At 43.7% G+C, this 109,731-nt stretch overlaps 5 protein-coding genes across 11 annotated transcripts; 1 reads left to right on the forward strand and 4 right to left on the reverse strand.

Moving 5' to 3' along the window:
* Nucleotides 1–2,172: 2,172 nt before the first annotated feature.
* Nucleotides 2,173–6,887, reverse strand: VCPKMT (valosin containing protein lysine methyltransferase). Of its 2 annotated transcripts, none has more exons than XM_075753154.1 (6): nt 6,513–6,887; nt 6,136–6,246; nt 5,867–5,939; nt 4,801–4,920; nt 3,211–3,315; nt 2,173–2,585 (listed from the first exon to the last, which is right to left on the reverse strand). In XM_075753154.1, exons 1-6 carry the CDS (start codon nt 6,722–6,724, stop codon nt 2,511–2,513), a joined length of 696 nt encoding a protein of 231 aa, XP_075609269.1. In that variant the 5' UTR covers nt 6,725–6,887; the 3' UTR covers nt 2,173–2,510. The 2 variants fall into 2 exon arrangements, with proteins under 2 accessions (XP_075609269.1, XP_075609268.1); XM_075753153.1 differs by having other exon boundaries at nt 2,173–2,632; nt 6,513–6,875.
* Nucleotides 6,888–10,290: 3,403 nt separating this feature from the next.
* SOS2 (SOS Ras/Rho guanine nucleotide exchange factor 2) lies at nt 10,291–65,384 on the reverse strand. Its single transcript, XM_075753155.1, has 23 exons — nt 65,078–65,384; nt 52,288–52,413; nt 48,582–48,713; nt 46,136–46,300; nt 45,245–45,448; nt 43,599–43,742; nt 39,295–39,405; nt 37,047–37,145; nt 30,943–31,070; nt 29,917–30,572; nt 27,224–27,305; nt 26,403–26,525; nt 22,936–23,039; nt 21,523–21,742; nt 20,447–20,566; nt 19,556–19,718; nt 18,433–18,550; nt 17,735–17,907; nt 16,060–16,176; nt 14,308–14,569; nt 13,604–13,645; nt 12,368–12,477; nt 10,291–12,070 (listed from the first exon to the last, which is right to left on the reverse strand). Exons 1-23 carry the CDS (start codon nt 65,162–65,164, stop codon nt 11,561–11,563), a joined length of 3,996 nt encoding a protein of 1,331 aa, XP_075609270.1. The 5' UTR covers nt 65,165–65,384; the 3' UTR covers nt 10,291–11,560.
* A 1,338-nt stretch (nt 65,385–66,722) lies between these two features.
* L2HGDH (L-2-hydroxyglutarate dehydrogenase) lies at nt 66,723–82,081 on the reverse strand. 4 transcript variants are annotated; one of them, XM_075753156.1, is made up of 10 exons: nt 81,970–82,081; nt 81,629–81,744; nt 79,684–79,835; nt 78,318–78,449; nt 75,981–76,143; nt 75,273–75,307; nt 73,862–74,029; nt 71,830–71,987; nt 70,444–70,575; nt 66,723–69,474 (listed from the first exon to the last, which is right to left on the reverse strand). In XM_075753156.1, the coding sequence occupies exons 1-10, from the start codon at nt 82,050–82,052 to the stop codon at nt 69,279–69,281; spliced, it is 1,335 nt and encodes a 444-aa protein (XP_075609271.1). In that variant the 5' UTR covers nt 82,053–82,081; the 3' UTR covers nt 66,723–69,278. The 4 variants fall into 4 exon arrangements, with proteins under 4 accessions (XP_075609271.1, XP_075609272.1, XP_075609274.1 ...); XM_075753157.1 differs by lacking the exon at nt 78,318–78,449; XM_075753159.1 differs by lacking the exon at nt 81,629–81,744 and having other exon boundaries at nt 81,970–82,057.
* DMAC2L (distal membrane arm assembly component 2 like) lies at nt 81,989–86,437 on the forward strand. 2 transcript variants are annotated; one of them, XM_075753164.1, is made up of 5 exons: nt 81,989–82,112; nt 82,347–82,456; nt 83,576–83,784; nt 84,568–84,739; nt 85,869–86,437. In XM_075753164.1, the coding sequence occupies exons 2-5, from the start codon at nt 82,353–82,355 to the stop codon at nt 85,981–85,983; spliced, it is 600 nt and encodes a 199-aa protein (XP_075609279.1). In that variant the 5' UTR covers nt 81,989–82,112; nt 82,347–82,352; the 3' UTR covers nt 85,984–86,437. The 2 variants fall into 2 exon arrangements, with proteins under 2 accessions (XP_075609279.1, XP_075609278.1); XM_075753163.1 differs by having other exon boundaries at nt 82,057–82,250.
* A 906-nt stretch (nt 86,438–87,343) lies between these two features.
* Nucleotides 87,344–105,704, reverse strand: CDKL1 (cyclin dependent kinase like 1). Of its 2 annotated transcripts, XM_075753161.1 has the most exons (9): nt 105,310–105,704; nt 99,301–99,422; nt 96,588–96,660; nt 94,252–94,342; nt 93,294–93,494; nt 90,587–90,669; nt 90,022–90,078; nt 89,272–89,427; nt 87,344–88,348 (listed from the first exon to the last, which is right to left on the reverse strand). In XM_075753161.1, the coding sequence occupies exons 1-9, from the start codon at nt 105,475–105,477 to the stop codon at nt 88,241–88,243; spliced, it is 1,059 nt and encodes a 352-aa protein (XP_075609276.1). In that variant the 5' UTR covers nt 105,478–105,704; the 3' UTR covers nt 87,344–88,240. The 2 variants fall into 2 exon arrangements, with proteins under 2 accessions (XP_075609276.1, XP_075609277.1); XM_075753162.1 differs by lacking the exon at nt 90,022–90,078.
* Between the last annotated feature and the right edge of the window lie 4,027 nt (nt 105,705–109,731).

A 109,731-nucleotide genomic window follows, 5' to 3' on the forward strand; every position in this document is an offset into this window, starting at 1 on the left:
CGGGCAGGAACGAACCACCCACCTACACCGTGGTCTGACCCGAGTGCGAGGCGACGCTGCCCCAGCACGCGAGCATCACGGCTCTCCCGGGGAAGTCGCCTGCGACCTCCGCAACCGCAACCCACGCAGCGCGTTTCCCATCATTTGAGCCGGCGTTGCAATCATTCCAGAAAATTATCATTATTTGTGACGGTCGGCAAAGGCCCCGGTCTCCCAAACGTCTCCGTCTGTGACTGGCGGCACCGAACCAGCTCTGCAGCTGCGGCACAGGGAGGTTTGCTGCTCTCTCCTGCGAGGGTGTGATCAAATTTTGGCAAGATGATGTGGAGGATGACTACCCAGCTCGGACACGGGGGCTTTGGTGCTGCCGGCTCCCGTGGCAGCCAGCTTTGAGGCAGCTGCGCACCCATCAGAGCCAAGGGAGCAAAGCCACGCGCAGGTACTGTCGGACACCTCGCCACGGCCAAACCTCGCCAAAGAGACCCCGCGTTCGTGGGAGCAGCGCCTACGCCCGCTCTCCCTGAGGGGACAGTCAGGACAAGAAGCCAACGGGGACAAACGGGAGGGCTAAGGGAGCGGCAAGGCCGGCAAGAAGCAGGAGCAGTGTCTCCCTCACGGCCCGTTTTCCACGAGGTCCCCACGCCCGCTCCTGGTTAAGAGCCGTAATCCCTGCACCGTGGCACAGACCCCCCCTCCCCAGCCACCGTGGAGCTCAGCCCCGGCAGGACGATCCCAACCCCCTTTCCAAAAACCCCTTTTTCTCCCTGAAAAGCAGCTGTTTCATCCAGTGGCTCCAGGAACAAGACAGGGACAGGCGACAGCCGCCGCCGTGCGCGTGACCCCCCCCCCGTCCCCGCTGCTCTGGTTAGCGGCGGTTTCCTCTTTGCAGAGGCCGAGCAGCAGCAGAAGCAGCGGTTGGGTTTTACATCCCCCCCTCGCAGCGGGTGCAGGCAGTGACGGGGAGACAGCGGGACCCGGCTCCCCCCTCAAGGTCCCTCTCGCCCCACGACGTTCACAACTCGAGCACTGCAGGCACGAAGCTGAGGGCACGGAGGAGCAGCCGGCAGCTGCGCGCGAGAAAGAGAAAAGCACGACTTCCTCCCTTTTTTTCTTCTGAGAGAGATCCGAGCCTGTATATAAACGGAAGTGCTGAAATCGCACGCCCTGTAGATAAAATACAATCATTCCGGCAGCACCGAAGCCCTGAGAAGCGCTGCTGTCCCCTCCCAGGGTGTGCGGGGAGATGCGACCAGCAAAGGGCCCAGCTCTCCCGCTATCCCTAGAGCTATCCTTGGAGCGTGACAACTCTTCTGGAACAAGCGTTTCCACCAGGGAAGCCATGCTGGCGTAAACACGCCAGTAAATATCTTCCTGCAAGCCACTGGTTAATTAAGGAGCTCTTTTCATAACAAGTTAACAAATAACGTGCGCGGTTATGACAAATTACATTCTCGCTTTGCCGTGCATTCACTAATCATCGCTGTTGCACTCTGCAAGCCAAGGCAGCGTTTTATGAAGTGTGAAGTTTGCAGGGAATGCTCTCACTGGAGATAAAGGGAACCACAGCTCAGGGCGGGTCCCAAAAGCGCCTGGGTGCTGCGAACAAAGCTCCCCCAAAAATCAACAGCCGAAGCTTTGAGAAAACCCAGCAGATTTAGCTTAAATACTGAGGTTTCTGAAGCAGGGAGCACTCATGCTGTGTGCAGCGTGAATGAGGATTTGTAACAGGCCGTTATAATTCACGCTGAGCAGCACCTCTCTCACGGCAGAGCTACTTTCAAAGCATGCACCCAGGGCTGCGGGATGACGCAGCCAGCCACGGCCCGCTTCCACTACAGAGCAGAAGCGAGATTTCCTTTGAAATGAAATCTCAAAGCCATCGTTGCGCAACAAGAAGCGGCTCGGTGAGGAACACCGGCAGCAACAACGAACCTGCTCGCCAGAATCGCCTGAAGATGTCAAACCTTAATGCTGCCGATCTTTACAGCAGAAAAGCGCAGGTGGGATTAAAAGGAAGAACAATTTCACACAGGAGCAGGGACCATCTGTGTGTCGTATCTGTGTAGTACCTGCCACTGCGATAGCCCCTGCTCCTGGTACGAGACTCCGGGACCTCTGCAAGGCTGGAGCGACACAAACCACAGGCTGAACAAACCCACCATCCGAGACCCGTCAAGTGCAGTGGTTTTATTGACCGGCTTTCCGGGGCTGGTGACCAAGCCCGCTGTGAGAGATTTCTCCTGACAGAGCCTTCGGTGCGGTGTCCCCAGATCTGCTCCGTGAGCCCTCCGCAAGCCGCCCGCTGCTCCAACCAGCGGCTGCCCAGCAGAGGTAACCAGCACACGCACCCAGCGCTGCGCCGGTTCCCTTTTCTGCCTTCCTCTGCCTCAGCCTGCAGACATCAACAGCTCGTGTCCGTCCTCTTGGAAGGCGCTATCAGTGGATCTAGTCTAACGAGCCCACTTCTTCTGGTGCCAAGTCCACCATGGAGAAGCCGTTCCGTAGATGAGTCACAAACCACACTGGAGACAGTCCCTTTGTGGTGTTATTCTATACCCTCTCCCTCTTCTCCAGAGCTCTACTAGCTGCCAGAGGACAGATCCTGTGGTCGAATATCTCACGATGGAAAATTCTGTGAAGAGATTTAAAAAAAATAAAAATAAAAAAAGTACAGATTTTTTTTAAGTGGCCCGTTTTTGTTTAAGCACCGGACCCACATGTTGTGTCAGCACAATATGCAAAAGACTTTTTTCATGCATAACTGTCTATCAATTAACCAAAAAATGATCTAACCAACCCTGACAGGTGTCAAATACCACCTCTAGAGCCTGGTTTTGGGGAGAGGGCTCTACAGCAGAGCACACAGTACTAAAAAGCAGCAGCGGGCATCTTATTTTTATGACTTTGGTGCCTCAAAACTCCGGTTTTGAAATTTCACTGCACTACAGTGCGGCAACAGAAGAGAAAGTCAGAGTGCAGCTCAAAGATGGTGCCACTGAAGACAAAGGCTGGCACCTGGCAGAGCGCTGGGTTTTGGAACAAAGGAGCTCCTTTGTACACGCACAGTTCTGGGCTGCAGCTTCACAGGGTCCCTAATGGTATTTCACAGTCAGTTTAGAGCTTCACCCCTGGAACGCTCACACTACGCCAAGTAAACAGCAGCTCTGTGAATTCCTGGTAGCGCTCGCCGCGCCAGTTAAATTAACCTACCGTTTGTTTCCTGTGGATATTCACGATATGAATGTCTTCGCTGCGATACTCCTCATCGTGCTTATCCAGGGGAATTTTTTCCAGCTCAAAGTCCATCTGAAGCAGCTGGTTATCAGAGAACACACAAAACAATTCAAATGACACTCACTGCCCTTTTGAACCGAGCGTGTTCAGTTAAAAAGGTCCCACAACAGACCCACACAAGGGCAAGAAGCCTTAGGAGGCCGGAATCACCACACTCAGACCTGGCATCGCCACGCTCAGACGATGCCACTAAAGGCCTCTACAAACATGCAAGCTATTTCCTCCCCCCCATGCAGCACATTTACCCTCATTTTAACGACTCCTGTGCCAATTCAAAGCTACAGACACCTTGCAACATTTAAGAAAAATCTAAAACCTTGCGATAAAATATTGTGCTTCCTCCAACCTCCAAAGCGCTAAGCCAAACCACAGCACCTGCCTCTGTCTGCCAACCTTCTCAACTGGAGGGGAGGGGGGAAAGGGCAGGGAAAAAAAAAGAAGGATCGACTCTGCAACATGCTCAAGAGATTAACTTGGCTGAATCCTGGTAAGCTAAGGAAGGAAATAAATTACAAGAAAGCAGAAATCATCCAGAAACACCTACACCTATTGTGTTTATTGTGGGAGCAGCACCTCATCAGAGATGATCTCAATTATAGCAACCCTCCTCACAGTCAGGTCCCCACAAGAGTTTGAGGCATGCCTAATTATCAAAGAGGTGCTTTTATTAACATGTATAAATCTCCCTGGAATTCTCGCCCTTCCTCTTTTTTGTAGTGTTTTTATTACTACGTATAACCCAGTACTTCTGCACAAGGGCTGCTTTTCAGCGGACTTCACAGGTGCAGAGTCAAATCCCCACCACCTCAGAAGAGATTCAGCTGTTACCCGTGATGTCCTTACCTGCACAGGAGATGCAGGTGGACTATTTATTTATATCATCTATTAATGCTCTCTCAGTACAGGGGGGGAATTTTTGCAAAAGCAGCTAATCACTTAGCAGAAAGTCTTGAGTTCCTTCCCTCTGCTTTCAATGGAACATGCTAAAAGAAAATAAATTTTCTTCACCAGACTCATTTTTATTCCTCCCAGTAACCTCTGGTAACATCAAAACAACCACTGCAGAAAGGCACTTGCAACCAACTGTTAATTCACTTGCTCCTACAAAAAAGATCCTGTTTTGATTCTGACAGATACTGCCTCACATACGGTGCCCTGGAAGGTATCACAAGCGAGAGAGGCTTTGAACAGCCCATGCAGGTCCGGCTGCTTGCATCGCAAGCATCGACACAGTTACGATTAGTAAGGGAAGAAAGGTTAGTTCTACCTTTTGAGGGAAGGCAAGCTCAGTAAGTATCCACAAAGTCTCTACTGCTAAGTTGGAGAGTAACTTCAGGAGTTACCTTCCGAATTTTCTGCCCTATCTAAAGACAAACTACTTTGTGGAGTCAACCCGCATCTGTACGTGTAGCAACTGCCACTGATGTTCAGCTGATCCAATACAAAGACCTCCTGTATCCGAGGTATTTTCCTAGTGTTCAAAAAGCACGCGTTAAAAACACTTACCTCAAAGTATTTTCTCTCAATTTCAGGATTCTTTCCCATAGTCCTCTGTTCATAACAGCACAAGACACATGTATCAGGGCCAGTAAGGTCTTTCAGCGTCTTCAGTAACGGTTCTAATGACTGTCCAAAAGAGGTTAAATATTTGCCACTTAGATTTCAAGTTCATTTTACTGGTACGATACCCTCTAACTAGAGAAAGTCTTCACCCAAGAGGGAACTTTCCAGTTTTTCTTTTCAGGGAGTTATTTTTAGTGCTTTAACTGGGACAAAGAGAACATGGAGGCAAGCTGGAAAGCAGAGGAGAAAGGGAGACCGCATAGGAGAAGCGTTTCACAGACTGACCACAAAAACTGAACTAGCATCAAAGCCAAAACCATCCCACCCTGCCGAGCGGGCATTTCCTTGAGGCACACAACAATGACTACTTCTTGACGCGCTTCAAAAGTGAGAGTTTTCTCAATCATTCTTGGAATATAGCTCATATCCAGACCATTACATATGGAAACAGGACCAACATGCAGGGAGCCAATGCGAGGGGCTGGGAAGGGCACTGGGACGTGGGGTTTGTCAGGTCATTTCCCTTTTCTTGCAAGTTCTGTTAACTCTCTGTGCACATCCTGCAGAGCTCCAGCTGAGGAGACAGGGCACACTACAACAACCACTTAGCTGGAGCACGATTTGTCCTTTTGCCTTCCCAAGGGAAGTGCGAGGAGAACCCAAATAGCACAGATATGGCAGCTATTAAATTTCATTTAGCAATGCATTAAACAGTTCACAACTATCAGTCACAATGTTTTGCTTCACACTTCATTCCCAATGTAAAAAAAAAGGGGGGGGTGGCACAAATATTTAGTTTGAGTTTTTTTTAAACATAAAAAAAGTCTCCAGTTGAACGTCAAATAGCCTTGAAGCTGTTAAAAATGCTTTTTGCAGTCTTGTTCTATGTATTCCTCTAAACCATGGGGACCAAGATGCAAGCACAGTATTTATTTGAACACTTCTCATGTTAAACGCACGCCCTTCCCAAGGAAGCTTTCTATAGGGGTTTTGCAAAGTCCTCATTTACCTCCTCATAGTAAATGCAATCAGCCATTAGTATATAATCAGGGGGAGGCTGAAATTCTGTGACATCTTCACCCCTAAAAAGAAGCAAAAAAAGATGAAAACAAGTTTCAGTAATAACACAACACATACTACTTCAGGACTGAGCATAAAGTTAACTACTATGTTCTTATATTTCCCTTTTAAAGCAATGTTTTCAAGTATATTTGGCCATTTAAACAAAGCAAGAAGCCCCGTTAAAGCTGAACAGAAACATTAAAGGATCATACAAACCATTTCAGTACCTTGGCTCGGACTGACCCTGTCACCAGATGTTTGTTGTGCTCTATATTAACCATCAACAGCTCCTGCAGCTCCTCAAGGTCGGTGACCGTCACGTTTGCCCTGGAACACACACGGAGTTACTTCACGGCGGAGAGAGGCCGGAGCGCAGCCGAGGGCCGGCGGGGCTCACCCGGCCCGTCCCAACCCAGCAGCACCAGCCCCAGCCCCTCGCCACAGCGGGCACGCACAGAGATAATACGATAAAGGGGGCTAAAAGGTGGAGGAACAGACAGCCAGCGCTGGCCCCGCTTCGCCCTCGCCCAGGCAGGCGGGGACCGGAGCGGAGCGGCCCCAGCTGCCCGCAACCCCCGGCGGGCGCCGCTCACCCCAGCGTGGCCGCCATGATGCCGACGGCGCCGGTGCCGGCGCCTAATTCGAGGACGTGGCGGCGGGCGAGCGGGCAGGCGCCGGTCTCCAGAAACTTGGCGAGCACTAGCGCGGCGTCCCACACCACGCAGCCGACACCGCCCGCCGCCCGTTGCTCCAGCCGCAACGCCGGCCCGCCCCGCCGCTCCAGCTCCCGCACGAAGCCCGCCATGGCCGCGGCACTGAGGCGGCGCGGCCCCTCCTCCCGGAGCCGCCCCGCGCGCGTCTCTCCCGCCGCCACGGTGAGAGGAAATGGCGGTTGGGCGGGCGGCTCCCCGGTCCCGGCGCTGCCGCTGAGGCGCTCGGCGCTGCCCGGCCGCGCTCCGTATCGGTGCCGCCGCCCACCTGCGCCTCAGCCTCTCCCCTCCCTCAGTAGTACGAATCCCGTAGGAGGCTGTTGGGTGTAAACCGCTCCCCAACACCTCCTGACCAACTCTTCTCTAAGTTGGCTGTTAATTACATGGAAGCATATCCTGGGCTACCCTTGCTTGACAGAAAAACGTACTTTTGCTTTAATGGTTGCTGGCAGCGTAGGAGTGAAGGTAAAGCTGTTGCGTTAACTGGCCTGGTTGGTGCAGGAGAAAACCTCAGCAGCCACGGCTCATCTGGGTGCTGTTTGCCACACAAGTCAGACTTCCCTCAGAGGTGAGAAACCTCCATTGGAAGCCACATGCAAGAGCTCGCCTGGCACCTTCCTGATTTAGCCCATCAGATTAAAGGCAACATTAAATACCATCCAGAGGAAAGACAGCTGTGAAGAAAATTTTCCACGTGTTAACTGACTGAAAATTAACACACAGTGATTCAAAATCTCCTTCACAAGTTACTCAGTACAGCCTGTAAGTGCTGTGGACGTGCAGTCCCACTAAAGCCAGAGGAGTGCTAGAAATCACGGGTGTTGTAGACCCTCATCCAACATTTGAACTTTCAAAAAGGTTTTAAAAAAGCAGCTGAATAGGAGTTGACTGTGCATGAGCGTTTTTAAGTGCAAAGGCTTTTGATTTTTTTCCTTGGACATATGGAAGAAAGATTTTTACTTTATTTCTTAGCATTTCTTACTAATGCTCGCTCCCTTCCCCAGGGAGGAGTTAGTGCGTTTGCTAGGGATTCTGAATGGTATATTCAGACTTGTGGTGTATTTCTGAAAATTGGAGTAAATTTGGGAAAAAAAAACACACAACTAAAGATGGTTCCTTTTGTCCCTTCTTGGTTTTCATCTGCTATAGCAACATTATAGCACCCAAAGAAGTTATTCCAGCTCCAGAGCAAGGGGAAATGCTAAAACTCAGTAACTCAAAACAGGATCACAGAAAACAACTAGAGAGATGTTTCTTTCGCTGCTGACTGCCTTCACATTCCATCTGATGATCTCCACTTTTTTCAGGGAACTGCCTTTTCCCACACAAGCCAACTTCAAACCCAGCAATTTCACATTTTTCTCTTCTTTTTTTTTTTCTTCTTCTATCCCTCTAATTATGAAGTAACTGAAATGTTAATTTATTGCTCTCTTGGCATCATCTCAAACCACGCTGGTGGGAATCCAACTGCCTTCGACCACTTCCATGGCCGGTTACTTTGGAAACGCGTGTTGCTGTACCCGCCGTACTTCACGCTGCTGGCATTGCTGCTGCCGCCCTGCCTTGGAATGGTTCTTTGGTTTTGTATTTTCCAGCTTCTGTTACGCGTGGAGGAGTTCAATTGTGTGGTTAAGTTATCCATAAACAAGGCCCCTTTTCTGAATCATGCTGTGATTTATATACTTCAGGTTAACTGGAAAGGTAAGAGTAATGTTTCACGCATGGGAGATACAGCTAGGAATGTTGCTTTGCACAAGTATCTTGTGTTTTCATGTTATTGCCCCCGTTGGGAGATCTAACATCAGTGGTTCCTGCTCTCCTCTCCCCGCATCCTCTTGGAGCTTTACTATCCCAGCACTGCTACTGATCAGTTGTGGGTGACAATGCTTTAAGCCCAGCCTGCAAAAACACCACAGGATCTTTTTCCCTGTCCAGTTTAGAGCACAACCACACTCAGGTGGAGAAGAAGTGAGCGGCTGAGGAAGGCAGCAGGGTCAGGGACTTGCTTAAGAGGACCTGCCACCGGCAAAATAGGAAGGTGAACTCACAGGCTCACATCTGTCCTGCTGGTCCTGGGCAGAGGATGGGTCCCGAGGGCCCATCAGGAACCAGAATCACCTTTGCTGCACAGGACATCCCCAGGCAGCAGGGAAAGGCCCTGGCAGAAATGCCTACCTCTGTCCATGTTCACCTCACAGGGAATGACAACCTAGGCTTGAGACTTCAACTGCATCACTATTATTCCTACCCAAACCATTCTGGGCCCCACTGAAAGTTACGCATTTCTTTTTCTCTGGCTTCCAGTGTGGAATGTGGAACCACTGCCCAAACTCACTCTTTCACAATCAGGTTTAAAAGAAGGAAGTGCTTCACAGCCCTCCTGCCCCATATTTTTGTAGGCTGTCAACACAAAATGTTAAGTTGGCACCTAAAAAAGGCTGTTCTGAGAATGGCACCCCTGCACAGCATCATTTCAAGGGTAACTAATAAATGTACACTCCTGCCTCCACAAGCTTAAACTCAAAGTCCATTCACAAACCAGGACCGCACAAAGGTCTTGGTGGAGGGAAGTACTTTGATACGTATGGAAGCCATTAATCAGCAGATGCTCAGCTTAAAATGATCTGCTAAGGGCTTTGCTTAGTCAGGACCAAAATAGAAAGCTATGATATATTTTAATATGGGATATTGAAAATGCTTCTGGTCTAAGCACTTGTACAGGAAGGTATAAAGCTGACAGTTATATATTCTGCTATTTGGGAGAGGTTTTTTTCTCCCCTCAACAACACACAAAATGTAAGTCTGAAAAGGTATTACTCATCTTTTAGCAATAGACGCTGGTGAGGACTTTGAAAGAGTTAACACAAAGACCTAGATAAAGAATTTCACTTGTTCAGCTTATTCTGCAGATCAAGGTGAAACCTGACAGCCTGCCTTTTCTACATAGAGAGCATCAGGGGAGTGAGTACTTCACCGAGCAGAATTTCAGTGCCAGATACCCAGAGAAGAGTTCCTCACAAACTTACAGAAAAGTTCTGAACTGCGTTGTTACTGCAGAGGAAAAGCCATAACCAAGGCATCCATCCATGTCCTGCCTGCACTCCCAGTTCACACATCTCAAATTTGGGGCCTCCTGAACGTTATTTTTGCAAAATGAAGCAGCTCTCCTTTATAAGGTGTGTTCTGCCCCCTGCACAAAGAGATTCTACCCCTCTCCTTCCTCAGGAAAGGAGCATGAAGGGGACAGACAGCTGGAGAAGACCATCCAAGAGATAGATCTTCCCAAGAGAAGAAAACTAGCACCCCTGCCCAGGCGTACCACCTCTCCTTTTCCAGCGGGAATGCCCAAGACAGTGGGAGCCATATAGGCAGGCTGATGAAAAGCCCGAGCTGCTGCAAATCCCACCACAGTGCTCTTCCTCCAGCCAGGAGCCAGAAAAAATGGAAACCGCTTCTCCATCTAGAGGGGCCGAGGCATCTGGCGGGTTAGGAGGTGGAGCAAAGGGTTAAACTCCCAGGGAGCTGTCGTGTGTCAGGCCCAACTGCAGATGGATGACAGCCACAGCTGAGAATAGCAGCACGGAAAATCGGGGCATTTTGTATCGCCAAAGACTTACTAAATGCAATTCCCAACCTTGTCCTTACAAGGAACACGCACTGCTCAAGCTCTTAAAAATTAAGACTGGGGTGATTTATTAATCTTGTTAAGAACTCTGATACAAAGCACAGTAAAAGGCCACAGACCAGTAAATAAAATGTGGCTTCTGGCCACTTTATAAATGCTGCTACAGTACTACCAGTAAAACAGACTCACTCTCACACCAGTTCGAACAAATAGTTCAACTGGCAAATAAAAGTTCCATTCACTTATCAGTTTAAAAAGTTTAATAAAGCTTTAAGTGTTTGCTGGTTTAAATGCTACCAATTTCCAAAACGGAATCACGATTAAGTGAGATCTAAAGAAAGTTATTAGGTTTGGAAGGCAAGACTGTTCCTAAGCCAGAGGAAACACTTCTGACCGTATAAGATTGCAAGAGTAGCAGACTGTATTATAGGCCTCAAGTCACTTAAATTTATACAGGTTAATAGCATTATCTGTAAATATACAATATAAACAATTGTACATACACGGCATATAGCTTTGTTCTCCAAAACAGTAGACAACTCTTTAGCTTAAGACATCTTCGCCTACCAAAACAAAAAGGCACATCTGAACGAGATGCATGCTAAGTACTAGGGATCCTTTCCAACATCTGAGACAGGTAGTCCTTGTTTACTCCTTCTCAAAATAATCAAGACCAACTGCATATTTTGGTATTTAGATTTCAACCTAGTTTTCTTTTTTTGTCTTCAGCAGCAAATCAGTGGCAATTAAGACACGGCATTAAAATATTTGAGAACAGTAGCTGTCACTCACGAACCTCCAAGCTTACTCAAAGTTAGAAGGCAAGTGGCCAGAGGTTTAAACTCAGTAACACTGTATATCCTTGTGTTGTGTTATCATCCCATTGTTTGTTTTTTTCAATAATAATATAATAAAATAAAAAAAGGCCACTAGTGCTCAAATTTGAAAAAATTCCACAGACGCACCTTTTTTGGCTCAGTGCAATTAAATGATGTCAGTTTAAATTCATTTAGTGTAGTTTACAGTGCAAAAGAGATATTTTGTATACTGGCATAACTGTCGGCACTGAGGACGTGAAACAAGGCAATGCTGCTGATCACCTGAGGGTAATGCTGTCGAACAGACGCAGGCTAGAGTGTGTGTCGTCTTATTTTTCCAATTTAAACTTTTTTTTTTTTTTGATCAGCAGCACTTTAAGAGCATAATTTGTGAAAGTACTAAAATACACTGCCTTTTTTGAATAAATAAAAAAAAAAAAGGAACTTTACAAATACTATTCCAGTGTCAATGACTACTATGGCTAAGGTCATTGAGGAGTTTCTGCATTTTCTAGCAAAGACAGTCTGTGCAAAGGAGGGTGGGAGAGCTCCCTTTTGTAAGTCTTTGGTGGCAGTTTTGGTAACTGAGGGCTCGAATTGTGCCGGGGTGGGATGGGGGGTGCAGGCGGGTGGACCAGGTTGTTGTGACTCGTGCTGATCACGCAGCAGCGGCGCAGTACCCTGGGAGAGGGCGTGCTGGGAGGAGTGCCGGGAGAGCTGGGGCCTGTGCTCGCCTCCCTCAACCACTCAGGATCTCTGTGCAAGCGTCCCACTGGTGGCGGCTGGAGGTTTAGGGGGCAGTTGATAAAGTGTTCAGGCGGCCGGAGCGGTACCGGTGGTGGAGTATCGGGAAGAGGATCCCGGGGGGGTGGAGGAGGAGGACTGTGGAGCGGCTGGTCAAAGGGGTTACTATACGCAGGAGCACGAGGCTGGATCTTTGGAGGCGGCGGCTGCCGAGGTGGAATTGCTGGAGGGTCGTCATCCGACTTTAAACTTCCCTACAACGTTACAGAGAAGAGGACATTGTAAGAAACATCAATGTTTGGATAAAGAGCGTATCTTCTTGACGTCTGCTACTGGTGCTGTCAAACGTGACACTGGCATAGCCGTACCTTTGATCTGAATACAACCACTATGTTCCTAAAGCAGCCACCAGAGTTTGGACACTGGGAACCTGAAACTTCAAAAGGGCAACTGGAGCGCTGCATGTGAAAGTCTTTTAGACTAACAACATCATGCTTGGCTAGATGTTCCCTGGTTTATTAGCTAAGTTATACACTATAGGACAGAAATACCTTGGTATTAGAAGCATCCTGATCCATCTTTTTTCGTGGAGGAAGTGGAGGAGGGTTTTGAGGCTCATCGCTTAGTTTAGGAAAGCTACCCCATGAGCTGAAGAAAGTCTCTGGAGAGAGAAAAGCAGGTATTTTACTGCCTGTTCAATATCTGAGGAACATATTCTAGAATATTAAACCAAACTAGAAGCAACTCAAATAAGCAGATCTTTGTGCTCGACAGCAACATGAACCATTAACTTCAGTTGTGTGGACTTATCATTCATTTCTTTAATCAGATATACTCCTCACAAAGTGGTCTCCTATTTCCAGTACCAAAAATATGCATCAACAGTTAACAAGCAATGCTAAAGGACAGAAAAATAAATAAAGTGAACTGCTAGTGAGCGCTTAAATAACCTCTGCAATCCTCTCTGTATTGCAGAGTTTACCCTGTTTACCACAGTGCCTGCAGTTTGCCCACATGCCTTAACTGCACTTTGGAGTGGAAGTTTGTTCTCTCTGCCATACATGTTCAAATTCAGAAGTTTAGAGGCTTCATTAACAGGTCTGCAGCACTTCTAAAGCAGGAGAATTATACACTGAACAGAACAATATTAACTCTCACGGCATTTTAGGACATTTCTAGTCCTTCCTTTTTACAGAGGGGAAAAAATCCTCAAAGTTAAGAAACAAAACACCTCCCAACCTGTATTTGTGACTTCAGTCACACCTCTGCTTTTTATCTTAGAAGTGCGCAGAGCTCTGTATCAATACGTTAGGCACCTGTGCTTTCCAGTTTGAAATTTTAATCATATTATGAAAAACTATACATGCCTGTGTAATAATAGAGTAAAAAGAGAAGCTGAAAACATAGATGAATGCAGGATATCCCTCACAGCTGTGGTACAAAAAGTACATCATCTTTCCCAGCAAGAGAGCAATTATTTTCACTTATCAAGTTGCTTCATTTGTAGCATTAGTCAAACAAAATAATCATCAAGGACATTCGAAATAGAAGCAAAATGATGCTACAGCCTGAGGAAAAAACCAAACCAACCCCAAACCAGCCAGTTTTTAGGCTTTACAGACTGCTTTAATGGACACAATCTAAAACCTGAACAAAAAATCCTCTCAGAACCCTAATGAATGCAGCCCACATTTTCATCCCAGATTTCAGATTTCAATTCCCATTCAGCTCTCCCAAAACCAGGAAAAGCAGAGTTAAGCAAAACATTTAATAGTTCTGGTACTCACTCGACTGTGGCAAATTGACAGGAGCGAAGATGCTGTTGTTACCTGTTAAATGAAAAAAACGATTAAAGACTTTCCAGACAGAAAAACTGCATTACAGCACATAACATATGCTTGTGAATGACCTCAGAGATCACCATAATCTCCACGTTTATCTACTGCTGACATGAATTAAACTTTCCTGCGTAAAATATTCCTGAACTAGAGATTTTAAGTTATGCTGGGAATTCAGCTTCATTAGTCTACTCTGTTCTGACACTACCGTGGGTGTTGTTCACTTCCCCTGCAGCCCAAACGGCTGGACATTTGCCACATCAAAATTGTTTGTCACTTTTGCCCCCCACCGGGCTTAACCCGCCTGCCAGGCCTGCAGCCCCCTCAGAGCAGAGCCGAGACCTGTCACGCTCTGCTTTCCAGATTGAGGAGCTGCTCACAGCTACAGGCAAAGCTTGGGATGTGCCTGCAGAGTAGTGCCTCATGGGGACATCTCCCATACCCGACTGCCTCAGCTCCAGCAGGCAAAAAGACTGGAAATGTCACTTGTTGTTTAACTCTTTCCAGCAGGGGTTTCCCAACTGCAGTGACACCGAGACAAGAACTTCATAGTCCACAACTAAATTTTGCAACTTTTTTTAAAAGGCTGGCATACACTCTGATACATTTTGGAAGCCAGTAACAACAATTATTAAAACATATTGCATATTTACCATAAGAACTGTTGAGATCGATGTCTAAAAATACACTGAACTCTGAAGAAGCAGACACAGGCGGCGTAGACGGTGTGTTCGGAGAAGTTGGTGCCGATACTGTTGATTCATGCTCTGCCTCAGTAATTCTACTGAAACTTATCTTACTCGGTTCCTTTTCAAGTGGCAGTGGATGACTTCTCAAGGTGCCAGAGGTGGAGCCATGTCTGCCAGCGTTGGGCCTTATCCCAGGAGATTTCAGGGGGTATGTTGTTTTTCTAGGCTGGAGAAAGTACAGCTGGTTAGTATTGCTAAAATTTCAGATAGCAGAATTGCTAAGCCTCTATGAGACAGTTTAAAAAGTACTTATCAAATACGCTTTAAATGGCGTTAGAGCCCTTCTGCAATTGACTTGAGGTTCAGCCTGTTGTCATCTATACAGCGAGAGTTTACAGAAAAGTTATGGATGCAGCTTAATAAATATTTTTTCCTGGCTTAATAATTTTTAAAATTTTTCACAGCTATGAAGAATAAAGAGTCACGTTTCAGATGCATTCCAATCAGGACAAAACACAGGGAAGAGCAAGTCACAACCTTGGGAGACAGTGAGTTATTTCAAGTGCCCCTGGAGGCTTGCAGAAGAGCCTCCTAACAGCACGCTTGGTGTTTGTACCACAGAAGGTCACCAGTCCTCTACACGCGTCCACGATCAAGGACACACTCAGACACACATTGTCTACGTCCCCTGGGTTAGTGCAAAATTCTTACACACACGTCACCGGTGTGAATGAAACAAGCCTCATTAGACTCAGGTGTAACACCGCACAGATCAAAGCCGATTCTTGGAAGCTGAATTACATTCCCATCCTACAGTGGTATGCACGACTCCACCACATTACAGTACCCAGAACTGGACTTTCCTGAAATTCCAATAAGAATGTCTACTGTGGAAATCAAGAATGGTAAAGAATTCATGCCTAGTTGACTGAAACTGGCAGCATGGATATCTATTTTTAGAAAATATTTTAGAAAAATTACTGTAAGCAGCATTTTTGCAACAGTGATTTCTGTCATTTTCTTGCCATATTTGTAATATCATCTTACTGATTCCTCTAAAAGGAGATTGCTAAAATGATTTATAGCTCTCCTAAAAATTAGAGATGTCTCCAGCTACTCAGAAGTACAATTACAACGTAGAGAAACCAAGTGTTCTAGAGAGCGGTCTTTGTGCTTAAAAAAAGAACCCTGGGCTCCAGTAGCTATTTAAAAAAAAAACCCCGCTACTCCTTTCAATTGAACTGTACTTTGTTCAGCATGAAGGTTGCACCTTGTAAATTCTTCAATTTTTGCAACAATGCAAAATATCACACGAAAGAAAAATAGACATTAACTTCTACTTAAAGAAAATGTAACACATTATGTATAAAATCCATATTTTGATTATTCATAATATTTTATTAGATACCTTGATACTGTGAAATGAGAAATGTTATTACGTATTCTATCAAATTACTATATTGTAAGAAACCCAAATTTAAATGGTAATATTTTAGGCTTTGGGGAAAAAAATGTACATTTTAAAATAAGCCAAGAGGTAGTATGTTTCAGTAGCGACAAACATCTCAAAACTATTTTAAAGTCAAAATTTGCTGGAAAATCATCTCATGATACAGGATTCTGAAGGAAATATATATGGCTAATTGAGTTAACTACATATTCTTTTTCATACTGGTTAGTTGATTTTAGCTATTTAATTTGCAGGACAAGACTTACAAATCTAGGTGGTTGCTTGCAGTTTCGCGGTTCAATTTCTAATGACTTGTTGAACAGATAATCTGTAAACTCCTTCTCTGGTATCTTCCCCATAGGATTGAGATTTTCAAAGAATTTCTAAATGAAGCAAGCATGAATAAATTTCTAAATGAAGCAAGCATCAATAATATTTTAAAAATAAGCATATACGCAGAATTTTAATGAAATGCTCGTAATTCACTGATTAAAAATCTAGCTTTTCACTATTGTGAAGCTTATTTCCAGGGAAAACAGAGTAAAACATTCCCTGAAATAATACCAAACAATCCAATGCAAGAAACAATCAAGTTCACAGTAAGATTTCTGACATTAAAGAATGACCTTGCGTCCAATAATGAGGCATGGTAAATTAAGTCTTCTGTGAATTGTTTCCTAATGTTTTTGGCTAGTGAATCATGCACAGCACAGCAGTGTTAAGGGCATGCAACAGCATCCTGTACGTTTGCCTTAACATCACAGATCTGGGAAGGAGCAGAACACAGATGATGCAGTAGCAGAAGCGAAGGTTACGTGGTGCCATTTCTTAGAGGTGCTTTGGATGTGACCAATTAACTACGACGACCAGGAAGGGACGGAGGACAAAAGCAGGAAGGTCGGAGGCAGGGACGGAGCATGGTGCTACGCACAGGGACTGGAGGGAAGGGCTAGGGCAGGACTGGCACCATGGGCACAGGGCAGCTCCCTAAACGCCTGACAGTCCTGCTGCAGCTGGAGTCTCTGGCTGTGGAGCTACAGCATTTTCCAGTTGTTCTGTCAGCACAGATACTGCCATCCCTTCAACATAATGTACTTCTTGGCTTAAGAATACTGTAAATCTCCTAAACACTTCCCAGACATGTCCACAGCAATTAAACACACAATACAAATAACATTTTAACAGCAGTGTTATTGCCCATTTAATTCTTCACGTAACCAACTTCTTCGTTGCTTCCTGCCTGCTGCTGTTCACAAGCCAAGATTGAGAGCTGTCCACACTGCTGTTTTTTGGAAAGGTTACCATTAGCTGTGCACATAGGAGGTACAGCTGAGTATTTAAAGCTATGCTTTTCAATCATTATTACCTTAAATTCCTTTAAGTTATCTGGCATTCCCTAGTCTTTGTCTTAGGTAAGTAACCACTCCAGCATCCTCTCAGTTCTAAAGATAATGCCAGCTGACACTGGCACATCCCCATGTCTGCCATGCTGAATGACTGTTAGTATTTGTGCAGAACTACGCAGCCTCTGACTGTTAGCGGGGTCAGCAGACTTTGGTCAGAGGTGTCATTACAGAATGTCTGAAGGACTAAACGCACTAGGCACGTACAGTGCGTTTTAGCTTAAAGGGAAATTATTTTTCTCCAAGAAGTTCTGCTCTTCAGTCAGTATGTCTTATTCATTCTGTTGCTAAAAAATCTCTGATACCAGGCTGCAGAACATTAAGGGGATGAACAAGACCCAGAATATGGAATCCAGGTAAGCAAATCCCCACTTGTGGCTAGTCTATTGCAGTGGTATCTTGCTGTCTACCAGCCTCTTCTGATGGTCACTATTCATGCAAGATTAGGTCTAGTACTAGAAGATTATTTGGCAATTTTTTCTTGTGAACATTCTTTTCCCTCTCCTATCACCAAAACAGATATTTAATGTTTGATTACCCGAATTTCTGGCTCTATCCGTAAACAGTAAGGCTGGTTTTGATACTGCTGAATTTCTCCTGTAATTTCAGCCACTTTTCTCCTCTTACTGAAGTTAATTAATTCTTTCCCTTGTCTTTTTAGGAAGTCAGGATTCCCTTCTTCTGTCTTCAGAATATTTGTTAGGTATATTCCTGGTAAAAAGAGAAGTGTTTTTTAAAGTTAATTTTCAATCCAAGAGCTGATTTCATTCTCTCAAGTGAATGTTAAAAAGTCTGAGCATAGGTTGACCATTCCCTTTAATGCTCCAACAATTTATTAGCTGGCAAAAATGAATCAAGTCTGCGTTTTACACAGGAACAATATAGGCTTGAAATAAGATGTTTTATCTCCTTAACATGAGATCCTGAGTTTAGGAAAAAAACATCTTCAGGTCATCACCATAATCAGATCACCAGTACGGAGGCAGCGTTAAACCAAGCCAGGTAATACTCATACCAATACTATACCAGTAATCTGTATGCTAAACTGGAAAAATACGTTTACATAAAAGACACTAAGTCTAAAACCATGACAAACCTTGGAATTCAGTCATATATTGTATTAAAATTTTTTTAAAGCTAAACACAGCCCTGAACTATTTAAGCACTATTAACACATCCGCATCCAACTCAAGACTGACAATACGCACAGTATTAGCCTGCTCTGGTGGTACTTACCAAAGAAAGGCACACAGGGTGGATTGATTGACTTGAGCTTAGCTAAGTATTTTTTAAAATGATCTTGACTTAATTCTACTGCTTCATCCAAAACTCTTTTCTTTCTTTCCTGTAGTGCCTAAGTTGTCAAAGAAAAAAAAAAAAAAAAACCAAAACCCAAAACAGGGATGCAAATCTTCTCAAAAGCATGGTTAGCAAAAACAAGGCAATTTCCTAGCTCTCTTAGCAAAACTTAAGGACTGAAATTCAGATTTGGAAGAACCTCTTTTTTAAAATGGTTTGCTCTGGACTACAGCACTATCAGTCCAACCATTTAGTCATGTGAATCATGAGGCTACTGTAAACAGACTATTATTTTGTCTATCAACTTACAAGCACAATCCTGGTCTTTAATAAAATTTAAACATTTGATTTTGAATTTAACTTAAAGGCCTTGTACTACCTTTCAAAGACATACCAAACTCAAAACATTTTATTCGTGTTTCTTTTTCTATCTTAGTCTATTTTAGGGAGGCTTTGCTGCCAAATCCTAGGCATTTCTTTTGGCAAATGAAAAACAGAGTCAGTACGTGTATAGTAGTCTCTCTTCCTACTGTCCATCTCAACAGTTTCAACAGCTATTTGTTTCTGCCTCTGACAATCTGAATTTTCCAAGACTTCTCTCACCCAAGAGAAGTTTTTGTGATCAACTGAAAGTTTTAGCTATCCCCTCCCCATGCCCCCAAACCCCCACGTTTCTTATGTAGGTGGGAAATGCTGCTGTTAAAGTGTTCAGTCCAGGATCCTCAGCCCTGGGATCCTCCTCGTTCATACCCATACAATGCTGGACTGAAGCAACAGGATCATTTCAGACCGGTTAACGAATGGCCATGGCATTTCCCCTTTTCAGGCTGAATACACGTGAGAAAACATCTGCTGAAAAGCTCCACTTCCCACTACAAACCCTTTGAGACACCCAGCCCACCTCTTTTGTATTCTCATTAATAACTTTGACCACTTCACACTTGTCTTCCTCTATGAAAGCAATGTGATATGGATACTATGCATTTCACTTCAGAAGTGAGAGATACACATTTCTGGATTCTGATTTTTATTTTTTTCCAGAGCAATGCCCAAAACTTACCTCAAATGTGTGATCTAGTCTGTACACTGACACAGAGTTCATTGCACTGACAATCTCCAAAACACCATTGAAATTATTCAGATCTTGAAAAACCTGCAGGATTTCTATAATCCTACTCAGCACAGCCACTCGCTCTTCAAAGTTCTCAGTTTCCACGATGCACCTAATCAAAAGAGATAATTTGAGAAACACTGATAAATACAACCTGACATTTTGCTAGCTACTAAATCAAAAAATTCCAAGCAAAAACTGTACAGCACATCCAGTATGCACATTTTGGCGCTCTCTCAAGCATCTCAAATACAAATTTATGTAATCTCATCTTACATATGTTCAAGTTGGAAAGCCAAGAAACGTTCTTGGCATATCCTGTAAAATAATTAAGCAAACCCCAAGCGAGATACAGGATAAGGAGGGTGACTCTCATGCCACCTTATCTACAGGGGCGTTTTAAACTCACCAGCTCAGTATACACAGACAAGCTGCTACACCTTTCTGCTACAGCACTGGCCGTGTCCTCAGAATTACTTCACCACCTCACAGGAGGGACAGACATTAAGATAAGGGGACAGGCACAACAGTGCTTTCAGCAGAGACGCAGAAAAGCGGTGCTGAGCCCTGCACTGCCTTCCACACCTTCTCACATACTGCAGAAGCGTAAGGAGGACCCACGCTGGCCAAGTGGATGTAATTGGAAAAAAATCTCCTAGTCTCAGGAGGAGGGAGCATAGGGCATTGGCATTGCTTGCACCCTTGAACCAAAACTGAAATTGCTGTAACACTCTGCAGCTATCTCAGGATTCAAGGCAACAGAAATCAAATGGCAGAAAAATGTTTCTCTCCGAATTTCAGTAGGAGTTAATGCACTACACTATCACCACCTGTACTTACTTTTCAAACCAAAGAGTAAGATTTGTAGTATGACGAATCATTTTCAATAGATTTGGGGAGTTAATTTCCTTATCTTCTTTAGTCCACACACTACCAACGAGTTCAGAAGGCTGTACTGCTCTGATAATGACAAAGCAAGATGGAGAAGAATGCTCAATACAAATAATAATTATACGTTCTGTGTTTGCATTAAAAGAGAATTTCTTCCCTTAATCATGACTTGATATTTCACAAATACAATCCAATCTACTGCAAAACAGTTACTTAAAGTAACTTTTTGACAAGTATGTGACTATAGAAGGAAATACATTTTTATCTTAATTGAAATTGGCATTTTTGAATAAGCATTTTCAGATAAGAAAATTACCAAGGAGTAAGTTTAATTTCCTGAAAGCATCTTAAAGACAGTTACAATCTTTTTTAAAATAGGAAGCTGAAGGACTTTGAGCAATCTGCTGCAAAAGTGGCCTATTTCAATAGAAAACCTGCTGTCACTGAAGCACGAAAGGATGCTTCACCTTCAAGTTTTGTAGAGACCTTAAAGAATTTCTACCCAGCAAAACCTAGCTCTCAGATCCAGGCTAGCTCTATTTATCACAGGTAACAACAGAGCTAGGAAACAGCGGAGCACAGATGGTACCAGACAGAGAAAACTCTGCAGAATTAGATGAGAGGACCTTGGCGTACCAGTGCTGTGGTTATATGCATGTAACACCTGAGCCTTTGCTATAAAGGAAAGGAGCACAGACAATGATGTTCTCTTTTTATGAGGCAACAAACACTTCTTATTAATGTAACGCTACGTTTGCTTTTAACAAGGAGACAATACAAGTTGCTATTACCTACTCATAATATGTTAGTGTCCTTCCTGTACTTATTTATGTTGTCAGAAGTCTGACATGGAGATGAATTCTTTTTGTTTTACCTTGCATATTTTGGTATTGAACAGATGGCAAGAAAGCATCTTTCCATAAACTCTGAAAGTTGAAGGGACATACTTTTGACCGATTCTATGAATTAAGTCTATTTCTTGCTCAAATAGTCTAAAAAAAGACATGTATTAATGCAATGCCTACCTATAAAGGTCGGACTCAAGAAGTGTCAGCTGTCGAGCAATTTCTATAGGGTGCAGAGTCATGAGGTCCAGTGTTTCGCTGTGCCCAACGCGCCAAATGTGCCACTCGATTGGGGGAGGTGGGCTCTCAAAGGTGATGTTGTGACTAATTCCATTTGCTTGAGCTTTCTTTCTCTTGATGATTTTAGCAATTGATTCCACCCACTTCTTCATGGATTTTCCTGCAAAACAGAAATCATAAACACCCCCCTTTTTTTAATATCAACTTAAATTACTTTTGATAATAAAACCAATCCTAAAAATTGTACATCGCTCAAAATTTTGCATTTCTGCAGGCAAATTAATTAGGTTTGTAGTTCCTTATTTTTTTTCTTACGGGTTCTTGCACCTGTATCAGTTGGCAAACACAGACAGATGCGAACAAAATTTTGGGTGCCCAGTTGCATTTAACCACATCTGCTGTCAGTTTTGGAGTAGAAAAAATTGACCTTGTATACACTGTACTTTACTTTTTTCCCTCAGCTGCAACCGTCTCACTTTGACTGCTACCTTCATCTACTTAGAGGAGAAGAACTAAAAAAGTAAACAAGCAGCTTCAAGGGAGATCTTTGCAACGTGCTGTACTAGTGCACTGCAGAACAAAAAGATTAGCAAAATACAGGTTTACAATATCAGTCCAACATTTACAGGACACAAAACAGTGGACAAGACAGGAAGTTCCTTCAGCAGTTCAAGACAACTAGCTTTTAAGAGACTAACCAAAATCGAATTATTCCTCTCCGGTCAGCAATAGTTAGCATGGAGACCTCTGCAAAAGATAAACTACCATTCTCTAAGTTTGTCTCAGAATTATATTGCCCAACGTATGGTCTGGCAATCTGAAAAGTAAAGTCTAGAATTGCCAGAATAATGATTAAAATTGACACACCAACACTGTTGCCTTCCAGATTGGCCACCAAACGTTCATAACGGATTGCTCCAGAGGAAGTGATACCAAATGGGTCAATCCTCTCCTAAAAGAATAATGATTTTCAGCTGGAACTTTCAATAAACGGGAAAAGAACAAGATGGAAAAACTACACTCAGTAACCAACATGGAAGGAATTCTCTATGAATACAACATGGGTAGGAGGAAGGTAACAGTCTGAATTCTAACAAGTCTACTATAGACTCAGGCAAGGATGAACATCACTGTCCAGAAGTAAATACACTTAAGTTAAATACCATAATGCTTGAAGTAATTTTTGGTAGCTGTTTAGGCTCCAGGCCAAAACTTGCTCATTTGAAGGAGAGTCTCATAAACAGCTCAATTAAAGGCATTAAAATTACTCATGTACGTAAAGATACTCTCATGCCTAAAACCAGCAGGTTGTACCAAAATGTGGAAGAACAACAGGACCAGCAATTACCATACCTCTTACGCTGGAAATAAACGTCTCCAATCTCTCTAGTAATTCCAGATCTCTTTCAAAATCGTAAAAATGGTGCTCTACCCAGTGACGAAAAACATTTAATATTCTGAGGAAGGAGAGAAAAAAAAATACTGTGTTTGTTTCTAAGGACTTCCAAGACTCACCCCATGTAAACACTAAATGAAAGACTATTCTACAAAAGGTGTGTTACAGATTCATGTAGATGATGACTATCAAAATACACACAGACAAAGGGGCAAAGCAAAGGCTAAGCATGGCACCAGTCCCCAGGTATTTAAAACATTACTTTCCAGTCTTAGCATATATAGAGTTTGGTGGGGTTTTATTAATCTTACATAAAGAATGTTAATGTTGAGGTGGTTTCAGAAGAGGAAAAACCTTATCAAAATCAGTTAAAATGGGTATTTCTAATGTAATTTTCTGATTTTTTTTTTTAATTAAAAAAGCTAATCAGGATCTCCCATTTGGTAAGAAACAAATTTGTAAATGTTTTTTCCTATACACAAATTTCAGCTTAGAAGTTGTTGCAAGTGTACCGTCCTACTCTTACAACTTTTTAATTCCACGGCCATACTAGATCCAGTACTTCCTTTAAGGACAACACTAAACTTTCTCTAGATTCTTCTCAATACTTTCTCAAACAGACCACTAATAACCAAGCCTTTAAAAGTGAACTACAACTGCTCTTCTGCCTTCTACTCTTAGCATATATCAGAATAAAAACTTTTTTGCCTCTTCCTCAGGTAAAGAAGTTGAGCTCATACCTCAAACCTTTTGATTTATCAGGGTGCACCATATCACCTTACCTGAAGGGTGAGCAAAAATCTCCTACATCAACTAGTACAACAGATTTTCCCTGTGCCGATCCAACAGGTGGGAGAGGATGATGGGGTTTATGGTCGAGGAGGAGGACATGGTTACAGGAGAAGGAGATGGTTACAGTGAGATGTGGTTACACCTGCCCCGTTGCCTTTGCAGAAGCGGCTCAGTTGTATGCAGAGCGCTGCTGAACTCCCCCACTCTTCGCAGCTCAGGATATGAAGGTAAACCAGTGCTAATTGTGTCTCAGACTAATGTTTGCGATGGCTCATCCCCGTAGAGTGGGGGCAAGAACATCTGAGAGGGACAGGACAGACAACTGATTGTAATCTGCCAGTCTGTTGTGAGTCAGAGCACTAGAGAAGTTGGCTGGTTTAGCTTAGCCAAATGAAGGCCACTCTGCATGAATACATGGAGGAATTAAGTAGTTCTCTTCCCAGTGTATAAGTTAAAGAATAAGGTTTATCCCATGAAAGAATGGCTACACAAACAGATAATTTAGGCTGGAAATCAATGACAGCTTGTAACCATCAAAGGAGTGAAGTTTTGAAACAAGCTCCCAGTAGCAGTAATACAGGATCTTATCTAACCAGCCTGTGCCTTTTTGGTATCATAGTAGGAATACTGAAAAAGCAAGAAAGATCACCTACTTCTGCTCACTACACTTCCAGCTGAGCACCTCCTCTAGTCAAAGACATTACTGTTTCCCTGCCTGTGTACTGCACAGCATGTCTACGGCATTTTCTATGAGATGGGGAGTAAGTGCTGGGGAGGGAGGGGGGGAGGGAGGGATGAGCATTTTCACATTCTCCACCTTCTTCCCAAATCTCAGATCTAAGTAGAGGTCAATGCTACTAACAATACCGGAATTTACAAAGTGCTTGGCGCACCAACCTAACAGCTCAAATTCAGGCACCTATTTTCAACTGTAACATGGTTAAGAGTTTCGAGCTACTAGAAACATGTAGCATCTCCTAAATTCAAAGATTAATTATAAACCACAGAAGGGTGTGTGTTAAATAGCAGCTTTAAACCACACATCTCATCAAGCAGGCACCAGTAAGGGGACTCAACTCACCAACCATAGTACGAATTAGACCAGCAAAGGGTAGCTGTCATGGTAAGAGGTATCCTAATGTCTCAAACAAGGAAAGAAACCAGCAACCAAAACCAAAGACCCTGAAAACTTTGGAACAGGGCACAGGTTTCAAACAGCTCAAAGATAACATATGGAGGCAAAAGCACTAAATTGGTTTTGGAAGTTAATAGCAAGAGACATGGCTAATTGCTGCCTCAGGTTTGAGCTCCTTGGTAACCATATGGCAGTCAGCAGTGCTGCAGGCAGATGCATTTGTACCATGCGAAGGGGCACTGTGAGCAGGTCCCCAAGCCTAGTTAGTAGAACAGGCTATAAAAAAAGCAACAAAAGCAAGACAACAATATTTAAACTCTTGAGCCAGTTATGTCACGAAAGCTCATTCTGTGTTAGTGAGTTTCTATGGCTCTGCAGGCACCTATGTGGATGGAAGCAGAAACAGTTACCAGAAAACAGCAAGCTTAAATCAGGAAAGTTTGTGCGGAGAGGCAGCGTGTGAAGCTCTCCTGAGAGCTGATAGCTCTGGAGACTAGTAGTCCTGGTGAACCCACAGCAGCTGATAAATCTGTGCAAGGCCACGAGCGCACTCAAGTATCAAGGTTACACTGAGGTTGTATAACTTGGACCACATCCAAGAAGGCGGTGGCTGCTATATATCAACAAAAACTACAGTATTACATACATACATGCTTCTCTTCTTTATTTTTATATACGTGCACAGGTATCTGATGAAAATGGGACCGCTAAGTGACTTTCTGAACACCTCCCTTGAAGGTACTGGCATGTCAGTACGACCCTTCACTCTCCAAACAGGTAACTACAAATGACTGTGTGGGGTAACGAATAACTGAGGGTACTGTGTGTATAGTATATGCTGTTAATAGTAATATCTTGTTGCTACTAATAAAAACAGTTTAATGAATAAAAGTTGTTCTAGCAAATATTGGTTGTGATCTGTGTCTCCTCCTGACTTGATCCTCTATCAGGGAAACAATTACCCTCATTCATGCTAGAAATGCTTAATTGTTCCCCAAGTTAGCTTGGTCAGCACGACCTTGAAGATTCACTGCAGCCCGCTGCAATGCGCAGTACAGACAAGAGTCTCCCTGTCTGCGTGTAAATACATCAACGGCGCTCGGAAAGGGAGTAAAATACCAGGATTGAAAAAAAATTGGAAACAGAGAAACTATCTTCATAGGGCCTGTTAACAAGGAATCCATTCAAAATGCAGTCAGAAACACTTTCAGTTGTACATCTCTCACCCACACCCACTTTACATAGCAGCCATACAGCGTTCTTGTGGGTGGTGATCACAGCTGTGAGCGGCAGAGAACCAAAGTACAGTTGCAACAGCAACAGAAGTCAGTATGACTAATGAGAACATGATTTGGGATATTAGTCTGGTTGCAGACAGTGATAAGTCCCTACTTGACAGCACAGCAGTCTCCAAAAGAGATTACTGTCTCCAGGATGACCATATAATCAGTGAACTAAAATCTGGCTTTAACAGAACAAATTTAAAAGCAAATAAACCTGAGTTGTACTGGCTGGACATATTCCTTGCGAAATCGCTTAAGGTCTGCGCTGATAGGCTGCTCTCCTTTCTCGATTGCCAGCCTGTCTGCTTCAGTAGGCTCAGGCTCTGGGATTTCAAACCTATGAATAAAAGCACCAAAAAACCGATGGCAATTAAGATAAAACACAAACCCTTTATGTAGGACATGAAGAGCAACTGCAGTTAAAAAAAATTCAGTGTGGTGAAACTCAAGCACTCATCTAACATCCAGTTTGCCTGGAATTCCCTCCTCCCCTCGCTATATACTGCTAACACACCCAGCTCTCGCCCTGGTAATTCGCTAGTTCTCTAGAATCTCTCATCACAAGATGTCTAGACTAGGATATAAGGTTTTTAACTACCTGCTAGCTCGATTAAGTGAAGATTAGAAGAAAGCTTAAGAGCAGCTTTATCACACTGTATTAAAATGTTGTTTACATCAAAAGTCTGTGCCTTTCAAACAAACTGCGTAGAACTTTTCCGTTCTTATTTGCATCAAGACTCAGGCATATTCAAATACACTCCATGATCAAGTTAAGCAGTTCAAAACATTGCCAACCCCACAACTGAGGCACACCAAGTGCTCTAGCTAATACTTTATTCAGGTAACTAATTTAACAAACTGGGAAGAGGAAGCTTGCATTAAAAACTGGCATCACTGTATCCTGTTTCAAAAGTTCCTGTTTTATGAACTTCACTAAAACATGTGCCACATGGCACTAAGAACCCGAGTAGGAAAGGAGCAAGTAAATGCATGCAAAGCCTTTCAGTGTCTTCAGGAAGGGTGACCATGACTTACCTTTCAATCAGTAAACTCAACAGTTCCTGGGGCTTGCAAAAGGAGCGGTACGTGGTAAGGAAAGTACGTACAAAATTAGGATCTGTAAAGATAGAATAAGAAAGTGATGGAGTAGGGATTTTATCCAATTGTAAAATATCAGAAATAAAATACCAGTATACTTACAGAAAAAGTTGGAAGTGCAGAAAATACACTAAGCTTATAAGTCAAGCACTGTAATGTGAAAAATACCAGAAATGATACTGCTTGTGAAATTTTCATTTGGTTCTCTGATGCATTTTCCCTGCAGAAGTATTCAACTGCACATACGATGTTCTCTCAGAAACTGTCTCGGTCTTGGCACATGAAATGGCATATGCTGCCTGCATATACAGCTATTCCATGGTTTCATAAAGCCAAAGAAAACACGGTAGAACTAGGCTGTCTACTCTCCTGACATCAAAACTACCTATATCGCCCTGACAAAACGTTTGTCTTACCTGTTCTTAACAAATGTTGGGCAGTGGGGCCTGCACACTTGCCCCAGCCACACTGCTGCAGCACACAAGCACCCTCGGCAGGGAAAACACGACAAGCAGCGGAGGCCTTGCAAAGCAAAGACCTGCAGCAGCTCCAGACGGTGCATCTCCACAAGCCACCACACCGCCCTCCTCCTGTTTCTCACCACTACTGTAGGTGTGTTACCATGAGACATGCCTATCCGCAAGCTACCACGTGTTTTATTGGGCTTCCTCTGCTATATTCCGAGTATTAAAGGAGAAATATTGCTCCTTTAATTTCTTTTAATGCCACTCTCTTGTACAGAGTGAATAATCACTTTACTGTGCGCCACGAAGGGTCATCATTGGGTCCCAATCCTGACATCCCTGTGGCAGATCCCCTCACAGGGGTAACAGCGGCAAGACGCTGCTGCTGTGTGGTACGCTGAAATACAAGAAAACCAGGCCTAGAGAAATGCGGGCACACGTGCTCACTCAGAAGCGTGGATTTTGGGTTGTTGGGAGCTTCTTTTTTCTCGCTGTTCTGTAAATAGCCTTGAATCTGTCAGCATTAGGTGCAGGTAGCTTACACTAGCAGTCTTCAACAGGTGGGCAGTGAATTTCTTCCAATAAGCCCAAAAAAGATTAAGACAAACACTGCTTTTAAGGAAGCTTCAATTCCCTGCAGAGCACTGCTCAACATTTTTAAGGGATCCATATATAGGAACGTGCTTGCAGGCTAAAAGTAATAGTGCTCACATTCTCTGATAATGCTGCTGAGTTTGCACCCTTGTCCTGCACTGGCCTGTTCTGCTTCCACGTCACATCAACATTCGCTCTTCAGTAGTATTTACGACACTTTAGAAGTAAATCTTCCTCTTACCACTGACCAAGCAGGTAATATCTCTGCTCTGCAGACAAGATCTGCAATTCTCTTAAAATGGGAGCTGCCACTCTGCTCTCTAACCTGTGTATATTCCTTTATATTATTATTTATTTTTGTAAACACATTCTCAATAAAATAGAAAATACAAGCAAAGTGCTACTAATGGCCTGCGATTTAAATTCCAGAGTTTATTAACTCTGCCTCTGCTACTTCCTGTGGTGTCCTGGTATTAACTGGGTTCTTCTTTGAGCTGACAGAGGTCATTCTGCGAATGCAGAGCCTGCGCCCTGCAGAAAAACCCACTTCAAACAATCTGAAACTAATGCAAACCTACAATAAAGTGACAGTTAAAAAAAAAAAATTGTATCTCGATCTAAACACAAACAACAAGCATCACTAAGATCTGCTGAGAGGCCCTCCACGTGCTGTTAGTCATCGAAATGCCCTTGTGGAGGCTGAGGGAGAGGATTTTGTTAGTCTTGGCTCCAAACGCTGTTTGGAAAAAGCACACAGAAACCCAAGAGGCAATGCTTTCATTGAAGATTCCCAAGGCCAAAGTGGCGAGTACTTGTGCTACACAAACTGAAGTTATGCTATCAAACTAATGCTCACAGACACCAGTTCATTCAGGAAAAGAGCTAAGTTTAGAAGTCACTGAAACCCATCACATTTTAGAAATGGATGACTTGGGACTCTCAAGACACCACAACTGATGATTACTTGCATACCAACTAGTTGCATCAATACTGAGCTTCAGTGTGGGAAATGCTCTTTTTCTCCACACTTTTTTACAAAAGTTTTACAAAAAAGACTCACTTAAATACCAGGCAGTTTTGTTAAAAGCACAAAGGAGACCATTACTATTTGAGAAGTTTTACAAAATTGCACACCACTTTCACCAGCACCCTTGGTCAGCTTCACTGCATCCCCTTTCAGTGCATGCTTTTCACCCCAAACCAAAGATCCAACGTTTTCATCAAAGTCTGAAGGATGCCAGTTGTTATTTGCATCTTTTTCGACTAAGGGACTTCACAAAGCGGCAGGTTGAAGTATAAGAAATGTAACCTCCAACCTTTTCGGTCTCAGGAAACACACTAGTGGCCCCTATTAGACCACTGGTACTTTGCAGGGGGCTTGCATACCCAAAGTTTTCTTAGAGCTTTGCCAGCAAAGCCAGTTGATTTAATAATACTAGGGTTTTTTTCTGCAAATCTGGCTTTAAACTATACGCAGAAAAAACCCCAAACAGACACAGATAAAAGGATTCATTTCATCACCCGTACAAGCACAACCTCAAAAACCAGACATATAACAAACTTAGAGGATACCTGCATACATATGGTACGTTAACCTTTCGATTAATTTCACAACCGTTCCTCCTTTGATGATAGGAATGCCATTCCTGCTTTGCAAGTTGTCCTCAAAAACGATGTTATCCTCCGAGTCTTCCACTACAAAACGATACACGTTTGGGCTGGGCAGCCTCAGTGGCTGCTCATTCTCTTCCTGCAGTAAGACTGAATCAAGCATCCTATCCAGAGTACTGCGATACTGGAGGGAAATCAGAGCGGCCATCCAATTACTCTTTTCTTCAGCAGACCTGGCAGCAAACAGTATACTGTTTTCATCTTTAGACACCAGTTCAAAAGCATGTTTGTATTCAGATGTGTCATCTTTATCAATAATCTGTATTTTCCTCATGAGAATTTTTTCCTTCAGTCTATACTCCGCGTTGCTGTAACCAGGAAGCCGTGATTGACCATGATTAGTTTTACAGCTGATCATTAAACCATCAAAGAGAAAGATGTGGCGTTCATGTTTGGCTCCTATTTTCGTCAAGCCACCTTCCATTATGAATTCATTACAGCATTGCCCAATATCTTTGCCTTCCCAGCCATCAATATTTTTCTGGATTTCATTCATTTTCTTGATGGCCAAGTGCTTGCTTCTTATTTGTCGGTTATAGAAGCGACAGACTGGCTCCCTTGAATGAATAAAAGAAAAAGTCACGATGGGCAGATTACACATTTGCCATCCCAAGAGACCAAAAAAAAAAAGAAATCAACTAAATTAATTGATTGTATCATTATTTCTTTGCCCTAAATATGCCCTAACTGAAGTTAGTGTTCCAAATAGACCACATGCACTGCTTTGGCTAGGGAAAGAGTAAGATATCGACATTATTCATAGAAGTGGACTGTGAAGGTTTTGGGCTGCTGCTCCATTTACAATGAAAATTGGCACAAAGACATGCCTTAAAAAGGAAATACACACATTATCTAACAAGAAAAAAAATTTATCTCCCTCTCTGCCAGCTTTGGGAAAGTGGGGTAGTTCTGTGGATTATTTATTACCCAGGCCGACGTCTTGGGGAGTGTTTGCTGTAAATGCGCTCCATGCTGCACTGCAGATTCAGAAGAGCAGTAATGGCTTGTTTTAAGCACTCCCGATCCTCTTCATCTTCACTGCATTCCTGCAATTGCTGTAACATAACAAACATTTTTCTTTCAGATTTCTCTGATTTACAGAAGGGTAGGAAGACTGACAAACATTCTTACACAGTATTAACAGTGTCTCCACGAGAGAGTTATTACTAGAAGCACACTCAAAACTCGCTATGCACGTAACTAAAAACATTTGTCAGATATTCAGGGCAAGGCAGTAGATACACAACAGAAGAGAGCAGGATGGAGTTTTGAAAGATAATTCTTTACCCTTTTAATGAGAGCCAGTGCTCATTGGCAGATGTTTCACAATTGATTTTGTTAAATAGTTTGGAGGTTTGAAATAGCTGAGAATGAAATGCTGGTTTATGTAACTACGCATAATATTCCTTCAATGAGTCAATTAATCTCAACATTTCTGAGCAAATTTAAAAGACAGAATGACCAAGATTCTCTCTTTGCTTCTTACCATTCTAAGTTCTGCCATCTTCAGCAAACTCATCTACTTCAAGAAGAAATACCAATTTTGTGTGATGCAAGCTAACGTAGTAAAAAAAAAAGTCTGAAATTCACAATTTGCTACTAATAGCAAAATGTAAAGACAGTGAGAATCAGCATATTTCCTTTTTATAAAGACTCAGTCCGTCTCTACTACTAGGCAGAAACTTCTTGAACTGGGAAATTCAACAGGCTTTCATATCATCTCCATACACTTGGTAGCAATATACTTTGAGCAAAGCCTATTCACAGAGTTCCTCTTTTGGGTTCTCTAAGGTGATCGCTCCGAAAATAATACTGGTATAAACAAGAGGGATTTTTCTTTTTAGCCCCTTTCATGTTCCAGATCATATGAATTTTTTTAAAGAAAATTCAAGCAAGTAGATTGGTGGGCAAAATCAAGACAATATGCCACGCAGTTTTGGATACACTCTGTTTTACCTACATACTTTAAGAGAAATCTTACTTACAATCACTCAGCATGGCAGAAGCCTTCTTTTCCTTTCCCCACTATGTTCCCTCAGCAAGGATATGTAGCTTCCTCTAAAAGTAATTGAGAGAACAGGATTTGACCAGATTGGTCCACTCTCTTCGTGTAATTTTAATTACTAATTTTTTTTATTTTTCACACGCCCAAACAACCTTCATCTTGCATATTAGAGAAATGAAAGTTTCACGGCCAAAAATTTCTGGGAAGTTTATGAGCTGAGGAACAGCACAGGGAAGGGAAAAATAAGATGTCTACCTCCGTGGAAACCTTTCTTTTCCTTACTATCAGCCACAGAAATGCAAAGAATGTAAAAGTGGCGTGAAAAGATGACAAGTGCAAAACCCTAAAGGTGGGAAAAGCTACCGAGTCTGATAAAATACACTTTCTCATCCCATGTCCTGAGCAGAATTTCTTGCCCACTCTTTCCAAAGTGAGCTGTGTTTGTCAGTTAACAGACATCAAATGGTGTGTTTTGCTTTTTTGGTATTAAAAAAGTCATCTAATCCACTTCTCCACCTTAATGTATAGATTCCTGAAGATTAGGCACATTACCTGAAATGTATCTCATTCTCTGTAATCACTGGACTAACATCTGCTTTTCCAAATGCCAGTTCTGAACAAGCACCTTTCCGATTAAACTGTAGATGCAAAAGCCTAACATGCTTGCTAGACAGAGAAAATATGTAAATCTTTACAAAAGGGAAAATGGGGTCCTGCTTATGCCAGATACATTTAAAATGCCAGTGATGCTAAAGCAAGTATATTAACTATTCACATTATTGTATGGAAAACCATCAGAAAATAGTAATGAAGAACACTGTTCTGTTAAAAAAATTATACCATGGTGATGCCATAGAACACTGACTGGGGATTCTCTCTCTGTCAGTGGCTGTCAACGATTAGGTAACAGCAGAAAAGATCCAAAGGCAAAATTTCATGTGTTTTAGGTTGCTTGATAACAACACAGTAAGTCACATGCAAAAATTAGGGATAATCTTCTGTCTGTGAGTCACATGAGAAGGAAGGATATACTCTATAGTCTGTAGAGGAAAACCTTCCTGGACTTGAACAGACCTCTGCTTACCTTCAGGATTTAATGCTCTAACTAGATGGGTGATATGACCACTTGAGCTCTTTGCACTGCATTCAATGAATAACATTTCCTGGAACACTGGTATCAACAGACACATTTATGAAAACATACCCGGAGCTGGGAAGTCTGTTGGAACACTAAGCTCTCCTCCACACTGCCAGCAGTAAGGTGTTCATGCTTGGAAATGTCAAGCATAGTGTTTTAAACCTGAATACTCTGGTAATCAATTAAAGATGTCACAGTCAGAATATATTTGGGTTACCTGATCGCAAGATCTAACAACTTTTGATCACTAGCACAATTTTTTCCTACAAGAGAGTTTTATTTCTTTCGTGTGACTTCCTTCAACCTTTGCCTCCTTGGTCATTCCAAAAGAACCTACGGCAGGTTCATTTGCTGTCAATACTTGAACAAGCAATCAACATTCAAGTGACATCAGGCCCTGCCCTCTGACTCAAGGTGTTTAAAGGCAACTTCCTGGTGACCTCTATACAGCTGCTAATAAAAGCAGACAAATCCAACAAATTCACCATGGGGGTCCTCAACGACATCCAACCCTTGTGCCTCTTGCTTAGGCCAAGAGGAGGCTCTGGTGCAGAACCCGCATCAGAGGCTGCACAAACAGCTTTTTGTATCAAGAAGAAAAGTTCTGCAGCTTGAAAGAATTTTCAAGCCTTTCGCATTTTCATTTCATTCATTTTAGTTTTGCTATGTTGCAAAAAAGCAACCATTGAGGTCTGCGGTTCTGTAAATCACTCATTATTTTATTTCCCTCCTGATTCAGTAGGGTTTTTTTGCAACTTTCTTTAGGAGCAATCTCATTTTCTCTCCCTATTGAAGCCACGAAAATACTTTGAGTATTCTGTTGCTTTTCTGCTTCCATTTCTGCTAAGTCTTTTTTGACCAAGTTTCCTAGAGACAAATACAATGGTAACAGGGAAGCAGTACCAACAGTTTATAATACATTAATATTGTTGAATAAATACTTTCTGTATCTCTAAAAACACTCTGCTTTTTAAAAATACTGCTGTAAATTTAGGATGTTTTCAAAATACAACATAAAGTTCAAATTTTAAAACTGCAACTGAAGTGATCACAAGAAGACTCTGTGTTTATCATTATTCACTACAGAATGGTATTTGAGATCTCTGCTCTGTTCTATGCTCACAAGGTTAGAAAGACTTGTGACAGCCAAGTGTCAGCCTCTGCAGCTGAATTCTAATTTCATTCAGAAATCTTGTATATTGTGGATAAAGGTCATATTTCATCATTTTCACTACTAAAATTCTGTAGTGAAAAATAGTATCATACAATACTATATTTCATGCATCATCCTGTGGTATAATCCAAGTTAAAAACAAATAAAAGAAACAACTAAATGCTATTGCATTCTCTGCCAGACTTTATTCTTCAAAGAGATGAGGCAATTTAAAGAATGTGCACGTATAACCTGATCCTATCAATATTAACTGGAGTTAGGAACACACTCAGAGTCCCCAAGAGACAGAAAACTCAGGCAGCACTACAGATTTAAGACAGGCTATCAAAAACAAATTATCTTCTCTGTGCCATGGTTTAAAACATAAATAGTAACCACCCTTTCCTGTCCCTGAAGAAAAAAGTACCAAGTTTGCATGCAAAGCATTTAATCTTAAATTTTAAAACCACACAAGACAAAACTCTGCTCAATAAGGCAGCTTTGTTAATGTTTCTCTAAAAAAAGGGACAAGGACAAACACTACACAGCTTGTAAAATCTGTTAAATGTTTATATTCTACCAAAGCTGCGGCATATGATTGCATTCTTTAATTTCATCCTGATGCACTCCGTTTCCCAACTTTAAAGACACAATGGGTCATTACTTAGCTTGACCTTCAGCATAATACAGGTCACTAATCCAATTATGTCTTTTAAACATGAAAGAAGAACATTTTAAGAAGTTCCAGAGACTTATCATACTCAACTGACCCTCACAGAGAGAGAAGTTACACTATTTTGAGAGAGAGATGTACTTAAGAAGCTATCAGTGCTCCCTTCACAGTAAGGCTGGCAGAACAGTGCCACACTTCTGCTGTCACCCTTTAGTCCTTTGAGCAGATTATTCTCATTTGGAAGTTGTCCTTATAGAAACATAAGCTTTATGAAGGCAAATATTAAAACTATGGCAATGTAAAGTTTCTGTTCTCAACAGAGACAGGGCAGTAATCTAGAGAAAAGTTCAGTGACCGTTAAGGTTGTTTTGGGTTGGTTGGTGGGGGGAACTTTTTCTAAACTGACTATCAATAGAAATGCTTAGACTTAAAATTTATTGAGACCACTTTGATTTAAATTTTTCTACAAAATATTGGTCATTCATACATTGGAGATGTGTGGTTCATGGGTCAAAAGAAACCATCCTTATTTTTACTTATCTCAATCAGGCTATGTGAAAAATCACAGCAATCATAATGAAAACAAAACAAGACTGAACTTAAAAAAAAAAAAAAGAATACATGCCAAATATCAATTACAGACCTAGTCTTAAAACAATTGCTATTTTTTGGCTTGAGATTCTTTTGAGAAAAGTTTATATTGTATTAGATGTAAGTTCTATGTTGCAAAGTTTCTTTTTCTTCCTCCATACAAGTAAATCCTTTGAAATACAAACGAAAACCATGTAACACACCTGTACCACACTCCTAGTATCACTTTTTATATTGAGAACTTAGAAGTGCGTTTTCTGTTGCTATTAACAAAACATCAGCTATAGCCACAGGATATTTTACCTGTTAAATTTAAGTATATCCCAGTTAGTTAATAATTTACTTACCTTTACAAGTATTACAAACTTTCCCAACACAACAGGGCAAACAGAAACTTTTTTTGCATTATCCTCAGCTACTTAAAAACCAGCTCCGATCTAAGTATTTTTCAAGATGCTGCATTTTCTACAGCAACACTATTTTTTCTTATTCAAGCACGATTATTATAGATCTCAGATGTTACATTTCTGCTGACTGCTGGCCTCTCTTCTCATAACTCACAGCAAAAACATTTGCTTGTAAGCAAAAAGATACACGGTTAGTCACTTTTTGGCTTTTAGCTGTTACAGCCAAGGGAAATATCTTACTGATGTGAACCACCTTGCTAGTGCACATCGGAATAAAATATGTGCAAGGTGATCTGTGTTCAAACCAACAGAGGCTGTTCTAAAATACGTAATGCCTCAATAGGCAGAATTGCTCGTAAATATGGGCTCGACGCCAACCTAAACAACTGGGATGGTAAGACCCCTGAAATAGGTCCCACAGGAATAACTCTTTATCATCAAAAGCAGAATTCCATAAAGCCTGACATTTCATCAATGTCATTTATTAGAAGATAGAAAATAAGAAAGTAACTGCTTATTTTTATTCCTCCCTAATATGGAGAAAGTGTTGTACACAACGAAAAATAGTATTTTTTGCTGTATCTCTTCCATTTAGGACTCAGTACTAATGGTTTAACATTAAGAACAGATTATTCTGACTCTGCTGGAAGGAAGTGCCTCCCCAAGCCCCAAAATAAGATCAGCTGAGCTGCAACTGGAGTGTAACTTGACACTAAGAATACCGATCTGAGTTATGCTTCGGACAAAAAATTCAGAACTTGAGGAAAGAAGAAATTAGATTTGCATATTAAATTTTTAACTATATTAGAACTTAAATTCAATAAAGTTTTGTTTAATAAAATATAGTTACTTCAAATATTCATGTTGGAGCAATAGATGCTTTTCAAGATTTTTTTTTTACATTATTTTGCTTTTCATTCATATGCTAACTCGTGTCAAAATAATGTTTTCATATCTTTCTATTTTCAGAAGCAGTAAATAAAATCTAATTGCCTATTTAAAAGCTCACATTCTCCACATTAAGAAATGTTTTTAGCAGGAAACAAGAGCATGGCTTCATTTACCTGTAGTAATTCAAAGTAGTGCAAACAATGGTAAACGGGGATAAGCATGAGTCGTGGGAGAACGTATCGTACAGCTTCTTTAAATCCTTCAGCAGTAGACTGAAAAGGAAAAATAAACAGGATTACTTACACTGAAATACTCAAACTGGGACTGGACAAGGCCCTGAAGTCAGCACCGCTTTGAGCAAGATGGTTGTGATAGACACATTCAGGGTGTCCCTTCCGATCTACATTACTCTATGCTTACATCTAGTAGTAAGGAAGACAATAAAGCTTGCAAAAACATTTTTGTCTACTGAGACTCTTTGTAAGATTTAGAGACACATAAATAGTCTGACATCAAGCAAACAACCTGTAAACACCCTCTTCCAGGCACTGCAAGCCCTCTTTTCCACCAACAGCTTTGAGTGGATGTTGATGCACACTCACTAGTGAAGCCACAGCTGTGAACACAGCCCTAACCCCCCCAGTAAGTGGTGGCCCAATCTGCCTCCTTAAGCAGCTGGATGGTCCCTATTTTTGCCAGAAGCAGCAATTCAAATATAAGAAGCTAGAGGACCAAGTTACCCACAAGTCATTTTATAAGCGTCCTTTAATTCATGTAGGGGTGCCCCTATTGCAATCCCTAGCACCTTTGTATTTCAGCATTGTCTGCAGAACTCAGTTAACAGCGTTAGTTCAAGGTGAGACAACACCTAAAAATAATGCATTGTCTATGGCTAAGCTGCACGTCTTATTCCCCACTCAACAGCCACATCCCAGAATGCAGAAGATGCTTGAATATATTCTGAAAAAAGCTCATACCCATTTCCAAAACAACGTGTATTTACCCTGGGCCACAGTTTGCTACAGAATTTAAAGAAACCACTGGAATGTTAAAGACCAGTCAGGACTCCCATACAATCTAATAAACTTGTCACCAACTTCCCTCTAAAGTCCTCTCCTCCTAATGATGTATGCCGTGCTTCAATTTACATCCTATATACCACAGAAATATGGAGGTCTCATCAAGAACTGAAGAAATGAATATTAGTATCTCCTCTCCCTCAGAAACTGAGAATCACAAGTTTGTGACTTAAAAAATTAGTTAGAAATCTGTTCCCATTCCCAGCAGTTAACTAACACAGTAATTTAGGCTGTAAGATGAGGAGAGGTTTTCCAAAGGACGGTGAAATCCCTGCTATCTTCTATATCAAGATAACTACTGACCAGGAACTGCATTACCTCATCTCCTTTGGGGAAATGACCTCTCTCCGCATTTAATACTTCTGGCTGCATCTCTGCAGTTGCCAGAGACAGCTCGTATACATCCATGGCCCAGAGCCTGGACCTCTACCTTCACTCCACAGCTTGGAGAACATCCCTAGGAAAGCCCAAATCTTTCTATGGTGAGGAGAGTCAGAAAGGAGGTCAGATTCACTGTCAAAGGACTCGATTACCAATTTAATCTGGAATAGGACTTGGGGCTTTAAAATTGCTAGGAAGGTAGGTAAAGGGCCTTCCTCATTCACCAAGTAGTATTTAAGAGTGAGGTGATCCAGCTTACCAACTGCTCAGAGCTAAAGAGGAAACAATCATCCCAGAGGAATGGCTCAGAGGAATCTCAGCTTGCGAGACCCGGGCCCCAGTAAAATGTACAAACTAAACTGTGCTAAAATGGGTTTAGCTGGGAGCACCACTGACCAAATACTTTCTCTGCAGCTTCTCTAAGTACATTTCAGAACATAAGCTGAGTCTTCTGAATAGTAGTCTTTAACAGATCTGCCACACTGGTGGAAGGAAGGGAAAAATAATAATAATGATAATAATAAAAAATATATCCACAGATGATCTTGTTGGATAGTCCTATTAAAGAAATAATTCAAGAAAAACTGCCAGTCCCAGCCTCAATGCCAAACAAGGGGGCCTGGGATATGTAAGGAAGAAAATGAAAATATTGTGCCTGGGTGCCTGTGTTTGGCATTAAAAAGCAAAACAGAAATAGAAGTGGCAGGTGTGAGAAGTCACCCTCTATTCTCAAGCCAGAGAGTCTGATGTGAGGACCAAAAAAAAAATGCAAACCACCCATGGATGGGCCAGAGCTCTGTCCAGTTTTTACAGGGAGAGGCAGAGTCCAAAGATCTTACACCGAAGAAAGGTCAGAATCTAGAGGATTTCTGCCTCAGTAGGAAGTAAAAAATTACTGCCAAATTCCAAACCACTAAAATATGAGAACCAAAGCAATTTAGTATTTCTCATTTGCACTCACCTGAAAGTGGAGAGCAACAGCAGGTTTTGCCATTAAGTTGTTAAAATGCTCGTGAAATTGTGGAGAGAGAATATCCTGGGACAAGGTTTCATATGGATCAAAGGCTTGCTCCTAAATAAAACCAGAGAATTATATACATACATGAAGGATGCAAGATATTTCGGTTCCAGCTGGTACAATTAATTCCTTTAGTAAGCTGATACACAAGTGGAACTTTTCACAAAAAGATCAATTTTGCAAAACAAACATTCAGTAAACCACAACCCTTTTTCACTTCCAAATTTTAAATGCACCCAACATTTTTTCAGCATTCCTCAATTTCACCATACTATCACCAACACAAACTTTGTTTTACTGCACCAGTGGGAACCAAGAGAAATTCTTGCTTGCAGCCCACTCACGTTTCATAAAAACCGGCAATATATCCTCTGTCAATAAGGAATGAAGTACAGGCAAAGTGACACTTGGGATGAACTTTGGAACCTGTCACCAGGAGGCATTGCCGTACCGCCACCATTTCAGGGTACGTCAGGTAAGAACGGTCAGGCATAACTTCTCTCGCCATGCCGTAAGGCTGGGGAGATAGCTCACTCTGGGACAAAGCAGCTAGACTGAAAGAGTCTCAGAGAAAAGCCCTCTAATGACATTGAGGGTTTCAGGTGCCAAACTCATGACTCTGGACAGGGTATCTGGCTCCAATACTATCGACTACAACAGGATGGGCTGAAAACCTGACTGTACATGAATCTCTGCAGGAATAATTTATGATTGCTCATAGATCACCTGCTCCAAAACCTGTCAGGCTGTTCCCCAGTCTCTGCAGATTCATTGGGCTGAATCACTCATGAATCACCGGGTTATCCGGTGCTGATGGCACAATGCCCAGAACAAACACATACTTCTTTTTCACCTAAATGTAGAAGTGCTTGCCAGAAGACACTGCTGCAGAATTTGGGAGTACCAACCACCACAAAAGCTCATTTGAACCTTCAGGTGGAGTCTCAAGCAGAAGATCCAGGGAATTTCCTACCTTACTCACAGGGCAGCTGCAATTAAACTCTTTGTGCGGAGGAGAGGTACAGAACAGCACTCTTTTCACATGCAAATTGTAATCATCACTCTCAACTCTCCTCATCAAGTTCTAATCATCGCTGTCCTTTCGCATTAGATTGGGGGGGGGGGGGGGGGGGGGTGAGGTGGGGTGGTAAAGGGGGGGAAGGTTTGGCACAGCAGCAGCTGAAGAGAAACGATTAGACACTCTCTAACTGACCAGGCTGGGTTTCTTAAGCAGAATATCAACCCAGTTTACAGCCTGTTGGTTTTTTTGTTGTTTACTCCACACCTGCCCACTACCTGCAAACATACAATGGGGGTGTGTGTGTGTGTGTGTGCTTATTTTACAGCATCCAAATTAAAGATGGGACAATAACACCGCATATACGGTTTCTCTTTGCCATACTAGCCAAGCAGAAAGGAACAGAAACCTCTGCAGAACAGTAAGTCAGCCATGGAGCGTGGGTTCAGCTGCGCCCAGAGGTGAGAAAGAGGAATGGGCAGATGGCTGCAGGTGCCCACCGGATCGGCCCTCGCACCACAGGGCGGGAGAGCAGGGCTGGGACTCCCACTCCACAGGTCATCCTGCATGCACATCTACTGGGGGAGCCAGACCAACACGTGTTTATTCTGTGCTTTTTTAACTTTTTATAGCATTTTAGAAGTGTTTTCTGTTTCTTCCACTCAGATTTTAAGCAGTATTTTGAGGTATTGGGTTTGGTTTTTTGAACACAAGATTGGAACAAACCGCATTAGGTATCTTCCACAAGAGACTAATTAAAAAAAAAGGGGGGTTACACTTGCAATGTTGCAAAAGTTACTGAAATATGGAGACATTAACTTGATGCCCGTGTAAGTTATCTTAATGCAGCATGTAGTTCTGGATTGGGGTTTGCACATTTCAGCCTCTTTTGCTGTAATGCACTGGTTTCCACCTTTTTTGCTTTGTGGATACCTAAAACTTCTCCTATGGAAACGCAAATACCAGCATAACAAATTTACAATCCACTGATGAAAACCTTGCTTTATGAGCTGCCTTCTGAAGACCGCTTCAAAGCAGGCACAAAGACTCTCTGCCCTCGGTTCTGAGGCTCTCCACCACTACCTGAACATCGCTGAAGAGATTCTCTCAGGCATTCATTAAAACACACTGTAGTAGTTAGAACTGTAAAAGTTACCACCAAGTAAAATTTTTTTCACTAGCATATTAACAAATATCCATCTCCCACTCATATGTGTCAGGCATCAAGTTTTTGAATTTCCTCCCTACCGGGAAAAAACGTTTTATTTTCCCCATACTTTCTTATCTCAAAAACACTACAATATTTATGTTTAAACCTTCCAGAGAAGTGATGCAGAAAACCAGACAACGCAGGAAGATTCCAGCTTGTGAGGGTTGTTTGTTTTTAATTATCCTTCCAAATAAGTTGAAGGACCTTTATAATGGAAACACTAAGGGAACAAGCCTTGCAGTAACACAGGCAGAGCAAATAAACACTCACAGAAAGATGATCTCAACATGGGAGATGATCAAATGAACAGCCTAGTTATTAAGTAGGTCTTGCTCTGCATTAACTGAATTATTAAATTTAAACTTGCTGCCTGCATAACAAAGGTTTGAAGAATAGTCTGGTTTTAATTTCTTATTTACGTTTTCCAGTTAATGAAAATCAGGTGAGATTTTTACTCATTGAAAAGGATTTTCTTCCCCTTAAAGAGTAGCTTTTGCAATAAACTGAGATATGTATGTTTTCCAGGATAGTGCTGTACTATTTCAAATTTTAAGTCTTTTTTTCAATTTTAATATACTAGCTACTTACTTTAATTCATTGTTCAAATGCTTCTCTTTATCATTATATAAGCAATTAGGCTTTACCAGGAGCTAAGACCTAGTCAACTGGACATTCCTACTTGTATGTCACGAGTGGTTTATTGAAGTAATGCCAGGAAAACTTTATCATTAAGGTATATTCATAAGTGAGTGGCACATGGGCTGCAGGACTCGTGTTCTTCACACCCACAAAAATGTAATCATTTTCCAAATGGTACTGGTGCGTTCTCAGATTTTAAAAACTGAACATACATAAAAGTGAAATGAAAGTTTTATTGGTTGACATTTTCTTTATAAACATCATAATTTTAAGATAAAAACCAGATAAATACCCTTACATTTTGGTTCAAACAACTGGGCTCAACACACGTCTCAAAAAAAGTAGACTCCATTTAAAGAGCTTTAGAGACAGCAAAAACTCCACACCTACCTCGTAATTTCTTCCAAGAGTTAGCTCCTTTGACAGTTAAAAAGGTGTGGTGTATGTCTAAGTTGAACTGTCCTCTTGCTTTTCAGATACTGCTTTTTTGCTGTGCACCTCTCTGCTGAATCCCAGAGTCATTCTGTACTCTATTTTCAGGTGATGAAGGTACCTATGTATGTATCCCATTTTGGCTAAACTGAGCTCTATCTCACTGTACTTACTCGAAAACTTCAGTTTTGTGACTCCCTTTTGTAGTCCTTCCACTATTTCAATGCCCATTAAAAAAACCCAAACTGACAAAATAACTGTTCATAATGTTCCAGTATGAGCCACACTAAATCCATGTGCACCGTCTTCCCTTATTCCTACTCTTTAATATCTGTTTTATAGGTCAGTAGGTATCAATGGCAGTTTTGCAACAATACCGAACAGTAAACTTCTGTTCAGCCGCACGTCTGTTTTGATACTTCATTCCTTCCCAGAGTCATTGCTTTGCAGAGACATTTCCCATTCCAGATGTGTAACAATGCATTTGCCTGAACTAAGAACATGTTTTGTTTGAGTCAGCTCACTGTCCGGAGTAATGCAAGTCACTCATCTTGCAGATCTACGTCCAACGGCTATGAGTTTTGGGTGGGACTGACACCAATGCCTACAAAAATCGAAGCACCATCTTCTTTCAGTAAATAATCCCAGGTAATTACTTTTCAAATCCACATGCCTGCAGGATTGTAGCAATTAGCTCCCACTCTGAAGTTAAGATTTCAGTTTTTGTGCTTACCTGCTTGATATTGTTTCTGTGACAGTCAGAAAACACGCTTTAGCTTACCTACTAAAGAACAGGTAGGGAATATCTCTGTTCAGAGCTTATTAAAAGGTCTTTTTACAGCTGCAAATTTATCAGAGCTATCAGAGTCACGACCAAAAATTTACTAAGAAAAGGAAACAATCAGTGATTTAGGAAAAAAAAAAAAACAAACCAACAGAACACTGTACCTCTGCAAGATCCTCAAAGCAGCTGCCAGCCAGAGGATGAGGACTACTTTCATCAGTCATTTCAACAGTATCCTCAATCAATCCTAAAAGCTTCACTGTCAATTCGTGAATATCTGAAATGTTGCTAAATATCACATCGATATCCTGCAAGCATAAAACATATCTTAGTAGCATTTAGAATTATTTATTTTGCTTATGTAAATATCAGAGCATTTTTCATGAAGTCTGAACCAAGAGATAAACAAAGAGCCAGCAAAAAGCTAGGAAGAAAGTTAAACTACGTGGTCTTCCCAGCCCCACAGGCTTGTCTGGGCACATCCAGCCTTGCACAACTCTCACCCCAGCAAAAGCAAGCACACCATCCTCAGAGACTGGAGCAGCAGCAGCAGTCCCGGTACAGGCTGTTCAGTGCTTTGGACAGAAACGCCTGGCCTTTTCAGCCACAATTCACAGCTGTTATTTTCCCCTCTGCTGATTCTTGTCTCTCAGGACACAACAGGAAGGAAGCAGCTCCAAGGTCAGATCCTCTAAACCACAGGTAAAACTGAAGCAGCTACTTGACTACTTTAGGAGAATACCTGGGTACAGAGGAGGAATAGGCAGCTCCCTTTTCCAAATTCTGCTCTTAGATTTTTCAAATCCACACACTGCAAACACACCCAACAAGGCAGCCCCTTCCAACAACCTGCATTCTTCTCCTGAGCCCCCTGAAACACACTTCTTGGAAGCCTCCTCTGCTCCAACCTCACACTGCAGAGCTTGCTTGACCTCCTGCCAGCGCCAAGACCACGGCAATCTCTTCGTGGGAAGAAGCAATCTCAAAATTCCTCACACCCATTCCTATATAACAAAAGAGTATTCCTCAGCTCCAAAATATCACTCCCTTCTTCTCCCATCACCTTTATTTGAATTCTGTCCCCACATTTGCGCAATTCTCTGATATCCTGTCAGCTACTGTGGAACCTTCACTGAAATGAGAATGTCTCCTGCTGCCTCTCTTTTTAACCTGCTGGTATCACCTACGGATCCCAGTTCAGGTTCTGCTGGCCTGGTCCCCTTCTCCTTCCTTCTGTAGGAAGGATTCACTTGTCTCTCATTATGACTCTTCTCTTACAAGCGCTGTGCTTCCTTTTTAGACTCCAGCATCCTGAAAACAGAATTTGCGACACATACAGTCTCAATCAAATACTTCAATCATTTATCAAATAGAGATTCCCTTCACAGTCAGTCACACGCTAGAGAATCCCGAGCCAAGGGCTGTTTTACTGGCACTGTCTGCAGATAGGGGTGTCCTGGGGTGGACTTCAAATGTCAGTTCAAGCATTCATCTACACTCACTGTACAAGCAGGTAGATAATTGTTAATTTTTGTGTTGAGCACAAAGTGTAGCTATTACCTACATGACCAAAGGACTCCAGCTATTGCTGGCATCCGACAGGGAGTCATGTCCATTAAGCTTCACTCTGAGAGCGGCACTCTTCATACTTAATGGCAATTCCTCCATATACAGTCAACGCTCATTATGCACTGACATACAATAAATCAAATCCAATTTTGCCTCCAACACAGTGAACATAATACTGTTATGTTATGGCTGCTAATGGAGCAACTAGCGTTACACATCAATAACCTATTAGAGGACTTACATTAGGTGTGAACAATTTTCTGTTTGATAGGAAAGCTTCCCGAAATACTTTTATTATCAGATTCAACTCCCGCAGATATTGCCTTTCTTCTGCAATTTCATTTCTCACTAGGTCATAGTAGTTGAGTTCCCCAGAAGAAGAGGGTTCGTCTTCACAGAGAGAAACCAAACCAATGTCATCCTGATCAAACATATCCATCAAAACCTAGCAAAGAAATTTAAAAAATTACATGCAAGCCTGATTTACACTTGGCTCAAGCTCAGCTATTTCAATGTGTTCAGAGAAATCCTTTGAGTTTTTAATACAATACTTTCTGTGATCACTTTCACAAGGGAGTAATATTTAAACTTTGGCAGCAGAAGGCTGGATCAGTTGCCAAAGCCATTTTCCCCTTTATAAGTTAGTACGACCTAGAAAACAAGTTACAATTCATGCAGAACCAACTTTGAAAACAAGGCATCTTGCATAAGCCTTTGACAAAACCTTCCTGATAAAGATAAAATTAAACAAAAATGTTTCTCATTTTTACAAGGATGAAAACTAAATGTCTTTTCTGTATTGTAAAGAAGGAAAGAGCTGTCATGACAAAGCGACATCAGGAGGACAGTAACACAGCTGGGAAATGAAGGAGAACACTGTCATTACATTGTTTTTTAAGTACTACTACTGTTCCAAAACTTAACAGGCTTAACTTAAACTTAAGTCTTTACTGTGACAGGTCTGGCTTGAATAAGGAGAGAAGCTTCTGCATTTGAGTAAGACCAGTATCTCCTTCCTATCCTACTTTGGATATATATTCTAAAAAAAAACCCCAAAACCCCCCCAAAAAACCAAACCACCTCTAGTATCTACCTTTGTATCTGTCCAAATTTTTTAATCCCAACTCCTTACCTTATCAGCACACATTGATACTTTAATGTCCTGCTGGGAGATCTCAAAGTGTCGTATATTGAAAACATAGTTTCCAGCCAGCTTTAAAATGTCAGCTGAGATGTATTCTAAGACAGCCACAATATACAGAGACACATGGTAATCTACCTTATAACCTAGGACCTCCTGCAAATTGAAAATAAGAGAAAAAAAAAGTTATTTATTCCAGAAATTCATTTGGAATGACAACACATTGAGTTTTCTACTGCAATTGATCTTGTCTGTGTTGATAATTTACAGTAATGTAATAGGCAGGGCAAGGGACATCAAATAGGAATTTGATCAGCCGCCTCAAAGGAAATGCTTGCAAGTATTTCCTGGTGCTATTTTGACATATACTGAGAGATGAAAAGCTACAGAATTTTCAATCTTTCCTCTAAAAATGACAGTCCTAAAATTAGAGTTCCTTCAAGGAAGGGACTTCACTGGAACCACTCTTGTACTTAAATTTTAGTCTCTATCTATGCTTATTGCAGGACTTTGGCCCTAATCTGGACTCTTCAGAAAAGAGTGTGCTTCGTTTTGAACTGTCCTTGATGGAAAAAGCTGTCTTTCATGAAACTACAGTCTGTATGTTCAACCTGTTATGTACTGCGATCCATTTCAGTCCACCCTTTACACTTAAGAACTAAGCTATCTGCATCCTTGCATTACAGAAAATAATGAAACTTTAATAATTAAAGTCTGAATAGAAAAAAAAAACAGGCTGAATGTTGCATGTTCTTGTCACACAAGCTCCATGTTCTGCAGAGCGTGCACCATATGGTCTCTCATTTCTGACGGGACTGTCAGGAATAAGTACAGGTAAGCTCATGCATTTGAATAAGGTAGTCTTGTTCTTATCGTATTTTGATGCATCTTTTAAAAATCAGATCCTGTGCCTATGTCCACACACTTCTAGAACAGACTTCATAAAAGAAAGACACTGTTGTCTAGGAAGATCTTATTTAATGCTGTTTTCTTTCCTAACATCTCTTCCCCTCTCATTAACCGTCACAAACTGAGACACTGTATATAAGAACACAGTGACTACATCTGAAAAAGTGCTTCAATTCTTGCTTATGCTTGAATGTTTTCTCAATGCGGCTGGAAACTCTGGTGCAACAATGCCACCACTGGAGAAAAGCATTTTTTTAACCTATGAAGAAAAGCAAAATCAACAGAAAAAAGAAATACCAAAAAAGAGCAGTGTTTGAATTAGCCTGGATCTACTGATTCAGCGCTGATCTAAAAGTGATTAAACACTGATGTAAAAACCAGAGTACTGTTTTATCTTTAAAAAACCAACTCTACAGGGGCACAGTATGAATACATGCTTACTGTGTGACACTAAAACCTGACTGTAAGCAAGGAGCTCTATACCTGTTCTAAGCGACACGACATCTAAGAACTGAGATGGCCACTTTCCTCCTCAAAACCCACCAACAGTAAAGTCTGTATTTGGTCTTTCGTTACACCTTCGCAGATCTATTGATTTTAAAACCATGGCATGAGTGACATTCAACAGTAACTGAAAGGACATGGATACACATCTTAGTTGACAGTATACAAGGAACAGGATCTACTTGTTCTCTCTTTTTCTATTTTGGCTTCTGCAGCATTTTGAAACAAATAAAGGCATCAAAACAGTGCTGCTGAAGTAGCTAAGGTATTTGAGTTAGTTTTTAACATAAATAAACCTCAAACAAACTAGTCATATTTCAAGGTAGAGTAATACATTAACATAGTAATGTCTAGAACATGATGAATTTGATCATCATGAAGATGATCCGAGGGCTGGAGCACCTCTGCTATGGAGACAGGCTGAGAGAGGTGGGGTGGTTCAGCCTGGAGAAGAGAAGGCTCTGGGGAGACCTTAGAGCCCCTTCCAGTCCCTACAGGGGCTCCAGGAAAGCTGGAGAGGGGCTGGTGACAAGGGCAGGGAGTGACAGGCCAAGGGGAATGGCCTGAAGCTGCAGGAGGGGAGATGGAGATGGGATGTGAGGCAGAAATCCTTCCCTGTGAGGGTGCTGAGGCCCTGGCACAGGGTGCCCAGAGAAGCTGTGGCTGTCCCTGGCTCCCTGGCAGTGTTCAAGGCCAGGTTGGATGGGGCTTTGGGCAACCTGGGCTAGTGGAGGGTGTCCCTGCCCATGGCAGGGGGTTGGGACTGGATGGGCTTTAAGGTCCCCTCCCACCCAAACCAGTCTGTGATCCTATGATTCTATATATTCAGGGATCTACATTCGTTACATACTACACTATATTCAGCCTGTTCTATGGTGGCTTTACCCTTTAAGCCAGTATGAGAAACTTACCTAATTTCACATAAATTAAAGAAATACTTTAAAGGTTACGCTGGAGGGCAATAATACAGCTGGGGGTGTGTGGTGGGCAGAAGCAGCAGCCATCAGGTTGTTGGTGTAAGTACCTTTAATAAAGGATGTATTTTGTCCACAGGTAGCAGGAGAGGGTTTCTTCTTTTTCGTTTCTCTATAGCAGACTGCGCATCAGCAATCGCCCACTTGTCTATTGGATGAGGAAATGTCTTTTGAACACGCTCCTGTCCAAACATAAAGAGTGCACTTAGATTAACCGCAGTAATCAAAGAGTTTAAAAAAAAAAAACAAAACGGCAAATTGCTTCCCCTGCAGTAGAGACAATTATCCTCCTCCTCAGTGTTTGCAACACATTTTCCTAACTGTTTTCTCCTTCTTACCCAACTCAGCTTCACTCTTTTCAATAATCCAAAACAACCTTTCTCCCCTAAGCACGAAAAACTCCTTCAAATCTCCTAAAACAACTCCTGGCTCTATGATCTGTACATCACAAGAGCAGCAAGAAACCTCAGCTGAGACCACGAGCCCAAAATATAAACAACATCAGGAAGTACTAAACAGTTTACAGTCTGAATGAAAAAAACAAGCCAGTATTGTTCCTATTTCATGAAAGAGCGTAACTTGCCCTACATCAGATCAAGTTTATGGCAGAAATGAAAAACAAGTGCAGTATCTTCTGAGTAGGAGGAAGACTGTGATTCATGAAGAAGGCTAGCTATAACACTTTGGACTCCACAAGCCCCCACAGGAGCATCTTGCCCGTTGCACAGCCAGTCACAGCGGCTGCAGTTTACAGCCCACGCTACCACGGTAAACCGTATTTTCAGGTCACTCCTCTATAGATTCACATTTCAACAGCTGCTAGAGGAACACAGGAGATCACAAAGGACTGGGAAGCCTGCCATGTGATGAAAGGCTGAGAGAATTGGGTTTGTTCAGCCTTGAGAAAAGAAGGCGTAGGGGAGACCTCCTCACCATGTTCCAGTACCTAAAGGGTGGCTACAAAGAAGATGGAGACTCCCTTTTCACAAGGGGTCACATGGAAAAGACAAGGGGTAATGGGTGCAATTACTTCTGGGGAGATTCCAACCGGACTCTAGAGGAAAATTTTTCACAATGAGAACAATCAGCTATTGGAATAATCTCCCCAGGGCAGTGGTGGATTCCCCAGTAGTGGCCAGTTTTAAGATTCGGCTGGATGGGGTGCTGGGCCATCTTGGCTAGATGGTGCTTTAGTCTAGACGGAGCTTTTGCCAAGAAAGGTTGGACCAGATGATCCCTGGGGTCCCTTCCAACCTAGTATTCCATGATTCTATGAGATGATCCCCGCAACAGAACAAACTGTCCCACACTTCAGCAGCCCCCAGCTAAACACATTCAAGACCCCAGTCCTGCTTTCCACGAAGTCATCCAGGCTTCCTGCTGCAGCCCCTGCAAGCTGGGGAACTAAATGCTGAAAGAATGAGTCTCAGCTGAACTCTGATGACTGCTTCTTAAGTGACTTCGGAAAAACAGACTTATTCTTTAAGTTAGACAGCTTGGGGGGGGAGCAGCGATCACCTCCTGCACAGCCCGCTACCGTGGCCTTACCCCACCGGGCACTGCCATTCCCAAGCAGGCACAGTACGTGGTGCGGTGCCATACCCCACCTCTGCTTTGGACCTGTAACCTCGGCCACAACAAGGCCTGGAGGCGTGGTAACTCTCAGAGAAGAGATTTTATAGATGAGATTTGATAGATGAGCTGAGGAATGAGCTGAGAAAAATGGTGAAATCTGTGTGTCCCTTTGATAAAGAGATTTTTGCATATTCTGAAATTTAAAATGAGGCCTGAGGTTGTCTTAGGGGCAGCTTTTAAGTGTTTGCACATGGCCATTTAAGGCTCAACTTTCTGCATCAGCTGTCTGTGCCAGGTAAACACACGGTGACCTTTCCTCTTGGACAGCAGCCTAAGCTCTGGGCTGGTTCACCCAACTGAACTTTCCTTGAGATTCTACCAGGAGATCGCCTGCAAAATGGGTGTAACATGGCTTTCAGCTGTCTTTCAACCTGACAGTGCACTTCACAAGTAACACACGCCTTTTACGCCTGGACTTTACTGGTTCCCAGTGTTTTCTTGGGAACAACTTGAAGGGTGGCTTCTATTTATAAAACTTTTATAATTTGAGATTTTAGACCTTGATCTTGCAAATGCTGAAGTATAATATTATGCACAAATAGCTCCATTAACTCCAGGCTGTTATGTAAATATCTGCATGATAAACTTTAGAGATCACAGCTCTCATGTTTTCTCTTAACAGCTAAAAACAGCTGAGGAGCAGAGCCAAAAGCCTTCACTTGTGGATCTCAGATGCCTGCTGGCAGCACAATCTCACCAGCAACCCGCAATGCAAAACTGAATTTTATTTTCCCTGCTCTGAAAGAGTCTGAATTAATAATAACGTTTTGAGGAACCTGCTACCACTATTTAGACTTAGCTCTATGTTTTTAAATTAAATAACCATTATATTGCCAAACGCAACAATGTTTTATTAGTCACAGCTTTAAAATGCCAGGTATATTTAAAATACAATACACAGGATTTAGTGTCTGCTGTGATACTCGTAACCACAATTCAGAGAGTTGCCGGTTATCTCAGGAGGGTGTCTGCATTGTGCACAGTTTTGCACACAGTAATCTGTGCAGCATACACATACTCAATGAAAATTATTCATACGTACACAGGGTAATTTTATCATCTCATGACTCAGAAGCAAAAAACTATGGAGTTGGGGTGTAGAACAACCAGTGCTATCTCAAACTGTCTTGAGTGCTGTAGGGTTTGATCAGCTGGGAAGTGGAGAAAGAACATGCTATTTCTCAGCTCCACACCTAAAGTTCAAATCCAGACTCAAGGTAGTAACAATTCTGAGAGCTATTAAGGGACCATTAAGTTTTGCTTTTATTTAGTCATACTATAATCTTTATGCATCGGTATTACAAAATACATCAATCATAAACCAAAATTAATAATTAATGAATTAACTCGATGTTGAATAAAGGGCAATTGCTGCAGCTAATAAGAATCTAAAAGTCCTCAAGCAATTATTTTGTAAATATATACATATATATATACTTTTTTTTTATTTCCATGACACACATATAGAATATTAGACGAGGACTTCATTGTGATTTTGGCTGAAAATCCTAGACATACAGATTGATGTAAAATTAATACTCTACAAAGCTATAATGGGTCACAGCTACATGAAAGCACTTTCTCCCTCTAGACTGTACACTGAAGCGCACTCCATTAAAGCCCTCATTTTGTAACCGATGACACAAAAGCAGACAGCTGCAATAATACAAGAGCCTCAGTGAGTTCAATAAAGTTCCAGGAACATACAACTCTATTCCGTCAGCTGCACAATCCAGGCCTAACAACAGTAACCTTTCATTCCAATATTTACTTTTTCTGTATATTTATGTCAAAGAGTAGGAAAAATTGCAACATCCTTACATTGTTAATGCCAAGGTACATTCAAGCAGCAGAAAATCCTTCAAGGACTCTGCATCTATGAAAATAATGCTGAAAGAAAAAATTTCCACAATTTCTATTCTGAAGCTCTGTATAGAAAAATGTGTTTCCAATTAAACTTGTTTTATAAAACCTGAATACTATATAATCTTTTAGAAGACTAGTACTAACAAGCTCTGCTCTTTGGATTCTCTTTAATTTCAACCTGCACTGCTCAAAATATTTTGGTTCCTCTTAGTGATTCTGCAAGCAAACATCTGTTTTTTCGGTATCTAGTCTTACCTCTACATCCTGGACAGTCCGTGGCTGAGCAATGCATAGCTTGTTTAGCAGCTGAAGTATCAACTCTTCAATGTAATAGAGCGAGTCTTCTTTTGCTGAAAGGTTTGGGTGAACCTGTTGCTGAACCTGTCCAAAAGAATTAAAAGAATTAGGTTTTTTTTCACCATTTAAAGCTGTACAGAAGGAAGAAGCAGGAAAAAAAACAGAGTACCTCTGTACTGTAATGCTGCAAATTCACACACTTTCGGTAATTTCCCACAAGTTTTCCTATGTAGTTAAGATGGCAATTCCTACTCCTGCAAAGCTTACATCTTATTCAATTAAAAATGAAGTGTTTAGCCTTTATGGTTGGGAAGGAATTTCAAGCCAAGGCAGATTTCTGCCAACAATCACTGTGGGTAATTCTGCAGGTATTCATCCACAGAATGAGTATCATACAGTTATGTTACTAATCGTACTAATGAGTACTGGGTGACTGTGCACAAAGGAGGAATATGGACGCACCAGAGGAAAAGACTTAATAAGCGATGACACCAGAATAAGAGAACTAACCAGTCTGGCAGGGAATTGAATTACTGTGGCAATAAAAAGTCACAGTCACGACACTGGAGAAGGGCAGGAACAACTCTTTGAGATGCCTCAGAACTAGAAAACAAACTAGAACGCTGTCTGAGGCATGAGAAAGAAATATTAAATACTTAAAAACAGAGAGGGAGGCCTAAGGAAAAGCATGACTCAAAATTCAGGAGTGTCAAGACTAGGAAATGTGCTGTGAGAAAAGCTGACTTCCACCTCCCTCTAACGCAAGGCAGGATAACGCCTTTTTATCTCACTTCCAGGAGATTCATCACAGCTTTTGTCTCCAAGGCTAAGCTAGACCAGGCAGCCCTCAGCACGTGCCCGCACAAGCTAAAAGGCCACAACTAACCCACCCTGGCCCAATGCAGCTGCTTTCCTACTAAAAGTTCCCCAAAACCAAACAAGAACCCCACCTTAAAAAAAAAAAAAAAAAAAAAAAAAGGCACTCAAGAGTTAAGTCTATATACTCAGTTTTCCCTGGCAGCTTCTCAATCAGGAAAGCGTTAACTAGATCTTAAACTATAGCCAAAAGATTCATAAGTAATACAATCCAGGGAAATTCCCTACTCTCCCCATACAAATTATATGTTAATCACCTCAAAAAAGTAATCTTACATACTCACATTGGCATTCTGTATGTGGTTTCAAACACAAGACAAATGGATTGGTAGTTACTCGGGGGAAGACAATAACATCTTTGGGTCAAAATCCGATCCTCTGAAATACAGGCAATTCACTCCTCCCTCCAAAGACAACAGCCGAGTCCACAAACACTGGCAGGCTCTGAGGGCTTCCTCCAAATTAACTAACTAATAATTTCAGAGCAATACCTTGGGGGCACTCAATTTGCAGCCCTGAAGGCTTTTGTAAGTCGCACAACAACAAGACCAAGAAGGAAGTAAGGTGTCTGGCCGGCTTCCTTCCCTGCCGGCCGCAGAGGATGGTGGGCCGAGCTGCCTGGGAGCTGGAGCCACCACGAGGAACCGCTCGCTGCTCCACCTCCTGCTGTGCCAAGGCCTGAAAGAAGAGGGGAGAACAGGACTGCGCTTTGCTCCCACACCTCCGCGTGAGAAGACAGGAAGAGCCAGGATGACCAACAGGTAGAGAGAATGAAGATACACGGAGGGGACCACTAGAAGGGGCTGCTGCTGTACATCTTCAACATCCTAGAAGCAGAGATGATGACTTGGATGGAGAAGTCTACCAACGCACTGCTCAAAGATGGGGGAGCGCAGATGGACCACATGTACCGACGACAGGAATCCAAAGGTCTTGGGAGCAGGAAGGGGGACAGACGCTGGAAATGTGAAAACGTACACTGGTGCTGATTGTGTTGGAGTTAATAATTAAGGATTACACAGTGGTGGCGAAGAGACTGCCAATCATGGGGGCTCCTACGCGATACCCACGGAGAGATGCCCTCCCAGGCAACAACACACATTTCTAGTGCTTAATTCCACACTGGCATCCTTCCTCGAAAAACACAGGTGAAGAAACACGTTAATAAGGCAGTTGTACACTAAGAGAGAAGGGAATACACGTTCTGCTTCTAATCCAGCTGTCCAGTTTTGTTATAGAATTTTTGTATAGCCCTGTAAGTATCATTTATCTGCACCTCAAACATGAGTATCTCTCTGCTTTATACAACTGTTGCACAGCTGACATATACACAAGACTGCACTGCTGAAAGAAACAAAACAAAAAAGAAAATCAAAACTGTTCCCTGAAAACGCTTACTTAAGACTGCAGGTTTTCAACAATAGTCAGTGCATTTCATGTTCTTCCTGAACTTGAGAGTTTAATTCACAAAACAATGGAAAACCAGGAAGTGTCGAGTTAAGGTCCTGCCACATATCTCTTATACGAGCACTACTGCAGCAAAAGCATTAGCTAGCTAACTAGGAAATAAGATTATATATGTCCCCCACAATGAACCTTTAATCATGCTCCACAGAAATGACAAAAAGAGGAGCTGTAAGAAGATGAGAAAGGGAAGCTGTGCTCACCTTAAGAGAAGATGGGGAACTCCCATTTACTGTATCTGATCACAGCCATTCTCCTCCTCTCATGAGGGTCACTCATTTTAAAAACAGACATCACTGCCACAAAGAAAATGACTTCACTTGTAACTAACTTCAGTTCACAGGTCTAACCAGCCCATGCCATACTTTCCTCACCTTTCTCAAGCACACGTAGCTATCTAACAAGGTTGAGGACAAGCAGAGGAGCACGCAGCCCTCCTCAAACACTGGCAGAGAATCTCAGCTTCATACAATGAGCACAAATGTAAGCACCGGAGCCAATTTTGCTTCGAAACGAGCAAACCCGACAACAAAGCCCAACATTTCTTGGTTGTAGATGACTCTTCACAGGGGATTTCGAAATCAGTTTGCATTTGAAATGATACTGCCTGCAGCATGGAGAAAGGTCCCAGAGGAACTCATGCACTCCCAGGCTGTAAGAGAAGTATTTTGACATAAGTGCTGTTACTGAGAAAAAACCAATTTCATAGCAAGACACTGCAAAACAAAAAGATAGTTACAAAAGCTGTCCACAGGCTGATCAAATCAGATGCCATTGTATCAAGGAGGGAATTACTTTTTACAGCATTCACCTAAACCCTGACTGAAAGGACTGGAAAAGCAAGGAGAGACTGATAGAACACTGAATGTATGGAAAAAAAGCAGGAGGAATTACTGAGGACATGTTTCTATGGAAGGTACGTTCACCGATTTCAGGTTCAGACTGAAATATCTGGGCACAATTGTACTAGCTGGCATGGACTAATACACCATAGCTAACGCAGGGCTAGATTTTGATCATTCCTTCATGAGCTGTTCCAAGGAACAGAAATGAAATAAGAGGTATGAGTCCCATAAGCGTGGCATTTAAACATGGCCTCGAGGCCTTTCTGGGGGACATACTTTTAATTTAGATGGGAATTCCTCAACTGCTCCTTCCCTTGCTCCTCTACTTCTCTCTACTCTTTCACTCCTCCAACACGTTGAGTATTTGATGAAAATTCAGGAGCAGCTTCACAGGGGCATCTCCTTCCTCCAGCTGTAGCCCTCAGCAGATTTGGCAGGGCTCTCTGAGAGCTCGACTGCATCTGTACAAGCAGAGGCTCAAGAGGAGACTGAAAAATCCCTTAAAGGTAGATTGAGATCTTCCCTTGGTTCCTTCCGAGAGGCAGGTCCTGCACCACGCCACAAAAGCTTCTCGAGAAAACAGGCAGCTGCAGAGATGCAATCAAGTTCAAAATTCCTTCTCAGTGAGATTTTAATAGTCCTCACAGACCCCCGGGAAGAAGTCTGTTAAGTCAAGATGAGGAAGAAAACTTTTCAAGGAGATAAACAGCACTGGGACTAGAAACAGACTGATCGTATTTTTTTAGACATAATATAAGGGCAAGCTTAATTTTGAACTGCAGGAGATCTGGCATGAAGTCTGAGTATCAATAATATCTGGTCTTGGGGAAATTCAGAAGTCCTGAGTGTAAAAGCAATGGTCAGAGGGTTGTATCTGAAACAACAGAAAGCTGAGGGAAAAAATACCAGAGTCAAAACTGCAAGTAACTTCTTTTTAGCCTGTACTAATGAGACAAACCAGCAATTTGGCTTATACTGCCGCAATGTATTTTTACATAATATATGTATTTTGGTTGTAAAAACACATTCAGCAAGCTGCAGTTGTTCCACAGTAAGCACATGTGCAAAACCAGAGATCGTTCATAAAAAAACCCCAAGCAACAGAAAAACCCCAAACCCGTGATGTGCACATCGAGTCTTTACACAGCATATACCCTCACAATCACATAAATTCGTATTTCTGGAAGACTAGACGACAGTATCTCACTTCTCTACTTACATTCAAATCAACTCCATTTTCAGAAAACAGAATTCCAGTATTACCTGAAATTTCAGAACAAGAAGTTTCCAATTTAAAAAATGCCACCACAAAATCTGTTAGCATGATACTGTAACATTTCTAAGCTTACTACGCTAACAAAATAGCTTACTAAATCACATGTTAGATTTGTAAAGTGTTTGCAACAGAAACTACTCATTCTCCTTTTCCCACAGCAACTAATTTCAACTTAGAAATTATTTATATTTCATTTGCCTCGTAAAAACACAGTTACACTAGATCAGCAGACAAGTAAAACTTTGCAAGGCTGTTTGTTTACTTGAGGAACAAAGCATATAAATTTGGAAGCAAGAAAAATAATTAGAACATAAAAGTTAAATATTTACTATCACGGGCTGGTTACAGTCTTGCCAACACTTGTCAGTATTTCCATATGCTGTGTTCAAGGTGATGAAAATCCATCACTGACAGAAAGCGGCACTAGGCTTGCCCTGCACCGAGATGTTGAGAGCCAGGAAGAAGAAGAAAAAATAAATCTGACAAATGTCTCTTTCTAGGTTGGGTTTTCATTCCTTCTTATCTTTTCTTTTTAAAGGAAACACTGTCCATTAGGAACACAAAACATCTGCTCCAAAGGCATTTTTAATCCCTCATCTAGATGATGCTCCAGACAAAGAGAGGAACCAGTTGTAGTAAGTCAAAGGCCTGCACTGCTCTTATTCAGTGAAAAATGACAGCGTCGATATTCCCGACTTCCAAGAATAATTACAGGCATTCAGAAAGAACCACAAAGATTTAAAGACTTGAAGAGATATCCCAAATAAAAACACACTATCAGCTTATTTTTAAAAATAACTGCACTAGTTTCTAACTTTATTTCCAGTACAGCAATTTCTAGATGGCCCATCTTTCTGAAATCAAACTAATAAATGCTGGTAGAGGAACTGTATGAAGCAGTCTCTTAAGCAAAACAGAACTTACTGATTTATCTACACACAGCATTTTAGCTTTTTCACTGCAGTTCTAAACATTTGATGCATGGTTAGCAAAATATTCTCATAACACAGTAACTGAGCTACAAAAAGCATCTCCAGTGCAGATCATCCATCCAGCTGACCTCAAAAACACCAATTGCTGTTAAGTGACTATGTACAGGGGTGATTAAACAGTCATCTTACACCACCACTTCAGCGCAAGCCTAACTTTTCCCCCGTCTTTAGTTATTTAGCTAATATTCTCCTCTAGTATATTCTAGTTGAGAGGAGGGTGAATTAAAGGAGATCCACAATGGGTGGTGCAGACAGGGACCTGCATTCTGAAATAGCCAAGCGTGCTTGGCATAGACAGAAAAACCACATCGATAATGGTACAAATGAGCTGCTGCACCGCTGACTGATAAATTGTCAACCAAACACAGACTGATCCCTCCCATCTTTTTCTGCAACAAGCAGTAGCACATCATACACCTTGATGGCACGTGGTGGAAGGGGCTGGTGGATCGCTGCGAGCGCAGCAGCACTGATGTCAGGCTTCTGCGAATGACCACACAGATGGGTTTCCTCGAAGAGCCGCTCGTCGGTAGTTTCTCCTGCTGGCACTTCCCTACCATGCCTCACTGCTGCTCTGTCTGCTCTCGTCTACATTTCATGTTTTGTTTCTCACAGTCTCTGCTTTTCTATCCAAACATACAAAAATCTCCTTTCTCCAGTTGATCGTGTCCTTTTATACGGAGTCAAGGAGAAATTAAAATGTGTGTATGCTTATATGTACACAAAGACATCTATTTTAATCTTAAAAACGGATGGAAAATTAAGTATTTGGATTTTATCCATCCATATAAAATGCCTTCTTTAAATTGAGATAAACCCTGAATGAGCTAGGCACAGACTCTGCGCTGCGATATGGAAGGAAAACACCATGGCCGGTGTGGAGATTGGAACCACTGCTCACTCAGGGAGACTGAATTATTCAAACAAGCCAATAACTTTTCAGTTAGGTCTTAAAAAGATTTAAAAATTAATTCATGAGCAGCACAGGCCAGCAGAGTTTGGAGCTGCAGAGTAAGCTTTGATATTTTAAATGAACACATGCGAAAATGCAATAAGAAACAATAAATGGCAAAAAGCAGAGATACATACTGCTTAAAAGAAAAAAAAAAAAAAAAGACCAAACCTTACATTTGGAGACAGTGAAAACTGTCAGAGTCACTTCTTTGTAAACCAGAGAGTCATTGAAATTACATTAAAAAATTAGGGGAAGCATCAGGAGATTAAAGAGGCCATAAATACAGGAAAAAGATGTCCTCGGCACATTTTTTACATGACTAACCCGCTGAACTCAAGGAACTGCAGCTCAGCTGAAAAGCCTGGCAGAAAGGGAATTGGTGAGGTAATTATAAAAGCAAATAACAGACTCAACAGCTTCTCCAGAGGAGATAATGCCTGCACTGTGCAAAGAGGAAAAACTAGGGAGAGCAGGAGAGGTGGCGGAGAGGAGACAAAGAACCACTGCCAGAGGTGAGGCGGTTCACGTCAGGGAACACGCGTGAAACGGTGGGATGAGAAAAAGAGAAGCACATACCCAGCTTACACGGTACATGAGGGGCACAACGACCACACGTGAGGGAATAAAGGCACAAGAGCGAGGCGAATCACAACAGTAAATGGTTCAATTTGGTTTTTCTTCCTGAGACTTGTTAGCCTGGCAAGTCTTTAAGCCAACGCAAATGCTAATTTCCACATTCCATTTTAACAACACAGGTAGGAAGTGTTTCTTCTGCTACCGCTGCCAAATGAAATGATACTGTTCCTACTACTTTTAAATGCCTCAGATTTAAACCTACCTTCATTTTATGCCACTGGCTGAGAAAACTCTCTTATTGCTGTAGGCCAACTGCAGATTCCAGTGACAGTACTCAAACTAAACCGTGTGACAGCTGGGGAAAACCCCAACAAATACTCGAAAATAGGATTTAAGTAAAAGGAACAGTCCCTTTAGCTCCAAATGTTATTTATTTATGCAAGACCAAACAAAAAAACCTGGTCTACTTATAAGGGACTAAACCCAACCTATACCGATAACCAACCGCTCCTGGGAATAAAAAAAGGTCTGGAGGAATTACTTTATTGTTTAAAGAAGGCTTGGTAGCTTCCACTGCACAGGGACTTGCAGTTCCTTTCCACACCTCCAGCTACCTCTCAATTGTGAGCACCGTCTTGTGAGGCAACAACCAGACCTGGGCTTCAAACAGGTAATTAAGCATCACCGGCACTTCCCTGATTTGCCAGTCTCCCAAGGTGAACGTCACAGACACATTCAAGTTTGCAGGAACTCCAAATACACAAAGGTCCAAGCTTCAGAGCTCAAATAAATATATTTATTGGAAGCTAAATGACCTAACAGATTTCAAAAGTAAGTGTCCCTGTTATTTTAAAACATCATAACAAGCAACTTTACAGTTGAAATGGTAAACCATGAAATAATAATACATGCTAATGAAATTCTAATACATTAAATAATAATACATTATAATGACACTATAACGCATTAAATAATTCCAGCCCAAGAGGGCCTGATCCTGCAACGGCAAACGTGCAGGCAAACTGCCCTGACAGAGCAGTGAAAAAAACGGGGCAGCCCCCGCTCTTCCCCTAACCATGCAACATTACACAAGAGCTGCGTCATCCTACGGTAACTCCCAGGTGGTTTAAAATACAGAGAAAGCACTGAATTAATGGCAACTTCAAAAATGCCCTCAAAACGGTTGTTTATATTTCTGTATGCAACATTTCCTAAGAATAAACCCTTTAGTCACGCTCTAGAAATTTGATGAGCAGTCCAGAGCAATAGTGGAATTGTTTTAGAGAATGCAAATAGTGTACGGTGCCACGACTACACCAACATGTTGTGACTGCAGAAATGTGAGTATTAACTGTTCAGTGGTCTCCATTTGTAGATAATGCAGAAAAGCAAAACAATAATACCTATGAGATGCCTGTGAATTTGATTTAGAAAAGTCAAAGAACAAAGCAACTGAATACACAGCTCTTGTTTACAGAAACATATTTTTAATTTGCCAGTGGATTTGTAAGAGCACGCACAAATGATAATGCACGCTAAGAACACACAGTAGTATTTTAGGGCAAATAAAATCCATATACACATGTCCAAGGACACATTATGCATTATTTTAAAAAATATACACTAGTTCTACAGAGTCACCCATTTCATTTTGAAAACTTGTTCCAAGTAATTGGAATAGAAATTTATTCCAGGCAGCAATGGAAGATACTTGGCATTAATGAAGTTTTCAATTACAACTCCCAAAACCGTGTTATACAACGCATGTCTAGTACATTAAAACTGGGACCTTCAGCGGGTCGGTGGGAGTTACACGCTCAGCTGCTACCACCAAGATTCATACAGGATTTTCTTGGGCTCCCCTGTAATCCCAGTCTGAGATTAATAGATACGACATCAAAGCATTGATATCAACCCAGAAAATCAATTCAGTTCTGGAAAGTTTCATCTGGAAGAAAGTTGACAGTCAGCAAGAACAAGCTTTGGCAGTGGATCTGTGCTTGGAAACCCAGTTACAAAATTGAAATGCCAGCTTTAGGAACAGGTTTCATAATTTGACATCTTTCCCCACAAAGGCCATCGGGCCAGGAACAGCTAAAAAAAAAAAAAAAAATCAAACTGACCCAAACAACAAACAGCTGGAGAAATGAAAATGGGGGAGAGAGCAAAGTCCCCACCACCACCCACCCACCCCAGGAGAAAACCCTCCACAGGAGGTCCCGGTTTCATCGGAGAAGGATCCGGCCGGCCGTGGGGTGGGGAGAGCAGGAAAGCCCCTCACTTGCAGCCCTCCAGAACGGCGCTGCCCCGTCGAGCACCAGCTTTCATGACGCTGCCAGCATCAACATCCCGAGGATTCAAACGCAACCAACCCCGCCAGCGAGGCGTTGGAAATGCATGTGATTTCTGCTGGAACAGCTGCCTGCATGCTTCGAGAATTATTCAAAGAGACATTGTGATCCTCTAATAACTAAAGTCAGCTCCCAGATTAAAAGCCTTTATAAAGCTTAGACCATAGATCTGTTTGAAGTGATTTACTTGCCACAAACAGCAGTTCAAGTAACTATAACCTAAGCAACCAGATAAAAATACTGTTTTCTTTTGATTCATTTACTTTGACAGGACTTTTATAACGAGTTTCATTATACTCACTTCCTACTTAGGTTTCCAGCACAGCAACAGAAGAAAGTAAAATGTTTTAGAGTAAGGACATGCTTGTTAACTCTACCAGCTGGAAGAGAGGCAATACATGAAACTGCTTGAAAATTTTCAACTTACTAGATTCCAAGGTGCCAGTGTTAAGGATATGGTGATATAAATATATTAAAAAACTATTTAAAAATCTGGTTTAATGATGTCTTGCCATTTAGCTTTTTTTCCTAAAAAGACTCACACTAGTAGATAGAATTTAGTACACTCTACTAATCTTAAAGATGTATGACCACTTAAATACATACAGAACATTGTTCAAAAGACAGATTCTCATCTTTTTTTCACATACTTAAGTAAGAACTGATGTACTTTGCCATTATTTCTGCACTCATGATTTGTTAAGTGTCAACTGCGTAGAATGAAAGGAAATGCAAGGGTTTAAAAGTGGTTTGATAAAAAGAAGTGACCTTAAACTTGCTGAATGCATAATGAAAGAGACTATAGCTCTTCAAAGCACATTATGGACTTAAAATTCAAGAAGAAAGGAAATACAATCTGTTGTTAGTGAACTGTACTGGCTCATTATCCAGCTCCACATCTTTCTGTATTTTAGAATTACTATTTCTCACACCTTAACATACAGAAGGAAAACCAAAAACTCTCCTCTTTTCCTGCTATCAGTTTCTCTTCTTGAAGAAGTGTTCATTAAAAGGGAAAGCTTTCAAGGATGGGAAATAGAATATGTCTGCACTTGCGGTGTAGGCTACTGTGATGAAAACCCAGCTGAGAAGTTAAAAAAGCCTCTATTTCAGGCCTTTAACCAACAAGTTTCTGAAGCTCAGACTTTCTTTAAAAATGTCATCGCAAAAGCAACCTTCTTGAAAAGATCCTATCTAAACTGGCTGACAAGCGGACTTTTAAACCTCTTCAGAATGAAAGTGCCAACTATTTGAAAACTGTGGTAACATTTTATAAATTCTGAAGCAAACACAAAATCTGATGCTTTGGTGCACACTTTGATTCAGTGCCACATTTTTCAGCTCTTCTATAAATAACGGAAATGCTCTCATCTCATTATCAAAGTGAAAATGCAAGATGTAAACAAAACAACCCATAAATTTTCGAAAATGTTTTGGTTTAAAAAAAATCTCCAATGTTCATATTATGGCATTTGATCTTTTAAAGAATAAAGTCTCTTTAATAGCCTGACTGCAATAACTGAAACAATGATACAATTTTGTTTTGACTCACTGATACTGCGTGTTCATAAAAGAAATGCACATTACAGTATGATTGCTTCATGCTAAAGGGTGGGTACTGCAGACAAGGAACTTTCCCAGGACAAAAAAACCTGTCTATAAGCAACTACAAATTTTTACAAGCAGTCACTGCTATCAAGACTTTATTTCCTCTGGTTTAGAAAGTCTCAAGTTCCTGCTCCGTTTCTTTTCACCAAAACCAAATGTACAGAGACAGTATGAGTTGACAAGAGCAGCATTAATCCACCTACTTTTACACTATTTGTATTTTAGAATGATGAAAACACCTTTAAAGTTTTAAAGAAATCCTTTTGGTCAAACTGATACAGCTATACCTCCAAACTGATACAGCTATACCTCACATCTGAGTGGATGCTGGTGGTGTCAAGATGCTGGTTTATGTCAACCTCCAGTGATAAGGAAAAGAGCAGCATGGCAGTCTCTAAGCTCCCCGAGACACACTGGAAAGCAACTACTATGAGGAGGAGGAGATTCAAGAGCAGAGTAGAAAATCCAGGATTCTTCAAGAGGTGATTAGTGGTTTTTATGCCAGCCACGAGACTACTTAGCTGCCTTCAGCAGCTTTTAATACAAGTGACACAGGTACCCAAAAAAAATTTTTTTTAATTAAAAAAAAAAAAAAAAGAGAGAATCATTACCCCACAGCATCACTAAATCTACTCTTGGGGGAAAAAAAAAGACAAAACACCATTCACATGAGTGCCTGCATTTCTTGTATCACAGTACTGTCCAGCACCAGAGATCCAGATCAGCAGGCCATTATGCTAAGAACTATGTAATACTCCTCAACCTTTGCAACGGTTAACAAGCAAATGACACACCGGAGAACAACATCACTCCCTCCATGCCCCACCAGCCTCAATTTAACCCACTCCCTCGGCTGCTGGGGGTGTCCTACCCAAGGGTGATGGACTGCAGACTACCCTGCTACACAAAACACATCATAAAAAGATAAATTCCTCTCCCATGACAGGCGAAGCGGTTTCCTACACAGTTTATCTCATTTATGCAGCGAGTAGTTGTTTCTCTCTCTTAAGAAAACACAGGCTGACTTCACCCTGCGCCACAGCTGTTTACTCTCACAGAAATCTACAGACAGGCTGGTGTGACAGCAGCCAGCGAGCGAAGCACCTCAACTGGGTGGTCAGCAAGGAGCTGTCTGGAGAAACGCCATGGGGAAGCCATGGAAGGCTGCCCTGCCACAACACATCTCAGATACTATTCAGTAATATTATCATCAGCCCCAATAAGATGACAGGGATGGGATTTCTGGCAAGAGCTGGCAAAGGAGGAGAAGAAGCCTCTGACAGGAGGAGGAGAGTCTGGTAGGCATACATCGTCACCTGGCAGCATCTTCACACAAAGAAGCAAAGGCCAAGACGGGAGTACGGGCACCATCTGGACGTGGGCCCGGGCTGCCTGCTGTGGGTGTCCCTGCCTGAGAAGGGGTCGGCAAGGGGTACTCCGGCGGCCCCTTCCAGCATATGCCCCACCGTGACCGGGCTGCCGGGACGGGCGAGCACCCGGGCTGAAGGGACAGGACAGAGGAGGTCCTGCAGGAGGGGCAGGGGCACTGTCTGCTCTACCCGGGAAGGCTGTTGGGGTACAGGTATCTGCGCTAGAGGTGCGAGCCAGCCCCAGGCGGAGCTCGGCCGCAGCCCGTGCGGCGGGACACCTGCACCCACAGGCGCTGCGGGCCCGGCACAGGCACCGGGAGCGCGGGTAGAGGGGCGTGAGGGCGGGCAAGGGGCACTCCCAGGGGCAGGGGGCCGCAGGGCGGTGTGAGGCGCAGGTGCCGCTCGCCCCCCCCCCGCCGCCGCCGGCGGACTGACCTTGCGCAGGGCGGGCACGAAGAGCCCCCGCCATTTCGGGCCGTTCTCCTCGCCGAAGAACTCGTACGGCTGCGGCGGCGGCTGCATGGCGCCCGCCGGCGGCTCCTCCGCATCGGGGCCGCCCGCCTCGCCGCTCCCCGCTGGCTACGGCGCCCGGGGCATGGGGGGAGGAGGGAGAAGGAGGGGGCGCTGAGGGGAAGAAGCCGCCGCCGGCGCTCGTCAGGGCCAGGCCGGGCCGCGCTGGGCTCCCGGCCGCCGCTGGCTCGCTCCTCACCCCCCCCGCCCGGGCGGCCATCACATCCGGCGCGGGAGGGGCCGGGCTCCGGGCCGCTCACCGTGCGCTGACGGGGCGGCGGGTGAGGCGCCCTCGGCCCCGCTCGCTGCGGCCCGCTACCGCCGCCGCCCTCGGCGCGCATGCGCAGCCGCCACCATTCTGCTCTCCCCCGCCCACTACCGCGGCGCCTCCTGCTGGCCGCGCCACCGCCGGGCGGTCACCGCGGGACGAGGAGGCAAGAGCCCGCACAGCGCACCCCGGGCTAGTTCATTGATCCGGAGCGGGGCAAAGTTGTGGCACCACGCTACGACCCTGCACTCTTAGGTAGCCGCTTGTTCCAGGGATGCTGGACACTACCTTCCCACAGCATCCCCCTCTCCTACACGCGAGGCTGCACAGGTGTACAGCGATCCACCTTCTTCCTTCCGCCATCTGCTGTGCTGGGCCTCTGGCTCCTCGTTCCTTCTCTCGTCCCTTCCCCTTACTGGAAACGGCCTCACCCTGCGGGAAGACTCAGCCAGAACCACCTGCGAGAAGGCACCTGCAGCAGCATCCCTATCAGGCAGCCGTTTTTCTCCCTCCCCAGAGGCTGTTTTTCCCTCTCTCCAGAGAACACTGGCTGTCACTGCTCCCTCCACCCCCTGAACAACCAAGACAGCCAAACTCTCCCTCATTTCCCTTCCCATAGCATTGTATTCAAATCTCACGCCTTATACAACACCCCCCTTTTAAGACTCGTCTACAAAGGGAGTGGATAAATTAAATTAGAAAAAAGTGCCTTTCTGTCAGCAAGAGTGTGATCCTTTGTTATGACACATTTCCCAGAGACAGGCATTCGCAGAGGCAGTGACAGCTCCTTTCGCTTGGTGGTCTTAACCTTCTTGCCGCATCAGAAGAGCCTGGGAGGTTTCCAACAAAACAGTTATTTCTGTGGGATGACGCCTGTTTGTCAAACTCAAACTGTGAGCAAAACGGTAACGCCACGTGCAACTTCAGAGTAACAGTGGTGAGATCCACAAATCTGCAGTTTGGACAGCCAGGATGCCCGGTCTGGAAGTAGGCGTTCCAGGTTGGGTGAGCCCTTCACCCAGTGCCTTATCCCCACCTCCACGGCCCCCAGATGCCCATTTCCTCAGGATGTGACATCCCCGTGCTCTCCGGGCAGCCTGAACTGCTCCGAGGTGTGGCAGTGGTGACCCGACGCAAGGCAGTGCCCTGAAGGAGCTCATTTTCCCCAGAGCAGCTACCCGGTAAGCCATGACACGCAGCACTACATCATTTCTTTGCAAGATTTTGTAAAAGATATAATATGCCATACTCTTCCCAGAGTTTAAGACTGACCTTACAAGACACTCTGCGGGGAACAAATGGTGTTTGTCCAAAGCTGTCCTAATGCGTTTATTCAGAATTTCAAGAATTACCATTCCACATGCCATTACAGGTCCAGATCAAGCTTAAGCCTAGTTCTGTCCACTGCATACAGACCTGTGTGAGAAAAAACTGTGCAGTGTGATAAGCATAGATAAGATACAGGTACTTTAGGAAGACAAGTTTGGTCATGTGTTGTCATGTGTGTGTCCCAATAAAGTAACTCCTATTATATAGAGCTATATCCTGCCTAATTCAGATGAGAATTAGCAAATACCAGTGAAACTTTTCTGTAAGTCAGGAGAAATACACAGACCTAATAGCAATTAAAAAACCCCACGACACTATTTTAATCACAATAGAGAAAGGCACAGGTATTAAGTCATCCAAGTGAATTAAACCCTTTTAGAAAAATATATTCATACATTTTCACACTTCATGGGCAACACGATTTATGTATGAAACCCATTATCATAATTATCCGGTTATTCCTTTAAAAAAGTTTATAATTTTTCTCTAAAAATACAGATATTTCACAGAATGCTAAATAAAGATTCATAATTTAAAAGCTTCAGTCCAACTCTACCCCAAAATAATCACCTCCTGAGAGTAAAAAGCACAGCACGCTGCACAGTTAAATGTGCTGACTTAAGATTCACCATAGTGTATGACTGCTTTACATTTTAATGTTCTATATTCTGTTAATACATGTTAGGGCCACACCTCATGTGGGAGGAAGTTGCTTTTGCAATCCTTTTGTAGTATTTACTGTTGATAGGCAACACTTCTGGCGGGGAGTGAAGATATGATTGTTCCATTGTGAAGGTGTAACTTTTTTATGCAGCCGTATGGCATTTTACCATTTGGAATATCTGACTCTCTGTCCAGTGCCATTGTGGCTAAGAATAATGACCAAAGCTTTTCTATGAAGGGCTTTGAATTTCCAGGTTGTCCTTATACTGGTATACTTTTCTGGTAAAGTAGATGTCACCAGGAAAAAAAAAAAAGAAATAAAAAGACAGGTTAAGCCCTTTTTCTCTCAAAAGCGGCTCAGCTCTGTACAGTAAAGACATCGGCTAGCACACCTGACCTCTTATGCTAACACACTCCCTCATGCATGTCAGAGGAGTACAGAAAGTAACTTAAAAAAAAAAAAAAAAAAAAGAGTATGGCAAATTGCCTGGTAGCAAACTACCCACAATTATCTGTATTACCCAACATCCTGTGAACATCTGCTTTAAAAGTATTCTCAAGTACTTTGTCCCTGGGGCCACGTAATTCTTTTTTATAGCAATTATGCAGAACAGACCAAGATACTCTGTTAGCTTAGCACCAAATTCGTTTACCATCTCTCTGTAGTTTAAAGCAGGTTCTTCACACAGACTCTCTTCCAGGTGCACCTCTGATAAAGCTTCAAGTATCAGTAAGAGTTCAGAAGAGTAACCAGCACTTTCTGAGCTCCCCTCTTGCAGGGAAACGGGAAACCTTCCTGACTCATTGCTGTTCAGGCTCCAAGGGAAGCAGTACGCAACATGACTCAATTAAGACAGGTTTCTGTAGCCTCCCTCCCTTCACATTTGCTTTTACAAAGACCATTTCCACTGGATTGCTCAACATGCTGTACAAAGATAAGCTCCTTTTGCATTACCAGTATCCAAAGGAAAAAAAAAAAAAACACAACCCAAAACCACTGAAGTAGTTACTGATCAGTGCTGACTTCCCAGATTTAGGTTAAATGAAAAATGACTGTTTATGTAGATGTTTTAATTTCAGCTCTATAAAAAAAATAGAGACAGGGATCAGATACACAGCATATCTGAATAGCGTATCTAAATTGACTTGGATTGGGTAATCCCTTGTTAGGCTTATTTTTCTCTGAAATACTCTGCATTCACATAGAAGGCTCTGAATATTGTTTTCAGTGTCTGATAAAGCCCTTAATTCCCTATCAGCAGAACCCTTAAGAAGGGCTTATCCTCCTATCTCCATTACTTTAATGTAAGCTAGGGGACTGTAGATTCCAATTTAGACAGAGTCCAAGAGAAAGCACACAGAGAACCACCCCATGCTTGTGGTTTTTCAGAGGACCAACCATATCTCCAGAGTGCGAGGAGGAGGCAACGTTTAGACCAGAGGCACGGGAAGTTCGTGTGGGCAACTCCACCACAGAGGCTCTTCCTGCTCCTTGTAACGGCCCACTATGGTCCTGGGAGACCCTTGTGTCGTGCCTGGCACCAGCACCTCCACAGGCTCTTCCTGCTCAGCTGGACAAACCTTTACTCCGAAGAACGGGGCTGTTTGCTGCTTTCTTGCAGATGGCTGTACTGCACCAGGTCTTACCAGGCACTGTAACTCTATTCATGAAGCTGTGAAGTTGTGGGCTGGCAAAGACAAACGTTTCAAATGCTGGTTTTGCACTGCACAGCTATACCAGCGCTGGTCTTACAAGCAAGACGTTGCCTGTTTTATCTTTGTCATTAAAGGCTGCAGAGTTCATTCAACGCAGACAAGCTGCTACACATACAAGAGAGGTAAAACTGCACTACGCCCGTCAATCATTCACAATGCAAATCTTTGCTTCACTTCATCTGCAATCATTTTTGCGATGGCAAGGGAGGAGGTAGCAGCAGGAGAAGGGGCATTTCTGACATGAAGAATTCTGCTTCCAATATCTCCACTCCCTCCATCGAATACAAAGTCATCCACCAAATTTCCATCACTGTCCAATGCTTGAGCTCTCACTCCGGATGGACCCCTGCAAAATATGGAGGTCACCATTAGAAAGAATGTTTTCTGAAGTCAGAAAATCAATTCTGTTCTGAGCTTGTGAAAGTGCCCAAGGAAACAGTAAGGAAGGCAGACTGTGGAGTCAAAGCCCAGTCAGGCTTTTGGGGGAGCACAGGGAAGTTTGACGTTTGTGAGGCGGAGTGGGAAATGTCTCGCAGTCGTTACGGTAAAACAAGGGCAGGTAGCCAAGCAGAGGATCTTCTGTATCTTGCCTGGTTGTGAAGTTACCCTCCTCCCCACACACACAAACATGCCTTCTCTTTTCAAAAAGGAAACCCTTTGTTTTGAAATAGCAACCCTTGTCAAACATGAATTTGGTGCCAATAGTATACTGCCTGAACTGGATAACTCCCTTTTACCATGCTTAAGCTTTTCTTATTCTGGATTTTCTCCCTGCAAATGTTTGGACAGTTAAAACCACCTCCACGTACTTAAATACCTCATCTTTCCTCACAAGTCTCTTCAGCTCCTTAGTATTTCTAAACTCCTTTGAATTAGTGTCTCTCTCCACACAGTAAGAAGCTGAACACAATTTTATTGGGATGATTAAACTAAGTCAATATTCACTCAGTAGCAACTCATAGTCTGGCTTCCCCTCTGAATTTCATTAGGGTTTTGCTTTCTTTGTGAACTCAGATTATGTTCAGGCTACTGAATGTGTCACTAGGTTAAAGGGACTTTTTCTTTTTTGTGAATATGCCACAATTGTGACTTTCAGCCTATGCAGAGTATAGGAAGTCACACAAATATTCATCAAACTTGCCTATACACATGCAAACCCAATACAAAAGGTCTTCCTGTAGAAAGTATCTAAAGGCTTCTACGCTTTGGTAGCGTATTTTGGTGGAGGGAGTAAGCTAATGCTATGTTTGCTACTGTTAAAAATAAGAGATTTAACAAGCCACTGGGTGTTACTAACTAGAAACGTTTTCTTTACCTGAGTACATCATTGATGGTGACCTCAGGGATGAACTTCTGAAGTTGTTTCACCTGTGCGCTAAGGAAACACGCTCTGTACATTTCACTCAGTCCGTAAGACAGGTTTCTCAGCACAAGCTTCCATAACCCACTGTAGAGAGAAAAAATAACTGCAGTAAGAACGAATCTTCCATAATAAATGCAGCCACATCAACCTAATGCTGTCGAAGAAGGTAGCAAATGCAGCTGCGTGGCAAAAGTTCCCATTCCCAACATCAGTAATCCGATCATGCTTTCTACTTGAGAAATACACAGTTGTCCTTCCCTGCTTCAACAAACCTTGCTTACAGAGCTGTAGTGTTGCATTTACATTCTTTCTTTGAGAATTAACTCTGAACTCCAGTCCTTCCTATGTCCAGGATTTTTCTCTGGTCCAGTCAAATGGCAAGAGACTGAAAACCACATGCAGGAGGGAAGACAGACATGGCACTTGAGACTTTCTTCCACAATCGTTCTGAAAAGATCATTGCGCTCCTAAAACCCTCAGTTTTCAGTCAATGAATCTTGTTATGTCTCTGCAAATCTTGTTTGCTTGCTTTGCTTTCCTTAAGTCTTCCAGTATAAAAATCCAGAGACAACGATCAAGATGCTTTCAACTCTTTACTTGAATAAACTGCATTAAGTTGAGCTGTTTGCCAGAAAGCTATTTTCCAGTTCCCTGACCTGTTTTTCAGCCTCTCCTTGGATCCTCCCCAATATTTTCACATTCTTTTTCAAGTCTAATTTCTAAAATTGAGCACTTGGTAGTGGTCTGTCCAGCCCCTCATAGAGAAGCAAGATTTCTCTCGACTTCTACAGATACTCTGTTCATTTGTGTTTGCAGTTTCAGCAATGACTCCTAATTCCTCTGACATACCTTCTAAGACAGATTCCCGGCCTGCATTCGTGGCCCTTAATGTACTTCCTTGCACTTGGATTTTTTTAAACATATATTGATGGTCTGATAAAGTTTAACACGGCAATTCAGACCACTCTGTTCTCTCTTCCAAGCATCCTCTGCAGGTATTTTAATCACACTGTCTAGGTTGATTAAAATATTACACTGCATTGGACCAAAACCAATCCTGGAAGAGCTCCACTAGTAGCAACATGGCTCAGCAGTACCTTCCGACGAGCAGCCACATTCTCAGACCAGCTGAGACACGTCTTGGTAGTTTATGAAAATTCAAATATTAGATTACATCAAGTCAAATGTCTTGGAGAAGTCCACGCTTATCAGCACAACTGTCTTTAAACACACCAAAAACTTGGCAAAAGCAGGCTTTTTGACAAGAAGTTGCTTCCATGGAGTCACAAGCTGACATTTAAATAACTAAGTTCAGTAGACAAAAAGACAAGATATTACCTGTACGTTACAGCATCTAAAAAGTCTCCAGTGCTGAAGTCAAACAACTTGTAGCCCTCTCGCTTAAAGGCTAGTACTGCGTTAGGACCAAGCCAAACGCTGCCATCCATTCTTGGTGTGAAATGAAATCCCAGAAAAGGAAATCGAGGATTGGGAACCTAAAGTGGGGCACAAAAATTACTACAGCTGTTACAAACCAGATCAGAGAAACAGCCACGCAACCACTCAAGTCAAACAACTCATCCAGGACACATGGAAAACATTTGTGAGGAGGACAGTACAGACATTTACAGTTTATTGTGTGAGAGAGTGAATAAAACAAAGCAAAACACAGTAAAGGAGTTGTCCTCAATAAATGGAAAGAACTATTTTTAAATGAACAAGTGAAGAAGTAAATTTGCCATTTTCTTTCCAATCACTACAACAAAATTCGAGTCATATAACCATACACTTTGGCTCCTGCGCTGGTTTTTCTGCTTGTTAATTGTGCAGTTATAGCATGCAACTAATTTAAAACCCTGAAGAGTGAAGCAGGGCCAAGTAAGACTGCATCTGAGGTAAAAGCAAAACAAATAACAGAAAAAAAAGGTACACGTGATTTCTCTGGACATAAATCAACCCACAACAAAACCAACGACACACTAATGCCATTCATCAGTAGTACTTATACTGCAATAAAATAGGTTATAAAATATTAGGAAACCCTCACCATTCCCTATCACTCAAAACAACATGCAGTTAGCAAGCCTGATTAATGCTAATAATAAGCATCTGAAGTTTCTTTTTTGTGTGCAAATGGAATACAGAGTAATTGAGTGCGAAGACTGAAACAGAATGAGCTAAGCACACCTCTTCATGCGCTGGCACTTCAAGATCTTTAGCTATTGAGAAAAGGTGACTACAGAGGTGACTGTGTCATAGTCTGAAATTAAGCAAGTATTGGGAATTTCTCAAAAAACAGTATTGTTATGACTAAAAAGTGTTTTAAGATATGTTCCCTTTCTGTATTCAGAGCACTGATTTTCCTGTTAAAAATATGCTTTTAACACTTTCAAAGCTTAGTGCAACCACTCCCCAAACTACATTACGTTTCTGGTAACATACCACAGAGTTGCGTCATTTTCTAATCTTATTACTATATTTGGCCATTACAAAAAAATAAAATTCAAAGAGTACAGACTATCCTCACACAGCCATGGAACAAGGCTGGAAGGTATCCTCACATCCCAGCCAGTTCCTCCCATCCCAAGACAGGATCCCAAACCATTCCCAGGTGAAAAGAGGTCAGACAAACTCCCAATGCCCAGGGTTCCATAATCTCACTTGGGTGACCCGCTCCAGTGTTTAGCAGGTAACTCTAAATTCGTATTTGGAAAGGCAGTATTTCGATGTACTGCATGAATTAACTAAAATGCTGCCCTAGGAATTCTCTCTTCTTGCTTGCTAACTTCACTTTCTGCCTGGGACTGCTCTTCTTCATCACACTGTTTGTCTATATTAGATGGTAGGAAGCTTGTCCTTTTCCTCCCATCTCTCTTTTTTGTCACACGAAGTAAAGCTAATTCAAAGATGAAGTTGAAAGGCAAATATCTGAATCTGAACTTTGGGTATTAGCACACAAGATAAAACCTTACCTCCAAGTAATTTATTATTTACTGTTGGCCCTCACTGACTTCTGAATCCTGCCTATAAATTTATTTTATAACATAAAGAAAGAAGCCAGGCTTTTGTGGGCATGTGGCTATCATGCTAAATGTTTCATTCTTTCCCTATTAAAAAAACCCAAAACCCCCCAAAACAACAACAAAAACACAAACAAAAAGAATTTCTGGCAATAACTTCCCACATGGTACTTCTACCAGTTCCTCAAGAATTAACAAAAACAAGCTGTCCTGTCAGAAAGCAACTGAATCTACATCCACATGTTGTACATCACTATCTGCAGTCTAACAACCATGCAATATTGCCCTTATTTCTGTAGTTTTAGCAGTTCTTAGAGTACACTGGGAAAGACAAACAAGAGAGAACATACCGGATAAATATTTCCTTTAACCATATAGCACTTTTCTGGTTTTAGCACCAAATAATCACCACGGAAGGGTACGATATGAGGCTCAGGGCTGCAGCCACTGATCTCAGACAGGCGGTCGGAGTAAAGTCCTGCACAGGTAACAATGTGCCGACAGTAGATTTCCTCACCCTGTGGAAAAAACAAAACAAAACACAAAACACACAAAAAAATCAACATATCTACTAAAAACCCACCCATCACCTATGAGCTTTGGAACAAAAAAAAAAAAAAGAGTCAAGACTAGAAAGAAAATCAATCATATTTTCAAAAGGATGCAGAAACATTTAATTGTTTAATTTAATTCTTTATAATATTCTCCTTTAGTCCCTGGAGAACAACTATTCTAAAATGGCAATTCAGCGGGCAGGTAGGACTGGCAGAATCTTTATAGAAAAGGGGTGGGAAGGGGAAGAAAAAAAAAAAAGAATAAAAAAAGAACTCATCAATTCTCAGACTACCTTCAGGTTGAGTTCCCAGAACACAGAACCTGTTTAATATCTAAACACCTTACCATCTAAATAAATAAAATCACAAACTATTAGCTAGCTAGCTCACAGTATTTGTTTTCAAATACCACGGGGTTTTGCTTCAACTAAAAATGTTTCCATAAAAATAATAACATTTTTTAAAAATATATCAGTATTTGGTGAGAGAATCTAACAGATTTTGGAAGCTACTTTTTAATGAAAGAGCAGAAATAGAGCAAGAAAGCAGTAGCACTAACTTTAAAAACCAGGGGGGGTGGGGGAAAATGAGGTTGGGGATCTTTTTGTTTGTCTTCCCCCCCCCCCCCCCCCCCCCAAGCAGAGTCCAGATATTCTCTCCTGAAGGTGAAAAGGTTACAAGTGCATTTCCTGTGCAGCATTGACTGACTTGCAGGAATGACACCAGTATATACACCTGTTTTACTAAATTAGCTTGTGGCTTTCTGATGATAAAAATAATTCTAAATGCCCCCTTATCATTTTCATAGATGCCAAAGACCAAAAGCAAACATGTAAATAGGTGTTTCTCACCTTCTCACCAAATAAGTAAGTCACAAAAGGAGTCCTTCAAAACAAAAAACGTAAGAATGTGCAAATAAAGAAGGGACGTATACAGTCAAACACAAGTCAGGCAGCAGAAAGATAAAGTTATTCCTTCATTATTATTCCCAGAACACAGTAAAATCTGAACATGCTCATATGCTTTGTCAAGAATCAATTGCAGTTGTTTTATAAAAGCAGTCCTAGGTGACAGCGATCATGTTACTGAACAGCAGCTTTTAACTTTTCTTAGAGAGCTGATTAATCCACCAGGACTCAACAAAAATTCTTCAGAAAAGTAGAAATAGCTTCCTATTAAGCAATTAAATCTTCAGCTTAGTTCTTACCTTTGAGTTCCTAACAATGACTGGGTATTTCAGTCCTGTAATAGAATTAGACGAGAAGGAATTAATAGAATATGTAACAGAAAACTGAACAAGCAGCTTGTCAGGATTAAGGGTTCTTCCACTGGAAGATCTCCAAGCTATGGAGCAACTACTGTTAACATAACTGATATTGCTGGACATAACCGTATTAGTGAATTAATAGGTGGGTGGGTTTTATTCTTCCATATGTGTAGCAGCACTGATCCTACCTGCCTTCCAGGATAAACAAAAAGCACTACCACAAGAATAGACATGCAATATTCAGCTAAATCTGATTTTAATAGGAGAGAACAACCCGCTTTCTCTCTTTTACTGTAATTTTCTTCCATCAGCATTAAATGTTTCAGCTGAAGGGTGACCTGCCTGAGAAAAAAAACAAGCGTGTTTGCTTGATACTTTAAGATCATTAATACTCTAACATACAGGTTGGATGGGGTTTTGAGCAATCTGGTCTAGCGGGGGGTGTCCCTGCCCATGGCAGGGGGTTGGAACTAGACGGGCTTTGAGGTCCCTTCCAACCCAAACCAGTCTGTGATCCTGTAATTTTGCCTTTTACCTCTTCCCTATGAGACGGAAAGGTTCAGAAACATGATTTCAGTTGAAGCAAATGTGTTTTGAACAAAATCTTTGGCAGGACTGTAGTAAATGGAGGGCAAAAAACCGCCTTACCATCTTCACTTTCTGCAGAACTTTCTTTAGCCATCTCCATGTTTGTAACTTCAAAATCAGTCAAGATCGTCCCACCTGCCTCCTGGAAGTCTTCAGCATAGGACTGGGCCACTTGTTTGTAATTCACAATGCCGGTATATGGAGAATCAAGGGCCATCAGACCCTGAAACAGTATGAAGACACAGAAGAACAGTGAAAGGTGTATGTGGACTTTGGTCTTCAATACAGAGAATATTTCATCTGGAATAATGTGCATTGCCGTTGAGAAGGGAGTACCGCTGCCTCCCCATCCTGGCTGCTTGTTCCCAGCCTCTCCACGTGCCACCTCCAGTGTTCGTGTTTGCTGACAACTAATATGGCGAAAACTACTCACAGTAGATTAAGTGATTGTGTGACTACAGCATAAACAAACCTTCTTGACAGAGCGCTTCATGATAAAACAGGTTACCTAATCTTGGCTTCCGCTAATATGTACTTATTTTTCACCATGCACTATGCAATTTCACCTTCGAACGCTCACTTGGGAGCTCCACCTGATGCATGGCTGTTGCCAACGCCTCTGCGAGGCTAAAAGGTATCATCGCAACACTTATGCATTGCACATCAGAAAAGTCTCTTCTGAATTAGACAACAGCCTACACTTGTCCTAGCAGAAAGCAGGGTTCAGGTCCAGTGCGTAGCTAGAACTTTTAACGTTTCTCAGAGACCTTTTACTATCTTTATACCAAAAAGGCTCAGTTTCTCACATAATTTTTATCATGCTAGATGACATCACAATATTTTCCTAGTTCTGGCTAGAAAATAAGGATAGTAGGACTGCTTTATCTCAGAGAGATTCTGCAAGTGTAACTACACTAGAAGACTGTCAGCCACTCGGATACTACAATAGCTGGGGCCATTTACATGCCCAAGACAACCAGAACAGTTGGTAAAACTGTATCTTACAGAAAACCTTTCTCTCCACTTGGTACACAGTGCAATGTTTTATAACAGCATTCAAGTTCCCTTTGCTCATGAGGAAAGGACTCAGCTCAGGAAACCAAAGCAAATGAAGTAAGACCCATCTGAAACTACTCATTTGCAGAAGTAAATGCTCAGCTGGATCTTGAACATGCAACGAATGTTTTAAGGAGTGGATACAAAATGTTTATGAGGAAAAAAAAGATTAAAAATATTTCTCTCCAGAAAATTTTTGTCTGTACTTACAAGCACACATAAGCAATGAGTCGGGCAGCTACACCAACAGCAAGCTGCCAGATGAAACAGTATGGTGAATTTATACCTAAACAATAACAAATCTGTATTCCATAAACTATTCACATTTCTCCTACTGTGAAAACATACAAGCTGAGAAGTGCTACATAACAATCACATGTGTAGGAATCAAGTGGATTGAAATTGGCTTGATCCAAATCTGCACTTACAGATGGGAAGGAATTTTCATTGCCGCACTATCAAGCTTTACTCTAAGTTAAATAATTTTAGCGGGAAGAGCAGAATCATCTCAGCATAAACTCAGATATAGCAGCTCTAACCTGGGCAAAGGAAAATCTGCCTATCAACCACAAACACATATAAGCAAGCACCTGCAAGAAGAAGGGGAAAAATTTAAAGATTAAAAATATTATAATAATAATAATAATAATAACAACAACAACTTGTTGTCATTGGTGAGATAAATGTTGGGGTTTTTTGTTTCTGAGCATATAAATATCAGGGAGGACACGCCTGTGTACAGCTGGGAAAAGGATGAAGTCTGAACAGCTTGTAGGGTCTGTCCATTTGCCTTTAAATTCAGTCCTGCACAGGGACTAGGGAATTGCAGTCTCCTACTTGGACTCAAATAGTCCTCATTCCTTTTGTAGGCTGCAAGTGAGATGGATTACCTGCTCTCTAATCTGTGAATGCTGGCCCTTATGAAACAGCCAGCACATCATTTGCAATTAGTGCAGCAACAGCTCTTTATGACTTCAGCACAGAGAGAACTGATGAACTATGAACTGATGAGCAAGAGAATGAGAACAGGTGAAATCTGAGGTGAAAGTCTCACCAAAATTCTGCGGGATCAACTTATGTTGTGTTAGACCTGATCTGATGTGGATGTAATGGCAAATGCATATGAAGGATTGGGCTGAGCTAAAAAGTTCCACAAATAAATGGATAGATTTACTTTTGTTGAAAGTTACATTTCTTCTCAGTTTTCAGGCTCTTTTGAACTTGTCACTCATGCAAATTACCTCAAGGCCAGAAACATATTTATGTTAAATTAAAAAATAATGTCATCTGAGAAACTGAAGTCTTTCTTACATGCCAAATAAAAACAAGCAAATCCCTTACCCTGCAGAAGGGTTCTTTCGCTTGTATTTCTTTTGCTCCAATCAGTCTTAGACCGCGGACATTGTTCTGCAGCCCTCTTTCATATAGAGCTTTGAGTCTTGGAATTTCATCTTGTTCAACGGCTACAATTAGCTTCAGAAAAAGATAACGAGGCATTCCAGTGAGTAAAATATACAAAGCCAGTTCAGGTCTGGCATCAAGCCCAAGCTAACAAGCAATCAATAATGCATGAGGGAACAGTGAATTATAATTCAAGAGGGCGAAAAAAAATGTGGTTTATGCCATTAATTGCACAAGATTCTATAAATACCTATTATTGGAAAGCACTAATATATTAAAGGAGAGTGAAAAACAAATATTAAACTGAGTTTAAGTTACTACCAATGGATAATATTTGCCATGAGACTACAAACGTGAAAGAAGAGAATATGGTTTTAAAGAGCCACTGGGATCTTTCCAGACACAAAACTGAACTTAACCCAAGATTTACAAATCTCAAGCAGTCTCGATACGAGAGTAAGAACATGTTCTGACATGGTATCTGAACTGAATTGTACCAGCTTCACTGCATTTAACCATGCAGTTAGCTCACAACTATCACAAGAGATTTATCCAGACCACCAATTATCTGTGCCAAGCTTGCCCAGACCATACTACTTGCAGGTCCAGCCCAGGTCTGGCAACCTTTGCGTTGAGAAGGCACTAAGTTCTGCAGGCCTGGGGCTGCTTTATGTAAAACAAGCTGTAAAGCCTCAACATCATCTTCCCCAGAATAAATGCTGCTGGGGAAAGTGATGCAGAAGTACACAAATTCACTGTCAGCAAAGGACCAACAATGCTGCTGGGTCAGTGCTAGCCCTGCCCAAGCTCAAACTGGCTCCTACAGAGCAATTCTGCTGTCTTGGTGCTTTGAGTTGAGAGCAGGCTTGTAACTTCAGGTGTACCGCAGAGCAAATCCACAGTGCCACCTTGTGCCCAGCGCTGCAGGAACACAGCATTGCACACAGCCAGGCCAGGACAACCACCACCTGCACTGGTGCAGGGCCCACCAACGCTCCCACATCCAGGGATCTCCCCTCCGCACCCCAGAGCTGGGAGAGATCTGCACCCAGATGGGGCTTGGCTCCCACTGTTACCTGCGCTACTTCATCTCAGCCCCCACATAAGGATAATTATGATTTAGGCCCAGAAAATGAACTGATTTGACTTGTTGGAAAGAAGAAAACAAAAAGGCAAGTTCATCCTGAAGGTAGAAACTCATCTCTCAGGAGAACGACTACAACCAGGCCTGTGCTATACAATGTAACATACAATATACAGTCTCTGTTTCCAAAGGTAAAGTAAGAACACGCAGCAGTCCCTATACCTTCCCACATTGTTTATATGGTATTCCCTTCTGGTCACAGTACTTGTAGCAGAGGGCTGCACCCTGCACACACAGCTTAGCCTTCAGAGATCCAGGTTGGTAGTAAATTCCACTGTGAATCACGCCACTGTTATGTCCACTTTGGTGATGAGCTAAATAGAAAGAAGAATACATTATTAAAATACATGTTCCCATGATTGGTTTGTACCTTAATTACTTCAGCTGTCAGAAGAGTGAGCAATTTGAGGTCCTGCCCTAAATCAGTGTTACAAGAGATGCTCCAATAAGGTAACTGCACAGCAAACACAATTCCTCCGTTGGTCTCAAAAGGCTAAAAAAATACTGACACAGCAAGACCTAGTTAATAATAAACCATCACAGCTTGCAATGAGTTGAATCAACAGGGAAAAAAAAAAATCACAAATTTTTGCTCCAAGAGCTACAATTGCAGGCAAATCAATCAAAAATTTCTGCATGTTAAAATTAATTTTAAGAAATCCAATTTTTAAAATGAAATGCATCCTTAAAGACCTCATCTAACATAATGTCTGTGCAACCGTCAATTTCTTTGGACATGCTGGCAGGCCTCGTAGGCTTTTCAAGTATTTGTAAACTGGATTATGTTGCTATGTCCTCTTCCACTAAGTAAAATAGAGGTGAAAAATATCACAAACATTTTTACTGCAGTAATCTGGGCAGGTTCTCCCTCTTAAAATACTGACTTCAAAGGTCATCCCTGCTTCACACTCACACAACTGTTAATCACTTCATGCGTGCCCTGTCTTGGAGATAAAAAGCCACTTCATATCACACATGTAATGACTCAGGAGTGATGTATAGCTTGGCTGATGGAGCTGTTTAAAACCAGAGCTTGGGCTTGTAGGTCTTATTCGGAGTTGGCCGTTGATGTGATCCCTTGGGGTTGCTCCCACCTACCGAGTGACCGCACATCTGCATAAGTACTTGGTGTGAAAAAACTGCTCACAGTGAACCTGTGCTTGTACTTGGGTGAGCCAGAAAAGCTTTCAAACAATTAAGCAATGGGAGTATTCTTTCCTACTTCAAAGCCAGGACTTATGTGCTTCAAGATTTCCTATGTAAGCAGGCAACACTGGATGCTGTGCCGTTTTACTTTGGCTAACACTGGGTCAATAACTAGTGATATCTTCCCACTTATCCCTCTGTTAGTTCTTTACCTTCGACCTCCCGTGCAAATGACAGCACCTTGCACAGGGATATCCAGAAACATGGGCCAAATGACTGCGGTTTACAGTTCTGGCAATTAATTGACTTTACCCAGACCAGCAGCTCCCAGGTATTTTTAAGCAGCTCCACTTCCCAGCCCTCCCTCTCTACCCACCAACCATCCCTGTTTGCTGTTCACTCTTCTCCTTGTGCTCCACCAAAAAGCCATCCTGGCACCATTTCTCAGCTCAGCCTCTCCACGGCACTAAACTGGACGTGCCCTGCTCCTTACTTGAGTCGTTCACCCTCCTTGTCCTTTTCCCTGAAATCCCTGCTGCTGCTGGGGCCCCAGGCCAGTCAGACCCGCTGCTTTCAAACAACGAAGCAGCAATGTTCAGTCTTTCTTAACTTTAAAGTCCTAACTTGAAGTCCCAGCAGTGGAGCACAGGCTGATGACAGCTCTGCTTCTCCACTGAAGAATGCATCCTTGGGTGAAGGGAGGAAGAAATCCCGTCAGGGCAAAACCAGCGGTGCCTGGGAACGAAGATGCTCCTCCTGGGGTGGAATCCATCACCTGCTTCAGCAACGAGGACAGATGTTGTCCCACTGCTGCTCATCCACCCAAAAACTGGGCTTCCCTGTACATGTATGTTCATGAAATACTGACGCGTTGGTGAACGTGTGCTTCAGTAACGATTTCTGACAGACCGACACCAGGTAACCCAAACGCACGGCTGAGGAAGACGCGCCAGCACCATACCTAGCTCCTTCTCCTTCTCCAGCACGGCGAAGGAGAGCGAGGGGTGCCGCCGGACGAGCTCCCGAGCCGAGGCCAGCCCCACGATTCCTGCGCCCACCACCGCCACGTCGAAAGTGCTGCACGGAGACAGACACGGCCTTAAGCTCACCCCCGGGGGGCAGCCCGCCTCCCGCCCCGACCCTGAGCGGAGAGTGACGGCCCGACCCGGCCCGGCGCACCGCGGCTGCCCTCCGGCCGTGAGGGAAGCGCTGAGGGGGCGCGGGCAGGACCCTAGGCGGACGCGCCAAGGAGGCGACGGGGCTCGGGCAGGGCCGCCCACCGCGCCAGCCCCGCGGCCTCACCTGCGCTGGCGGCGCTGGGCCCGCCACAGCGCCGCGGCCCCGTCACCGCCCGCCCGCTGCCGCAGCAGCGCCGCTGCCGCCATTTTGGGGGCGGCGATCTACACCAGGCCGGGCTCCTCCTCCGTGCCCGCTCTGCGGCGGCGGTGAGGGGCGATCGGGGCCGGGCCGGGCCGGGCAGGGCTCCGCGTACGGTTTGCCCTCTTGGCCCTTGGGGGCAGCCCGGCAGGAGGGGATCCCGAGCTTCCCCTGCAGCCGTCGTTCCTGCTGGGCTGACAGACCTGGTTAGGCCTTGAGGGGAAGTTATGGGCTGCCCGTCCTGCTGCTTCGGGAGCTGGCGCTGACACTCCAGATAACTCCCCTCTCTGCTTTTCTTCAAGAACGCGATGCTGTTGGGAAAACTCGTGCAGCCGGTGTGCAGCCTAAACAAGCTGCCCCTGCTGAGCACCTGCAGACACTTCTGGGGATGGCTGAATGCCGTGTTCAACAAGTAAGCGTGGCTCGGTGTGCACAAGGCAGTGAACGGGTCCCACGTATCCACTGCGCGGGTTTTGAGGCACGAAGTGTTATGTCCCAGGACCGGAGGGAACATTTTCTGTTATCAGTGCTTTTCTTTCCCCGAGATTGCACGTGGATGCCTGGCAGGGGTCGTTCCTTACCTGTTTCGAGGTAGGAAGCCATGGCCTTCCAGAGGAAGGCGTGTGCTTTGCTCCCCTCCCCGGGGTGGCCAAGCCAAGCTGGCCATGCGGACTCTCTCCCTAAATGCCAGTCTTGTTTTGACCTCCAAATGCATTTAAACCAGTAGCACAACCATGGGCCCTTTAGTTATTCAGAAAAGCCTCTAACCAACCCATCGTTTACAATGTGATTCAGCCACCCAAGGGTTCCACATTTCTTTTTCAAAAAGATAAAACCTTTCTCTGTGAAACTCTTCCTCTGCCCATAACTTTTGCTGGTAGCTAATAGTTTTGCCTTATGTCTTCTTGCTCTGTGAAAAGGGTTGTATGGTTTAGCTGATTGCTGTAGTGGGGCTGGAAGCTCAACCAGACAGGAGTCGCTTCCAGCTCTGCTTCTGTCTTCAGCATTCCTCACCAGACTGAGAATGATAGCCTTTTCCTGAACAGCTCCAAGGATTTTAACTAATTGCTGAAGTGTGTCTTTTTGAAATGTAATTGTTGAGGGAAAAAAGCTTCAGGAATGACATAGATGTGACACACAATGAGAGGCTTTTATATAAGCAAAATATGTTTGGGAGACAAATTTGCGATTGTTGGAAAGCCTTATTCTGGGTAGAGAAAGGAACTTTTCATCTCTGCGTACAGACATGGAAGGAAACAATCAGTTCGAAGGGTTAAGTCAAGTTGCATTTGTATTATTTCTTTTTTTTTACCAAAAGCATCTGCCAGTTAAAACAAGTTAAAAACCCCCTCATGCCAGACTGATTAAGAACCAGCATGATCCAAATAATCCCACTAAATCATACTCTTACTTTTCTGACATCTTACCATGCACATAACCAAATATTTCTTGTGCAGTATTATTATCGTCAAGACAATAAATCTGCCACATCATTGTAAAAACCATGTGAATGCTCTTTCTGTCTTGGCAGAGTGGACTACGAACGCATACAGGCCGTCGGCCCCGACAGAGCAGCTTCAGAATGGCTGTTGCGATGTGGTGCCCTGGTGCGCTACCAAGGCTCTCAGAAATGGCAGCAGGACTACAACGGTCTCCCAACAGGGCCCCTGGGGAAATACAAGATTGAAGCAATTAACGCCACTGAGTCTTGCATCATGTACAGAGGATTTGACTATTTGGGTAATGTAGACAGAGCTCTGCTAAGATTATACTGAATCATCATTTTCTCATTCCTTAGTAAGATATAGAGGATTTTTTTTCCCCTTCTATCTTTTTTTCCTTAAAATGGCTCTACAAATATTCAGCAGTTCCTAACATTTTGCTGGAGGTGTGGTGTGAAGCAGGAAAAGGTTGGGAACTGCATCAGCCCTTGCCTGAGGTGACAGTAGCACTAAGGAAGTGCAACAAAGATTGGCTGTTTCGTCGAGTTCATAGTTAAGTAGTTGGTAGCAAAAAGCACCACTTCAAATATTCTTTTTTTCTAAACCAAGTGATGGTTTTGGTGTTCTCCAGGCATTTATGATGTCTTCAAACACCAAAAAAAAAAAAAAAAAAAGCAGCAGGCTCTCAGTTTCTTACAAAATAAAAAAGAGATTGTTTCAGGTCTCCTTTAAATAACAAAAACCAAATTGGGGAACAGACCATTGTATTTCCTTATTGAATTTCCTGTATTATACATTCCTAAGGCAGAGTTATTGTTTATCTCCCAAACTTGTAGAGCTTTTTTTGTTACTTGCCCATGTCAAAGCTCTTTAAATCTTACCAAAAGGCTGCAAACCCTGGGGCTTTCATATATTTTAAGTACCGTAAAGGGAATTTGGAACTTCATTGTGCATTACGGCTCACTGTATAGAGGAACATGTTGCTGTGTGCTTTTGGAGGCAGTTACCAAATTGAGACCTTAACAACCAGTACAGGTTGTTCCTGGTACTCTGAAGCAAATACTCATTTTTGTCTTTCCAGATGGTCTCGAACATGTCACAGAAATCAAGTTGCAGAAGTGTATTTACATACAGGATGAGTGTCTGCAGAGGCTCAGTGAGACCAAGAATCTCCAGAAGAGTCTCCTCCAGCTGAAGATAATTTCCTGTGGGAACGTCACAGATAAAGGCATCATTGCACTTCACAAGCTGATGTACGTGAGCTACTGAGCTCTTCTTGCTCCCTATTGTTACCACCCCGCAGGTTTGGGACTATGTTGAGTGGAAGGGGTAAAGTCTGAATGTTTCTGGGCTATTTCAGGTGTGTGGGGCCGTGGGGCGGCTGGGCCTGGGGACTGACCTGAACCACAGCCTGGGAGGGACGGCACTGCCACTGCAGGCCTGCCTGAAGACAGTGTTGTGGCTGGCTCTGAAAAGACGTGGATTAACATACAGATATTAATCAGCCTGTGAAGGCTGGTGTCAGGGAGTTGCAGAGCACTGGGGTCCGCAGCTGAGAAAGCCAGAATCCTCTGCTGCAGTACGAGAATCCATAGTTGCGCTTCTGTCTTCAGAGTTGAGCGCAGCATCTCCCACTTGCACTTGAAGTCACTTACGCAGTGCTGATTGTTGCACAAATCAGAGCAGGACGCGTGCTCTCTGCCGACACACCACCTTCGCAGGAGCAGCGACCATGTACAGCTTCCTTTCACGTTGGCACCTCAGGCAGGTTTTGCTCGAGAATAAGTAACTAACAGCTGCCCTGGTTCCTACGCCTGACCCCGCTGCTGCAGCTGCTTTTCAAGGCAGGCTTTGCCGGTGTCCTGTAACTTCCACTTGTCTTTCTACACCTCACACTGCTTCCTATCACTTAGTTATCTCTGCGGGAGACTGTGCACCTCCGCAGCTCTGAAGCACATCCGTACGTGCTTTGTTCAACTGTGGCCTTAAAGCACCTGTGAACTGTTTAGTACTACAGGGAGTTAATAGCCATCTAAAATGGGTGATGTGGTGACTTGGATTTCATCCTACAGAAAGTTATTATTAAGGACTTTCTATATTACTCTAATTATTCTTTACATTAAAATAACTTTTACTAAAGTGCAATTATTTAATACTGTTTAATATGAGGGAAGCTTCATGATGTGGGAGGTCCAGGATGTCTTTTTAAGCTGTGTAGAAGGTGAGCTAAAAACTTTAAGCACCCACTTCAGAAAAAAACTTCCGCTAGAACCAGTAACCTTTTAAAATACTCAAAATAACTATGGTAGAATAATCCTTTGTCTAATTTCTGTGTCAACAGTTAAATAGTAGTTGCTGACTTTTCTTTTTAAATATTTATAGGAACCTTGAATATTTGTATCTGAGTGACCTTCCTGGAATAAGAGAGAAAGAAACTACCGTTCGTATCCTTCAGCAGGCACTGCCAAACCTGGAGCTGGAGCTGGATTTAGAATAAACACGCTTGCATGTAACTGAGATGTATTCAATTTCATAGTATTTATCATTTGTTGCGTAAATTAAGTTGTAGACACCACTGTATTTCCACGTATGGAAATAAGCCCAGATCTCCCAATCCAGCCTTAAAAGCTGCATGCAATCTTTTATGCAATTAAGTTTTATTAAGCTTAAACTATGTGGTGAATCAACAACAGAGAAGGCACGCTTCTGAGCATGGTCGTTTTTTTCCCTGGTTTTATAGGAAGCTGTTAATACATCAGTTAGTAGTTTTCAAATATTTTATAGCATTTATTGTACAAGATGAGAGTGGGAAGAAGGTCGGTGTTGTGAAAGAGCAGCGCTGTACGCCTGTATTGCATGCTGTTGGTGCTGTGGGAATGAGAGCGGTTTACTCTCCGAGAATCTCACCCAGTCAGCGGGTGCCGATTTAATAAAATACCTTATGGGCCTTTTTTCTGTTCTTCATGCAGTGACTCGCATAGCCTTTGGTGGTTTTAAATGCAGTGACCTCCACACAGGCGGTCTGGCCTTGCCAGAAACACCGAGTAGGTGAACTGAACATTGCTGTAGTTGTGGAACAGGGTCTCATAGATACGCCTTTGCACGGATTTTTGCTGTGTGCTCACACAGACTAGATTAGTTCTGTGTACCTCTTCGGTTGCATCCATATCAATCCTGCTAAATAAGGGAACAGTTCACCCTTAGGAAGACTTGAGCTTTTTTTAGTCAAATTCCTGAAGTGGGGGTAGAGGAAGAAAAAGGCAGTTGGCAGCGACTCCCAGAAAGCAGCTATCATAGTGATGTCTCAGACACGGCTACCTCTGCATCGAATCCCAGACTGGTTTGGGTTGGAAGGGTCCTCAAAGCCCATCCAGTCCCAACCCCCTGCCATGGGCAGGGACACCCTCCACTAGCCCAGGTTGCCCAAAGCCCCATCCAACCTGGCCTTGAACACTGCCAGGGAGCCAGGGGCAGCCACAGCTTCTCTGGGCACCCTGTGCCAGGGCCTCAGCACCCTCACAGGGAAGGATTTCTGCCTCACATCCCATCTCCATCTCCCCTCCTGCAGCTTCAGGCCATTCCCCTTGGCCTGTCACTCCCTGCCCTTGTCACCAGTCCCTCTCCAGCTTTCCTGGAGCCCCTGCAGGGACTGGAAGGGCCTCGAAGGTCTCCCCGCAGCCTTCTCTTCTCCAGGCTGAACCACCCCAACTCTCTCAGCCTGTCTCCATAGCAGAGGTGCTCCAGCCCTCAGATCATCTTCATGGCCACAGAAAACATTTTTGCTCTAGGTTTCAAGTACAAAGAGGATGTTCCTTGCCCAGTAGTAAAATTTTACACAGTAAAACACATCCAGTAAATTGGAAAACCAAGTTACAGTTCTTTTATTCAAAATCAACACAATATTACATCCTGAGATTATGCAAAGCCCACGAATCGTTCTCATACGTACGCTTAGGTAGAATTCCTGCCTGTGTCTGGCCAATGTTATACATTATATTAATTGATTATTTTTACAACAATTTCTGTAACACTACAGGCAAGTGACTTCACTATTGACAGAAACTGCAAATAAAAATGACCTCATAATGCGAGGAAGAAACAGAGAGGAGAAGAAACAACAGGTTTTACTACTAATCTCTTCTCCTGGTGACAGTGCCCGTTGAGCCTTCCAGTAAGCCATTACCAGTACTTTTAACACTCTGCGATCTACAAATGCCGTCCGTAAGACAGAGATGCCTTTAGAGCAGTGCTATTTCACCAGGTTTCTAACTAAGTGGAGCAGTTAGGCTTGGCTCCACACATACATCTCCTACTGGCATTGGCTCTAGGCTTACAGCTCCTTGCAGGATCAGTCACTTAGTCCCAGACTAAAGCAGTATTGCTGTTTTGACACAGTGGGACTCCGATTTATTTGGCAAGGTTGCAGTTGTTCTGCCACGGCTGAAGTACAAGCATAGACAGGCAATGGAGCTTTTAAATTCACACTGTAAACACTGGGTTGCAGTAATCCTGAACCGGTATACAACCACGAATTAAGGCAAAACCAAATGTATTTTCCTTTGTACACAAAACACTTGGAGTTCTCTCTGTGCAGAACTTTCCTTCTGTTGCTGACCTGGAGTACGTTACTTCACAGACCACGTTTGTATATGTCGTAACATGTATTAATTTAGTTTTCCATCGCATATCCTCCTTTTATAAATTCTGAATGACTTTAACTTTGAACAATACATAGTTTTGAATCTCCCATCCGGTTAGATGTTAGGGAAATGGTAGTTTGATTTCTTTGTTTTGCTGCAGTACTTCTTGCTGTCCAAAGCTGGTAGAACGTTACTGCTGGTTAACTGAGGCAGGTACTGTAACTGAAGGAAAAGTGACAGGCTGTGTATTCATTTGAAATGAGAACGAAGCACGCGTTTCATTTTTCAGAAAGGAATATAAGCTGTAAAACTATTCATACTGTAACCTTGTACTTTTCAAACTAAGAGTCACGGACCTGGTGGTGTACAACTGGACTGCAACCAGAACAGCTCATTAGAGGTATTTCTTCCAGTCATCCAGGGTGAGAAAAATATTTCTGTTCTATCCTATGTCATGGAAATGGAAGAGGCGGATCAGTCTGATCCAGGAATTTTTATGCTGTAGCAGTTCTCCATCCTACACTCCCAACTTCCCTGTGTGTTACCAGTGGAGTGTTAGAGCTGTCACGGGGAATGTGGCTCACAGAAGAGCGAGCTGCGAATGACTGGTCCTGAGGCTGGGTTTGGAGACTTGGGCTGGAGTCTGGAAAGACTGAAATGGCCCAGAGACATTTGGTTGGCAACTCCAGCTGCAGAAACACCCAGTGCGTTGTGCAACGTCTGAGTAAGGGATCACATCCCATCGGCAGTTACAAATGGAACTGGGCATTTTCTGCTATCTCCATATTGTGGGATTCAAAAGCACCAAAAAGATCCCAGAGAACGCCAAATTAAACCAGCCGCACAAGCCCGTCCAGCCTGTTCAGCTATCCTGCTATTCTTTGTCGGGAACGCACATTCCTGGATAAACCTCATCTTTCACATCCCTGTGCTGCTCATCCCCGGTGGCTCAATGCAGAATTCAGCTTGCACCCAGTCACTCTTTAGCCAGGACGTTCATTTTCTCCTCGGGCTAAAATTAAGATCGGTCCAAGGCGGGAGCTTTCCCACCATTAACTGCCAGCATAAGCCCACCCCCTGGGAGCCAGACAGAACCAGTCCCTTCTTGGGGCACAGAACATGAAATACTACCGGGAAAATGTTACCCCTGCCACGTGCTTCCGAGTCAGTCTGCCTGGTTTCCGAGCCGTTTTTTCCTGTTCTTTCCCCAGATCCGCTGCTTCCCTAATGCTGTCAAAATAGGGATGCTGCAGGAGCTGCTCACACGTCTGCCGCTCCGCAGGGTCCATACGAAGGCAACTCTTCGAAAAGATAAAGTAAAGGATCACAGAAAACACTCGTTAAACAGGTCTGCACAACTCCAGCTACTCACCGCAGCCAATGAGTATTTGCACAGCTACATGTGTTAATCTTTTTTAATGGATTCTAAGAGCCTGGCTTTTCAGAGTCAGCACGAAGCCTGCAAAGCACCTAATACTGAACAATTGCTACCAGGCAATAATAGAAATTGCAGCTAGAAGAACAGTTAGAATTGCATGGTGTAGCAAACAGCAACCCTCAAAAACCAGTTAAGCCCACAACTTTCATTTGAACTAGAACAACTTTCTTAAACAGGGGAATCCACTATGGCGTGAGCTGTGTTGTTCCAGTATTTAGCACAGCTAGTACTATCCACAGCTGCACCTTCTTTTAACGTCTCCATCCTCACAGTTTCCATTCACTGCATCTTAGTAAGGGAACAGTACATTTTCCACCTCCATGGTAAAGATGAGTGGATTAGAGAGGAGTGGATTTCAAGTCCTCTCCAAATCCCCTCCAGCTCTCCAACCATTTACCAGCTGATAAGCAAAACAGGCCTCAGCGCAGAGCTCCTCCGCTAGCTGTAGTTTTCTTACCTTCATCAGAGCTAAAGCAGAGTACGAAATACTAGGGAATTTCATTTCTAACGGCTCCTGGGGGGAAAAAAAACAGTGAGTGTGCTCATATTAGCAAGCTTTTCATTCACCAGGGTACAGAGAACCTGTACCTCACAAAATGCATCTGTCACTTCATGTGCTTGGAGGGGAGCTGCCTGACATCACTGAGGGTGGGTAGGTTGGCTGCTCTGCCACCAGAAAGGGGGAGACGGAGCAGAGATGAAGCGTTTGACTGCTTTTACCCAGGGTATCGGTTAAAACGTCATGAGAGGGGTTCAGCCGCCTCCAAATAATACTCCAGTGTACATCGGAAAAGTAGAGGGCAAAGCTTTTGGATAGGGAAAAAATGCTGTGCAGCAAAGGACTGGTCAAGCTGAGCAAGCGAGGCCTTCCCAGCTCCACATCCAAAGCAGACAGCATGTGTACTCCGGGTAGAAAGAAGGAGGAACATTTCTCTGTCCAAACACCGTGTCTCCTTAGCACTGCAGACAGATTGCTGGTTAGCGCTAGGCTCAAGGGAAGCACGTCCAGAGGGAGCTCTTACCATGCTCTCGGGGTCTGGAATTCTTACCCCGCTGAAGAACTGGTTGGTGCTGAACACTTGCTGGTGCCTGGGAATAAGATCCCCTTTGACCAAGAATAAAAAAAAAACAGAGTTGGATTAATTTGCTGTTTTTACAGCGCCTGCATTGAACAAGCTTATATCCTCTACCAAGGCTGACACCATCCGAGAGAACATCTAAAAAGATGGAGCAGCATCAAGTGAGCTGATTAAATGCTCTTTTGTGAAAACTAACGTCCATCTAGGACATCAGTGATCCCCCAGCCATGTGACTGTGCTGAACGAAAGGCAGGGCCACGCGGACACAACTGCCCAGGGCCTCATGCTGTAAATAGCTCAAAGAAATTCAGCTGGAGGGAGCACTTTTTGGAGCAGGAGCTCCCAGCAGCTGTGCATCTTCCAGGCTCTGAGTTTCCGCACTGGGCAGCAGAGTGGCTTTTATGAACTCTGCCCACTATAGCTGAGGGCCTTGAAAAATACGTAATTCTATATATCTCCCTGTGCCAAATGCCTAGATCCTACCACTGCATTATTTGGGTAACTGCAAATTTGATCTGCACTAGCAAAAAGACCCCTCGGTAGAACAACAGGGAATAAGGTGGGCAAGGCACTCAGTTCCACAAACATGTCTGCTCAGTGCCAGCACCTGTACCCCCCGCTGTGCACCGGCCGAACTCAAGACCCTTGTGTGGGGGAGCCAGGGAACGTGTCTCGGTGTGATAGCTAGAGGGTGCTGTGCAAACACCTACCAGGACCTGAAACTCTGCCATGCCACAGCACGGAGCTTCAGCTGGGCATCCTTCCCAAAGGGTGAAGCAAGATCAGAGCAGCAGCTAACTCCCCTGCTCACAGCAGACGTGACAGACCAGCCCAGGGCTCTGATGACGAGCTGGCAGGAGCCGCTGTTTGTTTTGGAGGTGGCCGCCTGGCAGCGTGGGCACACGTTGTTGGAGTGCTCCGTTCGCAGGAGGGTGAGTGGGGCTCTGCTGGCCTGCTCTCCACGCTAATGCTGTGTTTCAGTGTTTCCAAAGGGAAGGATTTCCCGAGAGGCAGCCTGTCTGTGTAAACAGTTTTGTCTTCTTGGACTACTGGAAGGGGACACGCTAACCACAAGAGTTCCAGCTTCATTATAGTTTAAATCATATTGTGACTTTCACTAAAGTGAATTCACTAAAGTGAAATTCTTTTTGTTCACTCCTGAGGATGTCGCATAGAAAAGAGCTCAATGCAGCACCAACAGGAACACACTGTAGCTTTTCCCCAATGCTGCTTCATGGCCCTTGTTTGAAGCTTAGAGCGGCTCAGAGCAAGCAAAACGTTAAAATCAAATATGTAACAAAAGCCAAACCACCAGAATTACACAGTTTTGATCCAGGAGCTTTTTTCTGTAAACACTGCCTAAGTCCATCACCTGGATCAAAAGGAAATTTCTTCTGGCCAAAACCCTATCATTAAAAATAAATTACAACTTACTTAACATTGGCATAAATGTATTCTGGAGGATGAAGCAATCAATGTTAAACTATTTGTCTAGCTACGGAGCTCATCTGTTCAAAGCCGCCAGTCACCGTTATAGTTTTATAAACTGCTCAGTAAAAATTACAATTCTCAGTTCATTCCAACAAATTTCAATTAAAAGTGGAGAGTTGTTCCTTTCCACCCGAGAAATCAGATGTTACACACCAAGATCAAATAGAATCAATGAGACTGGATTAGTTTAAGTGTTACATGGATAATGGCTCTTTTATTTAACCTCTGTTCCAAATCTGGAGTGGCTCCTAAAATTCCTTCGTGAACAAAGACTAACAAGTGGAACAGACAAACTTCAATGTTCACACTCTTTCCCAAGCACACAGCCGTCAACGGGCATCGGCAATGTTTACAAGACCCCCAAAGCTGTGATGAACTAAATCCAACCATTCGTTACCTAGGGGCAGGCAGCACTTTGCTTGGTACCAAACCCTGAAAACCACGTGGATCTTCCAAACCTTTATGCAAAGCATTCCTGGTCCTTTCTGATACAGGCACCTCATTTTTCTGTCTGTGGAAAGGAGAGCAGCAGAGGCAGGTGGTTCTGTGCCTCCTGCGGGGCTGGCCCTGTGCTCCCCACACCCCGGTAGGCACTGAGCCATCCCAAAGGACCAGGAGGGGCATCCAGTGGTCACCTAACACATCCCACATCTTTCTTAAACCACCCAGCACCAGACCCAGCTTCTCAGAGGCCGCCACTGCTAAAGAGAGCGGAAGGATGGTTTCAGGCAGTTTGCAGGTGATGATCCTGCTTACACAGCCCTGTCCATCGTGAGCCTTTCAGCCATGGCCTGGCACTGCTGGCTCATACAAGCTGAAACCAATTCCACCCCCCAGATCTTTTTCTGAAGAGCAGTCTCCACCCACATGGATGCCTACTTCATTTCCCCAAATCCTGCCAGAACCTGAAGCAGCATCTGTTACTCCAACTACACAATCTCCTAACAAGATGTGTATGTGTAAGTTATGCCAGGAAAAACTAGCTCCCTTTTAAGGACAAATAAGCCAGCACCTACTAAAGGGAGAGATCCACCGGGTAAATTCACCTCCTGGCTAATCCCGATTCCCACCATAGAGGAAAATCCTCCTGGGCAAGTTCTAGTCCTGCCAAAGGCCTTGGGAAGATCGGGGCTCTGAGCGGTGCAGAGGGGACACTTACCCAGAGTTCTCCGGATGAGGTACAGCTGGTCGACATCAGACTTGCCAGGCCACAGGGGGACCCCGGCGAGCAGCTCTGCAAAGACGCAGCCTATCGCCCACACATCCACGGGAGGGCCGTACTGGGTGTCTCCCACAAGTAACTCCGGAGAGCGGTACCACCTGGTAGCCACGTAGTCTGTGTAATAATCACTCGGACCAGCTAGGTTGGGGTCAGGAAGGAGAGAAACAAACAGGAACGAGGGATCAGAATGATGCAGAGGAGCTGCCATCTGTTGTTACGCGCGTCGGGGCACCTCCTGGGCAGCAATAGCTGCAGGAACACTATGAGTCACTGGCCACTAGCAGAACCCAACTTTGGAAACACTTAAGATTTGGCAAAAATCAAGACCATATTTTCCTCCAAATGAAAATACGCAGAGCTCCACAGCAGGGTCCTGCACCAGCCAGTGGTCAGTTCTCAAAGCTCACGTGATTTGTCTGAACAAGAGCTAAAAAAATAACAAATTAGGGGGTTTATTTACAACGGAAAATGTGAAGCCATTGTTAGCAGAGACAGCACCTTCTGCCAGAGGGGCTCCTCCTGCCAGGGAATTCCAGCTGTGTCTCCAGCATTGCACAAGCCACGGCTGGGCAGCTCCAAGATGCCCAAGGCCGACTTCTATCTACGAGCGCCAGCACCACCAGCAGTTCAGCTGCACCAGCGGGGAGCTCAGACGGAGCTCATTTACAGAGGCATCACGGTGTCTGGGCTAGCTCTGTTTAAGCTGGTTCAGGGATCTCTATTCAGCCTTTAGCAGGGCTCCTCTGTGAAAACACACCAGCCTTTATATAGGATGATTTACATGTGCACTAGACAAAGGCAAGTGAGTCTTTACTGGTGTTTAAAAGCCTGATCCTACCCTTCATTTGAGCTTTCATGTGTTAACAATCCATGTAAGTAGCAAGTTGGCACTCACTCAGTATGCGAGCAAATCCAAAGTCACAAAGTTTGATGACTGAGTGCTTTGTTATCAGGATGTTTTCTGGCTTTACGTCTCGGTGGATGCACTGGAAACAGAAAAAACCCAAGATTAGAAGCAAGTATTTAACCTGGCCTTCAGATAAAGAACCTCTTAATTCAGCCGCATACCCCTTGCACATTGTGACAGGCAATCAATCATTCCTACTGAAAGAGAAGATGAAAGGATTTACGTCCTGCTGGGCAGGACAATTACCCTGCCTACACCCCACCTTTGGGATGAGACGCTGTGGAGGCTCCCACTGCATAGCTCTGTATCACTTGGACACCACTGAGTCGGCTCCCCAGAACCAGCTGGCAATCTGCTAGCAGGAGGAGCGAGGTTTGCAGAGCAAAGATTGTTGTTAACCTGGAGCTCTGCAAATGCAACTCACTTGATACAGCTATGTGTAACACACTCCTAATAAGGGACTCGGCTTTATGAATACATGGGGAGATCCTAATGAGAGGTGTGTAGGTCTTCTGGGATCAGTTCTTGGATGAAATCTATGATCTGTATTTACTGATAATCTCGTAGACAAGCAAATGATTTTGCTGGTGAAGCTCACAGATGAGATGAAGGCTATGTTTTAGATGTGGGACTTTATCTATCCTTGTAGATGCCAGAGCATGCCTGGTGTTCCCTCTACTCAGCACAGGTGAGACACATGCAAAGTTCTGTCTCCAGCTTTGGGATCCTCAGTAGGAGGAAGGCGTGGGTGTACTGGAGTGACTCCAGTGAAGGGCCACCAAAATGATTAAGGGATTGGGGTACCTGACATCCAAGGAGAGGATGAGGGAGCTGGGACCATCATTCAACCTGGAGAAGAGAGGGCTCAGGGAGGATCCTATTAAATACCTGTACAAATACCTGATGGGAAGGAGTAAAGAAGACCGAGCCAGTGGTGTCCAGTGAAAGGACAAGAGGCAAAGGGCACAAACTGAACACATGGGAAATTCCATTTAAATGGAAGCAATGATTTTTTTCACTGTGAGGGCAGCCAAACACCCAAACAGGTTTCCCAGAGAGTCTGTGGAAGCTCCATCCTTGGAGATACTCAAACCCTGACTGGAGAGGTTTCTGAGCAGTCTGCTCTAGCTGACCCAGCTTGAATGGGAGGGCTGGAGTAGCTGATCTCCAGAGGTCCCTTCCAACATCAGCAATTCTGTGATTCTTGGGAAGTGACCTTGCTTGCTGAAGGTTCACAACAATCGAATTTGGGCTTGGCAAAGAGTTTCTCCTGATCGAACTAGCAGAGACCTTCATTTCTTCTGCCTATGTATGAAAGGCGTGTTCTACTGAAATCACCAGGGTCTAGCTCACATTGTCCCTCCTCTACCATCACCTCAGAGCAAACACCTCGGACTTTTCCTAGCTAAGCTGGTGGTAAATTATCATGTCTCCTCCTGAGCACTGAAACGCTGCTTGTTAAACCAGTGTCATGGAGTTCCAAAAAGGGCAGCTGCATAAAACCTCATTACCTGTGATCTACAGCAGGTCAGACTGCAACATCTCATTGTTCCCTCTGCTTTAAAACTCCGTTAAATCTTTTAGACTGAGTGGAGGAACAGAAAAAAGCAGCAAACCAACAAATCTTGGAAGCAGGACAGACCTATGGCCAAGTTCCTGTGGCTCAACTGGACATAATTCTCCCAGCAAAGACAAAACACCCATTCCAGAGCAACCTCCTGGACTCTTAAATCTCAAACATTGGCAGATAAACAAAAACAGTTTGCCTGAAGAACTCCAAAAGGCTCCTCTCCTTCCCTGTTTCTTAAAGCGTCCCCACTGCTTTCTACAAAATACTTGTTGTGCACACAGCTCGCACCTCCAGCCAGAAAGCAGAGTAAAACTGGTTTACTTTATCTAATTTTTTAAACCTTTTAACTGGTGTCATGATTCAACACCTATGACTATCAATAGAAGGACTTTCTGTGAAATCAGCAGCAGTTTGCTCAGGTCTCAGATGCTCTAAGCCAGTTTTTTAAATGTCAGGTGTAATGCATGGCACAGGGAACACACAAGGATATATTCCTGTTCAGCCTGGAAGCTTGTCGAAGGTCAGTAGTGCAAATCATTCCTTGACAGCAAACCCAAGGGACCTGTGTGATAGCAAATGCAGCTGTTGTGGGTCTACTATAATATTTCAGATACATGTTTCCTGTTGAAAACAGGAAATTCCATCTGACTTTGTCCCATGAAAGGTCTGTAACCAGGAAAATGGCAACAGAATCTCCATCTCCTCCAAGGCCACGTTACAGCAATTGTTAGTGCTGTTCAGGGGACTTACTTACATTGTGTTTATGGCAGAAGTTCACAGCTTGGAGGGTCTGCCAGGTTATGCTCTTCACTACATGCTCCGGCACCCTGTTTTAAGAAAGCGCATTTTTATTTTGGCCAACAAAAACAACTTCATTATTACAGGAACAAGGAAGAGGAGGCCTTTGAGTGCTAACATTGTACAGAGATCTCCGAGCAAAACCATCAGGGACCAAGTCAGAAAACACAGAGAAAAAACACTAGGTGCATTTTCTTGCTATAAATAAGTTACAAGAAATACATAATAACCCTCGGTTCGTTGATCTTCCACTACAGGGAACCAGTCACACTGTGTGGGCTGCTGATGGTGGAGGCTGTTTGTACCTCTTCCAATGTTTCAGAGCTGAGGCTGAGCTCTGCCTGCCACCTCCCTGCAGCAAGCAATGCTCTCCTGTCAGGTTACCCTTCAAGCATCACAGGAGCATCAAAAGGAACATCAAGACCACTTCCAAATCCAGTCAATGCAACAAGACACAAGGATTTATGGCAGCTAAGAGGATGCCAGAGTGTCTGGCACCACCCAGTCACCACCAGCATGAGGTGGCTGTGTGCAAGTCTGTGTCAAATCCTGTCCTGTGGCTGTGCTTAGCATCCACACGTCCCGGCAATCCTCCCGAAATGCCAGCAGGCATTTCTGCCTCTGCAGCTGCTCAGAGTTGGAGGTTTTGGAGTATCCACGGTATAGATGCATGACTTGCAATGCTGTCATGTCACTGATTGTCCAGAGTGGAGAGGTGACCAAAATGGGATGGGGAAGGATGTTCCTAGAAGAAAATAAAGCTCTACTTTGGTTTGCATCTCCTCTCCTTCCCTCCAACAGCTGGCAAACACTTAGAATCATAGACTCATAGAATGGTTTGGGTTAGAAGGGACCTCACAGCCCATCCAGTTCCACCCCCCTGCCATGGGCAGGGACACCCTCCACTAGCCCAAGTTGCCCAAAGCCCCATCCAACCTGGCCTTGAACACTGCCAGGGAGCCAGGGGCAGCCACAGCTTCTCTGGGCACCCTGTGCCAGGGCCTCAGCACCCTCACAGGGAAGGATTTCTGCCTCACATCCCATCTCCATCTCCCCTCCTGCAGCTTCAGGCCATTCCCCCTTGGCCTGTCACTACTTCAGAGAAAGAAAACCTCTGTTAAAGATCCAGCCTCCTCTCCTTTCTTTCAGTTACTGTGCAACAGTTCTTAAACTTCCTTGCCTGTCTGTAACAATCTTCAACAACCCCAGGAAAGGCAGAGGTGACAATCCTGACACTTTCAAGCTCAAATTCAATTTTATTTCATGTGTTTAAGGCTGAAAAGCTTCCAATTAATCATAAAGAAAAAACCAAAACCACAAACCTAAACCAAAACAATATGCAAGAAGCCTGGCTTTTTCTTTAAGGCACCTGCTGCTCTCAGTGCTGAAAGTCTTGTGCTGACACTGCTGTGGCAATGTCAAGAGTCTCCTTGCAGAAACATCCTAGAATGATGTGAGTGCTGCACTGACAGCCTGAGAAGGGGAGGAAGTTGGTCAAATGACCTGGAAACATGGTGCAAAGAGGCATGTGCTCACCCACCTATAATCCTGACCACAAAAGACTTGACCATCTGCTGTAGCAAAGATCAAAACTGAAATATGCAACCAGGTGTTACACATTTGTTCACACTGGAGTCGTTCTGAAGAACAGAAAGCAAATGTGAAGTATTTTCTTCAAAGAGGGTTATCCATCCTCTCTTCAGATTCCAGGTGAACAGGTTCAAACTGGGGTGAAAGCTGCTCACCAGCTCACAAAGCGATCTGCTATCAGCATGCTCCATTCTCCTTCTAGAGCTCCACATCAGGGAGAAAGAGAGTAGCTGGCTCTTGTTTACTCAACAATTAGTCTCCTGCAGGCAATTCATTTAGCTCCAGGCCTGTAAAATGATTTATGAACTTCTGCTTAGCATTGCCCCAGCACCGAGTCACTGTGAGTAATTAGGGACAATATATTTAGTAGGAGTGTCATTTACAATGTGTCAAAAGAACAAACTCTGTCCTGGAGAATGTTCTTTCTGCCCGTGTAGCTCACACTTTGTGCAAGCACCTGTTTAAAGAAGAGGGTGTCTGACCTCAGGCTGTGCAGAGAGGTGCAGGCATAACTCCTGGTAACTCCTGCCAGCCAACACGTACTCCTTAGCACAGCAGCATGCCAGAGGGCTAGAAGTCACTGGTCTGTCATACGGATCATCAGTGACATCACTACAGACTGTCTATGTTTTGGGTGCTCAATCACGTCGCCCCAGTGCCCACAGCCTGGATCTGCAGAGCCTCCCAGTGATGTGTAACACACCTGGGGAGCAGCAGGAAGGAGGGCTGCGTGCCCCAGCCTACCCCCCCAGCAGCCCTAACCTCTTCGCAGTGAGACACAAGATGCTCCCGAGCCACTCAGGTTTGCTGCTGCCGAGCCAGCCAAAGATCATCCAAACGTCCAGGCTCAGCTCCAGTCTCCTTGGTGAGCAGCACAGTACAGGAGCACGCATAGGCTCATACGCAATTCTTTTGCATGTCATTGCTAAACCACAGTAACAGAGTAAGTCCTGGGCACTGGGCTGAGAAACCTCTCCTGTAATTGATGAAATTCCTTTAAAAACTCTGCAGAGCAGCAACGACACGGACACCCCCTGACTTCTTTGCTCAAAGCTTCCAGGGACAGACAGACCACTCACCCCTGCGGGTGCTTGTCCAGCTCATGGAGGACTGTGTGGTCGCAGTATTCGAAGACCAGATGCAGCCTCCGCTTCCTCCGGAACACTTCAAGCAGGTTCACCAGGTTGGGGTGTTTCAGTTGCTGTAACACACAGTGGATGGACTGGTTAGTTACTGCAAGGGGGAGTGGGGTAAAGCGGGGGGGGACAGTGCTTTTATCTACAAGGGTCTTGATTCCTTGAGCTGAAATCTTTTATACAAGCACAGCACAACGTGAAGCAGCAGCTCAGCTACAGCTCAGCCTGCAGTGTAGTTATTTTAGGAACTGACTGTAGGCAACAAGTCAGCATGGCTTCAGCGAGTGTCTCTTAGAAAAGATGCTCACAGATAAAGAATTCATCACGGTGTCCACAGCTATTTCAGCAGCGCCTTTCATTGTACGTACCCAGCCTTTGGCTGCACCACAATAAAAAGCAGCTCTCCCCAGAGAACAGCTTGGGAAATCACACACGGTAAGTGCCTGTAGCAGGCAAACACACATTTAGGAGAAACCAAGACCTCGTCTGAAAAGGCTAAGTAAAGCATGTGGGCTCGGCTTCACCAGCTTATTGTCAGAATCTGGACAGGTTAATTAGGAGAATTTTTATTGCTGCTTCTTCCTCTTCCTCTCAATCCACTTCATGTGCTCATACCAGGGCTTCCTCTCCTGGGGAGCTCAGACAGCTTCTTACTGCATGTGAAGCCCAAGTGCTTCAGGGTTGGTTATTCAAATGCACCTTGCAAGAGGCAAGGGTGGACATTACTGGAGCTTCTCATTTTCGATTCTTTTGCCCACATTTTGGGGGAGGGCTGGGAGAGGGCTTGAACCAAGGGGCACAACACAGCGTTCGCAAAAGGAAACAAAGAAAAGCCAGACCCAACTCAGGAATGTTACTTCTTTTCAGATGACTCATGGCACCAATCCCCTCTGCCTGCAGGGACCTGTATCCACAAGGGCTCTGCCTGACCAAGGCTTTAGAACAAACACATTTCTGGAAAGGGCATTGCCTAGGAGTTATGCTAACCCCATCTTCTAATGCGCCTCTGAGCCATCTGGAAAAGCCTGCAAAGGAGAAGGGAGCGCAGAGTCAAGACTAGAGAAAACTTAAGGGGGCTCAACTGAGGAATGCAGCTGTCTGGGGAAGCAGCCAGTTAACCCCAAGATGAAGGATCACTGAAATCCAGGGCGTGAATCCTGGGGTTAACCAGTGAGCTTGAGTAAAAGAGCAGGTCAGTAGAAGACCCCCACCATACCTCATTGCCAACCTGTCACAAGAAGGAGGGACCCTTTGAAAAACGTAATTTTAGTCAAGCATGTCACTCTAAAAGCTCCTTGTAAAGAGAGGCCTTCCAGGGAGCTCACTGCCTCTGGGGGACATTATACTGAACCGAAACTACACTGAGCCCATGTGCCAATGCACAGGGTCTCCATTAGTGTGCAGAATGTGGCTACTCCAGTCCTGCAAACTGGCAGCAAGGACCTGATCTCTCTGAAGAGCACCTCCTACCACATACACGTCTTGTTCCTTCAATCCTGCCCACACCACATAAGCCATCTGCCAGCACCAAAGGCTTTCGCACCCATCTGGATCAAACCTAGGTGACAACCAAGATCTTCTGATCACTTCCTCAGTCCTCCATGATGAGTATTGGTAGGCCAAGTGCCTTCCCTGTCCAGCCCAAGGTACCTGGCAGTGTCAGCAGGGGCTAACTGCCAGCGTAACCTTCTCTGCCCTGGCCATGGCTCCTGACCTCGCGTAACGGACGGACTTTCTCTGCACACCCTCAGTTCCCATGGCAGAGCTACTAGGGAAAGTACTAAAACCACAGGGCAGGAGGCTTGTAACACCTCCCAGGCTTGGTATTTATCTAGTAGTATCTCCATTCTCGTCATCTCCTTATGCACTTTGCAAAAGATGATCAGATACAGAGAACAGCCTGCAAGACTGCTGAAAATCCCAGCAATGACAGCGATTCTCCCAGGAGTTGTGTGCGTACCATGCCACCTATCCTGTTAAGCATATCCACATCGAGGAAAGTACCTACTTGGCACAGGCACATTAGACAAAGCCCGATCTATCAGTTCAGACTCCACCAGGAAAGTCAGACAGCTGCCATGGCTCTGGTACTGTCCCTTCCCTCACCAGTCAAGCGGCTCCTGATCAACTGCGTAAAGTGGATCCTTCCCTTTCCATGCATCGGTGTGTTGGCATATTATGTTCTCAGAGATCAGCGATAACAGAGACATCTGAGAGCAAGCTGGGCCTCCAGCCACTATGCTGGGTAACAGGCGCCTGGTTCCTCTGTTGCTCTCAGCAGACCTGCCTGCCAGCATGGACAATCTGCTGGGCACGGCCCAGCCTGCCAGCGGGAAGGAGGCAGAGGAGACAATCTCTGCTGTGCTTAGATTCCACTTTCAGAGACAGATGAGGACGAAATAATTGCCAACTGATTGTAAACCAAGAAGAAAGTTAAATAGACAATAATAGATTGAGATCTCTGGAAAAGCTCTGGCAGTTACAGGTTGGTTGTATGAGTCAGGCTTTGGGAGCGACTTTCACAGGAGCAGGCGGTGCCCAGGGGACAGTCTGTCCCGGCCGTCCTCACGCGTGTGGAGCTGGGGTTTCTGGAGGGAGAGAGCCTGGGCTTGGAACCACGAGGTCCAGCTGAGCTGGGGACATTGTGAGGTGGCACAGATGTGTAAACCAGCACAAGAGTGGGTTAACCTGCTTGTGCAGGACCTGGAGAGGGTCCCCCGGGAGTAGGCTTGCCACGGCATCTCCCTGTGCCCTGCTCGCAGCCAGCCTCCGCAGTCAGGGCTCTCTGGGCAGTCGGGTTCCCTGGGCCAATGTCTCCTGTACATGCAGACGTGCACACAAAGGCACTGTAAATCTGCCAGCGACCCTAACAATGTCCCTGTCCGGCGGTGCAGCAGCGTTTCAGAGAGCAGTTTCTAAGGCTATCAGTGCTGCTGGCGGCCAGTTGCTGGCAGCACCGGGCTGGGGTTTACCCCCCCTGCTTGGGTGACAAGGCCATGCGTTGCCTTCTGCACACAGGCCAGATGTCTTGCATGGGCCTTTCCTCAAAGTTATAAATGCTCCCATGCTAAGATGAGAGGGGTTTTTCTGTTTTGTATATGAACACAGCTTTGCATTCTATTTTTCTCTCATCTGCTTTGCAATGTCAGAGCTAAAAACTGTGTCAGCCTCCACGTGAGGTAGAGGAGAGAAGCTCCTCCTGGAAACAGCAGGCACCGATGGGTTTACACACAGACTCGCGCTGTTTTCACTTATTGCCAGCTTTTCCTACGGAATTGGGAGCACACAGGGTGTTTCAAGCCTCTGCATACTGCCCCGCTCTCCAACCTCACCTCCCATGGCTCCTGGCCATAAAAAGCCCTTTGTCTACAAGGTATTTGCTGTGCAGAATAATAATTTATTGGGCCTTACATTTTTTACTGATGAAACACAATCTCACTACATCTTTGACAAACACTTAGTTGTTGCCTAAGCCAGGAAATACCTCAACAAACAAACAAACAAACTGTTACTATTTACAGAGCAAAAGTTGAAAAGATAGTCAAGCAGGCCTGCACTTGTTAAAATCAACAGCGCCCCGACACAGCTCTTGCCATGGCTGGCAGCAGTGGTGTTGGCTTTGTACCCTTAAGGATGATGCATTTACTATCAGCATTACAAGTGACTTCTGCAGTCATTATTTTCCTTTCCAGATCTTTAATAAATCTTAATGCATCTCCAGCATTGTTTAGTGGAACAATACAGCTGCATGTCATCAGTTTGCTTCAGATGGGAGAAAAACTTAGGCTGCTTCTCCCCAAAAGCTAACTGAAAAATAAATATGTTTTTTTCCTAGATGACGGCTGTTCTAGAACAGCATTCAGGCTTATTTTGCCTCTTTCTACATCAGGTAGAGAATTGGATATTCATATTCCTTTGACAATAACATGTACATCATTTTTTTATATATGAATGCTCAATAAAAGACAAACCAATTGCACAAAGATACTTTGGGAGAAGAAATATCAGAAATACCGCAACCTGCTGAAATCTTGCACTTAACTGCAAAACTGAAAGTTACTTGGTTCCCAGCAAGGAAATTAAGGTAATTCCATGGAAGGGAACATTGAACGCAATGAGTATCAACTGCCAGTACACAAACAGCACAGGCAGTGAAGTCTGGGAACGATGTCATGCAGAAAGCAATCAGAGACCAAGGGACTATGAATTTTGGGAAAGAAGTTTCACATAAAATGGAACATCTTTCTCTGTGGATTTCTGGATTTCTGTAGGGTTTTATTAACTCCTAAGTCATTCACTGTCTACAAGAATGCATTGTTTCTAGTCTTAACAGCATGTTTCTTGTAAAAAGGAGTCCTATCAGAAGTCATTTTAAAATTTATAATAAGCCATCATGTTATTAAAATTGTTCTTTAATCAGTTCAATGCTTTAAAGCTATGGCTCTTCTGCACAGAAAAGAGAAAGCTGCAGATGGGGAGATGATGGAGGTATATATGGAATCATGAGTACCCTGGAGAAAGAGGAAAGGGAACAACTCTCTGCTTCTTCTAACACATGGGGGTACTGCATGCCATCACCCAGTAGCAAGTTTATAATAAATAAAAGGAAATATTTTTTCACAACACCACATTCCTGAAGTCATGGCACTCACTGCCTCAGGAAACTATGGAGACCAAATGAATACACTAGTTCAAAAAGAGATGGGACAAACTCCCAACAGTGTACGGGTGTCTGCCAAGCACGAAGCAATGGGTATAACCCCTGGCTCTAGAAACTCTGCCTATAAGTGCGGAAGAAAACCTTACCCCATCGTCTCCCTTTTTTTCCCAGGTTTCTCTTCATTTCTGCATGCTTGATGGACCCAGGGTATAACTCACTGCAAACGTTCCATTTTATCAGGAAAATAAACACAGAAGCTGAGTGATCCACTTCTATGTGAGGATGAGCGCTCACACACAAGTCATGAAAGGATCAGCAAAGATGAGGTGCTGCCATAGTTCACATGTGCCAGTTCTGCAGTCACTTCCACGTGTGAACACCTCTAAGCCCACACAGCCCCCGGCGTTCAATACATGGCTCGATCCCACCTGCCCGTCTGGCTCCGACACTGTGGATTCCCCACAACCAGGGGCCCAGAAAGGGCGTTTTAAGGAGGAGCTGACGCACATTTGCAAAGCGGGGAGCAAGGAGAGCTGTGCCCCATGGCTGCCCCCCCCCCTTGTGCTATCTAGGATCACTTTTGGGTCCCACGCTTCACACCAGCTCCAACAGTCCTCGTCTCGGGTGGGAATCTCCTGGACATGGGTGGGCTGCTGCCAGCCGGCCTGTTACACATGGTGCCAACCGTACGACCGTGCCTGGACCAGCCAGGACATTGCTGGCTCCTGGCGGGGACAGAGTCTGGGTCAATCCCTCTCTAGAAGGCATGGCAATGAGGGCATTTTGTTGATGCTCCTCTACCACCCACAAGAAGAAATCAGCAGGCACCCAGCACCCTGCTCTTTGCAGTGCCTCAGCTGCCACCTGCACCAACTCCCTTTGATGTGCGACAACCCGGGCTGCGGGTGATCACCTCTGTCCCAACGCGCGTCCATCCACCCCTGGCCAAACGGGTAAGAATTTCGCTGGCACCGGCCTTCTCCCAAAGAAACTGTCTGAGCTGGGCACTTGCTGTACCACTCCCTCACGCCCCGTCTCCTCTCTTCCTCCCTCACAACGCCCTGTCTCCTCACGACGCCCGCTCCCCTGCCAGCCCCCTCAGGACTCCCCAGGCCCCCAGGCCGCGGTGCCGGGCTCGCAATGGCGGGGCACAGCCCGTAGGCGCCACAGCCCACCGCGCCGGGGGCGGTGCCGTTCGCGGCGGAGCCCACCCGCCCCGGGCGCCCCCGAGGAGGCGGGTGGAGGGAAAGGCGCGGAGAACCAGCGAGGCCGGGCGCCCGCCTGCCGCCCACCTTCAGCATGCGGATCTCCCGCAGGGCGATCTTCCTTATCACCGGGTCCTCCTCGGACTCCAGGAATTTCTTAATGGCCACGATCTGGCCGGTGTCCTTGTTGCGGCACTTGAAGACGACGCCGTAGGAGCCCTCCCCGACCTTCCCCAGCTTCTCGTACCGCTCCATGGCGTGGGGCCGGGCGACGGCGGGGCCGTCCCGGCACAGCTCCCTCGCCTCAGCGCTCGGCAGCGGCGGCCCCAGCCCCCCCGCACTCGCCGTTACTCCCGTGCCGCGGGGAGCTGCCCCACCCGCCCTCCGCGGCCTGGCCGCAGCTCCGCCGGGGCGGGCCCTCGGGGGGAGGGCGGGAGGGGGTCTACCCCGGCGGGGGACGGCCTTTGCGAGACGTCTGTCGCCGGGGCTGAGGGGAGCGCCCTCCCCGGGGCGGAGAAGGAGGAGGAGCTGCCCCTGGGGACCCCAAGTCAGCTGGGGCAGGCCTCAGTGAGGGAGGCAGAGGGTCCCCAGTGAGGGAGGGGGTCCCCATGGCCTCTCACGGGGCCACATGCACCCTTTTGGGGCGCCGAACCCCCCCCCACACACACACACCTCCCCCAGGGCTTCATGTCCCATGGCACCATTTTGTTGTTACCCCTCTCTGGGACTCCCATGCCCTGCTTTTCCATGGGAGTCTATGGTCTTAGGTCGATTTCCTCACGAGGGTGGGGCGGAAGAGGGCACGGCTCCCCCAAAGGCAGCAGAATGCCCACAGCCCTTTCCTCTGGCACCTCGGGCACTGTCTCCAACCAGCAGCAGGGTGAGGAGGGGAGGCCATTCCGCAGGGTGGCCTTGGCGCTGCACGGGGTAAGGGGGGCGTATTTGGGCAGCGCTGCGAGGGAGCTCCATTCCTGCTGCAGGGAGACGTTGCATTTCCCTGGAACATCTCCCTGTACAGTTCAAGCACCTGAAGTGTCTGCCACCTGAGGAGCTCCCACCCAGAGCCAGACACTTTCAGCAAGTGTTTCCATCTCTTACCTTCGCATCATCTTTCCTTGTGCACCCGTTCAGGTCCATGGCTCCTTAGCCATTTCCTCACACCCTGACGAAGATGGCCTTTTACGGTAGCAATCACTTACATGTACAGGCCGATGCTGAGATCCACTCATGGTGGGAACAATCTTCTGTCGAGGAGCAATATTTATCTGTATTTATTTATTTACCAGTAACTGGTGGTTGTGTTCTCCCAAGGCATGTTCACAAATCCCCTTTTCTCCCTACCTCAGCTGAAAATCTGGGATACAGATGGATCAAGGGCTAACGACCTGCAGTGCAAAGGTGGCCAACACAGGAGGGCAAGGCTTGTAGGAACTACTCTAGATCCTGCTGAGACCAAGCTGTTTCCAGACTGGAGTGTCAAATACTGACATTCACATTTTTGTTCTAAGTAACCCTCCCTCAGAGCCCACCAGGCACCTTGCTATCTGCCCCGTGAACCGGGCAGAAGGAAGCCAGCCTCTGGATTTCAAACCAGACAACTCAGGAGTGGTTCCGTGGTGACTGGCAGCAGGGACTATGCTGGAGCAGAGTGCTGTGTAGCGCAAAGCTAGAAAGAGTTTGCCACCGCTATTCTGATTTCTCATTTCTGCTCTACACCCAGGCCTCCCCTTTCCTCCAGTCGACCTGCTGTACATGGGAGATGTTGTGTGGCTCCCAGGCAGGCTGGAAGATGGAGAAGAGCGGCCGACCCTGGATCTGACTGCCATGAAACCTGGAGACCAGCTTACTTCCTTCAAGATACGTCCGATAAGATATTGAGGTATTGTTCCCAGCAAGTCTACCACACCACATCTAGGTATCAAATAAAGCATAGTTTATTTGGCATAGACTGAAATGAACTGCAACAGAAGTTTACGTAGAACAAAGCCTAGTTACACAAACTGGAACGAGTGCAGTTAGTCTCAGTTACAATCTAATGACTAAACAAGGTAGAAAGTACATTTCAGAAAGTCTCCCAGTCTTGTCCTTTTCATTCAGAGATAGTGGCTCACTGATGCGTTGTACCTTTCATCTTGTAAAGAGATGTCATCATAATTACAGTTGTATTTTTCAGTTACAATGAATTTTGTTAGGAAACCAAAAGAGACTAATGTACAGGCTGCTCTTCAAATACTGGTTGTACTTCAGAGAGCACTGGGAGCCTGTTTTAAGGCTTTCAAGTCGAACACATGAACCTTGTGCATCAAATAACTAATACTTTGATATCTGTCAAAAGAGTAATGAGGGGGCGAGCAAGCTTTTGCTTTATAAACTCCAAACCCACACGCTAGGCTTTCTCAACCCGAGTTGAAATGTCACAAAAACATACAAAGATATAGACAATACCAGACTAACTTAAACAGCCTAACAAATACAAATTACACTAGTCAGAGTCACCGAGACTGGCCGGTTCAGCTACAAAACATGCAAATCCATTGTGCTATACTCTGCCAAGAGTAGTAAGTGAGGTTCTACACTAGGAAGCAGAATCTTGCAGATCATGCCAAAAATGCCACTGTCTATAAAACCAGTCCAGACAAAGCATTTCAGAATATGCCACTAGAAATGCCTTAACAGCTAAAAAAAGAGGTTTGAATAAATTCTTTCCTAGATTCATCTTTTAGATTCAGCAAATCACCAGTCATTCATGTCATTCAAAGAAAAATACTTTCAGTTCATTATTTCTGCATGACAGTGCCAGGACCTAATAGTTATTTACTCCAGTTATTCCCCATAAATATTCATATTTACAGATTTCTTTAGTCTTTTAGAGGCAATCTTTAAGTGTTTTCAAAGATGAAGCCAAAATTACCTTCTGCAGTGAATGAGGTAAATGAAGTGACAGTGTTTGCTCTACATCTACACCTGGTGCTTCACTTGAGTCTTCATTTTTGTTTTAAAGTCTTTGTAGACTAGGAGTTATACCATTTGAGGGTTAATGACCAATCACTGTTACCTATGGAGAAGTAACTTCAGTTCTACAGAACTCGATTTCCTTAAAACACAAAAGTTACATGTCCCTCTTTTAATGCTGCTGATCCAACTACAGCAGATGTGAACTGATTTTTAAGCTTTAGTTGTACACTTGCTATTTATTAAACTTTGATACAGTTTCAGAACTGAAAAGCTCCACTTGATTTAAATATCAAGTCAATAACAAGAATTAGTTTTGAATGACAATGCTAAGTGGATAAAATGCTAAATTACATGCAAGTCTATTTTTCCTTCCAGACCTTCAGAACAACGTAAACCTCCAGCTGTACCTGGTAACAAACCGACATTACTGAGTCATCACGTGTGCCAAGTTAATTCTGTCAATGTTAAATTATGAATCACGTAGTCTGACGCCCAAGCAGACAACTCAGCACCCCACTCCTCAGGTTGCGAGTTAAGATCAAACCAGCTCCGGCTCCGCTGACGCAGCCAAGCCGTCAGGCCAAGCCGTTGTCGCGCACTTACCTTTACTGCTTTAATAAAATGCCGTGTGAAGCGTCTAACCTGTCTTACCTAGGGTAGCAGATCACAGAAATTGAATAGGCAGCAGTGTGCTGCAGGATTTCATTTAAAAAAAACCAACCCCCTCAATTCAAATTGAGGTTTATGAACTGCTGCGTATCTGCCTATGGACCGTGTTTACTTACAGCAAAGCTAGCAGATTAACGTGAGGTAGTAAAACCAGATGCTATCCTGTAGTCAGTTTATTTATATTTAATGGTACCTCGAGAATTTTAATTAATGAGGAAGACAAAAGGAACCAATGTGACTCTTTAATGGAGAAACAAAAAGAGAAAGAGAAAAACGCAGGTGACAAAATAGGGAAAGGGAAAAAGTGATCGAAAGCTTTAATATAGAATACTGGTTCTTATCATATTTATTTATACTACACAGCTGGGGAAACAGCTGTTTCCAAAGGACTGACTGACAACAGCTGGATGGCCGCACAAACAAAAAAAAGCTCGTAAGCTCAGTTATCGCTATAGGCTCCCCTCTGGAATAGTATAAATAAACTATACGTCATGGGCAGTTTGATACATGATACTTTCATTCATTAAGGATGATGACCAGGTACAATTTCCATTTCACGTCACAAGGCTTATCCCTAATTTATGAAAATAAAGCATATATATTTTGTACATTTTTTTATATATATAAATATATATATATATAAAAAAAATACACACTGCCGGTCAACTTAACCCACATGCGCACATGCACACACACATGTATATTGTACACACCCACCCAGTAGCAACATGTCTGATAATCAATATTATATTTTGTGTACACACCCCCTACATCTAGTAAATAAGAAAAATCCCTTTTATGGCAATTCTGCAGGCAGAAAATCAATACAAAATACTTTGTTGTACAAAACTGCATTTTTACAAGATCAACCAACATTGTAACATA

Source organism: Balearica regulorum, chromosome 5, assembly GCF_011004875.1.
Source record: "Balearica regulorum gibbericeps isolate bBalReg1 chromosome 5, bBalReg1.pri, whole genome shotgun sequence".
Taxonomy (NCBI): domain Eukaryota; kingdom Metazoa; phylum Chordata; class Aves; order Gruiformes; family Gruidae; genus Balearica; species Balearica regulorum.

What these genes read in the sequence shown, in the direction of transcription:
- VCPKMT (XM_075753154.1), bottom strand. Translation starts at nt 6,724, where the DNA reads ATGGCGGGCTTCGTGCGGGAGCTGGAGCGGCGGGGCGGGCCGGCGTTG. An exon ending in ATCATGGCGGCCACGCTGGG is followed by an intron (nt 6,247 to 6,512) that starts GTGAGCGGCGCC and finishes TGTGTGTTCCAG; the next exon opens with GGCAAACGTGACGGTCACCG. An exon ending in ATTGCATTTACTATGAGGAG is followed by an intron (nt 4,921 to 5,866) that starts GTAAATGAGGAC and finishes TCTTTTGGACAG; the next exon opens with TCATTAGAACCGTTACTGAA.
- SOS2 (XM_075753155.1), bottom strand. Translation starts at nt 65,164, where the DNA reads ATGCAGCCGCCGCCGCAGCCGTACGAGTTCTTCGGCGAGGAGAACGGC. An exon ending in GAAAATTGTTCACACCTAAT is followed by an intron (nt 43,743 to 45,244) that starts GTAAGTCCTCTA and finishes TTATGCTTGCAG; the next exon opens with GATATCGATGTGATATTTAG. An exon ending in CTTACTCTTTGGTTTGAAAA is followed by an intron (nt 19,719 to 20,446) that starts GTAAGTACAGGT and finishes TCTTTTGATTAG; the next exon opens with GTGCATCGTGGAAACTGAGA.
- L2HGDH (XM_075753156.1), bottom strand. Translation starts at nt 82,052, where the DNA reads ATGGCGGCAGCGGCGCTGCTGCGGCAGCGGGCGGGCGGTGACGGGGCC. An exon ending in CATATAAACAATGTGGGAAG is followed by an intron (nt 78,450 to 79,683) that starts GTATAGGGACTG and finishes CTTTTTCTGAAG; the next exon opens with CTAATTGTAGCCGTTGAACA. An exon ending in ACCATCAATGATGTACTCAG is followed by an intron (nt 69,475 to 70,443) that starts GTAAAGAAAACG and finishes CATATTTTGCAG; the next exon opens with GGGTCCATCCGGAGTGAGAG.
- DMAC2L (XM_075753164.1), top strand. Translation starts at nt 82,353, where the DNA reads ATGCTGTTGGGAAAACTCGTGCAGCCGGTGTGCAGCCTAAACAAGCTG. An exon ending in CAGAGGATTTGACTATTTGG is followed by an intron (nt 83,785 to 84,567) that starts GTAATGTAGACA and finishes TTGTCTTTCCAG; the next exon opens with ATGGTCTCGAACATGTCACA. An exon ending in ATTGCACTTCACAAGCTGAT is followed by an intron (nt 84,740 to 85,868) that starts GTACGTGAGCTA and finishes AAATATTTATAG; the next exon opens with GAACCTTGAATATTTGTATC.
- CDKL1 (XM_075753161.1), bottom strand. Translation starts at nt 105,477, where the DNA reads ATGGAGCGGTACGAGAAGCTGGGGAAGGTCGGGGAGGGCTCCTACGGC. An exon ending in GGGAGATCCGCATGCTGAAG is followed by an intron (nt 99,423 to 105,309) that starts GTGGGCGGCAGG and finishes TGTGTGTTACAG; the next exon opens with CAACTGAAACACCCCAACCT. An exon ending in CCTCATCCGGAGAACTCTGG is followed by an intron (nt 90,670 to 93,293) that starts GTAAGTGTCCCC and finishes TCTTGGTCAAAG; the next exon opens with GGGATCTTATTCCCAGGCAC.